Here is a 137,500-nt window from a genome sequence, read left to right as displayed (position 1 = left end):
TATAAAGGGACTATACATGCTCTCTGCCAATCCCTAGGTACCTTCCCCTCTTTCATACATTTATTAAACAAAAGTACCAACCACTCCAACACTATATCCCCCCCTGCTTTTAAAATTTCTGTCATGATCCCATCAGTTCCAGCTGCTTTACCCCCTTTCATTCTACGTAATGCCTCACGTACCTCCACCACACTTACATTCTGCTCTTCTTCACTCCTAAAAGATGGTATACCTCCCTGGCCAGTGCATGAAATTACCGCCTCCCTTTCTTCCTTAACATTTAAAAGTTCCTCAAAATATTCTCGCCATCTACCTAATACCTCCCTCTCCCCATCTACTAACTCCCCTACTCTGTTTTTAACTGACAAATCCATACTTTCCCTAGGCTTTCTTAACTTGTTTAACTCACTCCAAAATTTTTTCTTATTTTCATTAAAATTTCTTGACAGTGCCTCTCCCACTCTTTCATCTGCTCTCCTTTTGCACTCTCTCACCACTATATATATATATATATATATATATATATATATATATATATATATATATATATATATATATATATATATATATATATATATATATATATATATATATATATATATTATTACATATTATGGTACAGAAGATTTAAGAGATACATTGTTGATATAAAGGTGGCATATACGGTACATGTTGTTACGTGTGTATCACCTATTATAAGGCGAAAATCTCATCCAGCTCCTCAGAGCTGGGGCGTGTGCCCAAAATACAGCAGGCATTACCCCTTTGAACAGCCGCACTGAGCCGCTGGAACAGAAAACTAGCTGCCCTGGGATCCCTAGTTACCCTGATGAGTCTTTTTCCCAGCTCCTTAAGGAATTTAGATGCACTCTTTCCCCATGAGCCAAGGGTCTCTGAGCCTATGGGAACAAACATATAATGATGGGCAAGTTCTCCATATTTTCTAGATTTTTGGGACTCCCTGAAGCTGGCAGCCGCCCCTCCTTCTTCCCTGGTGTATTGGAGATAGGTATCAGCCAAGGTAGATGCACATGTATAGTCCCACACCACCTGCTTCCCATCTGTCCAGGCTGGACGCTTCTGGCTGCCATCAGATCTGCATAGTTGGGGTGGCTCCCTTACTGCTGGGCATCCAGCTGTTGTGAGGCTCCTCTTGATAATGTTATTAACCTCCTCATGTCTTGCAATCTTTCCCTCGGATTTACGGCACACAAGACCATGGTACCCGAATCGGTCTGCTGCTTCACTGCCACAAATACACCTGTGTTCGGCGAGAATAGGGGCGGCAAGTCGAAGGGCAACACCGATGCGGATGGTCTGTGGGTTGAGACGTGTGCCAAGGCTGGAGTTGGGAACAGCCAACAGAAAGTCCCCAGCATGAGGGGCTCTCACTGCCAGGAGGCGGGCTCTATCCTTCCCTGACACACTCTGAAGCATTGTTGAGGCAATATTTTCCACTATTGGACCATCCCAGTGCGATTGTTTGTAGTTGTTGGGAGGAGCAGGTCTGGTTTCAGAGCCCGTTAGATTATCCCAGATCATTGCTCCGTCAATGAATTTTTGGTCCTGGACTCCAATCTTGTCCCTAAGATGTTCAGGGAGAATCGCTGCTACAAGCTCTCTGGATGCAATACACGAGGACAGAAAAGCAGGTAACGCAGTCTGTGATGACTTGCGGACACCAATGCCTCCTAGTCTGACTGGAAGTGTAGCTTGGTTCCACTGCCTGTCTTCTAGAGTAAGGTTAAGTACTTTCGTAAAAATCTGCCTCAGAATACTGTCATATTCGTGCAGTATAGGGTTATCATATGAAGGTGCACATCTTAGGAAATATATCAACCTGGGCAGACTCAAGCACTTTGTGAGAAGGTACAAGGCATCGTGGGTGTCCAGATTGCCTATTCGTTGTTCCATTCTCCTTAACTCTTCCAATTTCTTCCTGAGAATTGTGTCAATGGCACTGCTTCCCAGAGGTGCTCCTAGCAAGACACTATTTGTGGGGGCAATGACTGCTGCTCCTGGTAGTTTTGATCTCACTGCATTTATCACTTGTTGACTGACTGAGATGATTTCACATTTGGATGGATTCGGGATGAGACCCATTTCCTGTCCCCGTGTCATTACCTGTGTAAGGTCATGTAGGAGGGACTCTTTTGTACCTGCTAGTGTGCCATCATCTAGGAACCAGATGTTTAGCTCGCTGGTCAGTCTGACTGTGATTTCCCTAACTGCTATACAGAAGAGAAAGATGAGGTGAATCATAGAAATGATGAGGGGAAAAGAGTGAGTGGTGCACTTAGGAGTCTGTGGAGACAAAGAACTTTGTCCTTGGAGGCAAAGAGGGGAATGTATGAGAGTATAGTTTTACCAACGCTCTTATATGGGTGTGAAGCATGGGTGATGAATGTTGCAGCGAGGAGAAGGCTGGAGGCAGTGGAGATGTCATGTCTGAGGGCAATGTGTGGTGTGAATATAATGCAGAGAATTCGTAGTTTGGAAGTTAGGAGGAGGTGCGGGATTACCAAAACTGTTGTCCAGAGGGCTGAGGAAGGGTTGTTGAGGTGGTTCGGACATGTAGAGAGAATGGAGCAAAACAGAATTTCAAGAGTGTATCAGTCTGTAGTGGAAGGAAGGCGGGGTAGGGGTCGGCCTAGGAAAGGTTGGAGAGAGGGGGTAAAGGAGGTTTTGTGTGCGAGGGGCTTGGACTTCCAGCAGGCATGCATGAGCGTGTTTGTAGGAGTGAATGGAGACAAATGGTTTTTAATACTTGACGTGCTGTTGGAGTGTGAGCAAAGTAACATTTATGAAGGGGTTCAGGGAAACCGGCAGGCCGGACTTGAGTCCTGGAGATGGGAAGTACAGTGCCTGCACTCTGAAGGAGGGGTGTTAATGTTGCAGTTTAAAAACTGTAGTGTAAAGCACCCTTCTGGCAAGACAGTGATGGAGTGAATGATGGTGAAAGTTTTTCTTTTTCGGGCCACCCTGCCTTGGTGGGAATCGGCCAGTGTGATAATAAAATAAAATATATATATAATATATATATATATATATATATATATATATATATATATATATATATATATATATATATATATATATATATATATATATAAGTAGGTGTCAAAGCGGCTGAATGGCTCCTGCGGCTGAGCCGTCTCCTTTTCCTGAGCGGTCTCTGCGGCTGTACGGTCTCCTTTCCTGTGTACGGTCTCCTTTCCTGAGTGGCTCTTCCTGAAAAGGTCTGCGGCTGAGTGGCTCCTCCTGAAAAGGTCTGCGGCTGAGTGGCTCCTTTTCCTGAGTGGCTCCCTTTCCTGAGCGGACTTCTGCAGCGCCTTCTGCAGCGTCGTCCGGATCGCCCCCGCTCCCCGAATTTTTTCCGATTTTTTTCGATTTTTTTGAATTTCATTTTCTTATGGTCTCCATCTCCTCGGATCAAGTTTTTGAGGTTCCCCCTCCCACTTTCACACCCATCCCAAAATTTCTGCTCTACTTCCTTGGATCAAGTTTTTCTCGATATCAATAATTCAAAGATTTTCCCCCCACACCTCCCACCACCCACTTCTACCCCAAGTATTTCTCCTCCATCTCCTTGGATCAAGTTTTTTCTCGATATCAATAATACAAAGACTCCATCTCCTCGGATCAAGTTTTTTTGGATTCCCCCCTCTGGGGGTAAGCATTCAAATGAACTCCTCCTATGGGGCATGGTACTTTTCTCTTACTACAGGTTTAAACAAGTGTGACGTCACCCCACCTGTGTTTACTCGGCGGTCAGTGACGTCACGTGATAACCTCACACACACAGGCTGAATCTTGTCGACTTCCCCCTATGTCAGTGACGTCACGTGATGACCCCACACACAGGCTGAATCTTGTCGAGCAGACAATAACTTAAAATGCAGGATAACACTATTTATTATACATCCAATGCATTTCATATACATCCAACAAAAAATTTTTTACATATTACGAAGTTAATACCCACACACACAAAAATTCTGGATGTATCTGATAATTTTTGGTCTCTCATCTTCACCTCCACTATTGTGTGCAACATTACTGTCAGACACGTCATGTGAGGTAGTTGCTCTCTCATCATCTTCATTAATGGGGACAGAAGTATCCACACTTCCCACTGCACCTCCGCGCTGTGAGGTACCAACACTCTCATCTTCATTCCCCGTCGCACCTCCATGCTGTGCATCATTACTCTCAGTTTCATTCACAACAGTACCAGGTGTATTTCCTGCAGAGGAAAAAGTATATCCAATTCATAACCCAAAATATTTTTACGTATTAAGATTTCCAATGAATAGAACAAAATCTTTCACCGTTATTGTGGCTAGCTGGTCTAGTGGCTAACGCGACGGGCTGGAGTTTTGAGACTCTATGACCGCGGGTTCAATCCCGGCCGGGGGTATGGACCGTTCTCGGTTTTTACATATTACGAATTAAGATTTTAATGAATAGAACAAAAAACTTTTCTCGAGTGACTAACACAATTTTACGATAAATATTTTTCACAACAGAAGTAAAAAGATCACAATTTGGATACATACCTGTTTCTACAGCCTTCTTCCATAATACATCTATGCGATCCCACTCATTCTGTAATTCTAACAACCTCTCATCGCGATGTACACCACCTCTCTTGATTTCCAACGACCGGCGTCTTCTAATCGACAATCTCCTCTTCACTAATGCTTCCAAGTAATTCGCGTATATTCTTTTCTTATCCTCTGTTAAGAATTTCACTTATTAACGCACTTTTCCAGTAAAAATTTCATTCGTATGCTCCAACAACAAATTTAATCCAAAACATTTTTTTCCGTTATATCATTAAACTTGTTAAATAATATCTGTTCACCACATATCAAGATTTTCTAAGTACAACTTACTTTTCTCCATGATGTGTGGTTCAGCGTTGGAAGATGAGGTCAGCCAGGCTTGACGGATGGAAACACAATCCTCGCTCTGAGAGAATCCTTGACCTTATATGGGTTACCCCAAAGTATTGCGTCATGATTTTTGTACACCCCCCTCCGACGATAATCTCCTTACTGAACACCTGTGTCAACACAGGTCGGACAGACGGACGCCATGAAATGCTGTTCACATCCAAGGTAGAAAATCACATAGTCATTACGTATCTCCTTACTGAACACCTACGTCAACACAGGTCAGACAGACGCCATGAAATGCTGTTCACACCCAAAGTAGAAAATCACACGGCCATTACGTATCTCCTTACCGAACATCCGCGTCAATCGGTACCATAAAGTAACTAATTTTGGTGAGGCAGTCCCGCTCCGCAACAGCAGGTTGCTCCTCATTAACTTAGCTGTTATATATCTTGAAAACCCATTAACACTTACAGTGTACAAGTCACCTCTCTATGGTAAACATAATCTCTCTCGACAGTACAATGAACTTGACAACATACACATCTGCTGACGTTGATATATTTCGTTATCCATCAAGGATTATCATTGCCGGTTATTCGAATAGTGGCAAATCTTATTTCACATCAAAATTATTAAAGTTATACCACGAGAAATTTCATAACATTATAATATGTGGGGTGACATCACACCCCTTAGAACAAGATTCAGAGATATCTCATAAATTAACATTAAGTAAAGATATTATCGACCCACAGAATGTCATTGCAACACCTGATAAAAATACAATAATTATTGTTGATGATCTATTTTTAAAAGCTGGTAACAGTGAAATTATTCTCGAATGTTTTGCTAAAGGTAGACATCATAATATAAGCATTATTCTGATTACTCAAAATATATTTCACGGGGGACGATATAGTCGCACCATGGCTTTAAACGCCACGCATTTTGCTTTATTTAAAATGAGAGATCTTGGACAAGTAGAGATTCTGGGGCGACAAGTTTTCGGTAAAAATAAAGAATTTGTAAATATATATAAATCTGCCATAAATCGATCACCCTTTGGTTATTTATTCACAGACCTTGCATTAAATACACCAGAAGCATTACATAACAAAAAAAGGCACAATACCGTGACTGGAACGATACACAAATAACCCGCACATAAAAGAGAGAAGCTTACGACGACGTTTCGGTTCGACTTGGACCATTGACAAAGTCACACTAACCAGAGGGGGAGCAGGACGGCTATATATAGGCAGGAAGAGGTGGTGGTAGTAGTAGTAGTAGTAGTAGTAGTACAGGAATTGTATATAATACCGACAAGATGAAATTAAGACATGCACAACACCCGGGCATCCCCATCATAGACGCTTCGGTAAACGGAAAACGGTAAACGGAAAAGGAAAAACCTGTAACTGAGCAGTGGACATGGACATCAAGGAAAGGAAGTAAGGAATTAGATTCCCATTCAGCTTTAAACTTAATGGAAGGGGCAAGATTATTAAGAGCTTCAAGAAAAGGTTGGAAGAGACTGGAGTCATGAGGCCACAGAGCAAAGATGTCATCCACATAGCGGAGCCAGAGTGAAGGTTGCACATCGAGGGTAGGAATACTTCGAGACTGTTCTTCTTCCTACCCTCGATGTGCAACCTTCACTCTGGCTCCGCTATGTGGATGACATCTTTGCTCTGTGGCCTCATGACTCCAGTCTCTTCCAACCTTTTCTTGAAGCTCTTAATAATCTTGCCCCTTCCATTAAGTTTAAAGCTGAATTGGAATCTAATTCCTTGCTTCCTTTCCTTGATGTCCATGTCCACCGCTCAGTTACAGGTTTTTCCTTTTCCGTTTACCGTAAACCTATGCACAGTGGCATGTACATTCACTACTTTTCCTATCATGCTTCCCCTGTCAAGAAAAGTGTTCTTATCTCCCTCTTTCTCCGTGCCCTCCGCATCTGTGATCCTCAGTTCCTTCCAGCAGAAATTTCCACTCTTCATAATTCGTTCTCCCGTCTTGGCTACCCTTCCCATTTCATAGACTCTGCCCTCTCACGTGCTAAACGCAATTTCTTCTCTCCCAAACTCTCTACCCATGGGAACTCTTCTATCCTCTGCCTTCCCTACATTTCCGGTCTTTCTAATCTCAACAATTCTCTCCGTCCCTTAGACATCAAGCTTACCTTCCGCCAGACTAACACTCTTCGCACTAATCTCGTTCATACCTCTCCTCCCTCTACAGATGTTCCTGGTGTCTACTCTATTTCTTGCTCCTCCTGTCCTCTTCAATACTTCGGAGAAACTGATCGATCTCTCTCTGACAGACTTAGGGAGCACAAAAATAGTGTTAGGCTTGCCGACACTAACAATGCTCTTTTCTGTCACGTCAGAGATCATAGCCATCCTATTGACTGGTCTTCTGCTAAAACTGTCTTCCCTACTTCCAACTCGAACAGTCGCCGTCTAGTTGAATCCTCTCTAATACACAACTTTCCTTGTATGAACCTTAGCCCTGGCTTCGTCTCTGTAGATGCCTTCCTCTCCCACTACATTGTAAAATGCTCCAAACTTCAGAACACCCGTGACTTAACCTGAATCCTCATTTTTTCTTCCTCTTCCCCTTTCCTCTTTCCTTTTCTCCTCTGTTGTCTTTCTCTCTCCTGTCTCGTGTTTCTGTTCCTTCTTCATTTATTTCACCACTTCCCCTTTCACGCACCTCTGTGCGCTTGCTCTCCCTCTGTGGGCATCTAGCTCTCTTGCAGTGCTCTCCTTCCTTTGTATTTGACTGGCTCGTCTTCCTTATTTTCCACTTCTTCCACTACCACTACTACTACCTCTTCTTCTTCTACTACTACTACTACAACTACTGATGAAATTAAGACACGTGTGCGGCGTCTGGTTGTCTTCGTTGTGGACGTTTCGCCATCCAGTGGCTGGCTGGATGGCGAAGCGTCTATGATGGGGATGCCCGGGTGTTGTGCATGTGTCTTAATTTCATCTTGTCGGTATTATATACAATTCCTGTACTACTACTACTACTACTACTACTACTACTACTACTACTACTACTACTACTACTACTACCACCACCTCTTCCTGCCTATATATAGCCGTCCTGCTCCCCCTCTGGTTAGTGTGACTTTGTCAATGGTCCAAGTCGGACCGAAACGTCGTCGTAAGCTTCTCTCTTTTATGTGCGGGTTATTTGTGTACAGAAGCATTACAGTTGCGAACCAATGTGTTACGTCAGGATTCCTACGAAATTGTATACCAATGGAGCGAACAAAATTAATTGAAAAGGTTTATAGAGATCCTGGTTCTGCGGGATCATTCTCTGGTGTAAACAATTTATTTACATGTGATGAATGGTTTGAAAAACCGACAAGTTGAAGATTGAGACACTTATGCAGCATATGGAAATCTTTATTCAGGAAACGTTTCGCCACACAGTGGCTTCATCAGTCCAATACAAAGAGGAAGACGTAAGGAGAGGAGGAGAATGAGGTAATCAGTCCCTCAACCTGGAGTCGATGTGTTCAGTCCATCAATCTTGTAGAATGTACAGCATAGGGCCGTAGACGTGGCTTATATACTGTTATATACTGCTTATATACCCCGCCTCCATCTGCTTCACGTCACCTCACTACAGTATATAAGCCACGTCTACGGCCCTATGCTGTACATTCTACAAGATTGATGGACTGAACACATCGACTCCAGGTTGAGGGACTGATTACCTCATTCTCCTCCTCTCCTTACGTCTTCCTCTTTGTATTGGACTGATGAAGCCACTGTGTGGCGAAACGTTTCCTGAATAAAGATTTCCATATGCTGCATAAGTGTCTCAATCTTCAACTTGTCGGTTTTTCAAACCATTCATCACAACTGTCGGACACTGCAGCATCATGGGATCTTGTTACAAAGAATTCTTCAACACTTGTTCAACCTTTGGACGAAGACCTACTTCGACTAGTGGATGGTACCACTATGACCCCGCCTCCATCTGCTTCACGTCACCTCACTACAGTATATAAGCCACGTCTACGGCCCTATGCTGTACATTCTACAAGATTGATGGACTGAACACATCGACTCCAGGTTGAGGGACTGATTACCTCATTCTCCTCCTCTCCTTACGTCTTCCTCTTTGTATTGGACTGATGAAGCCACTGTGTGGCGAAACGTTTCCTGAATAAAGATTTCCATATGCTGCATAAGTGTCTCAATCTTCAACTTGTCGGTTTTTCAAACCATTCATCACAACTGTCGGACACTGCAGCATCATGGGATCGTGTTACAAAGAATTCTTCAACACTTGTTCAACCTTTGGACGAAGACCTACTTCGACTAGTGGATGGTACCACTATGACCCCGCCTCCATCTGCTTCACGTCACCTCACTACAGTATATAAGCCACGTCTACGGCCCTATGCTGTACATTCTACAAGATTGATGGACTGAACACATCGACTCCAGGTTGAGGGACTGATTACCTCATTCTCCTCCTCTCCTTACGTCTTCCTCTTTGTATTGGACTGATGAAGCCACTGTGTGGCGAAACGTTTCCTGAATAAAGATTTCCATATGCTGCATAAGTGTCTCAATCTTCAATTTATTTACAGCTGTAAAAAAGATTGATCCGTCCATAACCTTGAAAGAGATCAGAAATTTCTTAAATTCAGAAAGATCATATACTTTACATGTTCTTAAACCTAAGAAGTTTCTTCGTAGGAAAATAATTGCACCCAAACCTAGAGTGATATTAACCTGCGATTTGGGTGATATGTCTAAATTATCCAGATATAATGATGTATATAAATACATTCTCGTGTGTATCGATGTTTTTTCAAGATATTTACAAGCAGTACTCATGAAAAAGAAAGACGGACCGAGCACTTTACACGCATTACAAAACATATTGAAGAATGAAAAGGCGAAGAATATATCGAGATTATTTACAGATAAAGGCAGGGAGTTTCTAAATAAACAGGTACAGAATTATCTCCAGAGTAAGCATATAAAGTTATATCATGTATTTTCGAATGAAACAAAAGCTTCCATTGCAGAGAGAGGCTTGCAAACGTTGAAACGTAAATTATACAAGTATATGACAAGTGCCAATACATTTAATTAATCAAAAGTGTTAAATGGATTGGTAGATGCGTATAATTCAGCTCCGCATTCGGGGATTGGTGGTAAAACCCCATTGCAAGTCCATGGTATTACGACATTGAATGATATAAGGAATCAGTTTCGCATAAATTATAAAATTGGAAGATGAGAATAGAATTTGTCTGATGTTTGGTGAAACTAATGCGATTTTAAATATAAATGAAAATAGAACAGTGACAGTACATCCACGAGTATAGACCATGAATTGTGAAGAGATAAATATTGCCTTGAAACATCATACGGGAAGATCAGCCTCGTATTTGGGATGTTTTGCCGCAAATAATATAAATGAAGTTATTATGAGGATAAAAGATAAGCCGGTAAGTTTCAAAATTAATATATTGGACGATCAAGATGAAATATGGGTCATTGGATTACTAAATATATGTGAACAAACACATATTAATATATTTAGATAGTTTCGGGGTGGATTTAAAACATTATACAAATATATATGAGAAAATTATATACAAGAGGAATTTCATGTACGGTATTAATCAGAGGATTCAACATGAAAAATCATTGGTGTGCGTCTTATATGCTATATATTTTGTGTATAAGTTAACAAATTATAGCATAAAGAAAATTATACCATATTTATTTAAAGATTTTAGTAGAAATAAATAAAAGAATGATCAATTTATATTGAAATATGCATATGGGCATTTCAATATGCCCTCATGTTCAAGTTTATTTGTTAATAATTCAACGTGGAATTATGAAAATCTGTGTAAAATATTGGAATTATCGTACGGTGGGTAGAGACTGAGGCGTTTAGAGGCGGAGCAAAGGTAACAACTCTGGTATAAAATGCCCGTGCTGGGTCACTGTTTGGATCTACTGTAATTCAAGAACAAGTCGGGTCAAAGATGAATCCAATTCAGTGTCCCGTTGGAGGTGTCTACGAGGAGGGAAGACAGTATCCCTGTGTATGTTGGATTAATCAACATCATCCTCCTGCGGTAAATGGTAAGTGATTTTGTTCATTAACCAAGTGAATCTTGTTGTAATAGTGAAAAATCTTTTATTCTTTTACACATAAATGATTTTAGAACTGTATGTATTAACCAGTAAAAAACTTTTGTACTTTAGTGCAATTAAAGGTGCACCTTATTCTTCTAATCAGGACATTTTTTTTTCTTTGCCAGATGTGAATATAATGCGGATGTTGGAACTTATTCGCGCAAATCAAATCCGACAGGAGCAAATGATTTTAGAGTTGATGGGTTTGTTAGGAGCGAGATCCACCCCGCCTCCTACCCACCCGTATGGAGATGCTGCTGCTGCCCCTCCTACCATCGCGTCTTCTCCCCGACCTCATGTGGATGTTGAGAATGTGCCTCCTACTCATGGAGTTGATGTTAACGCTTTTATCCAGGATATTGTAACTCCCACCCACGTCGAGATCGCACCTTCTCTCAAGTCTCATGTGGATGCCACTACGTGTAGCACTAATAATAATATGAATGAAGAGATTAATATGAGAGGAGAATGTGCCAGTAGCTGTTATTGTGATAAATGTGTATGGAGTGAGATGGAATATTTCATGACAAATTCCCAACCTAGTTCATGTGTTGTTGAGGATTCCCCGTCTTCCCCCATAAATTATCCACCAGCTTCCCCACCATCATCCTCCCCAGAAGTTTATTATATATCAGATGACGACGAAGATGATCCAGAACAAAATGCACAGAATTTCTTCAAGAGAAAAAGAATTACTCTATGTTGATTTTAGTCAATGATTTGTATCTTTTTTTTCAATGAATTTAAGAACATAAGAACATAAGAACGAAGGAACACTGCAGCAGGCCTACTGGCCCATGCGAGGCAGGTCCAAGTCTCCTACCGGCTTAAGCCAATGCACCCAACCTAGTCAGGTCAGGTCACCTTGACTTAAGGGAGGAACACGGCAACCGACCTGGTAGCACAAGCTAATCAGGTCCAACTCACACCCACCCACACCCACTCATATATTTATCCAACCTATTTTTAAAGCTACACAACGTTCTGGCCTCTATAACTGTACTTGGGAGTTTATTCCACTCATCCACAACTCTATTACCAAACCAGTACTTTCCTATATCCTTCCTGAATCTGAATTTTTCTAACTTAAAACCATTGCTGCGAGTCCTGTCTAGGCTAGATATTTTCAGCACACTATTTACATCCCCTTTATTTATTCCTGTCTTCCATTTATACACCTCAATCATATCCCCCCTAATTCTACGTCTTTCTAGAGAGTGAAGATTCAGGGCCCTTAGTCTATCCTCATAGGGAAGGTTTCTGATACATGGGATCAACTTTGTCATCCTCCTTTGTACATTTTCCAGAGCATTTATATCCATTCTGTAATACGGTGACCAAAACTGTGCAGCATAATCAAAATGAGGCCTAACCAAGGATGTATAGAGTTGAAGAACAACCTGAGGACTCCTATTATTTATACTTCTTGATATAAAGCCAAGGATTCTATTAGCTTTATTGCGAACACTTATGCACTATTGTCTTGGTTTCAGATTACTGCTAATCAGAACTCCTAAATCTTTTTCGCAATCCGTAATATTAAGATCTACATTATTTAGTTTATATGTGGCATGGTTATTGTCCTGTCCAACATTTAGAACTTTGCATTTGTCTATATTAAACTGCATCTGCCACCTCTCCGACCATTGCATCAGTCTACTCAAATCTTCCTGGAGTGCTCTAATGTCCTCGTCAGAATGAATTCGACGGCCTATTTTGGTGTCATCGGCAAACTTGCTGATGTCGCTCTTTATGCTCTCATCTATGTCGTTTATGTATATTGTGAACAGCAGTGGGCCCAACACTGACCCCTGTGGAACACCGCTCGTGACGCTTCCCCACTCTGATTTCTCCCCATTTATGCAAACTCTCTGCTGCCTATTTGTCAACCATGCCTCTATCCAGGAAAAAATTTCTCCTCCTATTCCATGAGTCTTAATTTTCCTCAATAGTCTCTGATGTGGGACCCTGTCAAAAGCCTTACTGAAGTCCATGTACACAATATCATATTCATTACCATGATCTACCTCCTCAAATACCTTAGTGAAAAAAGTTAACAAATTCGTAAGGCAGGAACGCCCCTTTGTAAAACCATGCTGAGATTCGTTGATTAATTTATGCTTTTCAAGGTGGCTACGAACTGCCTCGGCAATTATTGATTCCATAAATTTTCCCACTATGGAGGTTAGGCTTATTGGTCTATAGTTTGAAGGTAAGGACCTGTCACCTGCTTTGAAAATAGGTATCACATTTGCCATTTTCCACTTATCTGGCACCATGCCAGTTTGTAGTGATATGTTGAAAAGATTAGCCAAAGGTTTGCTAAGCTCCTCTTTACATTCCTTTAGAACCCTTGCATACAGTTCATCAGGGCCTGGGGATTTGTTAGGTTTTAATTTATCTATTTGCCTAAGGACCATGTCACTTGTGACCCTAATCGTGCACAGTTTATTATCGTCCTGTTCCACATAATTTATCATTTCTGGAATATCGCTGGTATCCTCCTGTGTAAAAACTGAGAGGAAGTATGTGTTAAAACTTCTACACATTTCCTTATCACTGTCAGTGAGCTGACCCGAGGAACTTTTGAGTGGGCCTATCTTGTCCCTGATCTTACTTCTGTATACCTGAAAGAATCCTTTTGGGTTAGTCTTCGAATCTCTTGCAACTTTAACCTCATAATCTCTTTTTGCTTTTCTAATTCCTTTTTTTATTTCTCTCTTTAACTGAATATATCGATTTCTTAATTGCCCCTCTCCTCTTTTGATTTGCCTATATATGCCTCTCTTTTGACCAATTAGATATTTTAATCTATTGTTCATCCATTTAGGATCATTTTTGTTTGATCTGATTTCCCTATTTGGAACATAATTTGACTGAGCAGCTAGAACTATGCCCTGGAAAGCGTCATATTGGCATCCATCACCACCTACCTGACCCTTAGTCAGGTCATTCCAGTTCAGCCCACCTAAGTAATTTTTCAGTCCTATGAAATCAGCAAAGCGGAAGTCAGGGACAGAGACTTGATTGCCATTATTAGGGGAATTCCATGATATATTAAAACTGAGTGATTTGTGATCACTTTCCCCAAGCTCATCATTAACCTCAAGACTATTAATTAGTGTTTCCCTACTGGCAAGAACCAAGTCAAGCAGGTTATTTCCCCCAGTTGGCTCTGTCACAAACTGTTTTAAAAAACAATCCTGGATCGTATCAAGAAAGTCACCTGACTCTAAATTTCCTGTCAAATTGCTCAAGTCAATCTGTCTGTAGTTGAAATCTCCCATTAGCACAACATTTTCGTTTGTAGATGCCTTACGAATTTCGTCCCATAGAAGTTTACTGCACTCCCTATCAAGATTTGGGGCCCTGTAAATCACACCCAAAATTAGTTTTCCTCGGCCTTCGAGAAGCTGTAACCAAACAGATTCAGTGGCTGACGCTTCTAATTTTATATCTTGTCTAACACAACAATTTAAATTGTCTCTGACATACATCGCTACTCCACCACCTTTCCTGTTGACCCTGTCAGTGTGGAATAATTTATAGCCTTGTATGTGACATTCAGAGGGCATCTCTCTATCTTTCAGATTGAGCCAGGTCTCTGTTATAGCAATAATATCTATGTTTCCTGCACTTGCAATTAATCTTAGCTCATCTATCTTATTTCTTACACTCCTGCTATTAGTATAGTAAACCTTAAGGGAGCTAGTCCCTTGCTGCCCTCTGTTGTCCCCCTTTGTTTGCTGACCTGATCTATTGTTTTTATTTATAACTTCATGCTGAATCCCTTTTATACATTTACTGTTTCGAACCCTAGTGTTGCAATCTGCTTGTTTCCCACACACACCCATACCTCTATCTTCTATCAGTTTAAAATCATAGTCATTTCACCAATGGCCTTCTCAATCGAGTCTGCAAGAGAGATGTACCCCATCCCTTGCATACATATCATGTTTGCCATAAAAGTTGTATTTTTTTGTATTACCAGAAATGTATATGAAATGTATTGGATGTATAATAAATAAATAATGAAAATATTGTGTATTAGTGTTATCCTGAAATGTGAAATTATTTGGGTTATCCTGGGTTAAGAGTGAAAATGTGTATCCAGAACAAAATTTCTTCAAGATAAAAATATGTTGATTTTAGTCAATGAATTGTACCTTTTTTTCAATGATTTTTTTTGTTGGATGTATATGAAATGCATTGGATGTATAATAAATAGTGTTATCCTGCATTTTAAGTTATTGTCTGCTCGACAAGATTCAGCCTGTGTGTGTGTGGTCATCACGTGACGTCACTGACATAGGGGGAAGTCGACAAGATTCAGCCTGTGTGTGTGTGGTCATCACGTGACGTCACTGACATAGGGGGAAGTCGACAAGATTCAGCCTGTGTGTGTGAGGTCATCACGTGACGTCACTGACCGCCGAGTAAACACAGGTGGGGTGACGTCACGCTTGTTTAGACCTGAAGTAAGAGAAAGGTACCATGCCCCATAGGAGGAGTTCATTTGAATGCTTACCCCCAGAGGGGGGAATCCAAAAAAACTTGATCCGAGGAGATGGAGTTTTTGCATTATTGATATCGAGAAAAAACTTGATCCAAGGAGATGGAGGAGAAATACTTGGGGTAGAAGTGGGTGGTGGGAGGTGTGGCGGGAGGGTGCTGATCCGAGGAGATCATAAGAATTTCGAAACCCAAAAAACTTGATCCGAGGAAGTGGAGGAGAAATACTTGGGGTAGAAGTGGGTGGTGGGAGGTGTGGGGGGAAAATCTTTGTATTATTGATATCGAGAAAAACTTGAACCGAGGAGATGGAGCAGGAATATTTGGGGTGGAAGTGGGTGGTGGGAGGGGAAACCTCAAAAACTTGATCCGAGGAGAGCAGAAGAAATTCAAAAAAAAAAATTCGAAAAAATTCTGAAAAAATTCGGGGGCGATCCGGACGACGCTGCAGAAGGCGCTGCAGAAGGCGCGGGCGGGCTCGCGGGCGCGGAAGGAGTCCGCTCAGGAAAAGGAGCCACTCAGCCGCAGACCTTTTCAGGAGGAGCCACTCAGGAAAGGAGACCGTACAGCCGCAGAGACCGCTCAGGAAAAGGAGACGGCTCAGCCGCAGGAGCCACTCAACCGCTTTGACACCTACTTTATATATATATATATATATATATATATATATATATATATATATATATATATATATATATATATATATATATATATATATATATATATACATACATATATATATACATATATATATATATATAGATAAGGCTAAAGAGGTCTTTGTGGCATTTATGGATTTGGAGAAAAGGCGTATGACAGGGTGGATAGGGGGGGCAATGTGGCAGATGTTGCAAGTGTATGGTGTAGGAGGTAGGTTACTGAAAGCAGTGAAGAGTTTTTACGAGGATAGTGAGGCTCAAGTTAGAGTATGTAGGAAAGAGGGAAATTTTTTCCAGTAAAAGTAGGCCTTAGACAAGGATGGTGTGATGTCACCGTGGTTGTTTAATATATTTATAGATGGGGTTGTAAGAGAAGTAAATGCGAGGGTCTTGGCAAGAGGGCGTGGAGTTAAAAGATAAAGAATCACACACAAAGTGGGAGTTGTCACAGCTGCTCTTTGCTGATGACACTGTGCTCTTGGGAGATTCTGAAGAGAAGTTGCAGAGATTGGTGGATGAATTTGGTAGGGTGTGCAAAAGAAGAAAATTAAAGGTGAATACAGGAAAGAGTAAGGTTATGAGGATAACAAAAAGATTAGGTGATGAAAGATTGAATATCAGATTGGAGGGAGAGAGTATGGAGGAGGTGAACGTATTCAGATATTTGGGAGTGGACGTGTCAGCGGATGGGTCTATGAAAGATGAGGTGAATCATAGAATTGATGAGGGAAAAAGAGTGAGTGGTGCACTTAGGAGTCTGTGGAGACAAAGAACTTTGTCCTTGGAGGCAAAGAGGGGAATGTATGAGAGTATAGTTTTACCAACGCTCTTATATGGGTGTGAAGCGTGGGTGATGAATGTTGCAGCGAGGAGAAGGCTGGAGGCAGTGGAGATGTCATGTCTGAGGGCAATGTGTGGTGTGAATATAATGCAGAGAATTCGTAGTTTGGAAGTTAGGAGGAGGTGCGGGATTACCAAAACTGTTGTCCAGAGGGCTGAGGAAGGGTTGTTGAGGTGGTTCGGACATGTAGAGAGAATGGAGCGAAACAGAATGACTTCAAGAGTGTATCAGTCTGTAGTGGAAGGAAGGCGGGGTAGGGGTCGGCCTAGGAAGGGTTGGAGGGAGGGGGTAAAGGAGGTTTTGTGTGCGAGGGGCTTGGACTTCCAGCAGGCATGCTTGAGCGTGTTTGATAGGAGTGAATGGAGACAAATGGTTTTTAATACTTGACGTGCTGTTGGAGTGTGAGCAAAGTAACATTTATGAAGGGATTCAGGGAAACCGGCAGGCCGGACTTGAGTCCTGGAGATGGGAAGTACAGTGCCTGCACTCTGAAGGAGGGGTGTTAATGTTGCAGTTTAAAAACTGTAGTGTAAAGCACCCTTCTGGCAAGACAGTGATGGAGTGAATGATGGTGAAAGTTTTTCTTTTTCGGGCCACCCTGCCTTGGTGGGAATCGGCCGGTGTGATAATAAAAAAAAAAAAAAATATATATATATATATATATATATATATATATATATATATATATATATATATATATATATATATATATATATATATATATGTCGTGCCGAATAGGCAGAACTTGCGATCTTGGCTTAAATAGCAACGCTCATCTTGCCATATAGGACAAGTGAAAATTTGTGTATGCAATAATTTCGCCAAAATCATTCTGAACATAACGAAAAAAATATATTTCACTGTGTTTGTTTAGTATTAAATTATTGTAAACAAATCTAACATATATTTAGTTGGGTTACACTAAAATAAATTGTTTTTGTTATAATAAGGTTAGGTAAGTTTTGTAAGATTCTTTTGGTGCAAAATTAAAAATTTTTACATTAACATTAATGAAAAAAATATATCTTTAAATGTATAAGAGAAAATTTCAGAAAGGACTTAATTTTAAATGAGTTCTTGCTAATTGACCAGTTTTACATATTCGACACGACATATATATATATATATATATATATATGTATATATATATATATATATATATATATATATATATATATATATATATATATATATATATATATGCAATAAGATCACAGTAAACAGGTGATTTCAGAATATGCAAAACAACCACTCTGAAAGAATAGAGAAATTCCAAGCGCTTTCGTGACTACTCACATTATCAAGGAACTATAGTTCCTTGATAATGTGAGTAGTCACGAAAGCGCTTGGAATTTCTCTATTCTTTCAGAGTGGTTGTTTTGCATATATATAGATATATATATATATATATATATATATATATATATATATATATATATATATATATATATATATATATATATATATATTTAATCACACTGGCCGATTCCCACCAAGGCAGGGTGGCCCGAAAAAGGAAAAATTTCACCATCATTCACTCCATCACTGTCTTGCCAGAAGGGTGCTTTACACTACAGTTTTTAAACTGCAACATTAACACCCCTCCTTCAGAATGCAGGCACTGTACTTCCCATCTCCAGGACTCAAGTCCGGCCTGCCGGTTTCTCTGAACCCCTTCATAAATGTTACTTTGCTCACACTCCAACAGCACGTCAAGTATTAAAAACCATTTGTCTCCATTCACTCCTATCAAACACGCTCACGCTCATGCTTAACAATTCACAAACAGGCGAAATTATTTACAGCATTATCTCTTAGTCCACAGCAGGCATCATAGTACACAGTACTTTGTCCACAACGCTAAACTCCATAAGCATGGGTCAAACCATACCCCGGCCGGGATTGAACCCGCGGTCAGAGAGTCTCAAAACTCCAGCCCGAAGCTAGACGGTGTTTCCCCATACCCGGAGCACCAGGCTTGTTCAAAGTTATTTGAACATTATATGGACACGAACTAGTTAAATCTTCTGACTGACAGTTCTACAATAAGGACCTTAAATAGTCGTGACTCTGGTCCTCGTTATGTATACAGGACCATTAGTGTAGGATAACCTTCTTAGATATTATTCTGTATTTAATATATTTATTGTTATCGTGCATATAGTACCAATTATGCCATATTATTGTCAATTACCTTTAATATTATCGTATATGGGAGTCGTATAATGGTATTTTATATGTGCAGTACCTAAGTTAGGATATCGTAGCTTAAATAAAAACCAGTGCAGTATATGGACCTAAATAAAGAATATTTATACACTAATGAGAGGAGCTTAACTTTTAGCAGACATTAAGCGCCATGAGTAGTGCAAAAAAAATTGATTCCTAACTGAACCTCCTCACAGATGTCTTAAATTCGTGTTTTAGTCACGAATATTATTAGTTTCTCTGCCACGAACAGGACGACACTGCTGGCCAGTCCCAGCAGGAGCAGCAGAAATGGTCCCTGCAAGTGTACGGTGCTGAGAGCTTCAATGCTGCCGTCTGCTGACTCCGAAATAAGGTCGTTTGTATGCTGCTGATGCTTCAATTCCTCTCGCTTTTTTATCCGGTTCTGGCGTTTAATGTCAAGCAATATTTCTTTTCTCCACTGTTCGTAGAGCCCAGCCTGGAATATAATGTTATTGAAATGCCTATTTTCTGACTATTTTAGATCTGCTAGAAGGAAAGAGAGAGAGATGGACGTTATTCAATCTCAGCTTTCTTAAATTACCTCCGTATGAGCCATGATGCAGCGGTCTAGGTTTGGTGTGTAAGGAGCTCCCTGTGGAATGGGCCAAGCTGAGAGCGTAAGAGCTAAAGCCTCCCATCGAGGTGCGTAAAGTGCTGAGCAGTTGTGAGTTCAATGTACTGATGGTTGTCCACAACTGCTTCCCTGCTTGCACAGGACAAAAATTAATTAGTTTGCACACACACACACACACACACACACACACACACACACACACACACACTCTGGACAGACTGGACACCTGGTCCAGCAAATGGCTTCTCGAATTTAATCCTGCCAAATGCAAAGTCATGAAGATAGGGGAAGGGCACAGAAGACCACAGACAGAGTATAGGCTAGGTGGCCAAAGACTGCAAACCTCACTCAAGGAGAAAGATCTTGGGGTGAGTATAACACCGAGCATGTCTCCGGAAGCACACATCAATCAGATAACTGCTGCAGCATATGGGCGCCTGGCAAACCTGAGAACAGCATTCCGATACCTTAGTAAGGAATCATTCAAGACACTGTACACCGTGTATGTCAGGCCCATACTGGAGTATGCAGCACCTGTTTGGAACCCGCACTTGATAAAGCACGTCAAGAAACTAGAGAAAGTACAAAGGTTTGCAACAAGGTTAGTTCCAGAGCTAAGGGGAATGTCCTATGAAGAAAGATTAAGGGAAATCGGCCTGACGACACTGGAGGACAGGAGGGTCAGGGGAGACATGATAACGACATATAAAATACTGCGTGGAATAGACAAGGTGGACAAGGACAGGATGTTCCAGGGAGGGGACACAGAAACAAGAGGCCACAATTGGAAGTTGAAGACACAAATGAGTCAGAGAGATAGTAGGAAGTATTTCTTCAGTCATAGAGTTGTAAGGCAGTGGAATAGCCTAGAAAATGACGTAGTGGAGGCAGGAACCATACACAGTTTTAAGACGAGGTTTGATAAAGCTCATGGAGCGGGGAGAGAGAGGGCCTAGTAGCAACCGGTGAAGAGGCGGGGCCAGGAGCTAGGACTCGACTCCTGCAACCACAAATAGGTGAGTACAAATAGGTGAGTACAAGATCTCAGTTTAAAACCTCGCGGCAACACCATCTCCTCTTCATTGTATTTTTTCATATTATAAACAACAGAGTTAGAGGCTACAATAAAAAAAATTATTAAAATAGTAGACTTACTTCATCTTCAGAGCTTCGTTGAGTCCGTCAGTAATATCGACTCCAACAACCATCAGCTTTCCTAAGGTGCTGAAGGCACTCGACTCGGAGTTGGTGAAGAAGTTCTTGAAGGAGAGCCCATACGAATCCATAGCTGCCCTAAGTTTGTTTAATAATTAAAAAAAATGTTTTTATACATTAGTTATTAATTATTATAATCAAGCGCTAAACCTGAATGGGTCGTAAAACCCCTGAATTATTATTTATACATTAGTTTTCACAACTCATTATTGGGTCATTAACAGGACTTAAATTACTGTCTAGTATCGAAACACTTCTTTAGGCTTAGGTTGAGGCCTATGAATAAGTTAACCTTCGGCCTCAAATGAAATCATACAAGACACCTCTTTATATAAGCCAACATATATCTTAACGTTAATTGGATAAAGAGAATCTACCTGTTAAAAAATAATATAAACAGAAATATAATCTGAGTGCCAAGATAAATCAGGAGAATTGCATGTGAATCGCAGGAATCTTGCAACAACTGGGGAATAAGAGGTAATCAGGAGAGCAGTTCCAATTCCGGGATCAAGAGCTCTTTATCAGCACCAAGGCATTTTGAAGGATTTATCTACCTTATTTATCTACATTATTATTGTTAGTATTATTGCTATTATTATTATTATTATTGTAATAAAGTTGGTAGAATTACCGACAATATGTAAAGTAAAAGGACACAAGTGCAACTAATGTGACATTTATTGTGGCAACGTTTCGCTCTCCAGGAGCTTTATCAAGCCATTACAAACATGGACACAGAGGGTATATAAAGGCTCAGAGTGAGGTGAATACTAGTGAGGTACCATTTCGATGTTCACTAGTGGTGGTAGTAGTAGTAGTTTATTGTGAACTGCAGTTATAACACTGTGAAAGACCAAAAAAATTGGAATGGTATTTCATATTCCTGCTATTATTTATGTAAGAAAAATCTCGTGAATAGATATAAGCACATGTAACAGCGCATTAAATATCAAAGTTTGTTTGAAGTATAACATTCTGCAGTCCTCCTACCCAATATATATTGATTACATTTTGCAAAATCGTAAATCTTGATCACGCTACTGCAGAAACAAGAGAACAGAAAGTGAAAATTTCAGCTAGAGACCCCTCATCGCCTGAAGACAAAAGAAACTCGAACCCAGATCTATACTTTCCACCTGGAAAGGGATTCAAACACAGGCCCCTTAATCACCTCAGCCAGAGACGCAAATAACAATAGATGGCCATCGGAAGCTAGCCACAGTGATTTTACGAGTCTGGTGTTGACCTTTACATCTTGTCCAGCAGCAGATTCGATCCCAGAATCCCATTCTTTGCCTGGGTATAGAGACAAACATTTACACCTCAATCAATTAAGTCACAAACCCTACAAGGCTAACTTCTGCAGGCCGCTTGTAGTTATAATTCTTTTTACTCATAAAACCTAAAACAGAGTTCTTTACCTCATCCCAATTTTCGGATGGAAGAACGTTGAGAGTGAAGTTCAGAGCTTGTGCTGTGGTTGTTATCTGGTTGAAGTCAGTACCAGAGTATCGAATACTATTACCTTCCTGGTTCGTCATCCAGTATGGAGCATAGGGCAAGGCGGTAATGTTAAACATCGCCCTGTGGAAGCTGAGAGTCCACGACCATAGGACGAGTACACAAGAATGTCACTACAACATACTTTAAATCTCTAAACATGCTTTATTTCACATCCGTTTAAAAAGACAACATTATATCTTTATTTAAAAACGAAAAATTAACATAACAAGAATGCTGAAGAAGAGTGATATTAAAAGAAATGTGACCAACGATTGCTCCACTTATAAATGAATATTAATTTTTGTTTCAAGTTGTATATAAAAAAACGACAGTATAAGAAAATGCACTTAGCAAACTTGTCAGGAAAGAGAAGGAAAGGAGAGAGGTAGACGAGTCCATGAAAGTGTGGCCAGTAAGCCAGGTGCAGCACCTGGCTTGGTTGTGGACTATACGGCAGGTACACGTACAATTCACACCTGCTTCCACATGTAACAAATATTATAATCTTACAGTCTTTTACTTCTAGCAGTAAAATTGATCGTAATATATCTGCATAATCTTAGCTGATGACTATTTCAAAAATTATATAACATTATCTTTTGTATGGACAACTATTTTAGTGTATAAATTTTGCATTCCTTTAGATTCTGTACACCATATAATATTCAACTCTACAAAAAAAATTCTCAGGTGCTCTAAAGAATTGCGAGAGATGGGCTGAATAAGGATCAGGATGCGATTAATGCATGGAGGATAGAGCATCCACCACTTTACGTTGAATGATTAACGCAAATTTAGAGCTTCATGAAATACACTCTAAGAAAGCTTAACCATGAACTTAGAGCTGAACTTTGGCAAGAAATATTCGTTCTTAGATTCATTTCTGCTCATTTATATTTGCAAATGTTAATCACTCACAGTAATGTCTTGAAGTATCTCAGTGGTAGGTCCCCTCCTTCCGAAGTCATCAATATGGCGTTTGTCATGGAAAAAGTCCAGTGGGAGGCTAGGAGGGTCCTGCTCTCTTCAGGAGTAAGGCGAGTTACCAGCAGCAGCCTTGTCGTCCACACTATCAGGCGACCCTACAACGACACTTCGGCGAACGCTGCTAAGAAGTCTTGCTTGCTGCTGACTACCACTACCATCACACACCAGGAGATAAGGCGCAGCTGTGAGAAGAAGCGTGGAAGCGCATTTTCACTGCACAACAAATACAAGATAGTAAAGAGTTTATCTCTTCAGCTAAGAGGGACGTAGCTAAAACATTTTTTTTCCATGTGACATACCTGACGAGCTTGGGCGATCACCCTGGTGCGCTGTACTTGAGTCGCGTTTACGTCGTTCTCGCTCCCTGCCACTTCGAACAGTCCCACACCCCAGGGAGCCCACAGCTGGTCCAGCTCCTGTTCAGTTTATTAATGCATTTAAACAGGAGTACCACGTGAGCGTATATGTAAACAGGTGGATGTTTACACTAGTGTATTTTGTATTATGTAATCGCAAGTTCTGCCTCTCTTCAATAGCTGTAATAGGAAAGGTACAGTTTTACTGACGACCTTATTTGAACTAAATGTGAATTGGCTGTTGAGCGGTCCGGGAGATGCGTGACATAAGGCAACCCTCCTAAGCACATATGTCCCAATTGTTCAGTAAACCAATTTGAATGATCCCCTAAGTAACATGCACCCGCTTTGAAAGTTTGGCAAATTGGTAATTTGACATACTCTTCTCCAGGTTGAGGGACTGACCGTCTCTAATCTACGTCTTCAAATGTGACGGACGCACTGATTACATCATCTTTTCATCTCCTCTGCGTTTGCTGCCTCCTGTATCTCAGGAAGCCTACTGTGTAGGCGAAAAGTTTCGTAATATAGACACCTATCACTGCATGTGTGTCTTATCAGCTAGTCAGCATTGTAAACAATTATTACATTCATCGTATAACCATTCCTTAATACCATATAATTTAATTTGTAAATTTACTACGTGATGTGGTTTGTTTTTGTCGTTTTCTTAAATCTTTGCGATATGTCATCCGAAGGGAAAATTCATATGAAAAGTAACTTTAGGTGATGTATATCTGGAGAGGGTTCCGGGGGTCAACGCCCCCCCGGCTCGGTCTGAGACCAGGCCTCATACTCGTAGTTACTAAACCCATATAGAGGAGCTAAATAGCATACTGTCAGCAAGAGTGATGGAGAAATACTTCGCTAAGCAATCTTTTATGGTCTGTAGTGTCTTTTCATGACTGTCCTCTCCACAAGCCACTACACTGTGTTGTGTTATTCTCCGAGGTTCCTGCTGAACCAAACCATGTCTTACACATGACATTTCCCTGATTACTGTGCTAGGCAAACCTGGTTTTCCTTGGCAATACAATTGTAATTTGTATCAACAGAATGGGAATAAGATACAAAATGCGAGACTATCAGTTTAGATTTTTTTCAGCTATGTCTATTCTGTTAAGCTACACTATTTTTGTTCGTTAGCTGATATTTACTAAAGTGCAGAGTTTCATTTTTATGCAAATTCTGCAATATTAAATGGATTGTGCAATGGAGTTAGTTACATTGTGTGAAAATAGAACAAGAGTTAATGTTTGGTGAGCAATCTAACTTTAACTTCTAATCTAGGTTATGTTAGGTTAGACTGAGTTAGGTTTGCTTTATTTTATGAGTTATCAAAGGTTAGCTTATTCTTCTATTCCTACAATATATTTATCACAATACACAACCCACTTAGTATTAAAGAATTTACATCAAAGTCTATCACCAAGCTTGGTAACCTGAAGGTAAAACAAAGATTTACTAATAAGTCTAGCAAGAGAGCTTAAATTGCATTTATTCATGAATTAATATTTTATGTTGACTTTTATATAGGAGCTGAACTTTTAGTTTACCTTTAAAATAGTTATGGAGGAGGTTGTGCCATCTTTGAGGACGAGAGGTAAACATCTCCACTCTGGGATGGCTTGTAATACAGCACTCACTGCCTGGCCCATATCTGACATGACTTCATGTCGGTCTAGTAAACAAAAATTAAAGCATTATGCTCAAACAACATGTAAATACAGGTATTCCATTTTTTTTCATGTTTTTTAATATATATTTCCAGACAATTTGGGCATTCAGTATATTATCTCAATTTATTTTTTTAGGCACGTAATATTAGTGATACTGGGTGTTCATTTTTTTTTTCTAAATTCCAGAAGATATCTATCACGAGATTTCTGTTATTTATTGTGTGTTCTCCAACATTAAGTAGGAGTTGTCTTGGAAACAATTATATTTTGGGAGGACAAGGAAAAGGATTTTTTTGGTACTTAATAAAATATGTAACCGAACCTAACCCAACCTAACATAACATGGAATTGAACTCCAAATATAATTAATTAGATTAGGATTTGGTGGGATTATCTTATCGACATTTTTAGTCAAAAAAAAAAAAAAATGCGTTTTTCCCCACTGGCCAAAAAAATAACTGTCTTCTTTACACAAACTACTAAATACAAAACGAGAAATTTCATAATAACTTGTCGATTAGTTCAAAAGAGAATCTCAACTAAATATTAGCCTTCAGAGTTTTAATGGACGTATCGGTGAGCTAGTATCTGATATCAGACGAATTTTTGACATTTTTCTTGACCAACAAAACTCCACCTCATACTACCTTAGGCCTAATCAAAATGTAATATTTCCAATACACATTAGGTGATGTAACAGGAAAGGGTGACTCTAAATGCAAAATAAAAATGTGTTAAATCACCTCAAACAAAAAATAAAATACATCTGACACTACATGTGTGTTGATTTGTAAATTACTGACTTCGGTATAATAAAGACTGCAGATTTTCGAAGGTGTACTAATCTGTAGGGAGAGTCAGGTGAACAGTGTGAACTGTGGTGACAACAGTAATAACCACCACCGTGAACTGTGGTGACAACAGTAATAACCACCACCGTGAACTGTGGTGACAACAGTAATAACCACCACCGTGAACTGTGGTGACAACAGTAATAACCACCACCGTGAACTGTGGTGACAACAGTAATAACCACCACCGTGAACCGTGGTACGTGAACCGTGGTGACAACAGTAATAACCACCACCGTGAACCGTGGTAACAACAGTAATAACCACCACCGTGAACCGTGGTGACAACAGTAATAACCACCACCGTGAACCGTGGTGACAACAGTAATAACCACCACCGTGAACCGTGGTGACAACAGTAATAACCACCACCGTGAACCGTGGTGACAACAGTAATAACCACCACCGTGAACCGTGGTGACAACAGTAATAACCACCACCATATGCCATTGCACCACTGCTAGAGTTTTTATCTTTTTCTGTCTTGATAATAATGGGAACATGTAGAACTTAATCAGAATGCAAATCTCGATTTTATCCATATAGGTTAAATAAATTTCTGTAGGATTTCTATAATTCAAATTTATATGTCAACTATACGAAACTTTCAAAAATTTTATCATTGTTCGTGTATGATGTATTTATGAGGTTGATTAATATTAAAAGCTGTAATTTTTGTAAATACCTAGAAAATACATTCGTACAACTTGATTAAAAATGTAAAGAATATTTAATGACTATATGACATCCTTCGTTACTCTGCTGGTGAGAAACAATAGTGAGCGTGCCATGGTAACAGTCTCTGAAGCGTTGTTGAACTAGTTTCTGAAGTATTGGGACAAAACTCTGGTAGTAAACAAACCATACCACGGGCGGGGTTAGAACCCGCGATCAGAGAGTCATAAAACTCCAGACCGACGCTTAGTATCTCGTAACTACTGTATAAATATTAGTAGAGTTTTGCAGAAAGATTATCACGTGCTAATTTTAATAAACATTCAGAAATAAACGTATGTATATTTGTTTAACTTTGCAACAGATGTCAGAGAATGTACGATAGTGACCTCGGGAGAGGTAACATGTTGGGGCTGTGGATGAAAGCAAAATAACATTGTAAACCAAGTGTAAACTCTATTAAAAAACACATTTTACTTCACAATTCTCACCTTTTTGTTTTACGTATATCGAGTAGTCGGTGAGTCTTACATTTTTTCTGTAATACAAGAAAAAACTTTAATGTTTTGTATATAAAACTCGGGTCGTTTTATGAAGAGAAACACTTTTTTTTTTATTTACATTAAGTTTATTGTTTACATGTCATTACATACTTGTTTCATCTCTTAAACTTTATATACTCGCATATATTCTGACGCAGGTTTAACGTTTTTTTATGAATATAATATAGTTTTAAGGAAAGCAAATGAAAGTTATTAAATGCTGGATAATAACCAAGAGATGTAGGAATGAATATTTTTAGATGTGGAATGAAAATAATGACATGGACAGAAATGGTCAAGTATACAACCTGGTGCATGAAACTTACTTATAACATTCACTAGAACTCTGAAGGAGAACATTCATGCACCAGGATATATACACCGAGAGGTGTATATCTGAGAGTTTACTTTAGTCCCGAAAAGGAGTAATTTTCTCAAAGTATATATACCGAGAGTAAACGTATTCTTGTCTGGTGGTGAAAAGATTACTTGTAGCCTTAATGACCCTTGTGTAACTGCACTAATCATCACTTTGAATTGCTATTTTTGGGATTAAAATATTCTTGAGGTAGTGAACTGCTGATCAGCAACCTTAACGACCCCTCGTGTAGCTGATAGGCGGTAAACCCCTTTGACAAACCAGCTCTCATCATAGAACAAGTAGTGGAATACTTAGAAAAGGTAGACACCAGAAATGAAGGAAGTGAGTGAAGCTCTAACAGAATGAACGTGGTGAAGTTAACATGGGCGAAAGGTATTTCTGACCGAAATGTTCAAAACGTGTAGTAAGAGTGTTCGAATGGCTGGCGCATTAGTTCGATTTATGCTTGAAGGAGCACACGAACAGTTCCTTAAAAATGGAATATAAAATGGTGCAACTATAATAAACGCACAAATTAATGACTGTCACAGACTTTCCTAACATCCTAGTTGTTGAAACCGTATAAGATTCTGTCTAGTAGTAGCCCAGGAACTGTGCTAGTACTGTCGAGCAACTAGCTCAAATATGATCTCCCCATTACACTAATATTCGTTTTGTACGAATTTTCTGCTCTCTGGTAGCTTACAATATTGAATTTATAAGCGAAGAACTGTTTTCATGCCTTGGTTTCCTGGAGTGATCCTGTTTAAGGTATAGAACATTCACCTTCCGCAAGTTGCAAATCACTTCCGTCGGCTAACACCCAGGAATCAATTTAATAACAGGCGAATAAGGGCACCATATCTAAGGAGACTTGCCCATTGGTTTCGATTCTTCCAAGTTCATTCATTAGCTAAGTTGCTACCACTGATCTGCGATCTCAGTAGTTTTATGTAGAATGAATTTTGCAACACTGTTGGACAAAGTGGGTGCTTAAATCTGGAATGAATGGAAAGAGGCATAGCGGATGCTCAAGTGTGTTTACCGTCGCACCCTCACCAGTTACACAAGGATGTTTACCAATAATCCCGAGTATATGTAGAGGCACAGTTTTTCTACATATTACCAGCGCTGCAGAAATCAGAGGCTCGTTCATTTTCCACCCGTGGGATTTTAATGACTTACTGAGAGATTTATGGTATATAATTCCAAATACTAACTGGTCCACAGTAGTTACTAAGGGTACGGAGCTCATGTAGTGTTGGTGGTTGTGGTTGCTTGTCTGCCGTAATGGAACTGTTTCTCGTTAAAGAGTCGATGCGAGACCTTCCATAGTGTGGCTTCGTTGTTAGTGTACCTTCCTTCTGCCAGCGTTGGATCCACCTGTACGCAGTGGAGGTGCTGGCGCCAGTCTTTTGAGAGATGTCACGAGCTGACATGCCTCCTAGCCACATCCAGACGATCCTGGCGCGTTCAGCTTGCCTCATTCTGTGTCTGATTATTATCCTGTCCATCAGGCTACTTCTGTCGATCAAAGATATTGTATATGTATGATAGCGTCTATTTTAACATCTTGCTGTGATTAATTTATTAACAGCATTATTCTCAACGAACAGTAATATAATTTAAATATTCACTATTTTTTTTTTTACACTTTTAAGTCTTATATATCATTCTCGTATAAAATAGTGGAGTTTAATATTTCCACTCCTAAAGACGATCCTTTTAGCCGACTTTCTCTGGGCCAGGAATCTCTGTTCTTCTATCTTTGTCGTCTGGTCGCCCTGAGTCTCGAAGTCATATTTTGCCTTTTAACTAACGTTTCGGAACAAAATATTTTCGATAAAAACATACCAAATACTTCCAGATGTGTGTGTGTGTGTGTGTATGTGTGTGTGTGTGTGTGTGTGTTTGTGTGTGTGTGTGTGTGTGTGTGTTCCTAAAAAAATATCCTAAGAATATTCCTTCATGTGATTTGTTTCGTTATCAATAATGTTTTTATGATTTCGCGAGTTAATAAATTTCTTTTTTTTTTGCTAGCCAATTATAACAGCAGAAGTCGAACATATTTTAATATAGCTCAAAGCTCAGGTGTTTACGGTTTTTAATGTGTGATGGGTAACACGATCACACTGGGTTAAGTAGACCAAGTTATACCATCCCTTAAAGATCTCCGGTATGACTAATACATCCACTGATCTTACCACTACCATTATTTATTTTTAAATAAAATCAGCCGAGGATTACGAATTTCTACCCCCTTTTATTATTCGTGTATAAAACTCGGTTATTGTAAGATATCAGACTGCAAAACCTATATAGGAAAGACTAAGAGAATATTGAAGATTTTATTCCCCTGTAATACTTAGACTTCTAACACAGAAAAAATCCTACAATACTACAATCTTCTCTATTTCTCTATCAGAGAAATGGAGAGAGAAAAGAGAAACATAGAAAGAGAAAGAAAGTAGGGGAATGAAAAAGAGAGAGATAATGAGAGACTGTGTGGAGATGATAAATAATTATAAAGAATTAAAAAATCTTACAAGAAGAAATAATAGTCATATTTTTAGACTAATGATAACGTCATTACATAATTAACAGTCATACATATATTTTAATCAGTGTTTTAATTATGTCAAAGACGCACTAAAGTCTAGAATAGTTTATAGTGACAGACTAACAATAAATTTTAGCGAAAATGGCATTATGATTCTTGAAAATAATTCTTAATGAAGTTATATTTTCCTAATCTTCCAGCCAAATCTTTTACTGTATTCTACAAGAATATTTCCGTCTCGGACAATATTCCCAGAGATTACTGACTTAGCTCACAGTTACAGAATAGTTGAACTCTGACAAAGGTACTCATAGCTACGTCAAAGTACTGACGACCACAGCAGACTAATGTACATAAACACCACAGCATAGTACTGTACTGACAAGTGCACCAGAGTGCCCATAGCCACATCTGAATGAGATACTGCCACAACAGATTATGCTATGCACAGCCTAGGTATAGTGAGACTCACTGCTACAGCAGAGTCAGGTACTCACTGCTACAGCAGAGTCAGGTACAAGCAGCCACACAAAGCAAGGACTGTCAGCTGCAGCAGTTCCTGGCAAAGTGTTCACAAGAGCCTCTCATTGTATATATATATAAACTTCAGTTAGAGACGCGCGCAGCCGCAGAATTCGAGAATCCTTTGCACTGGCTTTCACTGTTGATCTATTTAAATATAATGTGACTTTGTAAAAAAAAATTATTTTTGCTTATATAATTATTTTTACTTAAGAACTGTGATTACCTTAATGTAGTATATCACTTCTAGAATGCAACTCACAACATACCACTAACTCACAGGTACCTATTTACCTCCGGGTGACCTAAAGTGTACGAAACTCTGTCCGCAAGTTTCACTCAGTCCAAAAATTGCTTTAGTCTTTACATTGTTTAAACATATTTCGCTATTTTAATATGCATCAATTTTTTTCTATATTCTTTCGTATATTAGTGTCAGAATAAATTTTCTGTGCTATTAAAACATAAAAGAGAACTTCCTTCTTCATTATTTCAAAGTGTATAGAGTGTGAGTAGTTGTGCAGTTTAAAAAATAATGAAACAATATTTGGTTTCGTCTCATTTTGAGAACGAGAGAGCATTTGAGAAGTCATTTAACTTAATGAAGGGAAGGTTTAGCTTTGTGTTAATTAGGACTTTAATATTACTTTGGCAGTAAGCAACAGCAAGGAGGCAAGTTTGATACTGACTTAATATATTCGGGATATTAGATTTCCCTTCAATAATATTAGCTAATACCTAAGTTTTACTACGACTATCCTCACTTAGTCAAGTTCTTCCTGGGGTACAAATACGTACATCATATTGCATTTTTATAACGTTGTTAACCGTGTTGAATTATATTTTTTCGAAAATATTAAATACATTAACACTTTCAGAAACTGATATAAATCTTGGCAGCTGTTATGAAATATATGAACACATCAGTAGTCTAAGAAAAAAAAATCCTAATTTTCTGTAATCAAATTGTCTTATATTCAGTGCCTTGCTGGCTACATTTACCGGCCAGTCATTTCATATTAATCAATATATTTCCAGTTTATTTCCTCTTTTCTGCCTGATACAGTTATCAAAGCTCATGCTCATTGTGTTAGACTTCAACATTTTGTTTAGTAATGTCCATGTTTGCTCAGATTTCCACAGTTGTGATATTAAAGGCGTTACCGAGGACAGGAGCGGTAGTGAGCTTGGCTAGGATCTCACGGCTCCATCACTCTAACCCGAGGTTTGGCGTTGCTGGGGTATGGAGCGCCACTGGGCAAGGATCTCTGCTTGTAGGGTGAGGAAGGCAACTGCTACACCCAGAAGTAGCACATAAAAGGCGCCCTGCAGGTGGTTCAGCCTTAGTACCACCTCTCTTGTTTCATCCTGGAAAATGAATTATTGCATAACTGCATGAACGTAAATCACTAAAGCGGTTAAAAATTCTCTGATAGTCATATATGTCATGCCTTTTCACTCTAGTTTCATCCACACTTCGCATGTAGTGTAAAATAGGTGGCGTTCGTCGTGTGGGCGAAAGAGGTCTAGAAGTAGGTCAGTAGGTAACCCTTACCGATGAGGTGTGTTCGCGATCAAACTGAGGGTCAAGTGCTGCAGCCTCCCTATTGTCCTTCACACGTCTGGCTATCACGTCTTCTGTCCAGTAGCTGGTGATGCCGGCTGCTTCCAGTCGCAGCATCAGCTTACTAAAACGAGAGTAGAATGGCGCGCCCTTTCTGCAGCAGAGATTCACATAATCAGTATTTACTGAGATACAGACCTACATTGTCTTGTGAATGTGCAACCAAATCCAGTCTCGCTTATGCATAGCAGTTGATTCAGTACTGACAAACGAGAGAATCTGAAAAGGGTTAGAATTAAAGGAATTTCCGTGTGTGATGGAAAACAATTATAAATCTCTAAACACACCAGCATTTTAACATTAACTTTCTTGTATCCTCATCAATAACATCAATAAACTTGGGTAATCAAACACTGACTCATTAGACTATTCTGTGAAAGTAATTAGCTCCATCACTCACCCCTACTATCACAACTACTCGCCTGAAGCACCAGCCCAAGTTGGCTAAGACATAAATGCCTTTGTTGCTGATAAAGAAGGGCGTGTGTCCGCGGGCGTCTGTGAAGCGAGATGCAACAATGACGCTGACGTAGCTCCTGAACACTATCAAGGAATAATGACCCACCAGCACCTTCTTCAACGCTTTCTCGGTGTCCAATACCTGTTGTATGTAAATGGGTGCTTATGAAACACATTTTCACACATTCACATGTTTTTTATATATGATTATGCTCGTAAATTTTACCACTTGTTAATCTCTGATATGCTTTGGATGATAGTGTTGTTTGAACAGGTATTAATTTCATTTCTTTGTAAATATTTGTTAATGGATGAGAAAATTCAAGGTTCTGTAAGACACTTAGTAAATTTGTTTACATGTTTGATAAATATACACAAATATTACAAAATGAATTGCATCTTTCATGAAAACTATTGGGAACTGGTTTTACATTATGTATATCAGAACTTATATAATTAAAAAAATGTTAATTGTAACATAGATCCGGTATAGAATTGTTCGGACTGGCCTCCATTTTCTGGTTTATTTCCTTGACCACTGGGTCGGTGTGCTTTGAGAAATACTCGATAACTGCTCCCTTGTATAGGCTGCTCTCTGTGCCCCACTTCCAGTTGTGTTGTTTAAGGATGTCTTGAAGGGTCTCCAGAGGCGGGGAAGTTCCCTGGACCGTAAGGTGAGCGACCAGAGAGGAACTGTACCCAGTAGTGACGACCAGACTGAACAGCAGCCACCATCCAACCAGTACCTGCAGTGGCAAATCTTTGCTAGCAAGCTCCAGTAGCACTCAATCCTCATGTTTTCTGCCTCTTTCTCAGAAAAAATGCTAAGAAAAGGGCACTTGCGTGCAGCGTATCAACTTATTGTTATCTACAGCTTTCACTCATATTATCATACTAAAGTCAAGTCTATGGATCTATTGTATTTATTTTTTAACTTATTGCATTCAGCATTTTTTCATCGCTTTAGTTATAAAGATCACCCACTTGACCGGAGACATTAGTGGAAGGATCAGGCGGTGGTTGCCCTAGCAGCACTCCCCAACCAAACATAATAACAGTTTTAAACTTGACCTCACGTCCTGATACCACCCACTGCCATGCTCTCAGCAACAGCCACATGATGACGCTCCACACCACTACGCTTACCAGAAGTGCCACCCACAGCTCACCTAAGAGACGAGTGAGCGGCATGTTACGCCATTAAGTAACAGATAGACAGGGGAGAAATGTGAATATATTGAGTTCTGTCAGTATTTATTCCTACCACACTGACCAGCAAAGAGTATTTTTTCAAGCAATGGTTGCGTTGCATCAGTCAGTGACTACTAAGCATTTCTACACTAGTTTATTCATGACGAAGGTTGTCCCTTCACTGCTTATGAGTACCGAAGTGATTCACGAAAAGACAGATTTGTTGTCCCCACCTGTAAAAGGCCTCACGAACGAGAGGTACTGAGGCAGAAGTGTAGGCTTTAGTGATGCCACAACCATGAGGTCTGAAGGATATCCTCTAGCATACTCCACAGTCATGAGCCGCTCTGGTGTAGGTGCTGACTCCGTACAGAAATCTATTTCCTCACGCTGAAGGTGACCAATCATCCCGTTGAAGACGCCGTTGTTCCACACTCCCCAGGAGCGCTCTGGGTCCTCACGAATATCGTAACTATCGGGAAAGCAGATTCAGACACTTGTTGAATCTGCTTATTATTTCCAGAATCAATGTTAGACAATTAAGATAGATAATACTTGTAGTTATTTATGAATATTATGCAACTAATCTCTTGCATTGTTATTATTATTATTATTAAAATGATATTCATACCGGTATCCAAAAATTTGTTTTATTTAGACGCTGAAGGAAATTATTTTTGTTTTAATACTAATGAAATAAATATTATTATTTATTTTATTTTATGATGGGAGAGCGGTAAATCCTCCCGGAGTCATAGAGCGTCTGGGGAGTGCATTTATAATTGGATCAAGAGCCTTTCACAGTGTTTTGATTATATTCCTTTACGAGAACAATCGAGCTTCTGCCATTCCTTGCACTGAATGATCCTCACGGGTTTATCGCACCAAATAAACTTTCAAATGTTATTCCTTCTAAAAAAGTTCAACACGCTGTTAAAACTTATATTAAAATATACAGAAGAGTAACAATTCTCACGTGAAGTTTAATTTAGTGGAGAAAGTGGAGAGGAGTCTTGTATCTAGTGAGTCCTTTAGTGTGACTCTGCTACCCGGTTCATTGCTGTCCATCTTGTAGTCAATGTAAGGGAAGTAAGCCACAGTCCCCACCCGGAACTTGTGTCCACTGAAGTCTTGAAGCTGATCTGAAGTGCACAGTTATTGCTCATTAAACGCGTCTACACGCATAAGGAATATTAATTCGTGAATGGGTAGATGTTTATTTTCGTAAATATTTACCTGCACAGCAAATGTTTACCTATGACAACTACCATTGTTTCCTAAGACGTTACATTGCAACATTTTTTAATTCTTAAATTATCTAATTTATTATTATTATTATTATTATTATTATTATTATTATTATTATTATTATTATTATTATTATTCCTATTATAAAGAAACTGCATTTAAAAATATTACTCATTTCTAAAATTATATTTAATATTCACATTTATTCACATACATGTATGTCTCTCGGTGTATACACACTAAACAGCTATTTTAATCCCATTTTAAGGGATTCCAGTATTCTTGACTGGTGGTGAAGATGTTAGGTGCAGTCTTAATGACCCTCGTGTAGTTGATAGGCTTAAAACCATACACCACACACCATTATAAAGATGGCTAACACATGGGTAAACATCATTCACCTTGAAAGAGAACGTTGTTTGCCTGACCGGGGAAAGTGAGGCTTTTTTGATGCACAAGTTGGACGTCAGGTTCTCCGTTGTAGCAGTACAGACAGCGTCGGTAGACCAGCCAGCTGCTGTCCTCTGTTATACGGTGAGGAAACATATCTCTCCTTATCATTGCCGTGACTTCGCAAGTGTGAATATGCTTTGCTTGTGTATGTGTAAACACATTTTGCGAACTAATTTATATGCTAATCTTACGTAATAAGGTTTTTGAACATATGTATAATATACTCTATAAGAAATTCCTCTGGTATGGTTTGTTTGCAATCGTGTCATTACGATTTCGTGCGTCAATTCTTGTTTATACATGTTAGAGCATCGGTGCTTGCCTCTGGTGTGAGCAAAATAAAGCAATTAACTACTTTTTTTCTGTTTAAATATATTTTCATACATTTAAATATATTTTCCTTACTGGAACATCAATGAAAAAATAAATTTATGCTAGGATTTTGTTCAGTAAAAGATTCTGTGTAACTGCAAAATAAATCATATTATGTTGCTTCTTAAGAATAGCAGACACTGACCTTCATGCATGACGTCTACCTTCTTCAGACGAGAGTTACCATAACGCAGCGTCTCAAAGAGTTTGTTGAGATCGTTGGTAGCCAGATAGAGGGCGTGGAGAAAGTTGTCGTTGAGGGCCAGATAGAGGGCGTGGAGTGTGTTGCGAAAACTGTGATGGAGAAGCACGTCCCTCACCCTTGTCCTCCCTCCCACTAGCACCACCCGGGTCTCCGGCAGCTGCCACAAACCATACGTTTCTAGTAACCTGCAACATCACATTCAAAATACCGAGATGATATAGAAGGAAATTTTATTATATATCGAAGGATTTAGAGTATTTTTAAGTCTTTTTATCTTGGGGGGGGGAGGGGGTCGCACATGCTAACTGGAAGACGACCAGTGCCTTGAAAAAATCTACATGTAATAAAAGAATTGTGACTATTTTTAATTATATTATTTTGTTACTGCCACTGTTGAATCATATTTTCAAATAGTTTCAGAAGAAGAATTGTTTAGGAGAAAATTAGAGGCATCTTCGTTCATTCTTGCATAATCATTAATACATAGTCTTTTATTTCTATAAACATTAATACAGTTAGTCTTTCATTTACATAAATTTACCTCAGGATGATTCCTGTACTGTTGGAGTCAGACAGGTCGAGGATAAGTCCCCGGCAGGTGGTTTTGGCGTCACCCCACAGTACTTGAAGGAGGTGGTCCTGGACCAACTGCTCCTGGGAGAGCAACATTGTGTCTACCACTACGCCAGCTTCCACACCCTCACTTAGGCGTCTGAGGGACACAGATGAAGGTTATATCCCAAAAGTCAGCCTCTGTGAATTTTGCCTTTATTGTCACCATAATTAACCCAGCATCAGTACGAACTCTGAGAATTTTTGTAGGTAGCCTCCTTACAGAGAGGATGTTCTGTAGATATTACTGTTGCGGACGTAACAAAAAATCTCACCTTAGGATGATTGAGGTAATGAATGAGTGAGGTGTAGCGGTGATGAGCACCAGGTGACAGCCACTGAGATGATTCTTCACAATCTGACCCACCATCAAGCCCACATCCACACCCACCTTATCCACAATTCCGCCCATGTCCATATCCACCTGCTGCACTGCTCCACCCACTTCCTTACTTCCTTCAGACACAGCACTCACTACTGCCAGCAACACAGCTGCACGCTGCCAGAGTGACACCATCCTGGCCTGTGTGTGTGAAGAGAGTACATAACATAAAATAAGAGAACTGAAGCAGGTTTACTGGCCATTGCTAACTCTTCTTAGTCACACTTTAATCCAGCCTTGGCAGATTGTTCCACTCATCTACAACTCCACTGCCAGCCCAGTACATTATTTTTTCTTATTCTGATTTTATCTAACTTGAATCCGTTTCTCCGATTTCTTTCTTTGTTACATATTCTTAGAACCATATATATATATATATATATATATATATATATATATATATATATATATATATATATATATATATATATATATATATATATATATATATATATATATATTATATATTATATATATATATATTATATATTATATATATATATATACATATATATATATATATATATATATATATATATATATATATATGTATATATATATATATATATATAATATATATATATATAATATATAATATATATATATATATATATAATATATATATATATATATATATATATATATATATATATATATATATATATATATATATATATATATATTCAAACTGCTTTCCAGTTTAATGCTTCAGTTCAATTTCATCCTCAGTATAATTTTCATAAGCAAATTGATGTCGGAATGGTAATGGGTTCACCTATTTGAGCACTTCTTGCTAAGTTCTTCATGGCACACTTGAAGGAGAACTGCTCAGATAACATCATTTCAGATAATGTAACTTGCTCGTGTTATATAGATATATCTATAATCACTCACAAAAGAATGAATACTGGAGATTTTCAAAATAAAACTCAATCTAGTAGAAACATCCATCTATTATACCTTAGAAGCAGCAGATTAAAAGGTCCCCTTCTATGATGTTCTAATACACAGATCCAACCACACACTCAAGTTTCAGATTTTTCGTAAAACCCATCAAGAACGATCTACTTCATTTCAAATCTGCACACAGAATCTGCACACAGAAATTACTCCCTACGAAAGTAAAAGACTGGGCAGGCGATGCAAAATGCCCCCAATAAAAAGTAGGGGCGCCATTGGTACACTAAGGGAAAACACCATAAGTGTCCGGGGCCCAAGACTGTTCAACAGCTTTCCATCAAGCATTAGGGGAATTGCCAATAAACCCCTGGCTGCCTTCAAGAGAGAGATGGACAGATACTTAAAGTCAGTGCCGGATCAGCCGGGCTGTGGCTCGTACGTTGGACTGCGTGCAGCCAGCAGTAACAGCCTAGTTGATCAAGCCCTGATCCATCGGGAGGCCTGGTCATGGACCAGACCGCGGGGGTGTTGATCCCCGGAATAACCTCCAGGTAACCTCCAGGTAACAGAATACACTGACTTAACAGGGAAGATGGGAATAATTACAGGCTTTATCTACGAGAGAACAGAATATGCAATGCAGAGTAATTGGGAAAGGAATGAGTCTATAGTCGCCAAGTGTTCATGGGATTACAGTTCAGTTTACAAATCTACATGGCGTGAGAGAGAATTTCTGATACTCACCACACCCAGAAAGGAAACCAATCCTAAAACTCGCATTTTTCTCCCTAACAACAGTATAGCTAAGAACGTTACCAAGGTCTTCTTAAGTTGCAACATCAGAGAAACAAATGTCAATAATAAGACCATGAAAGATCTCCCCAAAGACAGCAACAGGGTTTACCCCTCGTGGAGACTACCAAAAATTTAAGAAATCTAAACAAACATATTGGAGAGTATAAATACGCTTTCACTATCGACAACATGAACATTGTTTCCATGCTTCATCATAACTCTCATAATCATCTCATGAAATGGAAGGACACAAGATTAATTTTAAAACAAACTGAGCATCGTAAGAGGTGGTGTCTGAAATGATTTCTCATAAGAGCTTCAACATTTCAGAGGTATTAGCAAGAAGCACTTTGTTTTATAGTTGCCTGCTGTGTCACCTCGTTTTCTTGAACACTGAGAAACCAGTGTTCAACGTCCTTAGTGAGCTAACACAATTTCCAGACAGTGAAGGTATAAAGAAAAAGAAAAATCGCATTGTGATATATTTATTACTTTATAAAAATGGAGATACATTAAAATAAAATTATATTGTGTCCATATAACACTTCAGTCATTTAGAAAAAAAATAATTGATGTAATTTCTATTTACTGTGTAAATAAGTTCCTTAACTCAGTGAATTAATATTTTTTCCAGATTCAACATAATCGCTGCTCTGATATTCACTTAATCTTGTGTTTTTGAGCCCTTATGCTAATGATTTTGTTTTTAATTAGTCCCAATGCAAAGATTTCAAAGGCACTGTTAGTATTATATCTTGAAAACCAAGTCAGTGTTATGTCTCTGGACACAGTGTCTTTCTTCCTCTCCTAATCTAAGAAACTGGCGATCCATCGTTCTGAAGTAACAAAAGAGTGGTAGAGAACCAGGTATGTGACCCAGATTATATGTTGGTACTAGTGGTTCCCTGGGTTCAGGAGTGACCAGCGGAGCGTCTAGCTTAAGGAAGGCACGAGACCGTCCTCGATATGGCCTAGTGTCAACGTTTCCTTCATCTTGCCAACGCCTGATCCACCTGTACACAGTGCATATACTCGCTCCAGTCTCACAGGAGATTTTTCGTGCTGACATCCCACCCAGCCACATCCAAACGATCTTTACGCGGTCAGCTTTCATTGTTCGAATGTTGTTGACTCGCCTGTCCATCTTGCTGGCTCTGTTAAACATAATTATAGTATATGTACAAAATTTATTTCTGGCCGATATGTGTGTTGCGATACTGATTTCTAATGAATTCACACTGAGTAGGTGATGTTCTTAATTTCATGATAAGTATGGAAAAAAATATTTTCAGAAGTACTGTGTATTGGTTAAAAAATTCCTGTACATTGTCCAACAAACAGATTAGAAGATTAATGTATCTGAAACAACTCAGCATCAGAGACGCTGATGCTGAAACAACTGCAGAGACATGAAAGAGAATCAATTCTTCAGTGATTGTAGCGCATTTTAATCACAAACGTATAGAATAGTGGTACTGGGGCTCGCATGAAGCCCCAGAGAAGTGAGGGAGAAAGCTGCTGGACTTTACAGTGCAGAAGTATCTAAAGTGAGACTTGTGCAATGAGAGGATATGCGTTACAGGAAGGGGGCTCAAAATCAGATATACCAGTGTTATTAACTTTTCTTAGTAGTGAGGCAGGAGAACCAAGATCTAGAAGTCACACTCCCTTCCCTCCCCCTCCACGTAAACTCTGGTAGGTAATAGACACAGGCAGAAAAACACACAAGACCTTTAACTTCAAACAGATAATTAGAGTATAGAGAAAAAAGAATAAGAAACTGAAGATAAGCAGTTTTGATCCAAGTAAGGGGAGGATAGTTTCAACTTTCTGGATCCAGAGCCCTTCACCTGCATCAAGGTTTGAGGAATGCACATGAATGTTGATCAAGGTATGAAGTCAAGGTGTGTTAATCAGGTATGAAGTCACTCGTATGATAATATACTAATGATAAATTCAGCTCTTGAGTGGATAATTTTTTTTTTTCTTTTGCTTGGACTTTTAAACATAGTAATCCCAGGTCACCAAGAAAATAATATTTTTATTTGCATTTTTCATCTTATGACTGGAAAAGAAAAATTCTCTAAATTTCCCAACGAACCACGAAATTATTACAAGTCTAAATCACACACGAATTCCAAACATTTGCAAAAGCATTTTATTTAAAAAAAAAAAGAGACAAGAATCCGCAATGAAGTAATTTCACGAACGATTGTACTTACGCAGGTGGACGAGGCTCTCACAATCTCCCTTAACTACCAGCACGAGATGAATGGCTCACTGTATAGTGTCCGACTGCTGTTTTATAGGCGAGGCTCAGCTGGGCGGTGCAGGAGCCAGTAGGGTTGTGAGTACGTCACCAGCAAGTGAAGTTCTGATTGGTTATTTTACAGGTAGACCTCCGAGTGATGTTTGTACTACATGCAAACATACGCACGCGCACGCAGACACACACACACACACACACACACACACACACACACACACACACACACACACACACACGTAATGGAGGCAGGAACCATACAAAGCTTTAAGACGAGGTATGATAAAGCTCATGGAGCAGGGAAAGAGTGGACCCAGTAGCGAATAGTGAAGGGGCGGGGTCAGGAGTTGTGACTCGATTCCTGCAACCACAAATAGGTAATTACACACACACACACACACACGTAGTGGAGGCAGGAACCAAACATAGCTTTAAGACGAGGTGTGATAAAACTCACGAAGCAGGGAGAGAGAGGACCTAGTAGCAATCAGCGAAGAGGCGGGGCCAGGAGCTATGATTCGACCCCTGCAACCACAAATAGGTGAGTACAAATAGGTGAGTACACACACACACACACACACACCACGTATTCAACATCTGAGGGACACAATCATCGACTTTAAACATGTGTCTCTACAAAGATAGTTTTCTTGCATATCTCGTGTTCAAGATATTGTGAGTCTCCGCAAGAAAACACATTCCAGCATAAAATGTATACAACTTAAGCTTATAAATTCTGAAATCTGCAAACTTTTATAATACAAATACCTACACATAGTTTGGGTGACTAACAGTGCATTTAGAGATTATGAATAGTACACAGTATATAGTCTTCAGCATAACATCATACTTAGGTATTTTAAATGTTTTTTTTTAAGGTGTGGCTCTAACATGTTTTGGCATAATTCAAGTAAGTCTCCTTTTTTTAGTAAAAAAATGTATTGACACTGAATTTCTAGGAAAACGACAAACAGCTGAATTCATTTTAATACACATATCTATAGTAAAAGATATACACATACACGTATCTACAAGGAAAAGAAATAATGTACGAGGCAAAATAGATCTTTTACCCTTGATAAATATTTAATGACAAAAAGCAAACAAAATGTAACATTTGGCTGTCCCACATTCATGGTATGATGGTGAATATTATCATGTTGATAGGAAAAAATCTTGACTTCTGGTGCAGACGGTGAATAAAGTGTATATTCCAGCAATGTAAATAAATAAATTTCTTACGCTTTCAGCATGGAGTGATTGAAAGCAGCTCGCCATATTGGAGGAATATATTTTTTTTAAATGGAATTTTAAACCAGTTCCTCTGGATAAATTCAGCATTTGGCAGGTATGACTTGTTTACACAACGATTAAAGTGACAGGAAGAAGGTAAAATTCGTAGATTTTAAGTCCTGGAAGTCAGAGGAAAGATGAAGACGTAATTAAACAGATATAAAACTGCAAACGACATAACCCGGTTATGAAATAATGATCTTAGACTCGCCTAATTTAATTCGAGTCTATATGTTGCTTACCTATAATTTACAGAAACTGGCATCGAATTTGGATTTTTTTTCCAATGTAATTTTTATATTCTCAAGGATCCTGCATGTTTTTCAGTCATTTGACTATATTTTTAGTCTCATGGTCAGGTGATGCTGCAATGGGGGATACTGGATTAGGTTCAACCCCAGGAGACGAGTTTTTTACCCCAGCAGGTGAGGTTCTCCTCCAGCAAGCAAGGTTCTCCCCCAGCAGAGTGAGGAAAGCAACGCTGGAGCCAAGGAACACCACGTAGAACGCTCCCTGCATATGACGTATACCGAGTGCAATATTGCTCTGGTCGCCCTGCAGAATAACACGAAGTCTGTAGTCAACCTTCACCATAAATTTTCCATTGCATTTCCATAATTGTTTTAATTAGAGAGAATTAAGAAATGTTTAAATTACACACAGCAACATTCATAAATACTCTCCTCCTTATCAACGTAAAAAGTTGAAAAGATCAGACATACAGAGCTGTAAACGAATTTGTAAATAAGACAATTAAATTTATCTTTGATAGAAATACTGCTGAAGATTGAATAAAGCAATGACGAGGTAATATTTTATAATGGGGATTTAAGAATATATTTTTGAAACAAAATACTCTTAGAAGAGAAAAGAATGGCATATTTTTTTTTTTCAAAAAGGCACTTAGGTATTTTGTTTAACGTGTTAAAGTTACTTAAAATTAATATAAAATTGACGAGAGAATTCTGTTTCTATTATTAAATTAAAAATGGCGATACAGACAATTGCAGAGAGGAACTTCATTCAGACGTTTCGGCTGTGGAACAGGGTTTCTTCAGTCAATGAAAAAGATTGTTCCACAGACGATACGTCTCAATAAATTTCATCTCTGCAATTGTTTTTTCCGCCACTGGTTAGCTTCGTAAAGTTTCTCTCCATCCCATTTAAAAAACAAAGTTTGCTTGATGTAGGTCCCCGATGTCCTACATTGCTACTCAAGAAGACTATGAAATAATGTGAAAAATATACCGGTGATGTAGTTTTCAAATGATGTGATATATACGTATATACCAATGATTTAGTTCTCAGATGATGTGATATTTAAACCGGTGTTGTAGTTCTCAAATGATATGATATATATACCGATGGTGTAGTTATTAGAGCAGACTGCGAGTTCAGTGCTGCAGTCTTCCTGTTCTCCCTTACTCGTCTCTCTATCACGTCTTTAATCCAGTAACTTACGATTCCAGCGTCTTCAAGACGGGATACCAGCTGGTGAAATCGAGGATAGAATGGTGCGCCTTTCCTAAAAAATAACATTAAATATTAAAGAGATGTATAACCAATCCATGTAATATTGAATGTAGCAACTTGTGTTAAGTAAATTATTTAATATATATATATATATATATATATATATATATATATATATATATATATATATATATATATATATATATATATATACATCCTCTCTAAAGACGACTCACCTGAAGCCCCAGCCGAAGGCAGCCATTATAGAGAATGTTTTCTTGCTGACGAAGAAAGGAGTGTTGCCACGGGTGTCAGTGTATCGGGAAGCCACGATGATAGTCACGTAGTTCTCAAAATCAATTAAGGTGTAGCTGCCTGCTAGGACCTTCTGCAGCGCACTGTCTGCCACTTCTACCTGAAAACAAGGATTTTAAAGGTATTCACGTATGGTAATTATTAGCATTAAAGACGTATGTAATGGCGTAACGCCGGCAGGTATAAGAATGAAGACAGTACACAGAAGAATTTGCTATTGGGGTTTCGTTTCACTCAGGGTTGAGCTTCGTCAAATAATGGCTTGGTAAAGCACTACACAGAGTGATAAATAGTCCTGCTACTATCTTGTTCATATTGTGTATTTACACTTATGGCATTAAACATGTTTAAATGACAGCGGATACCGAGTTTGCAACCCGAGAAAAAACACAGAATATACTTGGTATTTATTGCTAACTATTTCTCACTACATAATTTCATGTGATACTGTGTCTTGTGACTTACTTAATTCTCTCATATCAATGCATGTACATACATTCATGAATATTAATTTTAAATTGCTCTAAATTCGAATTGAAATGCAATGCTAATTTGTTTATGTATATTTCCCGGGACTCACCTCCATATTTTTAAATATTTTTTTCACAACAGGGTCAGTATGCTTGGAAAAATAATCAAAAGGTACCCCTTTAAGCAGCCATGGTTCAGTAGCCCACTTCCAGTTGTGCTGCTTCACCAGGTCCTCCATGGTCTCTATGGGTCTGGTCTTTCCTTGTACAGTCATATGGGCGATCAGTGATGAACTATATCCCGTAGTGATGATCAGGCAGAACACTAGCCACCACCCGACTAACAGCTGTAGGCAGAGATAGTTATGAGGGGGTATTGGGCTTCCATGAACGGTAGTTACAGGAAAAATTTAACTTCTCTACACGTTATCATTTAAAGTAAATATAGAGCCTCAAGTTACTTGTTATGGATTTTTTTTTGTCCTTCCTGATACAGTTAAAAGGAGCACCAAGTAACATGTCTCTACTTTCAGGTATTTCTGCTCTGTTTTAATTTCTGTCACAGTGGAATGTACTGTACCTCTTCAGTTATATATAAGTTTACCACTCATTTCTTATATATATCATGTACAAAATAAATACACAAAATTATCAGAACATGAGAGGAATCAATATCAATTAATGAATGAGCCAAGATTAGAATAACATATTTAGCAAGGCTCTGGTTGAAAGGCATCTGTATGAACTCTGACGTGTAACTTACTCTTCCTGAATTATTGAAGAAGAGAGTTGTTGCTGGTGGCTTTCCCAGGAGTAATGCCAAGCCATACAAGAGGGTGGTAGCGAGGCTGACCTCCTGCCCATCGCCTGACCTCTTCCACGTTTTTTGCAGCAGCCACAGGATCACGCTCCACACCATTACACTCACTAGCATCGCCAGCCACAGCTCTCCTGATAAATGAGCTGAAGCTTCATAATCTTTAGAGAAATTCAAAATTTCATATTTATTCTTCCTAACACCTCGTTAATTTTAATTACTTAAAATATCTGAGTTAACAAAATGACAGTTTATCATATCTTCAGTACCTTGAAAAGGTCTTATTAACGACAGGTGTTGTGGCAGGAGAGATGGTTTAAGAGACGTCAGTGTCATCAGATCAGAAGGATACCCCCTGAGGTACTCCACGACCTTCAGACGCTCCGGTGAGGGACCAGCTATGGTACAGAAGTCTGTCTCTTCCCGCTGGAGCTGACCCATCATCCCCGTGAAGACGCCGTTCTCCTGCAGCCCCCACGATCGTTCAGGCTCCTCGCGAATTTCAAAGCTTTTTATTCAATAATGAAAATTGAAAAAACTAATAGATAATTCAGTGAATATATTAATTATTGCCTATAGAATGAAGTTAGATTTAAACATTTCTGGTTGGTTGGTTAGGGGGGTTTGAAGCTTAGCGCTTCTTTTTGATTATAATAATAATAATACACATGGGTCGGTAAAGCTGCATTTCACCTGTTCACCTCCAGCCAAGATTACTTTAATGCTCAAAATAGGAATCAAAATAAACTCTCAGCATACACTAAAACACATCTTTCGGTCTGTAAATTCTGTGTGATGTAAGTTTAATTTATAGAACTCCTTGCCAAACCATATTTCTTGTTTAATACATACTGAATATTGATTAAACAGTTAAATTCTATGACTCTTAAACAACTGCAGTACTTAATAATAGAAAGTCGTCAAGACACCGTGTATACCGTCATCCCTTATTTCTCTCTTGACTTAGGCAGGTGATATCCATACTTTGAAGTGTAAGGTGTTTCAAAAATATTTAAAATATTTAAGAGTTGTGTCAATGTGGCATCTCACGTTACATTTACTTATTTATATGGAATGTGTCTCTGATTATGATTAACTTTGTTCAAATGTTTTTATTTCATTATTTCTTAAAACTTATTTATTTTTAACAGGTATATTATTATTATTATTATTATTATTATTATTATTATTATTATTATTATTATGTGAAGCGTTAAATCGGTATTTGGAATTCACACAAAGCCGTGAGTGAGGATCGATCCTCCGTCTGCTGACCAGGAGGCAAATACATCCTACTGCTACTACTAAGAATTTTCTGTGCATCACAATTTTTTTTATCTGTTCCTATTAATACACATAAAAGCAAATTCCATTATAAAATTTTACTAATACAACAAAATTTAACAGATTTTCCTTACGTAAAATTAATTGCAGATGCAAAGGTGTAAATAAGCCTGGTGTCAACAGAGTCCCTGGGAATGATTATGCCCCCTGGCTCCTGAGTGGTCGTCTCGTAATCCATGTACGGGAAGTAAGGTACTGCTACAATACGAACTTTGTGACCCATCAAAGAACTCAGCTCATCTGTTGAGGAAATAATTGACCATTTTAACCTAATATAAAAGCAACTCCAGCGGTGAATATATATATATATGAAGGAATATAATTTTACCATAATTACAGTTTACCGATAGAAAGTGAAATTAAATTATATATGAACGTTCTATATTACGTAAGGATAAGGAACACCTGCAGAACAAGCTTATATTGGGATTGTGTATAGAAATGATTTGTTTTTCATGTCATACATAAGATACGAAATGCACGTATATACATAATTATAATCCTTTTAGGTTGAAGAACATACGTGTGTGCACAGTGCATCCTTTGTATGTCTTGATTAAGATCTTAATGTAAGGAAATAATACGCCAGTGGAAGCTGTGTTCTGATAACGTGTCCTCATATTTGTCAACAGTACGCTGTTAGGATCTAGATTTCAAATGTTTGATATAGAGGCGTTTATTCGGTAAACATTTAGAAATAATAGCTGTTTATTTACTGGATCCATAGAGCTAACTGTATTTTCAATTTCTATCCATGAAATTATGTAGCAATGCATAATATCAAGTGATAATTCAGATATATTTCATTTTACGAGGCCTTCAAGTAACCAAATGACTTCAACAAAGAATACATCCAAACCTTTAGCATTAAAGATATCCATTTGTGGGAAGAGTGATGTGTGGCCCTGATAGATTACAAGTTGAACGTCAGCCTCTCCATTGTTGCAGTACAGACACCGCCGGTACACCCACATTCTACCACACTTTGTTACTGTCAAGATGACATGTTTTCTGCATATATATATATATATATATATATATATAAATATATATATATATATAAATATATATATATATAAATATATATAAATATATATAAGTAGTCAAAAAAGCGGCTGGGCGGTGTATCCGGTTTTTAGGCATGCGGCTGGGCGGTGTATCCGGTTTTAGGGGGTGCGGCTGGGCGGTGTATCCGGTTTAGGGGGTGCGGCTGGGCGGTGTATCCGGTCTAGGACCAGCGGCTGGAGGGTCACCTTTTCACACCTAGGTGTTACTTCCGGTTTGACCATGACCTCGCCCTCGAGACTACCTCACCCTTGACCCCCCAACCAATACCCCCGCCCACGACCCCCCCCCCTTCGCGACCCCCCCTTCGCGACCCCCGCCGTCGCGCCGCGCGCCCGCCCGCGCCCTTCGCGACCCCCGCCCGCGCGCCCGCCCGCGCCCTTCGCGAGCCCCGCCCGCGCCTTCTGCTGCGCCTTCTGCAGCGTCGTCCGGATCGCCCCCGCGCCTCGAATTTTTTTTTCTTATGATCTCCTTGGATCAAGGTTTTTGGATTCCCCCCTACGGGGTTTCGAATTTTTTTTGAATTTCATTTTCTTGTGCTCTCCATCTCCTCAGATCAAGTTTTTAAGGTTCCCCCTCTCACTTTCACCCCCATCCCAAAATTTCTCGATATTACCAAGTTTTTGGATTCCCCCCTATGGGGGTTTCGAAAGTCTCCATCTCCTCAGATCAAATTTTTAAGGTTCCCCCTCCCACTTTCACCCCCCAATCCCAAAAATTTCTCGATAATACAAGTTTTGGATTCCCCCCTATGGGGGTTTCGAAATTCTTATGATCTCCTCGGATCCCCCCTCCCACTTTCACCCACACCCCAAAATTTCTCGAAATCAAAAGTCTCCATCTCCTCAGATCAAGTTTTTTGGATACCCCTCCTTTCACCCCCCATCCCCAAACAATTTCTCAATATTACCAAGTTTTTGGATCCCCCCCCCCTATGGGGGTTTCGAAATTCTTATGATCTCCTCGGATCAAATTTTTGAGGTTCCCCCTCCCCCCACTTTCACCCACCCCCCACCTCAAATTTTTCTCGATAATACAAGTTTTGGATTCCCCCCCTATGGGGGTTTCGAAATTCTTATGATCTCCTCGGATCCCCCTCCCACTTTCACCCCCACCCCAAAATTTCTCGAAATCAAAGTCTCCATCTCCTTGGATCAAATTTTTGGATTACCCCTCTCACTTTCACTCCCACCCCAAAATTTCTCGATAATACCAAGACTCCATCTCCTTGGATCAAGGTTTTTGGATTCCCCCCTCTGGGGGTAAGCATTCAAAATAGACTCCTCCTATGGGGGCATGCTTACTACAGGTCTAAACAAGTCAAATGACCTAAGAAGGGTGTTTACTCGGCGGTCAGTGACGTCACCCCACCTGTGTTTACTCGACGGTCAGTGACGTCACGCGATGACCCCCCACACGCACAGGCTGAATCTTGTCTACCCTTTTAGTTAATAATGGGACATCAGAAAGGCGCATTTTTTCGTTAATACCCACAATTTCTTTACAACACAAGTCTAGACATTTTTAACTATTTCATCTCAGGTCACTCCCCACGAAGTAACCTCCCCCCCACCCTCCAAACCCTCACACTCCAACCAACACCTCACAATTTTCACTCATAACTCCAATTTTTCTCGTTTTAACCCTTTTTGTTCATTAAAGTTAATAAGGGGACACAGTACATCAGAAAGTCACCACATCGCTTACATCCACTTTCGTTAAATTCACTACTCACAATTTTACATATTACGAAGTTAAAATACGCACTTTTACTTTGAACATCTTCAAAAACACTCTCATAAATCATTTGAATACTCACAAAAATACCTTTATACATTTCCAAACAACACTGAAATACTCCAAAAACATCATTCGAACACCCCCAAAATCACCTCTGAATACTCCCAGAACACCTTCATAAGTACTCTCATAATCATTTGTACACCTTCAAAAAACACCTTTGAATACTCACATAAACACCCTTGAACACCTTCAAAACACCCTTCAACACACTCAAAACACCTTTGAACACCTTTGAACATTTCCAAAACACTATTTGAGTACTCCCAAATAAGATTTGACATCTCTAATTTATCTGCACTTACACATTTCATTAAATTACAACTCATCCCCTCAGTCTCCAGACTAGGCATTTTCTCGTTTTACCCTTTTAGTTCATTAAAGTTATTAAGGGGACACAATACATCAGAAAAAAGTCACAAAAACTAACTCAAACACTTTACTTTGAACACCCCCAAAGTACTCTCATAATCATTTGAATACTCACATAAACACCCTTGAACACCTTCAAAACACCTTTGAATATCGTTTTAAACTAATTTCATCACAACCCACTTATATCATCTTTTTTCGGTAACTCTAATTCGACTACACTACCCTCATCAATTACCAACAAATTTTACTCGTTTTAACTAATGTCATCACTGTAACCAAGATTTTCACAAAAAAAAACTCTATGACACCTAACACACACGCACACACACACCCCACAACACCCACAATTTTTCTCGTTTTAACCCTTTTAGTTCATTAAAGTTAATAAGGGGACACAGTACATCAGAAAGTCACAACAACAACATCCACAACCCACAATTTTTTCTCGTTTTAGCTAATTTCATCAGAAAAAGTCCCAACAACAACCCACTTATAACATCTTTTTTCGGTATCTCTAGTTCGACAACAACACCCACATCCCACAACACCCACGAACATTTCCAAAACACTATTTGAGTACTCCCAATTACACCACTGATTACTACTAAAACACCACTGAATTCAATCAAAACACCCTTCAACACCTTCAAACACCCTTGAACACCTTCAAAACACTCTTGAACACCTTCAAAATCACCTTTGAACATTTCCAATCAACACTGAAACACTTCCAAAAAACACAATTTGAGTACTCCCAATTACACCACTAAATACTACTAAAACACCGCTGAATTCAATCAAAACACCCTTCAACACCTTCAAAACACCTTTGAACACCTTCAAAACACCTTTGACACCTTCAAAAACACCTTTGAACATTTCCAATCAACACTGAAACACTTCCAAAAAAACACAATTTGAGTACTCCCAATTACACCACTGAATACTACTAAAACACCGCTGAATTCAATCAAAACACCCTTCAACACCTTCAAAACACCTTTGAACACCTTTGAACACCTTCAAAAAAACAACATTTGAACACACTCAAAACACCTTTGAACACCTTTGAACATTTTCCAAACAACACTGAAACACTTCCAAAAACACCATTTGAGTACTCCCAAATACACCACTGAATACTAAAACAACACTGAATACACTCAAAACACCACCAAAATCACCATAAACTAAGATCAACACCCACATCCCACAACACCCACAACCCACAACACCCACAATTTTTTCTCGTTTTATCTAATTTCATCAGAAAGTCACAACACCCACACCCCCCATTTTTTTCTCGTTTTAACCCTTTTAGTTCATTAAAGTTAATAAGGGGACACACTACATCAGAAAAAGTCCCAACAACAACCCACTTATAACATTTTTTTTTCGGTATCTCTAGTTCGACAACAACACCCACAACACCCACATCCCACAACACCCATGAACATTTCCAAAACACTATTTGAGTACTCCCAATTACACCACTGATTACTACTAAAACACCGCTGAATTCAATCAAAACACCCTTCAACACCTTCAAACACCCTTGAACACCTTCAAAACACTCTTGAACACTTTTCAAAAACACCTTTGAACATTTCCAATCAACACTGAAACACTTCCAAAAACACCATTTGAGTACTCCCAATTACACCACTGATTACTACTAAAACACCGCTGAATTCAATCAAAACACCCTTCAACACCTTCAAACACCCTTGAACACACTCAAAACACCCTTCAACACCTTCAAAACACCTTTGAACACCTTCAAAACACCTTTGAACACATTCAAAACACTCTCATAATCATTTGAACACACTCAAAACACCTTTGAATAACCTCAAAACACCTTCGAACACCTTCAAAACACCCTTGAACACCCTTGATCACCTTCAAAAAAACAACATTTGAACACACTCAAAACACCTTTGAACACCTTTGAACATTTCCAAACAACACTGAAACACTTCCAAAAACACCATTTGAGTAGTCCCAAATACACCACTGAATACTAAAACACCACTGAATACACTCAAAACACCACCAAAATCACCATAAACTAAGATCAACACCCACATCCCACAACACCCACAACCCACAACACCCACAATTTTTTCTCGTTTTATCTAATTTCATCAGAAAGTCACAACACCCACACCCCCCATTTTTTTCTCGTTTTAACCCTTTTAGTTCATTAAAGTTAATAAGGGGCCACACTACATCAGAAAAAGTCACAAAAACAACCCACTTATAACGTCTTTTCGGTATCTCTAGTTCGACAACAACACCCACATCCCACATCACCCACATCCCACATCCCCCACACGCACACACAGACACACACACACACATCCCTAACCTAGCCTAACCTAACCTAACTTATCCTAACATAACCTAACCTAACCTAACCTAACCTAACCTAACCTAACTTATCCTAACCTAGCCTAACCTAACCTTACCTAAATTATCCTAACCTAACCTAACCTAGCCTAACCTAACCTAACTTAACCTAACCTAACCTAACCTAACCGAACCTACCCTAACCTAACCTTACCTAACATAACCTAGCCTAACCTAACCTAACCTAACTTAACCTAACCCAACCTAACCTAACCTAACCTAGCCTAACCTAACTTAACCTAACCTAACCTAACCTACCCTAACCTAACCTAACCTAACCTATCTTAACCTTACCTAACCTAACCTAGCCGAACCTATCCTAACCTAACCTAAAATATATTGGAACACTTCCAAAATACATTAGAGTACTCCAGAATTACTTTGAACGACTCCATTTTTGGATATTTCCAAATTAGTTTTGAAAACTTTATCGTAAAATCGAACATTATTTTCTTGTTGGTAAAACACACTCAATGGTAAAAATATTTACTCGATTTCCGAATAGAAGCACTGTCCTCGCTCTGAGAGACTCATTGTGGGTCACCCCAACACATGGTGTAATGCGCTTCACACCCAAGGTAGAACATAACACCTGCGTCAACTCAGGACAGACAGGCGCCATGTAATGCGGGTAACATCCAAGGTAGAAAATCATCTCTTTCCAGACCAACTGTCTATCCTAACCTAACCTAACCTAACCTAATTCCTAACCTAACCTAACCTCACCTAACCGAACCTAACCTAACTCCATCAATCACCTCTATCCTAACCTAACCTAACCTAACCTAACCCAACCTAACTCCATCAAACACCTCTATCCTAACCTAACCTAACCTATCCTAACCTAACCTAACTCCATCAAACACCTCGAATACTACCTAACTTAACCTAACCTAACCTTACCTAACCTACCGAACCTAACCTAACCTAACCTAACCTATCCTAACCTGTCCCAACCTAACCTAACCTAACCTATCCTAACCTAACCTAACCTAACCTAACCTAACTTATCCTAAGCTAACCTAACCTAACTTATCCTAACCTAACCTATCCTAACCTAACCTAAACACTGACTAACTTTGAACCAACTCTGAACACCACTGATCTTCTTCAAAAAATGCTCTGCACATCATTTGAACACCTTCAAAAAAAACACCATCAAACACCTCCGAATACTCCCAAAAAAACACTACTGATTACTACCAAATCACCACTGAATACTGCCAATCACCGTCAAAATCACCAGAAACTAAGTTTAACATCACCATCTAACATCCTTTTTATAGAAATCCCCTCAAATCACTATAACCAAGAACTCCCTCCCCATTTGGCGCATAAAAAAAAAAGCATGAACACAAACCTAATACGCAAACACTTAGTACATGATCACCATCAACTGAAAACATATCTTATACACACACATAATATAAGACAATCACCAACTACAATCACCCATGTTCACTTACCTCAAAATCACTAATATCACAGAAAACAATCATTTTTATAAACATTTCACACACACACACACACACACAAAAAAATCATATTTGACAATATCTAAGCGCACTCACCTCATTACCACCAACACACGATGTCTCACCTCACAGGACCGACGAGCTCACCTCCAGTGACGTCACACTCCCATTGTGTTACTTGGTGGTTGGTAACATCACACCTAACCCCCCTTGTTTCAACCTGTTGTACCCTACATTATCTAAGAACACTATATCCAAGACGATTACCAGATTTTATGATCCCCAACACCAAGATCACAGAAAACACACATTTTTATAATTATTCACACAAAAATCACGATCACCAATTCCATATCATGTTTACCGTCATCTATCAACACTAATCACCAAGATCACCAAAAAAAATCTAAGATCATGCATCTCAAAACTACTATGATCACTGAAAACACTTATTTTTTAAACATTCGCACAAAAATAAGACATACACAAAAATACCACAACACTTCCACCAACATCTATAACATAACATGAGCACTATAACATATCACTATCACAAAAAAAATAATACACAAACACCCACATATTATACATTTCAATTGGAAATTTAAGACATGAGACATACACACCAAATCTAAGACATTCACCTCCAACTAAGACATACACATCACCCCTAAAACTTCCTTCCTTATTCATTCCGTATATCTCCTAGAGCTGTTTTAACCCCCGACGGATCCCCCAAAGAAGGTGAGCCAGATTTAGTGGGGGCGGAGGGTCAGGGTTTCCCTCTGGTTTCACGTCGTGAGGGAAACCGTCGGGTTAAAACACCCTTAGGAGAATAAATGAAAAAGGGAAAAATTTTTTTGGGGTGATTTTATGTTCTTAGTTGGAGGTGAATGTCTTAGATTTGGTGTGTATGTCTCATGTCTTAAATTTCCAATTGAAATGTATAATATGTGGGTGTTTGTGTATTATTTTTTTTGTGATAGTGATATGTTATAGTGCTCATGTTATGTTATAGATGTTGGTGGAAGTGTTGTGGTATTTTTGTGTATGTCTTATTTTTGTGCGAATGTTTAAAAAATAAGTGTTTTCAGTGATCATAGTAGTTTTGAGATGCATGATCTTAGATTTTTTTTGGTGATCTTGGTGATTAGTGTTGATAGATGACGGTAAACATGATATGGAATTGGTGATCGTGATTTTTGTGTGAATAATTATAAAAATGTGTGTTTTCTGTGATCTTGGTGTTGGGGATCATAAAATCTGGTAATCGTCTTGGATATAGTGTTCTTAGATAATGTAGGGTACAACAGGTTGAAACAAGGGGGGTTAGGTGTGATGTTACCAACCACCAAGTAACACAATGGGAGTGTGACGTCACTGGAGGTGAGCTCGTCGGTCCTGTGAGGTGAGACATCGTGTGTTGGTGGTAGTGAGGTGAGTGCGCTTAGATATTGTCAAATATGATTTTTTTTTGTGTGTGTGTGTGTGTGTGAAATGTTTATAAAAATGATTGTTTTCTGTGATATTAGTGATTTTGAGGTAAGTGAACATGGGTGATTGTAGTTGGTGATTGTCTTATATTATGTGTGTGTATAAGATATGTTTTCAGTTGATGGTGATCATGTACTAAGTGTTTGCGTATTAGGTTTGTGTTCATGCTTTTTTTTTTATGCGCCAAATGGGGAGGGAGTTCTTGGTTATAGTGATTTGAGGGGATTTCTATAAAAAGGATGTTAGATGGTGATGTTAAACTTAGTTTCTGGTGATTTTGACGGTGATTGGCAGTATTCAGTGGTGATTTGGTAGTAATCAGTAGTGTTTTTTTGGGAGTATTCGGAGGTGTTTGATGGTGTTTTTTTTGAAGGTGTTCAAATGATGTGCAGAGCATTTTTTGAAGAAGATCAGTGGTGTTCAGAGTTGGTTCAAAGTTAGTCAGTGTTTAGGTTAGGTTAGGATAGGTTAGGTTAGGATAAGTTAGGTTAGGTTAGCTTAGGATAAGTTAGGTTAGGTTAGGTTAGGTTAGGTTAGGATAGGTTAGGTTAGGTTAGGTTGGGACAGGTTAGGATAGGTTAGGTTAGGTTAGGTTAGGTTCGGTAGGTTAGGTAAGGTTAGGTTAGGTTAAGTTAGGTAGTATTCGAGGTGTTTGATGGAGTTAGGTTAGGTTAGGATAGGTTAGGTTAGGTTAGGATAGAGGTGTTTGATGGAGTTAGGTTGGGTTGGGTTAGGTTAGGTTAGGTTAGGTTAGGATAGAGGTGATTGATGGAGTTAGGTTAGGTTCGGTTAGGTGAGGTTAGGTTAGGTTAGGAATTAGGTTAGGTTAGGTTAGGTTAGGATAGACAGTTGGTCTGGAAAGAGATGATTTTCTACCTTGGATGTTACCCGCATTACATGGCGCCTGTCTGTCCTGAGTTGACGAAGGTGTTATGTTCTACCTTGGGTTTGAAGCGCATTACACCATGTGTTGGGGTGACCCACAATGAGTCTCTCAGAGCGAGGACAGTGCTTCTATTCGGAAATCGAGTAAATATTTCTACCATTGAGTGTGTTTTACCAACAAGAAAATAATGTTCGATTTTACGATAAAGTTTTCAAAACTAATTTGGAAATATCCAAAAATGGAGTCGTTCAAAGTAATTCTGGAGTACTCTAATGTATTTTGGAAGTGTTCCAATATATTTTAGGTTAGGTTAGGATAGGTTCGGCTAGGTTAGGTTAGGTAAGGTTAAGATAGGTTAGGTTAGGTTAGGTTAGGGTAGGTTAGGTTAGGTTAGGTTAAGTTAGGTTAGGCTAGGTTAGGTTAGGTTAGGTTGGGTTAGGTTAAGTTAGGTTAGGTTAGGTTAGGTTAGGCTAGGTTATGTTAGGTAAGGTTAGGTTAGGGTAGGTTCGGTTAGGTTAGGTTAGGTTAGGTTAAGTTAGGTTAGGTTAGGCTAGGTTAGGTTAGGTTAGGATAATTTAGGTAAGGTTAGGTTAGGCTAGGTTAGGATAAGTTAGGTTAGGTTAGGTTAGGTTAGGTTAGGTTAGGTTATGTTAGGATAAGTTAGGTTAGGTTAGGCTAGGTTAGGGATGTGTGTGTGTGTGTCTGTGTGTGTGTGTGGGGGATGTGGGATGTGGGTGATGTGGGATGTGGGTGTTGTTGTCGAACTAGAGATACCGAAAAGACGTTATAAGTGGGTTGTTTTTGTGACTTTTTCTGATGTAGTGTGGCCCCTTATTAACTTTAATGAACTAAAAGGGTTAAAACGAGAAAAAAATGGGGGGGTGTGGGTGTTGTGACTTTCTGATGAAATTAGATAAAACGAGAAAAAATTGTGGGTGTTGTGGGTTGTGGGTGTTGTGGGATGTGGGTGTTGATCTTAGTTTATGGTGATTTTGGTGGTGTTTTGAGTGTATTCAGTGGTGTTTTAGTATTCAGTGGTGTATTTGGGAGTACTCAAATGGTGTTTTTGGAAGTGTTTCAGTGTTGTTTGGAAATGTTCAAAGGTGTTCAAAGGTGTTTTGAGTGTGTTCAAATGTTGTTTTTTTGAAGGTGATCAAGGGTGTTCAAGGGTGTTTTGAAGGTGTTCGAAGGTGTTTTGAGGTTATTCAAAGGTGTTTTGAGTGTGTTCAAATGATTATGAGAGTGTTTTGAATGTGTTCAAAGGTGTTTTGAAGGTGTTCAAAGGTGTTTTGAAGGTGTTGAAGGGTGTTTTGAGTGTGTTCAAGGGTGTTTGAAGGTGTTGAAGGGTGTTTTGATTGAATTCAGCGGTGTTTTAGTAGTAATCAGTGGTGTAATTGGGAGTACTCAAATGGTGTTTTTGGAAGTGTTTCAGTGTTGATTGGAAATGTTCAAAGGTGTTTTTGAAAAGTGTTCAAGAGTGTTTTGAAGGTGTTCAAGGGTGTTTGAAGGTGTTGAAGGGTGTTTTGATTGAATTCAGCGGTGTTTTAGTAGTAATCAGTGGTGTAATTGGGAGTACTCAAATAGTGTTTTGGAAATGTTCATGGGTGTTGTGGGATGTGGGTGTTGTGGGTGTTGTTGTCGAACTAGAGATACCGAAAAAAAAATGTTATAAGTGGGTTGTTGTTGGGACTTTTTCTGATGTAGTGTGTCCCCTTATTAACTTTAATGAACTAAAAGGGTTAAAACGAGAAAAAAATGGGGGGTGTGGGTGTTGTGACTTTCTGATGAAATTAGATAAAACGAGAAAAAATTGTGGGTGTTGTGGGTTGTGGGTGTTGTGGGATGTGGGTGTTGATCTTAGTTTATGGTGATTTTGGTGGTGTTTTGAGTGTATTCAGTGTTGTTTTAGTATTCAGTGGTGTATTTGGGAGTACTCAAATGGTGTTTTTGGAAGTGTTTCAGTGTTGTTTGGAAAATGTTCAAAGGTGTTCAAAGGTGTTTTGAGTGTGTTCAAATGTTGTTTTTTTGAAGGTGTTCAAAGGTGTTCAAAGGTGTTTTGAAGGTGTTGAAGGGTGTTTTGATTGAATTCAGCGGTGTTTTAGTAGTATTCAGTGGTGTAATTGGGAGTACTCAAATTGTGTTTTTTTTGGAAGTGTTTCAGTGTTGATTGGAAATGTTCAAAGGTGTTTTTGAAGGTGTCAAAGGTGTTTTGAAGGTGTTCAAAGGTGTTTTGAAGGTGTTGAAGGGTGTTTTGATTGAATTCAGCGGTGTTTTAGTAGTATTTAGTGGTGTAATTGGGAGTACTCAAATTGTGTTTTTTGGAAGTGTTTCAGTGTTGATTGGAAATGTTCAAAGGTGATTTTGAAGGTGTTCAAGAGTGTTTTGAAGGTGTTCAAGGGTGTTTGAAGGTGTTGAAGGGTGTTTTGATTGAATTCAGTGGTGTTTTAGTAGTAATCAGTGGTGTAATTGGGAGTACTCAAATAGTGTTTTGGAAATGTTCGTGGGTGTTGTGGGATGTGGGTGTTGTTGTCGAACTAGAGATACCGAAAAAAGATGTTATAAGTGGGTTGTTGTTGGGACTTTTTCTGATGAAATTAGCTAAAACGAGAAAAAATTGTGGGTTGTGGATGTTGTTGTTGTGACTTTCTGATGTACTGTGTCCCCTTATTAACTTTAATGAACTAAAAGGGTTAAAACGAGAAAAATTGTGGGTGTTGTGGGGTGTGTGTGTGCGTGTGTGTTAGGTGTCATAGAGTTTTTTTTTTGTGAAAATCTTGGTTACAGTGATGACATTAGTTAAAACGAGTAAAATTTGTTGGTAATTGATGAGGGTAGTGTAGTCGAATTAGAGTTACCGAAAAAAGATGATATAAGTGGGTTGTGATGAAATTAGTTTAAAACGATATTCAAAGGTGTTTTGAAGGTGTTCAAGGGTGTTTATGTGAGTATTCAAATGATTATGAGAGTACTTTGGGGGTGTTCAAAGTAAAGTGTTTGAGTTAGTTTTTGTGACTTTTTTCTGATGTATTGTGTCCCCTTAATAACTTTAATGAACTAAAAGGGTAAAAACGAGAAAATGCCTAGTCTGGAGACTGAGGGGATGAGTTGTAATTTAATGAAATGTGTAAGTGCAGATAAATTAGAGATGTCAAATCTTATTTGGGAGTACTCAAATAGTGTTTTGGAAATGTTCAAAGGTGTTCAAAGGTGTTTTGAGTGTGTTGAAGGGTGTTTTGAAGGTGTTCAAGGGTGTTTATGTGAGTATTCAAAGGTGTTTTTTGAAGGTGTACAAATGATTATGAGAGTACTTATGAAGGTGTTCTGGGAGTATTCAGAGGTGATTTGGGGGTGTTCGAATGATGTTTTTGGAGTATTTCAGTGTTGTTTGGAAATGTATAAAGGTATTTTTGTGAGTATTCAAATGATTTATGAGAGTGTTTTTGAAGATGTTCAAAGTAAAAGTGCGTATTTTAACTTCGTAATATGTAAAATTGTGAGTAGTGAATTTAACGAAAGTGGATGTAAGCGATGTGGTGACTTTCTGATGTACTGTGTCCCCTTATTAACTTTAATGAACAAAAAGGGTTAAAACGAGAAAAATTGGAGTTATGAGTGAAAATTGTGAGGTGTTGGTTGGAGTGTGAGGGTTTGGGAGGGTGGGGGGGGAGGTTACTTCGTGGGGAGTGACCTGAGATGAAATAGTTAAAAATGTCTAGACTTGTGTTGTAAAGAAATTGTGGGTATTAACGAAAAAATGCGCCTTTCTGATGTCCCATTATTAACTAAAAGGGTAGACAAGATTCAGCCTGTGCGTGTGGGGGGTCATCGCGTGACGTCACTGACCGTCGAGTAAACACAGGTGGGGTGACGTCACTGACCGCCGAGTAAACACCCTTCTTAGGTCATTTGACTTGTTTAGACCTGTAGTAAGCATGCCCCCATAGGAGGAGTCTATTTTGAATGCTTACCCCCAGAGGGGGGAATCCAAAAACCTTGATCCAAGGAGATGGAGTCTTGGTATTATCGAGAAATTTTGGGGTGGGAGTGAAAGTGAGAGGGGTAATCCAAAAATTTGATCCAAGGAGATGGAGACTTTGATTTCGAGAAATTTTGGGGTGGGGGTGAAAGTGGGAGGGGGATCCGAGGAGATCATAAGAATTTCGAAACCCCCATAGGGGGGGAATCCAAAACTTGTATTATCGAGAAAAATTTGAGGTGGGGGGTGGGTGAAAGTGGGGGGAGGGGGAACCTCAAAAATTTGATCCGAGGAGATCATAAGAATTTCGAAACCCCCATAGGGGGGGGGATCCAAAAACTTGGTAATATTGAGAAATTGTTTGGGGATGGGGGGTGAAAGGAGGGGTATCCAAAAAACTTGATCTGAGGAGATGGAGACTTTTGATTTCGAGAAATTTTGGGGTGTGGGTGAAAGTGGGAGGGGGGATCCGAGGAGATCATAAGAATTTCGAAACCCCCATAGGGGGGGAATCCAAAACTTGTATTATCGAGAAATTTTTGGGATTGGGGGGTGAAAGTGGGAGGGGGAACCTTAAAAATTTGATCTGAGGAGATGGAGACTTTCGAAACCCCCATAGGGGGGAATCCAAAAACTTGGTAATATCGAGAAATTTTGGGATGGGGGTGAAAGTGAGAGGGGGAACCTTAAAAACTTGATCTGAGGAGATGGAGAGCACAAGAAAATGAAATTCAAAAAAAATTCGAAACCCCGTAGGGGGGAATCCAAAAACCTTGATCCAAGGAGATCATAAGAAAAAAAAATTCGAGGCGCGGGGGCGATCCGGACGACGCTGCAGAAGGCGCAGCAGAAGGCGCGGGCGGGGCTCGCGAAGGGCGCGGGCGGGCGCGCGGGCGGGGGTCGCGAAGGGCGCGGGCAGGCGCGCGGGCGGGCGCGCGGCGCGACGGGGGGGGTCGCGGGGGGGGGGGGTCGTGGCGGGGGTATTGGTTGGGGGGTCAAGGGTGAGGTAGTCTCGAGGGCGAGGTCATGGTCAAACCGGAAGTAACACCTAGGTGTGAAAAGGTGACCCTCCAGCCGCTGGTCCTAGACCGGATACACCGCCCAGCCGCACCCCCTAAACCGGATACACCGCCCAGCCGCACCCCCTAAAACCGGATACACCGCCCAGCCGCATGCCTAAAAACCGGATACACCCCCCAGCCGCTTTTTTGACTACTTATATATATATATATATATATATATATATATATATATATATATATATATATATATATATATATATATATATATATATATATATATATATATATACAGAAAACGATCGCGGTCAGCAGGATTCGAACTCGATCCATTTATATGTGGAATCTAACGTAATCAGAACCTGAAGTAGAATGAAAAAAATGGAGATATAAGTGTACAGACCATCATGCCTGTGGAAGTTCCCAGGGTGAAAGTGGCTGTGTAGTAATGAGTGATGGAGAGCCAGGTAGACAGCGTGGACAGTATTACGGAGACTGTGATGAAGGAGCGCATCCTGCACTCCTGCTCTCCCTCCAACAACCACAACACGAGTATGTGATAACTTCCACAGTCCTGCTGCCTCTGCCAGCCTGTTAGGAATTATTTTATATAAAATTTGCGTATAAACTATTTCAATAAACCGTCTCGTTTTTGTCTCAGTGCAAAACAAAGACAATTATCAAAATGAACAGCATCTCATCGAGTATGTTCACATCTACATGTGGCGGCTTGTCGAATCCACTCCTAGCCTCGTGGGCCCTATTGTACCTCTCAAAACTATGTATGGCGTCTGCCTCCATTACTTCTTCATCGAGGTAATTCCACTTCCCGACCACTTTTGAGTTTGAAGAAATACTTCCTGACATACCTGTGGCTCATGTGTGTCTTTAGCGTCCAAACAAAGAGACATATTGGCTTTATACTGGCGCTGCGTACTCTAAAATGGACTTGATATATGTCTAACATTCTTCTTACTTCTATAAAAATAGGCCTCCTAGGCTAATAGTTTGCACATTCATATCTGGCTAACTATAGTTAGGAACTTCATGATAATATTATTTTCACATTATGATACATTTTTTCATACATATTACTTATTTTAAATGTCTTTCAACTCACTTCACTGACGTATATGTTAAACAGGTATATTTTTATTTTGCTTATAAATAAAAAAGAAGGAAAGGACAATAGGAAATGCCTTCTAAAACTGTCTTATGGAAGTATAACCGACACGTAGGCAAGATATGGCGGACGGTTTTGAGAATTATTATCCGGCTTGGCTATTATGTAAACCACTTATTTTACTCGAAATAACATATGCGCGAATGAATTATGTTCCTGTAAAAGTTTTAAGTCAGCTTGATTAGTTCACGAGGAATAACTAAGGCCTCATCATGCTTACGCTATTGCTGGGAGGTAAATCAAGGTCTGGTATAATACCAACCACTCCTCTGGTATTATACCAGACTGGGGCACAACTGCAAGCATTCCAGAGGGTTTATTTGCTTGTAAGTTCGTCCATTAAATTTAATCAATATATTTGGAAAAATGTAGTAATTTTTCTCCATGATGATCTGTAAACATTACCGGAGGGCAGAGGCACTACTGTTGGTTTTAGTGAGGTCGAGGATGAGTCCCAGGCAGGTAGTTCTAGTGTCACCCCACAGCCCCTGGAGGAGGTAGTGCTGAGCCAGCTGGTCCTTGGAAAACATTAAGCCTGTCTCCACCATTACAAAAGGCTTCAAGCCTTCACGCAGCCATCTATATGTAAGTAAAAATACATTATTTTTAAAGGTATAGTGAATTGATTTAAATGGTAACCTCTCACCCTACTTCTACTACCAGGATACTTTCGTTAGAATACCTGCTGAAAATGATGAAGATACCTGAGGATACTGAGGGTAATGAGTGAGTGGGGTGTTGTGGTGATGAGCACCAGGTGACAGCTGGTGAAAGGGTGCTTCAGCACTTGACCCAATATGACGCCCACATCAACGTCCACCTGCAGTACGGTTCCACCTACTTCCTGATTAGCTACGACCGTAGTGAACGCTGACGCGATAACCATTAACACTAATTGGTAAATCAGTGTGTTCATGTTTTCCTGAGACAAGAAAGAATATGATATATATATATATATATATATATATATATATATATATATATATATATATATATATATAAATATATATATATATATATATATATATATATATATATATATATATATATATATATATATATATATATATATATATATATATATATATATATAGTGCCGAATATGTAATTGTGATTTTTGGCTTAAATAGCAACGCTCTTCTTGCCGAATAAGGCAAACGAAAATTTGTGTATACAATAATTTCGCAAAAATCATTCTGAACCTAAAGAAAAAAAATATATTTCATAATTTATTATTAAATAATTGTAAACTTATCTAAAATATATTTAGTTGGATTAGGATAAATTAAATTGCGCTTGTTACAATAAGGTTAGGTAAGTTTTCTAAGGTTCTTTTGGTACAAAGTTATTAATTTTTTCATTAACAAATGAAAAAAATATATCTTTAAACGAATAAAAGGAAATTTTAGAAAAGACTTAATTATAAATGAGTTCTTTCTAATTAACCAATTTTACCTATTCGGCACGACATTATATATATATATATATATATATATATATATATATATATATATATATATATATATATATATATATATATATATATATATATATATATATATATACGTATATATATACATATATTTTTTTTCAACAAGTCGGCCGTCTCTCACCGAGGAAGGGTGACCCAAAAAAGAAAGAAAATCCCCAAAAAGAAAATACTTTCATCATCATTCAACACTTTCACCACACTCACACATTATCACTGCTTTTGCAGAGGTGCTCAGAATACAAGTTTAGAAGCATATACGTATAAAGATACACAACATATCCCTCCAAACTGCCAATATCCCAAACCCCTCCTTTAAAGTGCAGGCATTGTACTTCCCATTTCCAGGACTCAAGTCCGACTATATGAAAATATATATACATATATATATATATATATATATATATATATATATATATATATATATATATATATATATATATATATATATATATATATATACACAGGAGTGGCGTCTAGTGCTAATAGACTCCTGTTGTATGTGACATTGATGGTTCAGTGGTTTAGAGCGTCTTGAATTTTGACAGCCTACAAGGGTGGCGTGTTAAACCTTGAGGGCTCGAGTCTCGGCCAGAGCAGTTGCTATTTGCATATAAGGATACGAATAATACATTCGTAATATAATATTTATTGTTTTTTAATTTACATTTTCTAGAAAGATTTTTCTGTTTTTGCAATCATCGTTTAAACATTTTTAATTTACGGACGAAGAGGCATATTACATAATGGTTGATAAATTTACAATTATATTATATTATATATGTAGGTTCTTAGTGACATAAGGAAAGTATATAGATCATGTTCAGACTTTTAAGGATAAAGAAGACAATTGGTTTTCTGCTAAACCAGTTATGTACCGGAATCAGTTTGTAGCCTTAATATAAATGAGTTGTGACATTACATATACATTAGTTTAAAAGCATTTCATTATATCGCTGCGTCTTGGTAACTAAATGCAAATATTTTGAGGAATAAATTATAATCGAGTAGTTATCGGCTTCCATAAATATGCAGTAGAGTCCAAGGAAGCGAGAGACAATCATCCCAGGTAACAGCGGACGGTAAAGTGCAGGTGAGAGCTCCAGAACTGGCTTTCCAAGGAGCATATCGTGGCATTATTCGGTAGGGTCGAGTCTCCAGCGTTCCGTACTCTCGCCAGCGACGGATCCACCTGTACACTGTGGAGAGGCTGGTTCCACTCTCTAGGGATATCTCCCGAGCTGGCATACCTCCCAGCCACAGCCTCACGATCCTCGCTCGCTCAGCTAACACGGCTGGCGTGTTTATTCGCCTATCCATTAGGCTGACTCTGTTAAACAGTAAACACAAGTAACACAGGTCAGCATGCTCAAATAAGCGGCCCTTTAAAGCAACAATAATATTGATACACGTTATTTTTTTTAATATATAAACTTATTACGCAAACTTTAAAAGTTCCATCATATACATATATATATATATATATATATATATATATATATATATATATATATATATATATATATATATATATATATATATATATATATATATATATATATGTATCGTGCCGAATATGTAAAACTGGTCAATTAGCAAGAACTCATTTAAAATTAAATCCTTTCTAAAATTTTCTCTTATACGTTTAAAGATATATTTTTTTCATTAATGTTAATGTAAAAAATTTTAATTTTGCTCCAAAAGAATCTTAGAAAACTTACCTAACCTTATTACAACAAGAATAATTTATTTTAGCCTAACCCAACTAAATATATTTTAGATTTGTTTACAGTAATTTAATACTAAACAAACACAGTGAAATATAATTTTTTCATTAGGTTCAGAATGATTTTGGCGAAATTATTGCATAAACAAATTTTCACTTGTCCTATATGGCAAGATGAGCGTTGCTATTTAAGCCAAGATAGCAAGTTCTGCCTATTCGGCACGACATATATATATACACACACACACAAACAGTTTCTTCGAACCAATGCGCCTCCTCACTGTGTTATTGTTATTTATTGAGCTCTGTTTCTCGGGAAGACAGAAAAAAAATATTTCCCAGTTTGGGCTGGAATTGAAGATAAAAGAAACTTTCAATAGAAAACAGAGCCAGATGCTCAGTCACCATAACCATAAAGGTTTTTTACAAGCCAAGGAACTAATGTATGCGCCCTGACCAACTGCCTGAGAGCTCAGGACAAATATCCCGGAGAATTAAACAGGTGAGATTCGTCACTAATATTTAAGAGTTACTGATGTTCAGGGATCAATGATGTTCAGGGATCACTGATGTTCAGGGATCACTGATGTTCAGGGATCACTGATGTTCAGGGGTCACCGATGCTCAGTGGTCACCGATGTTCAAGGGTATTGTGAGACGCCCTCTTTCTACTATGGTCAACGCAGACGTCCCAGTGGACTTTGTACACGAGGTTTCATTTATCACTAATCGTGAAATTGGTAACATCTGTTTTTTTCTCGATGACTGAACCTGATAATTTTGAGCATGTTGTTTCGCAGGTATAATTAATAATTTCGAGAGAAGTATACACAAGAAAGAAAAACCTCGAATTATAAATATGCAAGAGCTCCAATTTTGAAGGCCAAACTCAAAATACTATATAAAATTATATGCAAATATACAGTACTAAATATTGTCACTAGCTGCACTCAGTATATCTTCCTCAATTCGCCCACATTTGTCTGAAAGATCGCTCTCATATATTGTCACATGAGATTTATCCAGCAATACGTACACTGTAATGCATTTACACGATTAAATGATGCACTGGGATCCAGGTGTACGGTTACCTTATGTAGTGGCTTCAAAGTGTATGGTTACCTTATGTAGTAGCTTCCAAGTGTGTGGTTACTTTTGGCAGGTGCCACGGTAGTGAATGGCTCCGGAAGAGCCAGCAAGGCTCTTTTATAGGGGAGAAGTTCCGCGCACTTCCTGCTTGCCCACTCACACGTCACTGTAAACCTTTCCTTTTGTTTCGTGCGTCTAAAATAATTGTGTAATTGATTTTTGTGTTTGTGTGTATGAATGTGTAGTGTGTGTGTGTGTGTGTGTGTGTGTGTGTGTGTGTGAATTAATAATATTCATTTTTAGATTCCAGAAAACATAAGATTCTTATGAGCATTTCTTCCTTAAGCGTTTTCATGAGTGACTCACTACCCTTCGTGAAGTATTTAACGATAAATCAGCACAATTTCGTCCCACTTTTCGTTTTGAAGTTTAACTGCTAAAATACGCCTTGTATTGCAGGTCTATATAAGCTCTATGTCGATACCTAAATTGATTCGCTTAGAGCTGTCATGTTTTTGATAGCCTAGAAAAGAAATGTAAATAAAGAAAAGTGTAATATATATTAGTTAATTTGTAATGGTTATGTCTTATCGCATACACAAGGGTCATTAAGCCTGACATAGATACTATCATCAAGTATACTGAAATACATTAGTTGGAGATCAGACATACTCTGAAAGATGTGAATCTCTCAGTAAATATATTCTAACAGTAAAAATATTGAGGGCGTGACACCCTTCCAGAGCTTCAAAAGGACGCTGGGGCCCATCGCATCATTCTTGACCCCGAGGTCTGGCAATGCTGTGAGAGATACTAGAGTGAGAAGAAGGCGTGGGCGAGGTTCTCCCACAGAAGGATCAGGAAAGCAAAGGAGGAGCCCAGGAACAAGAGGTAGAAGGCGCCCTGCAGGTGTTGCATCCCAAGCACTACTTCTTTGTCACTCTGCAGAAAATTTCCTTGATCACAAATGTGTTTGAATTATATTCTTATGAATATCATAATTTTAAAAACGCTGTACAGTATAGGAGAATAATCAAGAGTATCTGGAAATGTTTACCGTTCGAGTGTTCTCCAGAATAACTTGAGGACTGGGGGCAGCAGCTGCCTTGTTCTCCTTCACACGTCTGGCTTTCACGTCCTCAGTCCAGTATTTTATAATTCCAGCATCTTCCAGTCTCGACAAAAGATGTTGAAAACGTGAGTAAAACGGTACGCCTTTCCTATATGATAAAAATATATATGTTAAGAAACGCATGAAAAGACATAAGTGAAACTTGGATACAGGATTGACAGCAGAAGAATAAAATAAGTATACAGTGGACCCTCGAATTTAGTAGTGCCTTTTCTGTTTGCAAAACTATTTTTATTATCGATAAAATGTATATTTTGTTAATATTTCCCATAGGAAGTAACGTAAATCCAATTAAACCATTCAAGACGCCCCAAAATATTAACAAACAATACATTTTATAGATAAAAATAGTTTTGCATACAGAAAAGGCACTACTAAATTCGAGGGTCAACTGTATTTTGCAAATAATAAGAGCTCATTGTTGTCGTTAATTTGTTAGTTGAGAATATACAATTCGTTTACAAACCATTGACACTATCTTCATACTCACCAGTTTTAATATAAGCTGCTTAAGAGAATGAATTGTGTCAGCATCACATAGCAAATTGTTAGACCAAAGAATAATCGTGCCACAGACAATTTATCGAATAATGGTTCTCATGAAGAATTACTGTAAAAACAAAAATGTAAATTACAGATTTAAGAAACACCAGACATGGAATGCTCCTTGCATACTCAGCAGCTGATGTGCAACAAGTGAGTTAGCGCCATAAATGTACACAGTTTTCATCCTTTTATATCCACAGACCGGAAATGAGAACATGTACAAATTTCGATTCCCAGTGATGAATACTGCAGTATTTTTAATAACAACCATTGTTAGTCTCACTGGGTAAGCTGCATTGCGAGGCTGGAACATAAGATCAACTCCGACAAGCAAAAGGTACTTTTGGCATCTGCCGTAGATATACACGAGATAGCTTCGGAGATCATTGTTAATGCCAGAAGTTTCCTGGAGTCTTAAATCCAGTACGAGTCTCAGGACAATACAATATTATTATTACAGTGAAAACTAAATCTCGTACACCAGCATAAATGACATGAACGAGTCTATTGAAACAAAATAATTGATATGCATAAGTCAGCTAGATCTACATCATAGACGTATACAAGTCTGTTAGACCATTACATTAGCTGTGAATTTTACCTAAAACCCCATCCATAAGCAGCCATTGTAGTGACACCTTTCTTGCTGATAAAGAATGGTGTGTTGCCGTGGGAGTCAGTGTAGTAGGAGGCGATAGTAATGAAGAGGTTATTCTCTCCTGTAACTAAACTATAGTGGCCCTGCAATATCTTCTTCAGCGCCTCTCTCATGGATACTCTCTGAAAGACCAGGAAATACATTTTATTGCATTTGTACATGCAGTGGAGTTCAAAATTAATGTCATTTGTCAGTCTTAAGAACTGTTCATTATCGACGAGGCTCCCCACTAGAAAGGCATAACTGGGTTGTATTTCCAATATATCATACAACCAGTTCTGCAGTTCACAAAACAGATGATGTCGAACAAGGGAAGGGAGTCCTAAAACTTGCAGGCCAGTGAGTTAACTGGACCATATTGGACTAATAAGATTCATCCAACTTTATATATTTCTTTACACCATAGGGAGGTTAATATGGATGAGTCTTGTTAGAACGGTATGGTTCACTGGACAACTCACTGGCCTGCCAGTTAAAGGATTTACTTGCCATGGGTTCGATTCCCACCCATTCTGTATTTTGCAGTAGTGTTATAATGATTTCCTGAGTCACGACAATTCTGTTGATACATGAGGTTTGAGTAAATAGAGGCATGACATATTTGAAATCATATACCCATGATGCTTTTTTCGTATAATTACGACTATATAACATCACGATATGAACAAAACGAATTTAAACTAAATGGATTTACCTCCATATTCTTATAAATGTGCTGTATAATAGGGTCAGAATGCTTGGAGAAATATTCCAAAGTTATTCCTTTAAGGAGCCAGGGCTCAGTGCCCCATTTCCAGTTAATCAGCTTTGCCAGGTCCTCAAAAGTCTCAATAGGCTTTGTCTTTCCTTGAATGGTCATGTGAGCGATCAGTGATGAGCTGTATCCTGTAGTGATGACCAGACAGAACACCAGCCATGAAATCACCAACATCTGAATATAAAAGGAAATGTACACTTTTGTGACGACCAGAAACAGTTCCAGGCAACTACATATCAATAACTTGTCACACATGAAAGTTAACACAGTAGTAATGACCAAACAGATCTAATCTGTAGTTATTATTATACAGATGGGCATTCAAATAAAGGTTACCCTAGAGTGCTTGACAAACAGAAAACCAGCCACTCAGTATTAGTACCCACAGGGGAAATTAACCTGTGGCCTCAGCGCGTCAGTGGCCACCAGCTCATCACCACCAATGTCAGCTAATTTTAGCACCTTAAAGGCTATAAAACACCATTAGAGTGACTAACCCCTTCAAGGAAGGGGTGCCTCGCGTAGTGAAGAAGTGCTTGATCCACGAATGTAACCATTGTTCTCCTTATAGGATCGAATCTAAAACGCTCTCTATTACGAACACAGATGTAATATGACCTGCGTACCTGGTTGTAGTGGGAACAAAGTGGAGAAACCAAAACTCAACAGCAGTATGACTTATTTCCTTCACCAAATAGAGAAGCCGCTATTTATAGAATGTACACCATTGTACAAAATGGACAGTAATGTAAGAGCCAGAGAATGCACCGTGTACAACCAGCAGCCCCAGACAAGTTTGCCAATTCATGTGTCACAAGTGAACTACAATACTTCACAGCTTTGGCGGGCTTGTCCGAAGAACAGAGGTTCTGATATAACTACGGGGCCTCTACTTATCGTTAAATCCTTAGCACCAGGTTCGCTGGTCGGGAGGCAGCCTATATGGGAGTGTGACACATGCTGAATAAAATTTAACATACTCGTAGCATACCACACACCAACTCTTCCTCTCCTTATACCTTCATTAGAGGATATTTTCGGTTTTGTGAAGTTTGCAACTTAGACTATCTGCACCGCTTGTTATTGAATATAATAATTGATTACATGACCAAACTGGCGATAGGTGGTTATAAAGTGGTAGATAATAGTGATATTAATGTGATTCATTACAGTATGTCGTTAATTAATTGTTATGTTAAGTAAGTCTGTAGTCAACTGCTGATGGTGCATGATAAAGTGGCAGTCGGTTTCCAGTTAGATTCATCATGCATGTGTCTTAAAGCCATTGCTTGTGAAGACTTACAGTTGCTTTCACAGATCAATAAATTCTCACGAATTCTCAATCAATTCTCACATGTATCACAAAATTAACAATAGGTAAAATACAAGGTTTGTCGTGATATTGGAAGAGTAAAATATAAAAACACCATCAATATTGCATATCTAACGACTGGAATGTTTAACAATAATATTGATTTTTTATGTAGTTTCTTCCGTTTTCTATTATCAAAAACTAAGAAAAATGTTGCCATGTTTACAGAAGTTACAAAGCAGTTAAAATTTATATGAAAAAAAAATCACCAATATCTAATCAATAAACCAAATGCTCGTGGAAATTTGGTGTGTTAGTCATGGAATTAACAATGGCAGCACCTCTGGTCAAATTGAGCATTTTCACTAAGCTGGACACCCAAAACCCTAAGTAGAATGATAAGAGCCTCGTGGCTGGCCAAAATTCTCATTAGAATAACAGAAGAAACAACAGCCGCAGGCCTACTGGCCCATGCGTGGTAGGTCCATGTCTCCTATCGGCTTAAGCCAATGACCCAACTTAGGTCAGGTCACATTCACCTAAGGAAGGAGCACGGCATCAGACTTACTAGCACAAGCTAGTCAGGTCCAACTCGCCCCCACCCACACCCACTCATGTATTTATCTAACCTAATTTTAAAACTACACAACGTCTTAACGAATCATAATAGTTTTTCGTTTTACACAAATTCATACGATATACTTACTCTTCCTGAATCACTAACTGGCGGATCAGGAAGTGACTGTTCCACGAGGGCAGCCCAGCAGTACATGAATGCAGCGCTAAACTTGACTCCATTACCACCTGTCACCCACCGCCACGCTCTCTGCAGCAGCCACAGGATCATGCCCCACACTACCACGCTCACCAGCACTGCCAACCACAACTCTCCTTCACAAGAGTATACGCAGCTTTAGCCTCTTATAATAATCTTTTACAATAATTAAATAACACCTACTATAGAAAATATATAATGATGTGGAATACATTTCCCATAAAGTAATATAAAATATTTTCCAGAACATGAAGAGTTAGCGTTCTGTAAAAAGCAGAGAAGCACGTAAGTATCCTTTAAGATTATTTCAAAGATTTTTGAAAAATTGTAAAAATAATCTGAATTACATACTGTACTGATGATCACTATCAAAAAATATAATTATTTCAGGAATATAGAAAATAAAAGTTGTCTTTCATTATATGTATAAAAACAATCGTTTCTAAGTGTTTGGAACATAATTTTATTGAGACATGAAGAAACAAGATAGTGTTTACAAAAGAGGAGTGCTTGTATATTGGAAATTATCGACACCATGCCTAACCCTTCTAGGGTAGGGTAGGTGCCTGAGCCCGAGCCTTTAGCTCATAAGACTGTCATTCCCATTAGCCTCCTTGGGGCGGGGATGACAGACCAGAGAGGCCTAGCTTGTGGCTAGGCCTGGGGACAGTTGGTCCCAAAGATGAGGAGGTACTTGTGCCTCCTCCCATGGGAGACTTAGGTCTCAGTCACTCCCTAAAGAGGGAGCCAAGGCCGGGCCACCACTTGGAAAAGGCCCGGGCCGGGAGAATACCGGCGAATATTTAAAAATAATAATAAAATAATGGAAATTATGAAAATTTATTCTAAAAGAAAGATCTTATTCCTTATTCCTGACAGAAGGAAAGGTTGAATAAAGATATTACCGTGGTTGTTTTCTTTATTCCGATGAAAGGCTTTATAAATGCAAATATGTACTATAAAATATTCACAGGTAAGACATTATGAAAATTTTATTAAATGCATTTTTTCTCAGAATAATGAATACCTGTAAATGGCCTTATGAACGACAAGTTTTCTGGTAACAGTGAAGGCTTCAGAGATGTCACAGTCATCTGGTCTGAGGGATACATCCTGAGGAACTCTATGACCTTCAGACGTTCTGGTGAGGGACCAGCTGTGGAGCACAAGTCTGTCTCCTCACGTTGAAGCTGTCCCATCATCCCGGTGAAGGCTCCGTTCACTTGCAGACCCCACTGTTGTTCGGGTTCAGATCTAATCTCATATCTGTTTGCGAAACAATGGAGAAGTAATTTACATTAAATAAATGGGAGTATTTGTGCTGGTTTCATGATTGGCACACATACAAAAATGTAAATATATACTAGAGGAGGCCGAAAACTTGAGCAGCAGTCAGGGATGAGAAAAGTCACTACTGTACATTGGGAAAGAACACTGAATGAGAAAGTGATCGTCTAGGAAGTGGCAACAGAAAAGTATAGCAAGTAAGGTTTTCCACGGATCCGTACCGACACTAGTACTGCTTTTAGCATATGTGATCGACATTAAAAGAATTAGCAAATGAAGACGATGAGTAATTACAACTGGATCTGCAGCACACTGCAAGAATTGTCGGACAATTTGCTACTGAAATTTCTCTCTAGAAAATGCAATGTTATAAAGGGAAATGAAGGCCAAAATCTAAATACGAATTCAAAGAGGCTGCAAACTTCACTCAAGGAGTAAAACCTAGGAGTGACCAAAATACCGAACACATCGCCAGAGGAGCATATAAAACGGAATGACCTAATTGTAGAAATGGAAACAGACTCCATACACAGCTTAAAAATTGTTATGATGAGATCCACGAAGCTAAGATGGCCTGAAGCCATTAAGGCCAGGAGCTGGACTCGACGCTTGAAGCAACAAATACAAGAGAATTACGTCACAAAACACATAGGGAGAGAGAAAGAAGGACTGTTCTTACGTGAAATTAAGAGCGGCTGCGAATGTGTTGATCAATCTCTTGTCTAAGGAATCTTCAATTGTGATTATACCACCCGGGTCATTGACGTCGAACTTAAAATCAGTATATGGAAAGTTGTTCACAGCAACGATCCGCAGCTTGTGGCCCATCAATGTTCTTTCTTCATCTGGTGAAGTAAAATGTAATCTTTGAACTTTAATTAGTACACTTCGTTAAGTAAAAAAATGTATAAGTGCTCGTCTTTCCTAAATTTCAAGTGAAGCAACATTAATAATGCATAACTATTTAACATTAGAAAAGTAAATAGAAAATATTTTGAAATGTAAATTATATATTTCCACAACTGAATTAGGGAAAGATGTAATGTTTTTCAGCAAAAATTTTGGGATAACGAATAGTTTACCCAGGAAGAGATGTGAAGTGTCTTGAAGTGTAGGCGTGAGGACCCAGTGATGGATGAGTCGTGCGTCCGCTTCTCCGTTGTTGCAATACATACACCGACGGTACACCCACACACCGCCACTCTCTGTTACTACATGCAGAGGTTAAACACATACACACACACACACACACACAAATAACCCGCACATAGGAGAGAGAAGCTTACGACGTTTCGGCCTGACTTGGACCATTTACAAAATCATACTAACAAAAATGAGAGAAGGATTATATACAGGCCAGCTGACAGAAACGGAACAAGAGAGGTAGTAGTGTGGGAGTCAGTCAAATACTAAGAAAGTGGAGGAGCACTGCAAGGGAGCCAGGAGCCCTCTAAGGGTAGGAACAAAAAAACACATGGGGGAAATAAAAAAAAAAACCCAAGGCAGAGGAAATAAAATCCAAAGGAGAAAGAGGAATGAGGAGAAGGGAAAAAGGGTAAAAAAGCAGGCTAAGTCACGGGGAAGTCTCGTCGCTGTCTGCTGGCCTATATATACTCCCTCCTTTCATTTTTGTTAGTGTGACTTTGTAAATGGTCCAAGTCGGACCGAAACGTCATCGTAAGCTCCTCTCTCCTATGTGCGGGTTATTTGTTCATTGTTCCAGTCACGGTTTATATATTATATATATATATATATATATATATATATATATATATATATATATATATATATATATATATATATATATATATATATATATATATGTCGTGCCGAATATGTAAAACTGGTCAATTAGCAAGAACTCATTTAAAATTAAGTCCTTTCTGAAATTTTCTCTTATACGTTTAAAGATACATTTTTTTCATTAATGTAAATACATATATATATATATATATATATATATATATATATATATATATATATATATATATATATATATATATATATATATATATATATATATATATATATACATACATACATTTATAATGTGTGTGTGTGTGTGTGTTTACTTTCTTCTCTGAAGATCTTCCTGAAATTTGAGCTGTGTCGTGGTGGGTCGTGGAGGGGGAGGTCGTGGAGGGCCAGATAGTGGACGTGGACAGTATTGCGGAGACTATGATGGAGAAGCACATCCTTCACTCCTACCCTCCCACCAACCACTACCACCCTGGTCTCAGCTTTCTTCCACAGTGCTGCTGCCTCTAGAAACCTGAAGTTTATGGTCACATTATACTCTGCATTTAAGTTTGTTTATGGAGGATCAAATTCAGACAGCGAAGGAAGAATTGTTGATGTGGATTGGCTGTTAAAAAAAATGGAGCAGAACACGTTGATTAAAAATATATATAATATCGTGTTGGAAAGATTGAAAAGGTAGAAAGAAGAATAATGGAGGTTGAGCATCCGGCATGCATGGAAGATTTAAATTAAATGGGACACGAGGACTTTCTGGTATGTTGGGTTGTTGGAGAGATAGCACTATAACATTTAGGAAGGGATTTCGGAAAACCGGTTAGCCGGACTTGTCCTGGAGGCGGGAAGTACAGTACCTGCACTTTGAAGGAAGGGTGGGTTCGTGTACTTCGGAGGGTTAATTGAAATGTGATATCCACACACTTCTGACACAACAGGTGCTAAATAAATGATGGTCCCAAAGCTACTAAGGTCGGAGACGGACGTCGTGTTAAAAATATATTATCCAAAATCGAGATCCGTTTGAAGATTAAAAGTGTTCCTGATAATGCCAAAGTTATTTAGACATACCAGAAATAACTTGTATATAAGGTATGTTTTATTTATACTAAATATTCCAGCACAAGAATGTATTCTCATTTGCTTCAATTATGAACCGTAAAGTTAGGTCAAGTTTTTAAACAGCATGGAAACACCGTGGCTTTTAAACAGCATGGAAACACCGTGGCTTTTAAACAGCATGGAAACACCGTGGTTTTTAAACAGCATGGAAACACCGTGGCTTTTAAACAGCATGGAAACACCGTGGCTTTTAAACAGCATGGAAACACCGTGGCTTTTAAACAGCATGGAAACACCGTGGTTTTTAAACAGCATGGAAACACCGTGGCTTTTAAACAGCATGGAAACACCGTGGCTTTTAAACAGCATGGAAACACCGTGGCTTTTAAACAGCATGGAAACACCGTGGTTTTTAAACAGCATGGAAACACCGTGGCTTTTAAACAGCATGGAAACACCGTGGCTTTTAAACAGCATGGAAACACCGTGGCTTTTAAACAGCATGGAAACACCGTGGCTTTTAAACAGCATGGAAACACCGTGGTTTTTAAACAGCATGGAAACACCGTGGCTTTTAAACAGCATGGAAACACCGTGGCTTTTAAACAGCATGGAAACACCGTGGTTTGAGCACCAGCGCTAAATGAGATTAAGCAATATTCGTTGTAAATAGACGTTTTAAATACAGGTAGTTTTCTGATCAGGACGGAGTGGAGTCCTGTGACTGACCTTCAGTCTAATAATGCTTACCGAGTTTTATTTTTATATATAAATATAAAATTTAAGTGTACTGAGCAACATTTGAGATTACCTGTGCACTCAAGAATGTTGATAAATTAGACACATGTGCAACTCTTGGGTGTCTTTATTGAGGAAACGTGTTAAGTCCATCAATCAAGATTGATGGACTGAACACATCCACTCAAGGTTGAGGGACTGATTACCTCATTCTACTCCTGTTCTTCAAGTTTCTCCTACGTATGGACTGATGAAGCCACTGTGTGGCGAAACGTTTCCTCAATAAAGACACCCAAGAGTTGCACATGTGTCTAATTTATCAACATGTCGGTTCTCTGAACCATTCATCTACAAACTGAAGAATGTACATAATAAATATGTATATTTTAAGTATATATATTTTAATCAACTGTGTCATGTTCCTGAATTACGTACTGCAGCAGCAATATAGTTGGTAAATCTTATTTACTCACTGTGCTTATAAAGTATGCTTGAGTCTACCATCCTCGCATATACATACACGAGCAATCGCAAGAGAAATAACAGTTAATATTCACAACATGTCAATACATGGAGCAACTTATCATGGAAATATAAGCTGTTTCTAATAGGTAAGCAAGTATTACCTAAGGATAGTGGTGGTATTGTTGGTATCAGTGAGGTCGAGGAAGAGTCCCCGGCAGGTGGCTCTAATGTCGCCCCACAGTCCCTGGAGGAGGTGGTCCTGGACCAGCTGGTCTTGAGAGAAGACCGATCCAGCTTCCACCACCACCACACCAGCTTCCATACCTTCACTCAGGCGCCTGAATGACAAACTTCACAATTTTTTTTGACTTCCTTTTCTCGTCTATAAATAATTTTAATAATCACCCAAAAAAATATTGCTTGCAAAAAAACATTAAAATATTAGAAAACATTAAGATATTCTAATATCAGTGATATAATGTTAGCATTATTTTGTTGATTGGGAAACTTGATAGTAATGCATACGTTTTTAAATATTTAAATTATTTTCCTACCTGAGTACTGTAAAGGCAAGAGGTGGTTGAGGTGTACTGGTGATGACCACCAGGTGACAGCGGGCGAGATAGTGCTCTACCACCTGACCCACCATCACGCCCACATCCACGCCCATGTGCTCCACAGATCCACCCGTATCCACGCCTACGTGCTCCACGGCTTGGCCCACGTTCATGTGTTCAACCAGTCCGCCCACATCAACGGCGTTGCCTATTTCGTGAGTAGCTACGGGTGATGCGCTGATCACCGCCGTCATTATTATTACACGAAATTCGAGTAGCACCATCCTAGCCAGGAATGTGGGGATCCTGAAATTTATTGAAGTACAGTAGAGACAAGTGGATTCTTCAGTCATTACACATGCAGGAGGACTACAGGTCTTTTCAGTAATCTATTTATTCAAGAAAAGTTGGACTAATGGGTTGGCTAAACTAAAAGTTTCTTGAGTCTGTTAATTGTATTTTATGTGCCAATCAGAGCAACTTCCAGGCATCTGCGTTGTGTTTTGTCCTTCATGACCAACCAGGTGTTTTACCAGGACAACAGATGGGCAGTCTCGTTCCTGTGTATAACGCAGGCACTGTTCATATTGTTAGTCCTGCACGCCCGTTGTTGCAGCCTGATCTAGTCACAACTACAGCCGGATATGATGCAGACTGTGTTGATATGGTTCGTGCTGTTGTCTTTAAGCTTAGACATGTCGGGTGTTAGGGTAGCACCTATGTTGTTCTTGAAGAGAGTGGGTGTGATATACCATGTGGTGAGGCCCAGTAGGAAGAATGAGTCTTATTTTTATCTTCTTTGGTATGGTGAATATTTTGTATGCTCGTTCCCTGCCGTTGCTGATTTCGGCTTTGTGCCATTTCTTTAAATTATTCCCTTTTGTGTATTTAATTTTCAGGCAATTTATTTTGAATTTACTTTTTTATTGCTTTTATAGAATTATGTAAATACACTGAAAACCTTGGAAGTCAATAATGATCCAGGGCCATAAAAATAATGTTCACTTTTTATTTCCCGTTTGTGAAGTGGTGATTTGTTCCCACTCCAGTAATGTGATTATATTCACAATACAGCCAGGGTTATGAAAACAAAAGCAGCAGAACACTTTTGTTGAATTCAGAGAAATGAGAGATATCGACTTCCGAAAATACTTACAGTAAGGTGGGATGAAAATGTACAATTAGTTTTAAAATTAATTTATTGCTGAAGTGTTTCACAGATATTTTCCCAGTTCAGAAAGCAAATAAACTTTCTCACATAATCTGCAGAGTATTCTACAAAGTTTATTGCTAAACTTTGTAAACATTGAAGCATTTTGAATTATATTTATCACCAATGAATATCCATTTCGATCTATGAAGAATCTTAAAGCAAACTGGCTTGTTTGGGTCTTTGAAGTCAGTTGAAGAATAATGAAAATAAATAGACCACAAATAACACATTTAAGCTAGTTAAATTCCCTGCAAGAGCACATTGTTTTTTCTTTTGGATTCACTAAGCGGAAATACCATTGTAAACAAATTTAATTTACACTTCGTTAAAATTGTAAATAATTCTAAATTTTCCCCGTGTTAAAAGCAAAGTTCCCGCACACCAGTCTTACGAAGCACTTTTCCAGGGAAGTGGAGAATTATTCTCTTGAAACCAGGGAAACGAATTAGAGCAGCAAGGTTCCCTGCTACTGAGCTGAGAGACCGAGTAGGTATAGAAGTGGGCGAATGATCGCCTGCAGTGAGATCGAGTCTCCAGCGTTCCACAGTCTCGCCAGCGACGGATCCACCTGTACACTGTGGAGACACTGGTGCCACTCTCTAGGGATATGTCTCTCGCTGTCATGCCCCAAAGCCACATCCTCACAATCTTGGCTCGTTCAGCAGTCTGCGTCATAATTTTTATTTTTCGTTTTTCCATGGTATTGGCTGCCAAGAAAAATATGAGGTGTCAGCTACTCGCAGTAGCGATATATCATTGATTTCCAGTGTATTAAACTATATATGTATGCATATAAATAAATGTGTATAATATATAGGTACCTCATATTCCAATTTCTTTAATAAAAATAGAAATTTAGGAGAGCCTGAATTTATTACAAACCTACCAATACGAGAGGTTGTTTGAAGCTAAACTGACAAGGCATATATATATATATATATATATATATATATATATATATATATATATATATATATATATATATACAATGCATGGTTGAATTAGACAATCTGAAGTACGATAATGGTCAACAGTAATAACAGTAATTTATTTACATAAAAAGCACCTTTTGTTATTGTAAACACTAATGAAAATGTGTAAACCTGCAGTAAAACGTTTAAGTAAACGAAATGTTCTGTTTTATAACGTAATACGGATGGTAAGATGACTCTTATGAATGTGGTTTAGTTGTCGTAAGGGATTACCTTATTACAGCAACGCATTTTCATATCATATTATGCAGTACAATAAAAGGCGATCTAAACAATTCAAACCAAGCCACATAAGGATGGAAATCCTTAGAGCTAAGGAATTCCATCTCCATGTGGCTGGTTCCGCATATCCTATGAAGTGCAAATTATCACGTATACTCAGTTAGAATCTTAAAAATAGAAAATTTACGAATTATGGTTATGTAGTATTAAGAGAGACAAGTAACCAACATTTAAATTTTATTGTTCATCGATGCTAAAGTTCTCAAGTTAATTTTACCTATAATTTACGGGATGGTGTTTTATTTTATCAAACTCCACAATTCAGATATTTTGTTTGCTTTCAAGTTTGAGATACATAAATGACTTGACAAAAAAAATGAGTGGCATACTGGTTAATCTTAAACTGGTATATGTACATTTAGTAGAGACGAGAACAGTGATAAAATAAGAGTATAAGAACGATGATAAACATCACTAATTTTAAGCTTAGTAAACTGTTTATATCGATAACTCCATCTGATAAGTCAGAGTAATTCTTTAGGCAGTCATAATTAATAATTCTGGGAGAATTATCCATTTAAAAAGGAAACACTTTGAATTCAATATCTCTAAATAATTTAACTTAATATTTGCGAGAATTTTACACATGTCAAAGCACTACATAACATTTAATCCAAGTATGTATTTGAAAGCAAACGTTTTCTCTCGTTGCACAGAATATCCGCATTACATCCTCATTCATCAGAAAGATCACTCATATCATGTGACAGTTACCAAGTAATATATATATATATATATATATAATGTCGTGCCGAATAAGCAGAACTTGCCATCTTGGCTTAAATAGCAACGCTCATCTTGCCATATAGCACAAGTGAAAATTTGCGTATGCAATAATTTCGCCAAAATCATTCTGAACCTATCGAAAAAAATATATTTCACTGTGCTTGTTTAGTATTAAATTATTGTAAACAAATCTAAAATATATTTAGTTGGGTTAGGCTAAAATAAATTGCTCTTGTTATAATAAGGTTAGGTAAGTTTTCTAAGTTTCTTTTGGTGCAAAATTATAAATTTTTACATTAACATTAATGAAAAAAATATATCTTTAAACGTATAAAAGAAAATTTCAGAAAGGACTTAATTTTAAATAAGTTCTTGCTAATTGACCAGTTTTACATATTCGGCACGACATATATATATATATATATATATATATATATATATATATATATATATATATATATATATATATATATATATATACAATAATGTATTTAAACAGACTGATTCGGTAGTTACCTGATACAGTGGGCTCTATCTGTATGGTATCTGATACAGTGGGCTTCAGCTGTTCAGTTACCTGATGCAATGGCTTCCAGGTCTGTGGTCACCTCTTGCTGATGTCACACATAGTAATGATTCTAGCAAAGTCAGCCAGGCATATTTATAGGCGAGGAGCTCCGCGCAGTCCCGGCAGATCAAGGCAAAGTTCACCGTTAAGCTCGTCAATTGTTTTGTTTGGGCAAAATGTTTGTCATTTATTTTGTGTGTGAGTGTGTGTGTTTGTGTTGTTTGTTTGTGCAAATGTTAATGTATTTGTGTGATTAACATTGGGTTGTAGATAATGTACAAGACGCTAGGTCTCCATAATAAAATGTCAACAATCACCTATTTATAATCTTTCTGTCCGTTGTTTCTGGGGTTAGATACAATTTTGTGCATCAACTAACCATTGTCTTGGAGGAAGCATTCCTAGGAGATGCGATATGCAATTTATAGGTTGGTTGTTCAATGGGTTTTGAAGCCTTTTGACTACACATGAGACATCAGTTCATTATCAGTCAATGAAGCTTTTATCATCAAAACATTATTCTTGGTCGGAGGTCTGGTAATGCAATGAGAGATACTAAGGTGAGAAGAAGGCGTTGCGTTAGGTTCTCCCACAGCAGGATCAGGATGGCGAAGAAGCAGCCCAGGAACAAGAGGTAAAAGGCGCCCTGCATGTGTTGCATCCCAAGCACCACTACTTCGCTCTCACCCTGCAGAAAAATTCCATGATCGCAGATAAGTGTTTTACATTATACTTTCATAATCATGGAATAAATTAGTTATTTACAAACATGACAAAGTATATAAGAATAATCAAGAAATCTGAAAATGTATACCATATGAGTGTTCTCCAGATTAACTTGAGGGTTGAGGGCAGCAGCTGCCCTGTTCTTCCTCACACGTCTGGCTATCACGTCCTCAGTCCAGTATTTTATAATTCCAGCATCTTCCAGTCGCGACATAAGCTGATGAAAACGTGCGTAAAACGGTGCGCCTTTTCTGTATAATAAAAATACATATCTTACGAAAAGTAAGAAAAGACGTAAGTGAAACTTGGATACAGGAATAACAGTAAGAAGGAAAAATAAGTATTATTTTGCTAGTAATAAGAACTCGTTGTTGTCGTTAATTTATTCGTTAGTTAAAAAATTACTTTATATTAGTACCGATGTTCCTTCTAGAGAATAAACAACTCGTACAAACAAGTGACACTATAGTCACCTGTTAATATATAAACTGCTTAAGAGAATGAATAGTATCATGAATAGTATCATAGAATAATCGTGTCACTGACAATTTTTCGAATAATGGTTCCAATGAAGAATCACTAAAAGAACAAAAATGAGAATTACTGATGTATGATTTAAGTAACTTTTTTGGGACCTAGGACATGGAATGATAATTCTATGTAACTCCTTGCATATTCACTTACAGTTGATGTGCAACAAGTTACAGTTTGCACCATAATTGTACACAGTTTTCATCTTTTTATATCCACAGACCGGAGAAGAAAACGTACAAATTTCGGTCTCCATAGACCAATATCAAGTCGTGATGAATACTGCATTATTTCTAATAATATTAACCATCGTTCGTCTCACTCGGTAAGCAGCATTGCGAGGCTGGAACATGAATTTAACTCCAACAAGCAGTAGGTACCTTTGGCATCTGCCGCAGATATACATGAGATGGCTTCGGAGATCATTGTCAAAGCCGCCAATAGTCAGAAGTTTCCTGGAGTCTTAAATCCAGTATGTACGAGTCTTAGGGCATTACAATATTATTATTGCATTGAAAAATTAAGTCTCGTACACCAATATAATTGACATGAAGGAGTCTGTTGATGCAAAACAATAGATATGCACAAGTCAACTAGATCTACATCACAGACGTATATAAGTCTATTAAATCATTACAATAGATATGAATTTTACCTAAAACCCCATCCGTAAGCAGCCATTGGAGTGACACCTTTCTTGCTGATAAAGAATGGTGTGTTGCCGTGGGAGTCAGTGTAGTAGGAGGCGATGGTAATCATGATATTATTCGTTCCTGTAATTAGACTATAGTGACCCTGCAATGTCTTCTTCAGCGCCTCTCTCATGGATACTCTCTGAAAGACCAAGAAATACTTTTCATTGAATTTGTACAAGTAGTAAAGCTTAAAATGAATGCCTGTCTGTTTTGTCAGTCTTAAGTAAGAACTGTTCATTATCAACGAGGTCCCCACTAGAAGGACATAACTGGGTAGTATTTCCAATGTATCAGTATCATACAACTAGTTCTGCAGTTCACAAAACAGATGAGGTCGAACCCATGGCAAGGAAGTCCTAAAACTTGCAGGCCAGTAAGTTAACAACTGGACCACATTGGACTAATAAGATTCATCCAACTTGGTATATTTCTATACACCATAGAGAGGTTAATATGGATGAATCTTACTAGAACGGTATGGTTGACAGGATAACACACTGACCCGAGAGTTTAAGGATTTACTTTTCATGGGTTCGAGTCCCACCCATTCTGTGAGCTTTTTACAGTAGTGTTATGATGATTTCCTGAGTCACGACAACTTAGTTGATACACTGAGGTTTGAGGAAATAGAGACGCAAGTGATATTTGAAATCATTTACCAGGAATATTTTTTCTCGTGTAATTACGACCAAATAACATTACGATATGGAAAAAAACGAATTTAAACTAACTGGATTTACCTCCATATTCTTATAAATGTGCTGCATAATAGGGTTAGAATGATTGGAGAAATATTCCAAACTTATCCCGTTAAATTGCCAGGGCTCAGTGCCCCATTTCCAGTTACTCAGCTTTCCCAGGTCCTCAAAAGTCTCAATAGGCTTTGTCTTTCCTTGAATGGTTATGTGAGCGATCAGTGATGAGCTGTATCCCGTAGTGATGACCAGACAGAACACCAGCCATGAAATCACCAACACCTAAACATAAAGGAAATGTACTCTTTTGTGACGACCAGAAACAGTTCCAGTCAGCTACGTATCAATAACTTCTCACACATCATGCATGTGTCTTAAAGCCATTGCTTGTAAAGATTTACAGTTGCTGTCACACATCAATAAATTCTCAATCAAATTTCACATGTATCATAAAATTAACAATAGGTAAAGTACAAGTTTTATCGTTATATTGGAAAAATAAAATATGAAAACATCATCGTTACTGCATAGCTAACGACTGGAATGTTCAACAATAATATTGATTTTTATGTAGTTTCTTCCGTTTTCTATTATCCGAAACTAAGAAAAATGTTTGCTATGTTTACAGAACTTACTATGCAATTAAATTTTTTATATAAAATTCCTTACCAATTTCCAGTCAGTGAAGTAAATGCTCGTGGAAATTTGATGTGTTAGTCACGGAATTAATAGTGGCGGCACATCTTGTCAAAGTGAGCATTTTCACTAAGCTGAACACCCAAAACCCTAAGTAGAATGATAAGAGCCTCGTGGCTGGCCAAAACTCTCACTAGAATGATAACATAAGAACATAAGAAAGAAGGAAAACAGCAACAGGCCTACTGGCCCATGCGTGGCAGGTCCGAGCCTCCTACCGCCTTAAGCCAATGACCCAACATAGCCAGGTCAGGTCACATCCACTTAAGGAAGGAGCACGGCATAAGACTTACTAGCACAAGCTAGTCGGGTCCAACTCGCACCCATCCACACCCACTCATGCATTTATCTAACCTAATTTTAAAACTACACAACGTTTAAGCTTCAGTGATGGTACTCTGAAGTTTGTTCCACTCATCCACAACTCAATTACTAAGCCAGAGCTTTCCTATATCCTTCCTGAATCTGAATTTTTCCAACTTAAAGCCATTGCTGCGAGTCTTGTCTTGACTAGGTATAACATGGTATGGATATTTTCTTTACACAAATTCATACGATATACTTACTCTTCCTGAGTCACTAACTGGCGGATCAGGAACTGACTGTACCACGAGGGCAGCCCAGCAGTACATGAATGCAGTGCTAAACTTGACCCCATTACCACCTGTCACCCACCGCCACGCTCTCTGCAGCAGCCACAGGATCACGCCCCACACTACCACGCTCACCAGCACTGCCAACCACAACTCTCCTTCACAAGGGTAAAGGTAGCTTTAGCCTCTTATAGTAATCTTTTACAATAATTAAATAAGACCTACTATAAAAAATATGTAATGATATTTAATATGTTTCCCATAAAGTAATGTAAAATATTTTCCAGCAACAAAAGAGTTAGCGCTGTGTAAAAGGCAAAGAAGGACGTAAGTACAATTTAAGATTATTTCAAAAAGATTTTTGAAAAATTGTAAAAATAATCAGAATTACATATTGTATTAATGATCACTGACAAAAAATATAATTCTTGTATCAGGAATTTAGAAAAAAATAAAGGTTGCCTTTCATTATATATATATATATATATATATATATATATATATATATATATATATATATATATATATATATATATACAAGGAATCCGCGAGAGCAGGCGAAATATACACACAAGGCACTGCGTACCTTGTCTTAAGGTTCGTAGGTTCGAGTCTCCTTCAGCCAGAGATCAGTGTTTGTGTATATTTCGCTTGCTCTCGCGAATTCCTTGCATTATTAAAATCTCTAGTAAGGCTGATGCATGCAGGGGATGAGATGAAAAGCTGTAAGCCTTCTCCCTGAATGCTGGCTGCCTTGGATCAACGTGTAGCGCAAGCTACACGCCAAGGTATTGTCCAGTGTGGGTAGATTGGTAAAGCACTGCGTACCTTGTCCTAAGGTTCGTAGGTTCGAGTCTCCTTCAGCCAGAGATCAGTGTTTATATATATATATATATATATATATATATATATATATATATATATATATATATATATACATTCCTTATTCCTGACGGAGGGAAAGGTTAAATAAAGATATTACTATGGTCGTTTTCTTTATTCTGATGAAAGGCTATTTAACGGAATAAGTTTGGAATATTTCTCCATGCATTCTAACCCTATTATACTATTAAATATTCGCAGGTAAGACGTTAAGAAAATTTTATTAAATGCATTTTTCTCAGAATAATGAATACCTGTAAATGGCCTTATGAAGGACAAGTTTTCCGGTAACAGTGAAGGCTTCAGAGATATCACAGTCATCTGCTCTGAGGGATACCCCCTGAGGAACTCTATGACCTTCAGACGTTCTGGTGAGGGACCAGCTTTGGAGCACAAGTCTGTCTCCTCACGCTGAAGCTGTCCCATCATCCCGGTGAAGGCTCCGTTCACTTGCAGACCCCACTGTTGTTCGGGTTCAGATCTAATCTCGTATCTGTTTGCGAAACAATTGAGAAAGTAATATACAATAAATTAATGGGAATATTTGTGGTGGTTTCATGACTGACACACATGCAAAAATGCAAATATGTACTAGGGGAGGCTGAAAACTTGAGCAGCAGTCAGGGATGAGAAAGAAGTCACTATTCTACATTGGGGTCAAAGAACACCGAATGAGAGAGTGATCGTCTGGGAAGTGGCACCAGAAAAGTGTAGCAGGTGAGGTTTCCCGAGGATCGGTACTGACACCAGTACTGTTTATAGCATGTGTGATCGACATATACTAAAAGAAATAGGAAATGAAGACGATGAGTAATTACAACTGGAACTGCAACACACTACAAGAATTGTCTGGCAATTTGCTACTGAAATTCCTCTCTAGAAAATGCAATGTTATAAAGGGAAAATATGGCCTAAATCCAAATACGAATCCGAAAAGGCTGCAAACTTCACTCAAGGAGTAAAACCTAGGAGTGATCAACATACCGAACACATCGCCAGAGGAGCATATAAAACGGAATAACCTGAATGTAGAAGTGGAAACAGGCTCTATATACGGCTTAAAAATTGGTGTGATGAGATCCACGAAGCTAAGATGGACTGAACTCATTAAGGCCAGGAGCTGGACTCGACGATTGGAACAAATACGCGAGAATTATGTCACACAAAACACAAAAAGAAAGTCTGGTCTTACGTGAAATTAAGAGCGGCTGCGAATGTGTTGATCAGTCTTTTGTCTATGGAATCTTTAATTGTGATTATACCACCCGGGTCACTGACGTTAAACTCAAAATCAATATATGGAAAGTTGTTCACAGCAACGACCCGCAACTTGTGGCCCATCAATGTTGTCTCTTCATCTGCTGAAGTAAAATGTAATCCTTGAACTTTAATTAGTACACTTTGGAAAGTAAAAGAAAAAAAATACATATATATAAGTCCTCGTCTTTCATAAATTTCAAGTGAAGAAACATTAGTAGTGCATAATAACTATTTGTCATAAGAAAAGTTAATAGAAAATATTTTGAAATGTAAATTATATATCTCCTCAATTGGATTAGGGAAAGATGTAATGTTCTTCAGCAAAAATTTTGGGATAACGAATAGTTTACCCAGGAAGAGATGTGAAGTGTCTTGAAGTGTAGGTGTGAGGACCCAGTGATTGATGACTCGTGCGTCCGCTTCTCCGTTGTTGCAATACATACACCGACGGTACACCCACACACCGCCACTCTCTGTTACTACATGCAGAGGTTAAACACACAAACTATATATATACATAGACTAATATATATATATGTCGTGCCGAATATGTAAAACTGGTCAATTAGCAAGAACTCATTTAAAATTAAGTCCTTTCTAAAATTTTCTCTTATACGTTTAAAGATATTTTTTCATTAATGTTGATGTAAAAATTTATAATTTTGCACCAAAAGGAACTTAGAAAACTTACCTAACCTTATTACGACAAGTGCAATTTATTTTAGCGTAACCCAACTAAATATATTTTAGATTTGTTTACAGTAATTTAATACTAAACAAACACAGTGAAATATATTTTTTTCGTTAGGTTGAGAATGATTTTGGCGAAATTTTTGCATACACAAATTTTCACTTGTCATATATGGCAAGATGAGCGTTGTTATTTAAGCCAAGATGGCAAGTTCTGCCTATTCGGCACGACATTATATATATATATATATATATATATATATATATATATATATATATATATATATATATATATATATATATATATATATATATATATATATATATATATATATATATATATATTATTATTTTTTTATTTATTATCACACTGGCCGATTCCCACCAAGGCAGGGTGGCCCGAAAAAGAAAAACTTTCACCATCATTCACTCCATCACTGTCTTGCCAGAAGGGTGCTTTACACTACAGTTTTTAAACTGCAACATTAACACCCCTCCTTCAGAGTGCAGGCACTGTACTTCCCATCTCCAGGACTCAAGTCCGGCCTGCCGGTTTCCCTGAATCCCTTCATAAATGTTACTTTGCTCACACTCCAACAGCACGTCAAGTATTAAAAACCATTTGTCTCCATTCACTCCTATCAAACACGCTCATGCATGCCTCCTGGAAGTCCAAGCCCCTCGCACACAAAACCTCCTTTACCCCCTCCCTCCAACCTTTCCTAGGCCGACCCCTACCCCGCCTTCCTTCCACTACAGACTGATACATTCTTGAAGTCATTCTGTTTCGCTCCATTCTCTCTACATGTCCGAACCACCTCAACAACCCTTCCTCAGCCCTCTGGACAACAGTTTTGGTAATCCCGCACCTCCTCCTAACTTCCAAACTACTAATTCTCTGCATTATATTCACACCACACATTGCCCTCAGACATGACATCTCCACTGCCTCCAGCCTTCTCCTCGCTGCAACATTCATCACCCACGCTTCACACCCATATAAGAGCGTTGGTAAAACTATGCTCTCATACATTCCCCTCTTTGCCTCCAAGGACAAAGTTCTTTGTCTCCACAGACTCCTAAGTGCACCACTCACTCTTTTTCCCTCATCAATTCTATGATTCACCTCATCTTTCATAGACCCATCCGCTGACACGTCCACTCCCAAATATCTGAATACGTTCACCTCCTCCATACTCTCTCCCTCCAATCTGATATATATATATATATAAAATATATATACATATAATATATATACATGTATATATATATATGTGTGTGTGTGTGTGTGTGTGTGTGTGTGTGTGTGTGTGTGTGTGTGTGCTTACTTTCTTCTCTGAAGATCTTCCTGAAATTTGAGCTGTGTCGTGGTGGGTCGTGGAGGGGCAGGTCGTGGAGGGCCAGATAGTGAACGTGAACAGTATTGCGGAGACTATGATGGAGAAGCACATCCTTCACTCCTACCCTCCCACCAACCACTACCACCCTGGCCTCAGCTTTCTTCCACAGTGCTGCTCCCTCTAGAAACCTGAAGTTTATGGTCACATTATACTCTGCATTTAAGTTTGTTTATGGAGGATCAAATTCAGACAGCGAAGCAAGAGTTGTTGATGTGGATTGGCTCTTAAAAAAGATGGAGCAGAACAGGTTGATTAAAAAGATGTATAATATCGTGTTGGAAAGATGGAAAAGGTAGAAAGAAAAATAATGGAGGTTAAGTATCCGGCATGCATGGGAGATTTAAATGAAGTGAGACACGAGGATTTTCTAGTATGTTGAGTTCTTGGAGAGCTAGCACTAACATTTACCAAGAGATTTATTGAAACCGGTCAGCCGGACTTGTCCTGGAGGCGTGAAGTACAGTACCTGCACTTTGAAGGAAGGGTTAATTGAATTGTGATATCCACACACTTCTGACAACAGCTGCTAAACAAATGATGGTCTCAAAGCTACCAAGGTGGAAGACGGCCGTCGTGTTCAAAATATATTAGCTAAAATCGAGATCCGTTTGATAATGCCAAAGTTATTCAGATACCAGAAATAACCTGAATACCGGAAATAACCTTAATATAAGTCATGTTTTACATATACTAAATATTCCAGCACAAGATCGTATTCTCATTTACTCTAATTATAAATCTTAAAGTTTGGTCAAGTTTTTAAACAGCATGGAAACACCGTGGTTTGAGCACCAGGGCTCAGTGAGATGAAGCGATAACCGTCCCAGTGAGACGTTTCAAATACAGAGCCAATTTGCTGATTAGGACAGAGTGGAGTCCTGTGACTGTTGCCTTCAGTCACACTCAAGAATGTACATAGTAAATATGCTGTATGTATATATTAATCAACCGTGTTACATTCTTGAATCACGATCTGCAGCAGCGATATGGTTGATAAATATTTTTGTTTACTCATTAAAGTTATCACTCTGCTTATAAAGAAGTATACTTTAGTCTACCATCCTTCGCACGAGCAATCGCAAGGGAAATAACAGTTAAAATTCACAATATGTCAATACATGGAGCAACTTATCATGGAAATATAAGCTGTTTCTAGTAGGTAAGCAAGTATTACCTAAGGATAGTGGTGGTATTGTTGGTATCAGTGAGGTCGAGGACGAGTCCCCGGCAGGTCGCTCTAATGTCGCTCCACAGTCCCTGGAGGAGGTGGTCCTGGACCAGCTGGTCTTGAGAGAAGACCGATCCAGCTTCCACCACCACCACACCAGCTTCCATACCTTCACTCAGGCGTCTGAATGATACAAACTTCACAATTTTTTTTTTTTACCTCCTTTTCTCATCTACAAATTTTAAATATGGTCCAAGATAATAGCTAGCAAAAAAAATGAGATATTACAAAACATTAAGATTAGAATATCAGTGATATGATGTTGACATTATTTTGGTGATAAGGAAGCTTGACAGTATTGCACACATTTCAATGCGTCAATTAAACTGCCATTTTAAATGTATAAATTATTTTCCTACCTGAGAACTGTAAAGGCAAGAGGTGGTTGAGGTGTACTGGTGATGACCACCAGGTGACAGCGGGCGAGATAGTGCTCTACCACCTGACCCACCATCACGCCCACATCCACGCCCATGTGCTCCACAGATCCACCCGTATCCACGCCTACGTGCTCCACGGCTTGGCCCACGTTCATATGTTCAACCAGTCCGCCCACATCCACGCCCACCTCAACGGCGTTGCCTATTTCGTGAGTAGCTACGGGTGATGCGCTGATCACCGCCGTCATTATCATTACACGAAATTCGAGCAGCACCATCCTGATCGGAAATGTGGGGATCATGAAATTTATTAAAATACAGTAAACACAATTAGGAAGAGAGGAACTTTCACTTGTGGAAGAGGATTCTTCAGTCATTACACATGCGTAAAGACTTAGATTATTTATACATGTGTAGTGTAGGAGGACTACAGGTCCTTTCAATAACCTATTTATTCAAGAAAAGTTGGCCTAATGGATTGGCTAAACTGTAATTTTCTCGATTCAGTTTACTGTATTTTGTGAGCCAATCAGAGCAACTTCCAGGTATCTGCGTCGTGTTTCGTCCTTGACGACCAACCGGGTGTTATACCAGGCCATCAGATGGGCAGTCTCGTTCCTATGTATAACGCAGACACTGTTCATATTGTTAGTCCTGCACGCCCGTTGTTCTTGCAACTTGATCTTGTAGTCACGGCCACAGCAGGATATGATGCAGACTGTGTTGGTATGGTTCGTGCTGATGTCTAAGCTTAGATAAGTCTTCGATGGTGACGGGTTGCTCTTTAAGAAAGTGGGTGTGACATACCATATGTTGTTTATCTTCATCAGTAAAGAGAATATTGTGTGCTTATTCCGTTCCGTTGCTGATTTTGGCCTTGAGCCATTTCTTTAAATTATTCCTTTTTGTGTATTTAATTTTCAGGTAATTTATTTTGAATTTATTATGAAAGCCTTGTAAGTCAATAATGATCCAGGGCAATAAAAAAAAATTATATTTTTATTTCCAGTTTGTGAAGTGGTGATTTGTTCCAACCCCGGTAATGTGATTTTATACGTAATACAACCTGGATTATGATAAAAGCAGAATATTTTTGTTGAATTCAGCGAGATAACAGATATAGACTTTCGAAAATACAGTAAGGTGGGATGAAGATGTAAAATCAGTTTTAAAAATTAATTTATTGCTGAAGTGTCTCACAGTTATTTTTCCAGTTCAGAACGCAAATAAACTTTCTCACATAAACTGCAGAGTATCCTACAAAGTTTATTGCTAAACTTAACAAATATAATTCAAAAATTTCCAATGTTTATCACCAATGAATATCAATTTCGATCTAAGAAGAATCTTAAAGCATACTGGATTGTTTAGGTCTTTTAAGCCAGTTGAAAAATAATGAAAATATGTTAGTTATAGACCACAGATAACACATTTATGATAGCTAAATTCCCTGCAAGAGTACATTGTTCTAATTTTGGATTCACTAAGCGGACATACCATTGTAAACAAATTTAATTTACACTTCGTTAATATTGCTAATAATTCGTAATTTTTCCCGAATTAAATCAAAGTTCTCGCACAATAGTCTTGCGAAATAATTTTCCAGCGAAGCGGAGAATTATTCTCTTGATGATAAAGCCAGGGAAACGAATTAGAGCAGCAAGGTTCCCTGCTACTGAGCTGAGAGACTGGGTAGGTACGGTAGAGGGAGAGTGATCTGCAGTGAGATTGAGTCTCCAGCGTTCCATAGTCTCGCCAGCGACGGATCCACCTGTATACTGTGGAGACACTGCTGCCACTCTCTAGGGATATGTCTCTCGCTGTCATGCCCCAAAGCCACATCGTCACAATCTTGGCTCGTTCAGCTGTTCGCGTCACAATTTTTATTTTTCGTTTTTCCATGGTATTGGCTGCCAAGAAAAATATGAGGAAGTGTCAGCTACTCGCAGTAGCAATTTATCAATGAATTCCAGTGTACTGAACTAATAATAACAATATATATATACATTCCATATAATGTATATATATATATATATATATATATATATATATATATGCAGTGCATGGTTGAATTAGATAATCTGAAGTACGATAATGTCCAACAGTAATTTTTTTTAATTAAAAATCACCTTTTGTTATTGAAAACCACTACTGAAAATGTGTAAACCTGCAGTAAAACGTTTAAGTTAACGAAATTTAGCGTTTAATAACGTAATGCGGATGATAAGATGACTCTTGTGAATGTGCTTAAGTTATTGTAAAGGATTACCTTCTTATAGAATGCATTTTCATATATTATGCAATACAATAACAAACAGGCGATCTTAATGAAAAAACTGGCCACATAGGGATGGAAATCTCTGGAGCTAACGAATTCCCTCTCCTTGTGGCTAGTTCCGCATATCATATGACGTTCAAACTATTACGTATACTTAATTAGAATCTTAAAAATAGAAAATATACTAATTGACTATTATGGTTATTCAGTGTTATGAGACAAGTAACCAAGATTTAAATTTTATTGTGTGTTGATGCTACAGTTATCACGTTAATCTTATCTATAATTTACTGGATGGTCAAACCATTCCCCCGGCCGGGATTGAACCCGCGGTCAGAGAGTCTCAAAACTCCAGCCCGTCGCGCTAGCCACTAGACCAGCTAGCCACAATAAGATTCATCCAACTAGGTATATTTCTACACCATAGGAAGGTTAGCACAGGCACCACTGTGACCACAAATGCAAGTTTTTACAGACGAATCTCCAGCTAGCGTGGCCGTGACGAACTCTAGCTCAAGTCCCTAGTTGGATGAATCTTATTGTGGCTAGCTGGTCTAGTGGCTAACGCGACGGGCTGGAGTTTTGAGACTATGACCGCGGGTTCAATCCCGGCCGGGGGTATGGTTTGTTTGCAATCGTGTCATTACGATTTCTTGAGTTACTGGATGGTGTTTGTTAACGAGTAATTACACTCTTATCAAGCTCCACAATTCAGATATTTTGTTTGCTTTCAAGTTTGAGATACATGAATGACTTGACAAAAAAAAAAAATGAGTAGCATGCTGGTTACTCTTAAACTGGTATGTACATTCAGTAGAGTAGATGGCGGTACTAAAATAAGAGCATCTGTCAGAACGATGACAAATATCAGTAATTTAAAGCTTAGAAAACTGATTTTATCGATAGCTGCATCTGATAATTCTGAGTAATTCTTCAGGCAGTTATAATTAATATTTTTTGGAGAGCTATTTTAAAAAGGAAACACTTGTCACATGTCAAAACACTACATAATATTTAATGCAAGTATTTAAAACCAAAATTTTTCTCTCATTTCACCGAATATCCGCATTACATCCTCATTCATCAGAAAGATCACTCTTATATCATGTGACAGTTACCAAGCAATATGTATACAATAATGCATTTAAACCGAGTGATTCGGTAGTTACCTGATACAATGGGCTCTATGTGTGTGGTACCTAATACAGTGGACTTCAGCTGTTTAGTTACCTGATGCAATGGCTTCCAGGTCTGTGGTCACCTCTTGCTGATGTCACACCTAATAATGATTCTAGCAGAGTCAGCCAGGCATATTTATAGGCGAGGAGCTCCGCGCAGTCCCGGCAGATCAAGGCAAAGTTCACCGTTAAGCTCGTTAATTGTTTTGTCTGGCTAAAATGTTTGACATTTATTTATTTTGTGTTTGTGTATATTCATATATTTAAGTGCGGGTGTGTGTTTGTGTAGTTTATCTATGCAAATGTTATTGTGCTTGTGTGATTAACATTGGATTGTAGATAATGTACGAGACAATCAACAATCACCCATTTAGAACCTGGCTGTCCGTTGTTTCTGGGCTTAGATACATTGTCTTCGAGGAATCATTCCTAGGAGATGCAATATACAATTTATAGGTTGGTTGTATAATGGGGTTGGAAGCCTATCGACTATACGAGGGCCACCAGCTCATTACCAGTCAATAATGCTTGGTCGGAGGTTTGGTAATGCTATGAGAGATACTAAGGTGAGAAGAAGGCGTGGGCGAGGTTCTCCCACAGCAGGATCAGGATGGCGAGGAAGCAGCCCAGGAACAACAGGTAGAAGGCGCCCTGCATGTGTTGCATTCCAAGCACTATTTCTTTACTGTCACCCTGCAGAAAAATTCCATGATCACAAAGTGTTTTACATTATACTTTTATAAACATGGAATAAATTAGTTATTTAAAAACATAACAGACTATATAAGAATAATCAAGAAATCTGAAAATGTATACCATGTGTGTATTCTCCAGAACAACTTGAGGACTGAGGGCAGCAGCTGCCCTGTTCTCCCTCACACGTCTGGCTATCACGTCCTCAGTCCAGTATTTTATAATTCCAGCATCTTCCAGTCGCGACATAAGCTGATGAAAACGTGAGTAGAAAGGTGCACCTCTTCTATAAAAGAAAAATATATTTATTAAAAATAAATGTAAGGAAAGACATTAAATCAAACTTGGATGTATGTGGCAGTGAAAGAAAAATAAGTAATATTTTAGTAGTATGAGAAAAAATGCGAGTTTTACCTAAAGCCCCATCCAAAGGCAGCCATTATGGAGACACCTTTCTTGCTGATAAAGTATGGTGTGTTACCATGGGAGTCAGTGTAGTAGGAGGCAATGGTAATGATGAGGTTATTCTCCCAAACAATTAAAGTATAGTGACCCTCCAGTATCTTCCTCAGCGCCTCTTCCCTTGACACCATCTAAAACACAAATAGAGTCCATAGTATTTGTACATGAAACTCAAACTAGATAACTCTGTCTTTACTCGAGAATATCTTTAATTCTATGGATCAAGAGTCTATCATTATCCACGTCCCCCTTGAATGGCATAACTCACTAACATGACCAGTATAAATAAACGAGCAGGTCTATCTGTATATATATATTTAAGAAAATAGTTTTACTAAGTGACTCGTTTTAACGTATTTTCCTATATAGTTTATCTTGTGCAATTACTCGTATTTTACATAAGGATGTAAACAAAATAAACAGAGCACCACTGGACTTACCTCCATGTTCTTATATATGTGCTGTATAATAGGGTCAGGATGCTTAGAGAAATATTCGGCAGGTACCCCTTTAAGGAGCCAGGGCTCGGTGCCCCATTTCCAGTTGTCCTGCTTCGCCAGATCCTCCATGGTCTCTATGGGTCTAGTCTTCCTTTGTACAGTTATATGGGCGATCAGTGATGAACTGTATCCCGTAGTAATGATCAGACAGAAGACTAGCCACCATCCCACTAACAGCTGTACGCAGATATTATGACAGGTTATAGGGCTAACATAAATAAGAGTAATAGGAAGAACTTCTCGTCTATATAAGTTATCAACTGAAGTAAATTTATAATTTTATATTAACTTTAGTTACTCTCGCCATATATTACATAGGGTACAAATGGCCTCTTTCAGAAGCAACTGTAGTGTGTGTATGGTTACAATGGGCTCCTTTTAATCCTAATGTCATCTGTGATATTAAAAAAAATGAAGGTTATTTTATTATTTTTATAAATATGACAAAGGAAAACACTTTTTAACATTAAGCATTAGAGCAAAATGCCAATAACGGTAACATATCTTTAGGCTTACAAACACAGATTTGAGGAGGTAAATCCTACATGAGATTTTCCTCCTCAATTTGATCATGAACACTGACGCATTCATTATCAATTGGCTAATGAATGACAATAAAAATAACATACTTAGCTAAGCTCTGGTTGATAGTTTCAAGTGAACAAAGATGATGTAACGAAAATAATGAAAGAATCTGAACGACGTGTTTACAATCCTCGAACTCAGTATAAATGACACCTTAAAAATTCATAATGATGCAAAGGCATCATTATGAGTTGAGATGTGAGACTTACTCTTCCTGAATTACTCAAGAAGAGAGTTGTTGCTGGTGGCTTTCCCAGGAGTAATGCCAAGCCATACAAGAGGGCGGTAGCGAGGCTGACCTCCTGCCCATCGCCTGACCTTATCCACGCTTTCTGGAGCAGCCACAGGATCACGCTCCACACCACCACACTCACCAGCATCGCCAACCACAGCTCTCCTGTGTAACAGTGATCACTCTAGCTGACAACTGAGCTGAAGCCCCATAATCGCTAAAGAAATTAAAAATTCCATTCTGATTCTTCCTTATAAGTTCCCCAAGAAATTATTTAAAAGATGTGAGTTAACATAATGACAGTTTATCTTATCTTCAGTACCTTGAAAAGGTCTTATTAACGACAGGTGTTGTGGCAGGAGAGATGGTTTAAGAGACGTCAGCGACATCAGATCAGAAGGATACCCCCTGAGGTACTCCACGACCTTCAAACGCTCCGGTGAGGGACCAGCTATGGTACTGAAGTCTGTCTCCTCCCGCTGGAGCTGACCCATCATCCCCGTGAAGACGCCGTTCTCCTGCAGCCCCCACGATCGTTCAGGCTCCTCGCGAATTTCAAAGCTTTTCATAATACAGTGAATATTGTTAACAGAATTATCGTTGAATTTAGTGAATGTATTACTGTTTGTATTGACAAGTTATAGGAGCAAGATTTGTTAATGATTTATTAGTGATTTTATTAGTGATTTTCGTCTCTTAGTTCCACGATAACAGAATGAAATTCATGTCTGAAGGTCATTTAGCAATTTTTTGTTTAAAATAATGTAAAATCTTAAACCCCGTTAAATCATGCTAAAAAAATCAGTTTACCACTATTCAATGGATTCAGTATCTTACTGCCAAGACTTATCCATTAAGATCTAAAGTGTGCGGGAAAATTTGTCAACATTGCAAAGCAGAGGTGCCACTAACACGATAAGAGACAACGCAGTAAGTGTCAGGGGCCCAAGACTGTTCAATTGCCTCCCAGCATACATAAGGGAGATTATCAATAGACCAATAGACCCTGGCTGTCTTCAGACAGGCACTGGACAGGCACCTAAAGTCAGTACCTGACCACCCGGGCTGTGGTTCGTACACAAATAACCCGCACATAAAAGAGAGAAGCTTACGACGACGTTTCGGTCCGACTTGGACCATTGACAAAGTCACAGAGTGTGACTTTGTCAATGGTCCAAGTCGGACCGAAACGTCGTCGTAAGCTTCTCTCTTTTATGTGCGGGTTATTTGTGTATCGTTCCAGTCACGGTATTGTGCCTTTTTTTTGTTATTTGTGGTTCGTACGTTGGATTACGTGCGGCCAGCAGTAACAGCCCAGTTGATCAGGCCCTGATCCACCATGAGACCTGGTCACAAACCGCCCCGCGGGGGCGTTGACCCCCGGAACTCTCTCCAGGTATACTCCAGTGATAGGAAAATTGTTACAAATTACTGGAATTCAGGAGGTAACTGGAGAATGAATCTTTGATCAACTTCAACTTCTCACCACTGGCATGCTTTTTCTGACAGCAAGGTTCGTGTTGCTGTTACCTGTCATAAGTCTCTATTTGTCAACTTTATTGAAAAAACAGTCATATTCATTTACATTCAGTAACTACAAAAATTCTTCCACCGATCGGCATTAGAAATTTATGCCACACTATGCACTAATCTTTTTGCGTGCATTGAGGTACAGGTGGCAGGGGCTATGCAATGCGGGGATACCTCTCTTGGATCAGGCAGTGACTTTAAATACGGCTAGTTACTATTTTTTTATTAATACTATTATTATTAAAATCATTATGTTTAGTTTTAAGCCCGTGAGTGTAATTCAACGAAAGGAGTGACTGGGGGATCGATACTCAGTCCGCTGATCATTAGACAAACAAAGCTTATTTTTGCTTATCTAATTGTTGCAGGTCAGACTTTTATCAAGACAACTGTTAATCTAGCATTTCCTGTATCAGAATTTTTTCTTCCTTCTTTTCATGCTAATGTATATTAAAAGCAAATTCCAGAATGAAAGAAAGCTCAGTAATATATCACATAAATAATGTAGATTTATTAAAACATTTTTAACAATACAACAAAATTTAACAGTTTTTTTTTACGTAAAATTAATTGCAGATGCAAAGGTGTAAATAAGCCTGGTGTCAACAGAGTCCCTGGGAATGATTATGCCCCCTGGCTCCTGAGTGGTCGTCTCGTAATCCATGTACACATTCGCCGCTTGACCTGCGCAGAGTGCGGACGTGTGACTACTGCCCTCTGCTGGCCATTGGAGAAGACATATTTTCACAACATGGCGCAGTCCGTGAGAAGGCGTTTGCACACAGTGTGCATTGAATTATTGCGTGGTGCAATAACGCCTCAGTCTGCACAAGTGCTTTTACCGCAAATTATCCGTGACACCTATGGTGTTGCGGATCAAGAACTGTATGGTGTGGCACTAAATGGTGCCTATCGTATTTTCGTCAAGCTGAGTTCAGCTGGAGTGTATGAACGGCTGGTTGACAAGTACCAGGACAGGAGCGTGGATGTTAATTCAGCGATACGTGTTCGCCTAATCGACGTGTCGAAGCATTACACATGGGTGAAAATCCGAAATGTGCCATTTGAGGCGGACGAGAATGATCTGCGGTATGTATTTGAACAGTATGGACCTGTACACCTGGCTATGGCTGGTAAATGGACGGATGGGGCGTATGCCGGCAAGCCGGATGGTACGTTCACGATCAAGATGGAGTTGAGGCATGCCATCCCGTCTTACGTCATACTGGACGCATTTAGGACACAGGTAATGGTGTACTACGCTGGGCAGCAGAAGACGTGTAGGTTATGTGGTGCATATGACCATATGGCGGCCCAGTGTGGGAGATGGCAGCGGAGAAAGGACCTAGGTCGTGAGAAGGTGACAGAGCCAGAACCAGAGGTGGGTCATGCTGATGAGGCACCTGTACATAGAAGTGGCACTTCCTGGAGTGAGGAAGTGGAGCGTGAGCTGCCACTGGTGGGTACCAGCCCATCACTGTCACAGTTGGTGGGAAGTGAGGCATCTGCCATGGAGAACGGGAAGACTGTGCAGATTGGTGACGTGCGGGTAGAGGAAGGCCTACTGGTGAACGTGCAGGAAAAATCCTTTGAGAAGCAGGTTGCTGAGGATAACTTAAGCATGGTGAGGAGTACTGTTCAGATTGAAGATGAGCAACTTGGAAGATTGGCGAACATGGCAGATGACTCGCCAGGAGTGGTGGAAGTAATTGAGGTGACTGCTGAGATTCACAGGGAGGCATCCAGTGAGTTGGAAATGGATGCAGAGTGTGTCAACCGTAAGAGGGCGGCGACATATTCTGACTCTGATGATGTTTTGACCCCGGCACAGAGACCGGGGAAAAAGCCATGGGTTGATGTGGTGCGTGGGAGCACTAAAGGTACGCCTGATCAGGTGTTGGATAAGGGGAAGCCACCAGTGGGCAGTGGAGAGAAAAGTGGACGCAGCAGACACACTGAAAGCGTGTCAGTGAAAGGTGAAAAGGGGCAGAGGGTGAAATCACATAAGTAGGTTTCCGGTGCATGACAGTGAATATTAATGGATTGTGTGCGAGTGAGAAGCGTCTGTGGGTAAAGGGATTTTTAAGACGTTATGCTATAGACATTGTTTTTGTGCAGGAACATAATTTCAAGTTGGGAAAGGAATTGGAGGTGGATGGGTACAGAGTGTTTGTGATGTATTCGGAGCGAATGAAGGGGGGGGTGGGAATCCTGATCCGAGAGACGAGCCCGTTTGTTGTTCTTAGGAGTGAAGGGGGGGGGGGTCGTGTGTTAAGAATAGATGGGTGGTGGAGAGGTGAGCGGATGGCAGTCATTTGTGTGTATGTGCCGGCTGAGAATGATGTAAGGGTAAAGAATGAATTTGTGAATAACGTATTGGTATATTATTTGCGGTCATTACCGTCAGTGACAATAGTTGGTGGCGACTGGAACTGTGTGGTGCGCAGGAAGGATGTGGAACCGAGAGGGGCAGGGTGTTTTTTGGCAGGTTTAGGTGATCTATTGAGAGGTGTGGGATTGAGGGATATAGTTGATGGAGGGGATTGCGAGATAGAGCACACTTTTCATAGAAAGGGATATGCTGCACGATTAGATAGGTTGTATGTGACAAGGGGAGTGAGGGTGACGCGGGTGCAGACGGTGAATGTCGTTTATTCAGATCATAGGGCGGTTTATGCTGATTTAAATTGGGACGGTTTGCCTAAGAGATATTTGGGGTACTGGAAGCTGAATGTACGACTACTGGGTGAGGGGGTGGAGGGAGGGGATTTTGAAAGTTTGTGGGAGGACTTATGGGGTGGGGGTAAGAGTGCAAGCGATTTATTGGGGTGGTGGGATGGGGTTGCAAAGACGAGGATCAGGCAATACTATGTGCGAAGGGGAAAGAATGAGGCATGGATGACATTTGGGCTTCAACAGTATTTAGAGGGGCGGTTGCAGGGTTGTTATCAGAGGGGTGCTGTGACAGGTGTGTATCCAATGGAGGAAATTGAAGCATTAAAGTGGCAGATAAGGGATATGCACAATGAGAGATTTGATGAGGCGAGGGTGCAAGGTGGGTTAGAGGAGGCGATTTGGGGTGACAGGCCGTCAGCCTGTGTGTTACGGGGTCAGCGGAGACGCAGGTTGGCAATGGAAATTGATAAGCTGGTAGTACACGAGGACTTAGGTGGGTATACGAAGGGTCAGGAGTTGAGAACTACTGAGGGTATGAGTGGTTTTATGGATAGTTGGTTTGGAAAATATTTGAGGAGTGTAGGAGTGAACGGTGAGGATTTAGAGAGATTGGGAGAGAATGTATCTTGTGTGCTGAGTGGAAGTGATCGTATGGCATTGGGTGGGGATATTGAAGAGGGGGAGGTATGGAGAGCTTTGGAGAATATGGCGAGAGGTAAAGCGCCAGGTATAGATGGGTTACCTTGTGAATTCTATGTGAAGAATTGGAGTGTGTTGAAGGATTTTTTAGTGAACCTGATGAATGTGATGAAAAGTGAGGGAAGGATGGGCGAGTTGCAGCGTACTGCAGTAGTAGTATTGATTCCAAAAGGGGAAGGCCCTACTACAGTGCAGAACTACAGGGCGTTGTCGTTGTTATGTGCTGATTATAAGATATTCGCAAAAATCTTGGGGAACAGGCTGAAGTGCGTGATAGATAGAGTTGTTGCGAGAGGTCAGTATGGGGTGCCTGGGAGGACGATGTATGAGGGACATGGAATAATAAAAGATTTTGTGGAAAGTATGGAGGGGGAGAATGAAAGGGGGGGAGGTGTCTTAGCATTGGACTGGCAGGCTGCGTATGATTGCGTAGAACGAAAGGCACTGTGGCATATCTTACGGAGGCAGGGTTTTGGGGAAGAGATGGTTCGTTGGATTGAGACTTTGTATAATAGGGTAGGTGTACGTGTGCAGGTGAATGGGAAATTGGGTGAGTGGGTTTCAATGGGTAGAGGCATAAGGCAGGGTTGTCCTCTGTCTCAACTGTTGTTTGCTTGTATACAGGACCCTTTTTATAGGGCAGTGGGGCGATGTTTAGGGGAGGTACGTGGTGTGGAGAATGGTGGGATGGGAATAATAGGGTATGTGGATGATACAACAATTCTAATGAGCAGGGAGGAAAGTTTACATGAGGTGGAGGATGTAATTGGTGGTTTTGAAGGTGTTACAGGTTTAAAAGTGAATGTGGAGAAATCGAAATTATTGGTCTTAGGGAATTGGGTAGGGAGGGCGCGATGGGACACAGCTGTGCGTTGGTGTGTGGTGGATAGACTAAAGGTGTGTGGGATAATTTATATGGGAAATGCCGGGGAGGCACGGATGCTTAATTCTGGGAGGGTAGTGGATAGGTTGGTGGGTAGGTTAAATGTTTTGAGACCCTTGCATTTGACGATACATCAACGTGTAATAGTGGTGAATGTGATGTTATATAGTATGGTCTGGCATGTGGCAGCAGTATATCCGTTGGCAGGACCGGACATTAATAGAATGCTAAAAAAGGTTTTTCGATATATATGGGGTTCTGGGTGTGATTGGTTGGGTAGAAGTGTTGTTATGCTACCGGTCGACAAAGGTGGATTGGGTTTAATAGATATAAGATTAAGGGTTAAGTGTATATATTTGAAGAGGGGGGTTCTCCGAGTGGAAGGTCGTGTGGGGAAGGGCGTGCAAGCATTATATGAGGAGGCACGCAGGTGGTGGGTAGGATCAGAGATGAGAGAGTGTGAGGATGTGCTGCGAGCTTTATTGTATGTTAGAAATCCGTCTAGGATACGGGTAGGTGTGCTGGAGCGTGCTGTAGGGGTGAGGGTGATTGCAAATGTTGAGGGCATATACCCAATGTATGCATGGGGAGACATTTGGGTAAGGTTGCGGTTGGTGCGCATCAGACCAAGAGTGAGAGAGGTAATGTTTCGTTTCCTTCATGGAATATTGCCGTCTGGTGTGGTGCTTCGGGAGAGAGGGTTGATGGTGGAGGACGTATGTAGGGTGTGTGGGGATAGGGAGACAGCTTTTCATGTAGTATATTTTTGTAAAAATTTGGAGTGTATACGGGAGTGGATGGGTGGGATTTTGAGGAGGGTGGGTGGGGGAGGGATATCGGTATTAAGGGCATTGAGTTTAGATGTGGGAGGTGTGGAAGAGTCTGTGCAGCGTGCTTTGGTGTACATCATAACTGATTTTGTTTTCGTATCATGGGCCATGAGGGGTAATGGGGATTGGATGGTGCGAAAGAAGGTATTGGCTGCAACAATGTACAAAACACTTAGTCGTAATAGGGGGATATATGGAAGTAGATGGGAAAGGGTTTTTCCTGAAGGATATCGAAGTATGAATGTCAGAGGTTTGTTGGCGGAGTAAGAGAAAAAAAAAAAAAAAAAAAAAAAAAAAAGGGGGGGGGGGATGTGTTCGGATTTTCAGGGGTTGCACCGGGCTCGTCTCAGAATTTGGGAATGTATGAGGAGTTCCGTGATATGGTGTGAAATGGCAGCGTAGTTGTGGAGTGTGTTTTAAGTAAGTTTGTGGTGGTTCGTAAGGGAAAAGTTACGATTTTTATATGGTTATGGAAATGAGCAATATTTGTGTGCATGTGAAAAGTATACTGTCATACTCAGAATGGTATACTGATGTATGTTATGGATAAGTTAATTATGGAATATGTTGTAATGTATTATCAGGATTGGTGGTTGTATTAAAGCAAAGGACATGCGGGCGTGATAAATATGTCTGTGTACCAAATGTACTGCTAATAATGAGATAATGTAATGTGTGTGATTTTTATCATACATCAAGTGTATATAGCAGTATGTAAGAGAGAATTTCATGTACTCAGTATGGGTTGTATATTGGTATTCGGTGAAGTTCAATGAATATTAATGACGAGTGTTGGGTATATAAGGACGTGTTGATGTACAATGTGTCAAGTAGGGTTAGGATGGTGAGGCAAGAACTGCTGCGGTCTGTAGAATAAGAATATAGTCTTGTTTAAGTTAATGTTTAATAGTAATGACTATGTATATTTCATTATATAGTAGAAGAAGTTTGTTATTTAAAACTGGAAATTATATTTGAAAAATATTACTAAATATACGTGATTGTGTAAGTTCGCTTGTGGTGATGAATGTAGTGTATGGACGTGAGGTGGGATGAATGTAGTGTATGGAAGTGAGGTGGGATGAATCATTTGTTATATTGTACTGTGTTAGTTTTTCTGTGGTGAGGTGTGGAGATTATTTTCAAACCTTTATTTGTTTCGTAATTATTGAGGTGTTACGTATTATGTATTGATATGAAGTTTAATATACAACAATAATAAGTGTGTAAAGAATTTTTGGATAATTGAGAATGTCTTCGTACATACAATTTTATGTAAAATGTCAATACCTGTGACATTCTTTGGGTTATATTGCATATTGTGTTTATGGCTGCAATTTTGGATGTAATAAACCCACCTGTATATGAAGCTGTGGGCTGTCTTAGTTTAGTTCTTATGTATAAGTTTAGTGCTACGGTAGGGAATGTGGAGTTTTCTTTTGTTATATATAATGGATACGTTTCTTTGCTTACTTTGTCTACATGTATAACTATGTATTGCGTTTTTCAATAAAATATAAAAAAAAAATCCATGTACGGGAAGTAAGGTACTGCTACAATACGAACTTTGTGACCCATCAGAGAACTCAGCTCATCTGTTGAGGAAATAATTGATCACTTCACCCCTAACTGTGTACATATAAATGAAGGAATTGGATTTTACCATATAGGGTAAACATGGCTTTTTGCTTGTGTAGAAGTTCGAGTTGCTATAACATTTAGAGAAATTTAATTACATAAAGATAAAGCATATTTGCAGAACAAGGTTTCGTGATAAGTCATGAAAGTGCTTGTAAGTTCATATTCTCACTGTAGTTGTTTTGCATTTTGTGATACCACCTGTTTGTGATTTTACTGCACACACACAATTATATATAAATAAATAAATAAATAAATAAATAAATATATATATATACACATATATACACATATATATATATACACATATATACACATATATATATACACATATACACACATATATATATACACATATATATTCTTTCAACACACCGGCCGTATCCCACCGAGGCAGGGTGGCCCAAAAGGAAAAACGAAAGTTTCTCCTTTTACATTTAGTAATATTAATATATATATATATATATATATATATATATATATATATATATATATATATATATATATATATATATATATATATATATATATATATATATATATATATAATGGAGCTATGCAATGTTGCTAGAGTGGTTAGTTAAAGGCAGGCTGAGAAAAAGTTAGGGATGTATCTCGCTCAGGTGAGAGTGACCACCGCTAAGACACCTAACCTAACTCCATGTTTGGAGTTACCTGGCTGCAGTGGTGTGAAGTGGTGCTGTCACACCTCGGCTAACAACTTAGGTGCACTGTGATCGTCAGGATGGCGGTTAGTCTGAGACGAAGGATAAATACTGTAGGCATCGAGCTACTTAAAGGAACGATAACGACCAGTTCTGCGCAAGTCTTATTGCCAAAGATCATACGGGAGACTTATGGAGTACAAGATTGTGACTTGTATGGTGTAGCATTGAACGGAGGACAACGAATTTTCGTCAAACTGCTATCTGCAACGGTTTATGAATCGTTAATCACCAGGTTTCAGGACGTGAGTCTTAACGTCACACCAGCTGTCACTGTAAGAATGATAGATGTTTCACGGTATTATACGTGGATCAAGTTACGCAACGTTCCCTTTGAGGCGGACGAGGCAGATATAAGGAAAGTTTTTGAGAAGTATGGGACGGTGCATTATGCTCAACATGGTACGTGGGCGGCAGGAGCCTATGCTGGTTTTCCAGAGGGTTCTTTCAACCTCAAAATGACTTTGAGGCACCAAATACCATCCTATGTGTACCTACAAGATTTCAGGACGCAGGTAATGGTAATGTACCCAGGACAACGACGTACGTGCCGCCTATGTGGTGAGTATGATCACATAGCGGCGACCTGTGACAAGCGAAGACATGTGCCTGGACCTGTGGTGGACGTCGCAGCCCCTGCTTCAAAGGTGGCAGGTGAGGAACAAACATCGGATGGAGGGCGTGGTGTTTTGTGGAGCGAGATAGTGGATCGGGCACACAGGACTGGTGGTGAGTTGGAGTCCCGCCCCCAACTGCCGGATCAGGTGTCGTCTCCTGTGGATAAGGAGGAGCAGCAAGTACAAGAGAAGGTTCATGAGATTGAGGAGGAATTGGTGGAGGTGTTGAAGACGTTGTCACCACCAGAGAGGGATGTTACATCTGAGCGTGGTGTCATTGGAGAATCGTCGCTTCCAGAAAGTCTGAGACATGGTAATTTGGGACGTGATGGTGGTTTGGAGTCATCCATTGACTCATCACACCATTCTCAGGTGGAGGTGGAGGTTCATCGAGAGGTAACATCTGATCAAGATATGTGTAACATGACTGTCACGAGAAAGAGGGCGGCTACATCAGATTCTGATGACGTCCTTACGCCTGCACAAAGGCCTGGGAAAAAGACTGAGGTCAAGTGTGAAGGTAGTGGTGTAGGTGGTGGTAGCCATGATAGGAGGCACCGGAAGAAGGGGGGAGGGAAAGAGAGCACTCTGAAGGTGTTGAACGTAAATTCAAGCTCTGGAGTTGTAAAGAGTGATGAGAGGAAGCAGGGGTGGAAACTTTAATAGGCCTTAGGTGTATGTCTGTAAATGTTAATGGGTTATGTAGCGGTATGAAGAGAGATTGGTTTCGTAATTTTCTGAATAAATCTAGAGTGGATGTTGTGTTCCTGCAGGAGCACAATTTCAAAGAGGGTAGGGTGTTGGAGGTGGCAGGATTTCGGGTAGTTACCCTGCCATCTCCCCGTCTAAAAGGTGGTGTGGGAATTTTAATAAGGGAGACGAGCCCGTTTGTTTTGCAGAGAAGCGAGGGAGGAGGGGGAGGGAGGGTGTTGCGTGTGGATGGGTGGTGGATGGGTAAGCGTGTGTCTTTTGTGAGTGTGTATGTGCCGGCAGAAAATAACATAAAGGTAAAGAATGATTTTGTGTGTGAGGATCTTGTGTTTTTCTTAAGTGCACTGCCAGAGGTGGCGATAGTTGGTGGGGACTGGAATAGTGTAATCAGGGTGGCTGATGTGGACCCAAGAGGAGCTGGATATATGTCTGTGGCTCTTAGGGATTTATTAAGGGATGTTAGGTTACGTGATGCCTTTGGGGGAGCGGTGTGGGAGACTGAATATACGTTTGTTAGGAGTGGTTATGCTGCGAGACTAGATAGAGTGTACCTTTCTCAGGGAGTGAACGTGAAATCTTTCAGTACTGTTGAGACTACAATGTCAGATCATAGGGCAGTGGTGGTGGAGGTTGGGTGGGGGACGCTCGCGGACATATATAGAAGTTATTGGAAATTGAATATAAGTGTGTTAGGAGATGAGGAGGGGTTGGAGGGGTTTTCAGTCCTATGGAGGGAGCTTAGTGTGGAAGAACAGGGAGTGGATGACATTGTGACATGGTGGGATAGTGTCGCAAAGGAAAGGATTAGAAAGTTTTATGTGAGAGAAGGAAAACGTATTAATAATTTAAAATATGGACTGGCTAACTATTTAGAGGATAGGTTAAGAGGTTGCTATGGGAGGGGGGTGGGTGGGAATAATTTTCCTATGGATGAAATAGCTGAAATAAAGGGGAGGTTGAGGGTGTTGCAAAATGAAAGGTTTCAAGCTGTAAGGATGCAGGCAGGGGTGGAGGAAGTGCTTTGGGGCGACAAGCCGTCAGCGTGTGTTTTGCGGCATCAAAAGCAAAGGCAGGCGCTGACGGCTATACCATGTTTAGAGGTAACGGAGATGGTTGGGAATTATAGAGTAGGGCAGGAGATACGAACCACGAAGGGGATGTGTGCGTATGCGGAGGCTTGGTACGAGAAATACTGGAACAGTGGGGGGGTGGGTGACGGGGCATTGGACAAGGTGTGTACGTATGTGACGTGTAATTTAGGAAATAGTGATCGAAAGGCTTTAGGTGGGAAGATTACGGCAGAGGAAATAGAGAATGCGTTAAGGGGAATGAGGAAGGGGAAAGCTCCCGGTATTGATGGTCTCCCGGTAGAATTTTATTTACAACATTGGGCGTTGATAAAGGAATTTATAGTTAGGTTATTTAATAGTATGAAGGAGAAGGGTAAGTTGGGGGAGAAGCAGGAAACAGCAGTAGTAGTGCTGGTCCCGAAGGTCAAGGGGCAGCCCACCCTTCGGGAGTACCGAGCCATATCACTGATGTGTGCAGACTATAAGGTGTTTGCAAAAATTTTAGGTAATAGGTTCAAATGTGTAGTGGAGAGGGTGGTGTCAAAATCTCAGTACGGGTTGCCGGGAAGGTCGATGATTGAAGGACATGGGATACTGAGAAGTTTTGTGGAAGCTAAGGGTGGGGGTGGAGGGGCGGCTTTGTTGGCTCTAGACTGGCAGGGAGCATATGATAGAGTGAAAGGGGAGCTTTGCAGGTTATACTTAGGAGACAGGGTTTTGGGGAGGAAATAGTCGAATGGGTAAATACGTTGTACAAGGGGGCGAAAATGAGGATACAGATTAATGGGTGTATGGGGAGGGAAATTGCAATGGGAAGAGGCCTTAGACAGGGATGCCCCATGTCCCAAATATTGTTTGCGTGTTTCCAGGACCCCTTTTATAGAATGGTTGACCGTAGCTTATGTACGCCATGTGCGGGAAGTGTGGGGGGTGGGAGGGCCTGGCCGGGGTTAATTGGATATGTTGACGACACCACTGTTCTCTTTCGTGCAGGGATGTCAATGAGTGTGTTGGACGAGGTGGTGCAATTATTTGGAAGTGCCACGGGTATGCAGGTAAATAGTGCGAAGTCAAGGTGCATGGGGTTGGGTTCTTGGGTGGGGGGTGTGGGGGGGAGATGTAATGTTGTTAAAGAATGGGCGGTGTCTTTAAAGATTTGTGGTATTATTTATAGGGATGACATGGTTGCGGCGCGGGAGGAAAATTCGGATAGGTTATTGGAAAGGATCGTGGGGCGTCTAGGTGTTCTGAGACCCCAGCACCTAACTCTGATACAGCGAGTGATAGTCGTGAACATTTTATTGTATAGTAAGGTTTGGTATGTGGCAGCTGTGTTCCCAATTACAGGGACAGCGATTGCGGGGATACTAAGACGGGTGTACAAATTTTTATGGGGTTCACGTTGTGATTGGTTACGGAGGGAGGTTGTAATGTTACCTGTAAGTCAGGGTGGGTTGGGGTTGTTGGATTTGAGACGGAGGGCTAAATGTGTGTTCATTAAATGGGAAGTGTTGCGTGAGGGTGTGAACGCGGGGCGTTTGGGAAGGATACACGACAGGCTGGGTACGTGGTATCGAGGAATGGAGTTGAGGGAATGTGAAATAGTTTTGAGGGCTGTTATGTTGGTTAGGGAACTGAGAAAGGTTCGTATAAGGGTTTTGTGTAGGTTACTTGTAGGTAGGTGCGTTGTCCCAGTTGAGGGTTTGTTCCCCATGTATGCGTGGAAGAGTATTTGGTTTAGATTTAGTAAATTGAAGTTAAAACCTCGGGCGCGTGAGGTGATGTTTCGTTTTCTGCATGGGATCCTTCCGTCTGGTGAGATATTACGAAACAGACAGGTTGTAGAGGGTGGGGGGTGTGGTATCTGTGGAGGGAATGAGACAGCGTTCCATGTAGTTTACTTTTGTGAAGGGCTAGAGGAGGTTAGGTGCTGGTTAAGTAGGTTGGTACAGAGGGTGGGGGGCCGTGGGGTGACGGTTTTGCGTGCTCTAAGTCTAGATATGGGTGGGTTAGACGAGGGTGTCATAAGAGCTTTAGATTATATCATGGTAGATTATATATATATGTCGTGGGTGATGAGGGGGAGAGGGGATAGGGAGGAGAGAAGAAAGGTTCTTGCGGTAACGTTCTATAGTACGATGTGTCGTAACAGAGAGTTGTATGGGAGGAGGTGGGATCAGGCTTTCTCAGAGGGGTATAGAATGCTAACGTTAGGGATTCTCGTAAATCTGTGATTGGATATGAGTGAATGAAGGGGTTTTCATAGGTTGGAGGGAGTCAGGGGGCAACAGCGGGCTCGCCTCCCTGGGGGGGGGGGGTCGTGAGAGTGTTGTGAATGTGGGTTTGGAATGGTTTCCTGGTTTTCATTGGGACTTTATGGCATCCAAGTGTGGATGTAGAGCTCAAGGTCTCGTTATGGTAGATATAACACTTTTCAGAATGTAGGTATAATATAGTAGATTTTTTATGTATAATTATGATGTGTATCAGTCTTGTATAACATGATTCTTGAGAAATAAGTTATTTGCGACATGCAGTGTGTTTTAGTTTGTATTTATGTTACGTGCTGGGTTTTTGCACGATGAGAGATACTTATATCCTGTTTTGCATTGTGCATACAGTGCATATGATTAATGTGATTTTGTGAAAATTTTTGTGTACGTGTGGGTGTGTGTGTGGATGTGGGTGTGGGTGTGTGGGTGTGTATGTGTATATATATAAATATATATCTCTTTCTATTGTATTGAGCCTTTGTCATGGGTCAGACGTTATGTAATACTTTATATACGCATGATTGATTCTTTTTAAAGTTTATAATTAAGGTCTGTACCCTGATACCGGTTTGGTGTTCATGCAAGTTCTTGATGTTAAGTTTTAGTCTGTATGGTATACAGACATATCTAGACAGTTTAGTGACGTAGTCCATTTGTCTGAAAGTTTTATATGGGTGTATTGTAACAGTATAGAGCTTGTTATTGTGTTCTAAGCTGTATTCTTTTCTGTTTATTTGTATGTTGGGATATGTTCAGCTGTATTGTTAGGGATAAGTATGTAGATTATCTAGTCAGATTATGATGTTAGGTTTTGGTTTTTTGATTAATGTGAAGGATGGGATTTAACTGATATAACTTCTTTGTATATTTTATGTTCAAGTGTATTGAACCTTTGTCAGATGTTATTTATATGTACAATTTATATATATGCAAGGTTTTGTATATATGTCAATTCATGACCCTGTGACATGTAATTTTGTTTTTAGTTATGTTCTTGATATAAGTTTTTGTTGTAATATCTTGCGAGCATGTAAGTACAATCCGTTTGTCAGTTAATTTGATTAGGTTCTATACTGTTTCTTTATTTTTATGTTAAACTGTATTGGTTTTAAATAAAATATAAAAAAAAACTCCATGTTCATCTATTCCCTTGAAGGAGAGGGACATATGTATGTGCACACTGTCTCCTCTGAATAACATGATCAAGATGTTAATCGATGGAAATGATGTGCTAGTGAAAGCCGTGTTCTGCTGATGTGTCTTCATAATTGTCCACATCACGTTATTGGAATTTATATTTAATATAATGCTCGGAATAGAGGGGCTAATTAGACAATATTGAGAAATAGCATTAGTCAAAAAGCTAGATAAATTATTTATTTAGTGTTACCAATAGTTATTTTTATTCTTATTTTCGTTTAATAAAATTCTAATTACGCTATGTTAATGAAGAGTATAATTAATAATAAATTATAATACCGATAAATGGTTGTAGTTGACTGTTTATTTTGAAATGAAAAGGCAGTAAATTAGACAAATAACTCCAAACCTTCAGCATTAAAGATATCCATATGTGGGAAGAGTGAAGTGTGGCTCTGATTGAGTACAAGTTGAACGTCAGCCTCTCCATTGTTGCAGTACAGACACCGTCGGTACACCCACATTCTACCACTCTTTGTTGCTGTCAAGATGACATGTTTTCAGTTATATATATCATCTCAATGTTCCTTTAGAAACAAGCGTTCCACGAGTGTAGTGTTGCTAGCTGCCAACCTAACGTCTAATCACCTAACGCCAAAACACTTGTTTCCGCAAGGGGCATTGAAAACGGTATTTATGTGGTAAGAACGTACAGGAGGAGAATGAAATAACTGGAGACTATGTTTGAGGCTCACTGGTTTACAAATACAATTTTGATTTGCATCCTTAACATGACTCACGAAATCGTAATGACACGATTGCAAAGAAACCATACCACGGGTGGGGTTAGAACCCGCGAGAAGAGTCACAAAACTCCAGACCGACATTTTATTTAACGCGTCGGTCTGGAGTTTTGTGACACCCCACGGGTGGGGTTCTAACCCCACCCGTGGTATGGTTTGTTTACATCCATAGTTTTTCATTTACAGAATATAATTTTAATTTATTTTAGGTTAAGTTAGGATATATATGTATGTGTATGTATGTATGTATATATAATACTTCCATCTGCGTAGAGCTGGACAGATACGGTATTTTTCAGTACATATTTATCAAGCTCCCAGCGGGTAAAAATACTTCATAAGTTTTTTTTTTGTTGTTGTATCATAACAAATATCCCATATATATTAGGTACCCTTTGCTTTATGCAGATTTACTTATTGCTAATTAATTATTATGCCATATTCTCTTTGAATTGCTAATTTCGTAAATTATATTCACTGTATGCCATCAATGTATTTCGTCAGCCGTTTTTAAAATGCATATTATCCGGTATTAAGTGATTATTTCCTGAATGAGCTTAGTGTAATTTCCATGAGCCTGGAACGCATATAAAGTATGTTGTTATATATACCTTCAAATTAAGGTCTACTTCAGTGTATATTTTGAGGTTGTCAGAACATGATGTTACAGTATTATAGAAATAAATAAGGAAAGGGTTACATTGTGATTACTTTTAGAGAAACTTTTCAAAAATATTGGTGTACAGACCATCATGCCTGTGGAAGTTCCTAGGGTGAAAGTGGCTGTGTAGTAATGAGTGATGGAGAGCCAGGTAGACAGCGTGGACAGTATTACGGAGACTGTGATGAAGGAGCGTATCCTGCACTCCTGCTCTCCCTCCAACAACCACAACACGAGTACGTGATAACTTCCACAGTCCTGCTGCCTCTGCCAGCCTGTTAAGAATTATTTTGTATTTCATGCTCACTATTCCTGCTCCATGAGCGTAATCATACCTCTTCCTTAACCTATGCATAGATCCTGCCTCCACTATATCACTTCCCAGACTATTCCACTTCCTGACAACTCTGATTGAAGAAATACTTCCTAGCATCTTTGTGATTCATCTGAGTCTTCAATTTCCAACTGTGACCCTTTGTTGCTGTGTCCCATCTCTGGAAAATCCTGTCTCTGTCCACCTTGTTGATTCCTCTCGGTATTTATGTCATTATATCTACCCAATCTCTCCTGTCCTCCAGTGTCGTCAGGTCGATTTCCCTTAACCTCTCCTGGTAGGACATTGTGAGGGAAAAGTAGGTGTAAGTGGGGTTAAGGTTGTTCGGGCAACCAGGAACCATTAGTTACGTCGCGTGCACCCCCCCCCCCTTCTCTCTGGCGGGCTGGGGCGAAACTAGTTCCTGGTGTCCGATTTGTTAGTTTCTACTCCTGGTAATATTGACCTTACCTGGTGTGGGTTGAAGTTTGGAGAGTCACTTCACCTCCACTCTTCTCCTAATCAGGTAGGGTGATATACCAGGAGTATCACTGTTTGTTTCTTTATTTTGTTTGCTGGTTACCAGTAATGATTTTGGCATTTATCATTCTTTTCAATTCTTAAATGTTGTATTATCATAACTATGGGTAACCAGTTTATTTTCTTTTATTTACCAGCTCTGTTCCTGGCGTGGTCTTCCAGGATAGACGCCAGATAAAGGAGCAAGACATGTTAATAATACTTATTAACATTATTCTACTACTACCGGCCCTTACCTATTCTACTTGTGCTCCATCCAAGTGGTAGGAGATTCCAGAACATCGGATTACCATCTGCCCAGGATAACCTACATAAATAACATCAGAGGAACTATCCAGGGCCATACCTACTCCTACCCAACTACAAGAACTGAAGGCCAATTTTTTTTATTATATTTAAATTTTAAGTAAAATTCTCAAAAATCATTTTTCTTGTTTTTCCTAAATCATTTCTTTATTTATTTATTTTTCCATTAATTTCTTTTGTTCAGTTGGAAGGCGTTCCACTGACAATGGCGACCTTGCCAGGATCCGACTCTTGAAGCAACATCGTCCTGATGGTTCAACTGGTTGTGAGTATAACATTTAAGATAGAAAAGGGTGAGTTAGTTGAGGTGTCAAGTCATTACTGGTAGTCTGGTTGACTTACCGTTGTTTGGTTCTAGGGTTCGGTTTAGAAGTTTACCTATTTGTTGGACCTGGGGAACTTTGATGATAACCCCTCCTGTGTGAACCGTGTGTATTTTGCTTAGTGAAGGCTATTGAGCCCACAAGTGTATTCTTCCAGGGAGAAATATTTATTTCATTTTCTACTTTGGGAAGTTTAAAGTGTGCGGACTGTGTCCCTCTTTTGTAACAGACGTTACTGTTAATTTTAAGTAAGTCAGTTGAAGTTGGGTGCTTAATATTTCTTTTTACAAGATGGATTCTTTAGATTTCTGGTTGAAAGCTGGAAAGGAAATGGGATTTACAGGATAAAGCCTTGATAGTTACATTACTGCTAAAATGGCTATTGAAGAGAAAAAAGAACAGGAAAGACTAGCTCGAGAAGAAGAAAAAGAACAGGAAAGACTAGCTCGAGAGGAGAAAAGACTAGCTCGAGAGGAAAAAAAAGAACAGGAAAGACTAGCTCGAGAGGAGAAAAGACTAGCTCGAGAAGAGAAAAAGGAACAGGAAAGACTAGCTCGGGAAGATAAAATCGAACAGGAAAGGATAGCTAGAGAAGACAGAGTTCAGGCAAGAGAGGTAGCCTTCAAAATGAAGGAAATTGAAGAACAGGCTAAGCAGAGGGAGTTAGAACAATCAAGGTTGGAATTAGAAGCCAAGAAGATAGAACTATCTAAACAGAAAATAGATGAAGGGGTACTAGAATATCCTTCCCAAGAACCTAATATTAGGATGCCACAAATACCACCTTTCTCAGAACAAGATGACATAGCGGCATATATTACTCGATTCGAGAGTACTGCTACTCTCTGTGACTGGCCATCAGATTCTTGGGCTACTAGGCTTGGCTTACTACTGTCAGGTTCAGCATTAAACGTCTATTCCACTCTACCCTCTGATGTTATTTCTAGTTATAGCCTGCTGAAGAAAGCTATACTTCAGGCTTTCAAAAAAACTACTCATCATTACAAGTCTGAGTTTAGACACATTAAAATAACTCCTAATCAAAATTACATGCAATTCTTAACAACACTTTTCAGATTATTTGATTCGTGGATTGAAAGTGCTGAGGTTGACCACGATTTCGAATCTTTGAGACCTGATGGTAAGAGATCAATTCCTTTCTTCTGTAAACTCTGACTTACGAATATTCATTAAAGAACGAAACGTTCATACGGCTGCGGAAATGGCACAAGCTGCTGATATATATGCGTGCGCTCATAATAACTACCCTAAAGAGCGTAGCAGATATAAGCCTGTTGTGCCTAAGCAATCTGAGGGATCCAAACCCTTCGTACCTAAGAATTCCACGGCCTTCACAGTAAAATGTTTCAACTGTAATGAGTGGGGTCATAGACGGCCCGACTGTCCTAGAAAAAAAGGTGAAAATGTCGGTAAATGTTTCACTGAATCAAACATGAACGCACCTTTTAGTGAAGGTACAGTCAATGGTATGAATGTGTCAACCATTCTTAGAGACACTGGATGTTCCTGTATTGTTATCTCAAGTAAGCTTTTCCCTAACCTAGATTCTTCACGTTATAAGTCCACTAAGTTAACTGACTATTTAGGAAGAAGCGATTCTTTTCCAACAGTCAGATGTTTTGTTAGGTGCAAATGGTTCTCAGGATGGGTAGATGCCGTAGTTGCCCCGATAACCTCGTGTTCTGTTTTGGTTGGGAACATACAAGGGGCTGCTTTCCCATCTGAGAAGGACTGTTTGGAATTTGGAGTTTCCAAGGAAGGGTTGGAACCTAATATCTCTGTTTCTTCACAGATAGTTCCAGATGAGATTCAGTTGGATAACCTAAATCAGAGAGCTGATGGTTACAAAACTCCGGTAACACCTTTAGTAAGTCAGTCACTTGAACTGGACAACGCAGACGCCAGTGGAAAACTACGTGTGGCACAATCTATACAACAACTAGACTCGATTAACGTCGTTACCAGAGCTCAGTCTAAGGTAAAACCTATCCACCCATTAGTTCTTTCCAAAGGAAAGCCAATCGAGCTGTCTCATATAGATTTAGAGGGTCTTCAAAAGACTTGTCCTTCCTTAGAGGAATCTCGGAAGTTAGCTTTAAATGGCAAGGTGACCCAGAGAAAGAAATTTTCTTACAAGTTTGAGTTCAAACACGATCTTTTGTACAAGACTATAGTGTCTGCGGACAAACCCAATGACGTTGGTCGAAGCCTGTTAGTCATTCCGCAGGATTGCCGTGAAACCATTTTAAAGATTTCTCATGACTTGCCAGTCTCTGGCCATTTTTCACATGGGAAGACCTATAATAAAATCAAGGACCTATATTTTTGGCCTAGCATGTCCTCTGACATCTATAAGTACTGCAGATCATGTCACGTATGTCAACTTTCCACGCAGAAGGGTAGAACTAGGAGAGTTCCTATGGTAAAGATGCCAATTTTCTCAATCCCTTTTGCAAGGGTTGCAGTAGATATAGTTGGTCCTATCACCTCGCTCATCAGGAGGTCATAAATATATTTTAACTGATTGACTACGCATCCAGCTTCCCAGAGGCGGTACCCTTAAAATCCATTACGTCCATAGAAGTCGCAGAAGCCTTATTTGCTATTTTTTCACGTGTAGGTATACCTCGTGAAATTCTGTCGGATAAAGGGGCACAATTCACTTCAGAATTAATGGAACACGTTTATCAACTTGTGGGTGTTAAACCTCTTTTCACTACACCTTACCATCCGATGTGTAACGGAAGAGTGGAGCGACAACATGCCATCCTAAAGTCGATACTAAAAAAACTATGTATTCTTAAACCAACGGACTGGCATAGATTTTTACCATGTGCTCTTTTCGCAATGCGAGAGATTCCAAGTGATTCCCTTGGTTATTCCCCTTTTGAATTGCTTTATGGGAGACAAGCTCGTGGACCACTATCTATTTTGAATGAACTTTGGTCTAAAGATATCAAACCTGAGGTTCAAAACAGCTATCAGTTTCTTTTAGATCTAAGGGAAAGGTTGGAAGAAACCGCCGATTTGGTCAGTAAAAACCTAGAGAGGTCTATGGAAACGTACAAGACCTATTTTGACCATAAAAGCTCCAAGCGTACGTTTAACGTTGGTGATGAAGTTTTAGTTCTCCTACCTGACAAATCCAACAAATTGCTAATTACCTGGCGCGGACCGTATAAAGTAGTGAAGGTCTGCAATAAGGTAGATTATATCTTGGATGTCAAGGGTAGAGAAAGAATGTATCACGTCAATATTTTGAAACGGTACCATCGAAGAGAAGTTAATCTTTGCGTAAATGCCTTTGACGAAGATACTTCTTCTTTCAGCTTGGATACAAGTGGTGATTCGTACGAATGTAGAGTTTGTATTATAGATGACGAGTCTTTTACAGAATCGAAGGAACTACTGGATATCTTAACGCATGATCCCTCACCAAAGAAGTCAAATGTCAACATTAACAACGACTTGTCAAATAAACAAAAGTCTCAAGTAAGTGCCTTGGTAAATTCATTTTCTGACGTATTCACAGAGGTACCAGGACTTACCACCACTATTGTACACAAGATTGAATTGTCGGATCATGAACCAGTAAGGCGGAAAATCTACCCTGTTCCCGTTCACTTACGGAAAACTTTTGATAATGAGGTTGACAAACTATTTAACTTAAACATCATAGAACCTTCGAAATCAGCTTTCTGTTCACCAGTTGTCATGGTTAAGAAACCCGATAATTCTTACCGACTGGCACAAGATTTTCGTTATTTGAATACTATAACTAAATGGGATGCGGAACCCATGCCAGTAATTGATCATGACTTGTATAAATTCCATGACTGCAAATTCTTCTCAGAATTAGACATCTCACAAGCATACCATCAAGTGCCATTACACCCAGACTCGAAACCATACACTGCTTTCCCTACTCATAGAGGTCTAATGCAATACCGCACAATGCCTTTCGGCTTGGTTACCGCATGTGCCACGTATATTAGGCTTATGAGAATAGTTCTCTCTGATCTAAAGAATGTTTCAGTGTATTTTGATAATATTTATATAATGACAAGTGTCTGGGAAGACCATCTAAATACACTAGCGTTTGTTTTGAAAAGACTAAGAACTCATGGCCTTACAGTTAAACCACAAAAGTGCTTTCTTGGCTATCATAAGGTACAATACCTCGGGTTCATTATCTCTGATAACAACTTCTCACCACTTCCTAATAAGACCAAAGCTGTTTTAGAAAGTACGTTCCCTGCTACCAAAAAGTTATTAAGAAGTTTCCTTGGATCTGTAAACTTCTATAGAAATTTCGTACCAAATCTAAGTAGCTTAACTTCAGTTCTTACAGACTATTTGAAAAAGGGTGTCAAGGAACCTCTTAGTTGTTCTGAGGAAGCCATGCAAAGCTTCGAAGAAATTAAGAGGATATTTTCAAACCCCCCTGTCCTAAAATTGCCAGATATTAATAAAATATTTTGTCTCCGAACAGATGCCTCCCATTCTGGACTCGGGGCTGTACTACTTCAATATTATGAGGAGACACCTTTCCCAGTATCTTTCGCCAGTAAGAAACTTCTGCCCAGAGAAGAAAGATATTCCACTGTGGAGAAAGAATGTTATGCTTTAGTATGGGGTATAAGTAGATATAAATACTACCTATACGGTAAACCCTTTGTGCTTGAAACAGATCACAAGCCACTGATGTACTTGGAAAACTTTAAAGGGTCAAATAGCAGACTCTTGAGATGGGCTCTGGCTATTCAGCCCTATAAGTTTAAAGTCATTTATATTTCTGGCTCTGAAAACCACTTTTCAGATTGGCTGAGCCGAGGTTGTAGTTAGTTCTTTTCCCTCTGTTCGTTGACTTATTGACTCCGTCCATAAGTTTTGGAAGGGGGTATTGTGAGGGAAAAGTAGGTGTAAGTGGGGTTAAGGTTGTTCGGGCAACCAGGAACCATTAGTTACGTCGCGTGCACCCCCCCCCCCCTTCTCTCTGGCGGGCTGGGGCGAAACTAGTTCCTGGTGTCAGATTTGTTAGTTTCTACTCCTGGTAATATTGACCTTACCTGGTGTGGGTTGAAGTTTGGAGAGTCACTTCACCTCCACTCTTCTAATCAGGTAGGGTGATATACCAGGAGTATCACTGTTTGTTTCTTTATTTTGTTTGCTGGTTACCAGTAATGATTTTGGCATTTATCATTCTTTTCAATTCTTAAATGTTGTATTATCATAACTATGGGTAACCAGTTTATTTTCTTTTATTTACCAGCTCTGTTCCTGGCGTGGTCTTCCAGGATAGACGCCAGATAAAGGAGCAAGACATGTTAATAATACTTATTAACATTATTCTACTACTACCGGCCCTTACCTATTCTACTTGTGCTCCATCCAAGTGGTAGGAGATTCCAGAACATCGGATTACCATCTGCCCAGGATAACCTACATAAATAACATCAGAGGAACTATCCAGGGCCATACCTACTCCTACCCAACTACAAGAACTGAAGGCCAATTTTTTTTATTATATTTAAATTTTAAGTAAAATTCTCAAATCATTTTTCTTGTTTTTCCTAAATCATTTCTTTATTTATTTATTTTTCCATTAATTTCTTTTGTTCAGTTGGAAGGCGTTCCACTGACAGACATGCCCCTTAGCTCCAGGACTAGTCGTGTTACGAACCTTTGCAAGAATGGGCGGACAGTATTTAAGCGCCAGATATTTTGTTTGAATTTTAGTAACTGCGAGCACGGATGCTTTCCTGCAAAATTATTAGCACTTGCCTAGGGCTTATTTGATTGCATATTTGGCCACTAAACTTCGTTTTTATACTTGAAAAACAATTCTTGTATTTTTAATGTGTTAACATTACCCGAAAACAGAGGAGGTACTGTTGGTGCCAGTGAGATCAAAGATGAGTCCCCGGCAGGTGGTTCTAGTGTCGCCCCACAGCCCCTGGAGGTGGTGGTCCCGTGGCAGCTGGCCCTTGGAAAACATGGATCCTGCCTCCACGACTATTCTAGCATTCCCACTCTCTATAAGAAATCTAAAGAAAAGCTATTATACGTTATTATTGTAAGTCTAGAGAAGTAACTTGATATAAACTCACTATGCTTCCACTACTACGATATATTCAGTCTTAAACACTACAGAAAATTATGGAGTTTCACCTGAGTATATAAAAAGTAATATGTGAATATGGTGTAGTGATGAGTACCAGGTGGCAGCCGGTAAGATGATGCTCCACCACCTGATCTAATATAACGCCAACATCAACGCCCACCTGCTTAACTGCTCCACCCGCTTCCTGATTAGCTACGGCCGTAGGGAGCTTCGGTGCGATAACCATCATCACTAAATGATAAATCAGTGTGTCCATCTTTGCCTGAGACAAAAGAAAATGCGTGATAATTATAAACATTGCCTGATTTTTTTTTAGAGAAAAATAGGTCTTAAATGACAGGTACATTTAAGGAATTCATCATGACCCTTATTTAAAAAATCGTTAGGCTCTCTACTCTCTCCACGTATTTGCAACAGTCAAAAATAAGAAAAGGAAAATATTAGTCACGTGATTCCAAAATATTAGTAAGTAAATATTGTTATAAACTGTATATTTAACATGTGGATAAGGATAGCACATTCAGAATGTAAGATTTATTATTTTTTAATTCACATTTTTCCGAGCATAAAATATGCATGACTTTCCAGTACATATACAGTTTTAAAACCAATTTTGCTGTTTTTATAATCACTGATACCACATTTCTAATTACAGACGAAAGTCATAATACGTTATTATAGACAAATTTACAATTTTTTATGTATTATAATTTTAATGTAGGTTCTTGGCAACATCTTAAGAAATATATTAAGATTGTGTTGCAGAAGTTTTGAGATTATGCAGAAAAATATTTGGTTTTCTGTTAAATCAATAACTGTAATCTTAATGTATACACTATTTTGCAGACATTATATTGCTGTATATAAATATAAATATTTTTGGGAATAATCAAGGAGAACTTATCGGCTTGCATGGAAATTCGGCAGTATCCAGGGACACGAAGTACATTTATTTCTCCTAAAAGCGGATAGTGGAGTGTAGGTGAGAACTCTAGAACTGGCTTTCCAATAGGCATATCGTGGCATTATTCGGTAGGGTCGAGTCTCCAGCGTTCCGTACTCTCTCCAGCGACGGATCCACCTGTACACTGTGGAGAGGCTGGTTCCACTCTCTAGGGATATCTCCCGAGCTGGCATACCTCCCAGCCACAGCCTCACGATCCTCGCTCGCTCAGCTAACACGGCTGGCGTGTTTATTCGCCTATCCATTAGGCTGACTCTGTTAAACAGTAAACACAAGTAACTAAGATCAGCATATACGAGTAAGCTTTCCTCTAATGCAAAAATAATATATAAATGTATATAATATTCATTAATCTTTTGACAAGAGACAAATACAAATCATCTAAATTCCTTTGTTACTTATACTCTGTTACCACGGTCATTTTTATTTACAGGATAGGCTACTGTGTTTTCTAACGAATATTTACGTGTTTTGCTGATCCTGTTACACGATTTTTATCTTTCTGTTTGCATCTACGAATAATTCGAAAAAATATAATGTAAGTCCCGAACACTGCTTTAGGTGGGTATAATGGAGCTCTTGATCTTCGTTTATACGTAAAGTAGGGAAGAGGACAGTACTACAGTACATGACATATATATATATTATATATATATATATATATATATATATATATATATTATATATATATATATATATATATATATATATATATATATAATCAGCAACTGCGCTTCCCCAGTATACCTTCATTCTTTAATCGGGTTATGACAGTTACCAAGCAATATCTAAAAGTGCTTGTAGAATTACCTGATGCAGCGGGTTCTGGCTGTGTGATACCTGATGCAGTGGATTCTGTCTGTGTGGTTACCTAATGCAGTTGGTTCCATGTGTGTGGATACCTCTCGCTGAGTCCACACCGAGGAGTGAATGTTCCTAGCAAAGCCAGCGAGGTACTTTTATAGGCGGGGAGCTCCGCGCAGTCCTAGCTTCTTCACGCACACGTCACCGTCACCCCATTATTTCATATCTCTCCTCTAAAATATCCGTGTAATAGATTTTCGTGTTTATGTGTATGTATCGTGCGTGCGTGTGCACATGGGTATATGTAAGTGCGTGTATGTATTTTTACGTGTTTGTGCTCTCGTCTTTTGTGTGTGTGTGTGTGTGTGTGTGTGTGTGTGTGTGTGTGTGAGAGATATATATAGAGAAAGAGTTACCAGTAGTTAGAAGCACTTGTCGATACACACACACACACACACACACACACACACACACACACACACACACACACACACACACAAATATACATATGTGAGAGCTCTGAGATATGTAACAGGTCTGACATGATATTTATGATATTTGTCAATCAATAAAAGAAATATTCATTTGGTAAAGTGTAATATCTTATTATCACATACAAAATAATCGTAAATACTGTCATATACTTTAATGTGTCCATTAGTTAGAGATCAGTTGTACTGTGATAGATAAACATCTCTCTGTATCTGTACTGTTAAATATAACAGTCTCAGAAACAATATTTAACTAATGACTGGGTGTTCAAGAGTTTCACGAACACACAGCCCAGCAATATCATTCTTGGACAGAGGTCTGGTAATGCTCAGAGCGATACTAAGGTGAGAAGAGGGAATGGGCGAGGTTCTCCCATAGCAGTATCAGGAAGGCAAAGAAGCATCCCAGGAACAAGAGGTAGAAGGCGCCCTGCATGTGTTGCATCCCAAGTACTACCTCTTCACTATCACCCTGTAGAAAAATTCTTTGATCACAGGTGGGTATTTTGAAAAAAAATTCTAATAAATTTGGAATAAATTAGAAGTATTTAAACACAGCTGTACAGTATATGAGAATGGGAATGTTTACTGTTCGAGTGTTCTCCAGAACAACTTGAGGGTTGAGGGCAGCAGCTGCCCTGTTCTCCTTCACACGTCTGGCTGTCACATCCTCAGTCCAGTATTTTATAATTCCAGCATCTTCCAGTCGCGACATAAGCTGATGAAAACGCGGGTAGAATGGTGCTCCTTTTCTATAAAAGAAAAATACAATTAAAAATAAATGGAAAAAATGGCATTAAGTAAAACTTGACTTTATGTGGCAGCAATACAAAAATACGTAATATTTTAATATGTTAATTTATCTGCTAGTTAAAAATCAATTAATATTGATATTAATCAAATGATAACTTAATGGTTAATTAAATAATGACGTGGCTGGACAGTCTACAACTCGTTTACGAACAAATGAAATCCTGTCTCCACTCGCCAGTTTGTAATTTCTTAACAAGTGTGTGTGGTTTTAAACTCTCATAGCATATTTACATGCAAAAGAATAGTTGTACCAGAAACTGTTGCATTTGGACCAATATCTAACCATGAGGGACACGGCTCTAATTTTACTAATATTAACTAGCGGATAATAACACCAGTTGCATTACATGAGGCTGATTGCCACGACCAGAAGGTACTTTTGGACTGTCATGCAGATGTACCTGTGCCGCAGCCGCAGCAAGCAGCAACAAGGCTGCTCCTATATCTTGCCGTCCCCTGGGCCTATCCGAACTCCAGTGATGGCCAAATTTGCAAGTACTGCTGCAACAACATGCAAGTTAACTTTTATTTTATTATTATTTTTTTTTATTATCACACTGGCCGATTCCCACCAAGGCAGGGTGGCCCGAAAAAGAAAAACTTTCACCATCATTCACTCCATCACTGTCTTGCCAGAAGGGTGCTTTACACTACAGTTTTTAAACTGCAACATTAACACCCCTGCAACATTAACACTATAGTTACATAAAAACTGACGGTGACGACAACGAAATGGACTAAATATGACAGAAGAGGGACCGGCATTCAAGTACCAGACCTGCTGCCAGACGTGAACCAGACACGAGACGTTTTCCACTAAATGAAATAACTGACCTCCATATCAACTGCACCAGTGTTTAACGGGAAGACAACATGGCAGAAATCCTGATCAACTAAATCTCCAAGGAAATGCCAGGTCTGTAGGACTTTTTTCGTCAGTGCCAAACGAGGGAAAGATTTGAGCATTTAAACATGGCTGACCGGCATTCAAACAGCAGCTACTGCCAGACGTACAACTAGTGAAGTGAAATTCTCATCTTTACTGACGTTCATCTGTTGACAGTAGCATCATATCTGTACCACCATCATATCACCTGTACCAGTGCTAACGAGAGGGAAACACAGGAGACATCGTCAAATCAACAGTACAAAACTCCAAGGTATAGGACGATTATCCCTCAGTGCCAGTCGTGGGAAAGAAGTGAATAGTTAAATAGTCAAGGTTAATATTTTAGTAGCTGACCTATATTCAGCTGACCAGTGTACAGTGAGAGAATCATAGCAGAAAAAGCCAAATATATCTATAAACTCAAGGAAAGTCAGGTGGTGTTACTCCCCTCAGTGTTTTAAAAATGGCTGAGTCAGCAAAACAGGTCAGGAGACAACAACACGACACAACCCCCGATAAATGGAATTGAGGGGGATTTGGAAGGATAAAACCATTGATTAAACCTTTCTGGTCTACCAGAATGGAAAGGAGTTAGAAGTTAATTGGTGAAGCCAGACTGTGAAGTGAGGTGGGTAGGAGAGGGTGAATAAGGGGTTAAATGTAAGGGTGTTGTGAAGTTAAGGGAAAAGTGAGCAGTGAAGAGGGTTTTGAAGAGGAAATTTTACTAGTAATTCAGTGTAATTAAAGCAGATACTAAGTGTACTAGGGACTGGAAAAGAGAAATAAATATTATTGTATATGAGTAAAAGAGCGAAGAGTGAAAATGGCAGGCATTAGAGGGGTACAGGCTGCCATAATTATATTTATATTTCTTCTTCAATTCCATGAAGAAAGAAATCAGTCATGGGGGTTGGAAAATGTGAATGGAGTAACAGCGCCCTGGACAGTAAAAGCCCAACAGTTGCCATCCTACCAGAAAAGTAAACCTCACTATCGTCGCAAGGTATGGCAACACCGCATACCCAAACAAAAACAATGGCACACAGCTCTTATTGTAGCGCTCTTAAGTGGTGATATCCAAATTAATCCAGGACCTCAAACTATTGTGCAGAGGCAAAACAGACAGATAAATGACGGCAATAATGACGGTCTAGTAGCTAGGGATGATAACCTTAACTCCATATGTAATGCATACATAGGTCAATGTGAGACAATACAGCCATTATTATCTCAAACACTACCAAACAGATGCATACACTGTACTAAAGTACGCATGAAAAACAGAAAAGGCACCTTATGTAAAATGTGTAAGGGGTGGGTGCATGATGGATGTATGTACAATTATAGCAACGGTGCCAGAATTCATTTTGTGTGTAACAAATGCACTTTGGCACAGTTACCCTTTAGCAGTGATGACATTGATTTACCTAATTTTAATACAAATGACCCATTGCCATATATTGATGATTATGATTGTTTTATGAAAACAGGCCTTCACTTTATTCATGTCAATGCAAGATCACTTCTTCCTAAATTGGCAGAGATTAGGATTCTAGCTAACAAAATTAGGGCGGCAGTTATAACCATCTCTGAATCTTGGTTGGATGATACGGTGACTGACGACGAGGTCAAAATAGAAGGTTACAATATAAAACGCTTAGATAGGAACAGAAAGGGCGGTGGAGTATGTGCCTACATTAGAAATGACTTAGCTTACAACCCAAGACCTGATTTAAATAACAATAAACTGGAGATTCTATGGTTTGAAGTGCTGCTTCCCAAGACCAAACCCATCTTAGTAGGAACTAGTTACCGCCCTCCTACCCAGGACCAGTTCTTAGAAGACTTTTCCAGAGTCTTATCCGGAGTTGAAAGCAATTGCGAAACAATAATACTGGGCGACTTCAATATCTGTTTTCAGCAACAAAATAACGGGCTATGCAAAAGGTATAAGCAAATTCTAGGATTAAATAGCTACACCCAACTAATTAATAAACCAACCCGGATCACACAGTTCTCAGCCACCCTAATTGACCACATACTTTGCAACCGCGCTGAGAACATTAGTCAGTCAGGCGTCATTACCACAGGTCTTAGTGATCATTTCATCATTTACTGCACCAGGAAAATCACTAGGAATAGGATAGGCCTACACAGGACAATAAAAATGAGGTCAACTAGAAACTACAGTAAAGAAACACTGGTAAATAGGCTACACAATTGTGACTGGACAGAGATAACAAGTTGCACGGACGTAAACGATGCCTGGGAAAAATTCAAAACAATGTTCACTACCATTCTTAATAATATTGCACCAGTTAAAGAGGTTAGGATTAAACGAAGAACTGAACCCTGGATGACTACTGAGATATTAGATAATATGAAATTCAGAGACCAGCTGCTAAAAAGATTTAAAGCAAACAGACAGGATATTGCAGCACTAAATGAATTCCAAAGGGTGAGGAACAGAGTACAGAGGCTTATAAAAGGAGCAAAGGCAAAGCACTATTGCTCAAAAATTGAAGAATATAACCATAACCCCAGAAAGCTCTGGCAACAACTAAAACAGTTGGGGTATAGCCATAAGCCAGTAGATAGGTCTAACATAGTACTCACTATCGATAATGAGGTATGCCACGAAACATCTAAGGTGGCAAATTGCTTTAATTCCTACTACACATCTGTTGCATCAACACTAGTAAGTAAACTACCAGCTGCATCAAATACCTTTAACACAGACTCTGATAAGTTTCAAACATACTATACCAATAAAGAGGTAACCCCAAACAGTTGTCAACTAGTAAGTGTATCTCATGACTTCATTCAAAAAGAACTAAGCAGGTTAAACCCAACTAAGAGCACAGGCCCTGATAACATCCCGTCTAAGTTCCTAAAAGATGGTGCTTCTGAACTGTCAATCCCTATTGCTCACATAATAAATCTATCAATCACCACTAATACCGTACCGGAGGGGTTCAAGGAGGCCAGAGTTACTCCTATCTTCAAAAAAAATAATAGGTCTGATGTAAGCAACTATAGACCTGTTAGTATACTCAGTATAATATCTAAAATTCTGGAGAGGGCGGTGTATTCTCAAGTAGTTAAGTACCTTAATGACAACAGCATTCTCCATAGCTATCAATCGGACTTTAGAAGATCCTACTCAACCGATACCTCCCTTATTAATCTGATGGATTACCTGAGAACTGAAATGTCAAAAGGGAACCTCATAGGTATGGTAACCTTAGACCTGCAAAAGGCCTTCGATACTGTCAACCACAATATATTATGTAAGAAACTTCAAGCTATCGGTATAGGTTCTGTAGACTGGTTTAAGTCCTACCTTAGCAACAGGAGACAAATAGTCAAAATCAACAAAACGGAATCAGAACCCCTGCCGATAACATGTGGAGTTCCCCAAGGTAGTATTCTGGGTCCCTTACTATTCTTATGTTATGTCAATGATATGCCTATCAGTGTCAAGTGCAAACTCCTACTGTATGCAGATGACAGTGCTCTGTTAGTGACAGGTAAAGACCCACAAGATATTGCTAATGTTTTAACACTGGAACTGGAGTCCTGCAGCAAATGGTTAGTAGACAACAAACTATCATTACACCTAGGGAAAACTGAAGCCATTCTCTTTGGAACGAAACATAAACTGAGAAGGGTAAATAATTTTAATGTTCAGTGTAATGGGGAGTCCATCACTTTGGTTTCATCAGTTAAATATCTGGAAATCCCCTTTGACCCATGCATGTCAGGAGAATTGATAGGGAACAGTGTAGTAAAGAAAGCGAATGCCAGGCTGAACATTCGCTGCCTGACCATGGTCGAGTGAGGTTGTGCGCTGCACCCCTCTGCTGTTCAGGCGAGCTACCTTGTATCAACATGGCGCTGAGTGTGAGGAGGCGCGTAAATACCATAGGTATTGAGCTGCTTCGTGGGGCGATTTCACCCTCTTCAGTGCAAGTCTTACTCCCAACAATCATTAGGGAGACCTATGGAATCCAGGACGATGAGGTGTATGGTGTAGCCCTGAATGGGGCTTATAGAATCTTCGTCAAACTGAATTCCACGTCCGTGTATGAGTCTTTGGTGACGAGGTTCCAAGACGTGAGTCTTGACGCTACTCCAGCTGTGAAGGTGCGTTTGATCGACGTATCTCGCCACTTTACGTGGGTTAAGATACGTAATGTCCCATTTGAGGCAGATGAGGCTGACATAAGGAGTGTTTTTGAGACATATGGAACCGTACATCTGGCACAAAAGGGCAAGTGGACGGCAGGTGCTTACATGGGACGTCCGGAGGGTACCTTTTCCCTGAAGATGACTCTGAGACATCCCATACCGTCTTACGTCGTGTTGGAGGACTTCAGGACGCAAGTTATGGTATCGTATGCCGGACAGAGACGTACGTGCAGAATATGTGGGGCGTACGACCATATGGCGGCAGAGTGCGTGAAGCTGAGGAGGGCGCCAGCGCAAACTGGTGAAGCACCAGTTACCAGCGTGATAGCTGTTGAGAGCCCAGTGCGCAAGCAAGGGCCTGGGCGCTTGTGGAGTGAAGAGGTGGAGGATTCCAAAGAGGAGAATGGCATGTGTGAGGTAAGCTGTGATGTAAAAGGATCTGTTACTACACAAAGGAAAAGTACAGAAGTGCAAGTGCAGGAGGAGGTGCAGGCTCTAGAGGAAGAGCTTCAGGAAGTGTTAAGGACATTGACACCGCCTGCAGAGGATGTTGTTCCTGAGCTGGTGAGAGACACGGCGGTGCCTGTAGAGGAATGTAAGGATAAAAAACATAGCAGGGTTGACGGGCCAACTAGTAAGAGAGAGTTGTCGCCGTGTGCTGTGGAACGGGGCGTGGTGGAGGTTGAGGTTCATCGTGAGGGAACCTCAGAAGATAACATGGATGTAGAGGGCATCACGAGGAAGAGAGCGGCGGCGTCAGACTCAGATGATGTCCTGACGCCGGCGCAGAGGTCTGGGAGGAAGGAAGAGCAATGTCGAAGCAGTCACGATAAGAGGCATCGCAAAAAAGGGGGAGGGGTTGATGGTGTGAAGCCTTGTGCTGGCTCTGGGGCAGGAGGCCCTGGGATGAATGAAGAGAGGAGGAAGGGTTGGAAACTATAAAGAGGCCTTAGGTGTATGACTGTGAACGTAAATGGACTGTGTAATAGTGTGAAGAAGGAATGGTTTCGAATGTTTCTGTATAAATATAGGGTGGATGTAGTGTTCCTGCAAGAACACAATTTCAAGGAGGGAAGAGTGCTCGAGGTGGAGGGGTTTCAGGTCATGACTCTGCCATCTGCACGTCTGAAAGGTGGTGTGGGTATATTGATCAGGGAGGCAAGCCCGTTTGTGTTGCTAAGAAGTGAGGGGGGAGGAGGGGGAAGAGTATTGCGCGTGGATGGGTGGTGGATGGGACAGCGGGTATCTTTTGTATGTGTGTATGCACCAGCGGAAAATGATGTGAGGGTAAAAAGGGATTTTGTATGTGAAGAACTAGTTTTCTTCTTACGTGGTTTACCTGCAGTGGCCATCGTTGGTGGCGACTGGAACTGCGTTATTAGGAGGGCTGACGTGGAACCAAAAGGGGCGGGGCACGTGTCGGCGGCCTTGCGAGATCTTTTGAGGGATATTCAGTTGCGGGATGCGGTTGGAGGAGGGGCGTGGGAGGTAGAGCACACTTTTGTAAGACGGGGTTACGCTGCTAGGTTGGATAGGCTGTATATATCTCAAGGGGTTGGGTTGACATTTTTCCGTACAATAGAAGTAGCTTATTCGGATCATCGGGCGGTAGTAGCAGAGGTGGCGTGGGAGTCACTAGCAGGTATATCTAGGGGATATTGGAAATTAAATACAAGTGTGTTAGGTGATGAGGAGGGGATAGAGGGATTTGCAACGCTGTGGGAGGGGTTACGTGCAGAGATAAAAGGGGTAGAGGATGTGGTGATGTGGTGGGATGGTGTGGCTAAAGAACGGATTAAGCAATATTACGTAAAGGAAGGGAAACGTATCAATTCTTTAAAATATGGGCTTGCTAACTATTTGGAGGATAGATTACGGGGTTGTTATGCGAGGGGGGCGGTGGCGGGCACTTATCCAATGGATGAAATTATGGCAATTAAAGGGAGGCTGCGTGAGGTACAGGATGAGAGGTTCCAAGCGGTGAGGGTACAGGCGGGGGTGGAAGAGGTGTTATGGGGCGATAGACCTTCATCGTGCGTATTGCGTAGGCAGAAACAAAGACAGCAGGCAATGACTATTCCATGGTTGGAGGTTCATGAATCGATAGGAGGGTACAGGGAGGGGCAGGTCATACAAGCTACGGAAGGAATGGGGGCGTTTGCTGACAAGTGGTATGAGAAGTACTGGCAACGAGAAGGGGTAGAGGATGGGGTTTTAGAACAGGTGTGTGGGAGTGTGGTATGTCAGTTGCGTAACAGTGATAGGGAAGCACTGGGTGGCGAAATAACTGAGGGGGAAATATGGAGGGCTTTAAGTGGAATGCGAAAGGGCAAAGCACCGGGAATTGATGGACTCCCGGTAGAGTTTTATCAGCAGCATTGGGAATTATTGAGGCATTTTCTGGTTAGGTTATTAAATTGCATGAAGGAGAGAGGTGAGCTGGGTGAGAAGCAGGCAACGGCTGTCGTTGTATTGGTACCGAAGGGTAAGGGGCAGCATACGCTTCGGGATTACCGGGCGATCTCGTTGTTATGCGCAGATTATAAATTGTTTGCGAAGATTTTGGGAAATCGGGTCAAGTGTGTGGTAGGGCGGGTAGTATCAAAAACTCAGTTTGGTTTGCCAGGGAGGTCTATGGTGGAGGGGCATGGGTTACTTAGGGATTTCGTGGAGGCAAAAGGGGGGGGGAGGGAGGGAGGTTTGGTGGCGCTCGATTGGCAAGGGGCATACGATAGAGTGGATCGGAAAGCATTGAAAGCCATCCTCAGGGGTCAGGGGTTTGGGGAAGAAATAGTGGGCTGGGTTGAGGCGTTGTATGGAGGTGCAATGGCGAGGGTACAGATTAATGGTCGATTGGGTGGGAAGATTGTAATGGGTAGGGGACTTAGGCAGGGGTGTCCTATGTCACAATTATTGTTTGCATGCGTACAGGACCCCTTTTATAGATTGATGGAGCAGCGTATGTGTCACGTAGAGGGACCAGGGTGTGAGGTTGCGAGGGTTTGGCCAGTTTTAATTGGGTATGTGGATGATACAACTGTTCTGATCAGGGAGGGGATGTCAATGGACACATTAGACGGGGTAGTACAAATGTTCGCAGGGGCAACTGGTATGAGGGTAAATTCAGATAAATCCATGGTCATGGGGTTAGGAGCTTGGGCGGGTAGGGTTGATTGGGGTAGTGCAGTTGTGAGGAAGCAGGTGAATTCGTTAAAAATCTGTGGTCTTATTTATGCAGACGATCTACCTGTGGCACGCATGGAAAACTCGCTTAGGATGGTAGAAAGGATTCAGGGACGCTTGGGTGCATTGCGACCTTATCATTTGACCCTTGTGCAGCGTGCCATTGTTGTTAATATCTTACTGTATAGCAAAGTATGGCACGTGGCAGCCGTGTTCCCATTAACTGGGCCAGCAATAACGAACATACTTAGGAAGGTTTTTAAATTCTTGTGGGGTTCGAGCTGTGATTGGATTAAGAGGGATGTGGTAATGTTACCTGTAAGTAAGGGGGGGCTGGGATTGCTGGACTTAAAGCGGAGGGTCAAATGTGTCTTCATTAAAAGGGAGGTGATGAGGGAAAGTGTGGGTGGGGGGGGGGGTTTGGCCAGGATCCATAACAGATTGCAACGGATGTATACAGGAGTTGAGTTGCATGAGTGTGAAACTGTGTTGAGGGCTCTGGCGTGGGATCGAGAGCCAGCAAAGGTTAAAATAGGTAGGTTGTGTAGATTGTTAGCCGGGAGGGTTGTAGCGCCTGTAGAGGGAATTTTCCCCATGTATGCATGGGGAAGTATATGGAATAGGTTGAGTAGGATGAGGTTGCAACCTCGTGTTCGGGATGTAATGTATCGTTTTCTGCACGGCATTTTACCGTCGGGTGTGGTTCTACGGGATAGACGAGTCGTTGACGGGGGGGAGTGTGGGATATGTGGTGGGGAGGAGTCGGCTTTTCATGTAGTATATTTTTGTGATGGACTGAGGAGTGTCAAGGGGTGGTTAAATAGGGTGATAAATAGGATAGGAGGTAAAGGAATTTCTGTATTGAGAGCATTAAGTCTCGACGTGGGGGGTTGGGAGGAAAGTGTAATCAGAGCTGTGGGATACATTATGGCAGATTATATCTATATAGTGTGGGGATTGCGGGGCAAACAGGTTACTGAGGTGAAGAGGAGGGTGTTAGCGTTAACGTTCTATAAAACGGTATGTAGAAATAAGGAAATTTATGGGAGGAGGTGGGTGAAGGATTTTTCAGAGGGATATAGGCAACTTACGTTACAGGTTTTATTAGACTTGTAATATACGAGGGAGGGGAGGGTATGATTGGAAAGTGTTGCTGGGGTAGGGAAGTCAGGGGTGAAAACAGGGTTGCCTCCCTGGTAATGGATAACAAAAGTTTTGCGAGAGTGTTGGATGAGTGATGCATGAGTGAATAATATGTGGACCACGGGTGCTAGCACCTGTGGAGCTGGCCAGTTTTTGTGTGACTGGACTTTATACTTATTATACATATTGTGTGTGGTAATATTGATTTACGGTAATGACATTGTAATTTGGAGATTTGCTATAATAATTGCATGTATTTGCTCCAACTTGTTTTCTAGGTGCCTTGCACTGCATAGTGTTGATGCTGTGATCATGCACGGTGTCCAGAGATATGATGTGATATGTTTGTATTAATGTCTGTGCATTATTGTTCGTCACTGGTGTTCTGCAATTTTCAGTTTTGTTTTGAGAGTAAAGAGGTTAATGCACGTCAGATAGTGTAAATAAAGTTGGGCAACAGTGGTGTTATAGGTTTTTGTGGTTAGGTGCGTGCTAGGCACAGTCTTTATGTGTTACTTATGTCATGGTTATATTTTATGTTGTATTGTACTGTTGTCAATAGCACTATGTAATGTCCATATAAGCTGTATAGAGCTTGAATGTCATAGTTGAAGCTGTGTTATTGTTTTAACACTGGAATTGCATGTTTAAATGTGTAAAGGCTTACATGTGTTGGATTTTGAGACTAAGTTTATTCTTATGGTTTTGTAGTAATTTTGTATGTCCTTGTGACTTTTCTATATCACCATTGTTGTGTAATACATATTGTTATGTAACTGAACCATTAGGACAATTACATAAATTAATGTTTGGGTCATTGCTGTGTGACTTTAGATTAGGCAACATTCATTGTTTATAGTATGTTAGGTTGTAAATAGTGGGGTGGTTGGATAACCACGGAGGAAGGGGGGGTAATATGTCTGTATAATATGTTCAGTGCAATGCATTGCATGGTCTGTAGTCGATCATTAAGTACCATTTCGAGGGATGTGTATATAAAAGTGTTGTTCATATCATGTAATTCTGTTGAGTAGCTCCAACAGGTTTGGGTTAAGTGATAGGATGAGGGAGCAGGGAGGGGGGGGGGTGTACCCACACGGAGTTGTAAGTGTGGTGTGTAATATTAGCTGTAGGGAGGATTGTGTTAATTATAGACATAAATGATTTTTACATATTATATTTTTTAATTTAATTGTTTAAATAAAATATAAAAAAAAAAAAAAAAAAAAAAAAAAAAAAAAGTCTAGCCCTTATACAATGCCATATGGATTACGCTTGCTCTTCTTGGTACTCTGCCTTGACAAAAAAACTGAAAGATAGACTGCAAATCACCCAGAACAAAATCGTAAGATTCATCCTGGGGCTGGGACCAAGAGAACATGTAGGCCAGGATGAATTACAGCAGTTGGATATGCTGAATGTTGAAGACAGAGTAAAACAACTAAAGCTAAATCATGTTTATAAAATTGCTCACGAACAGTGTCCAGAATATCTTGCTGTCAATTTTGTCAAGGTTGGGAACCAAAGCAATCATAGTACTAGGGGGAGAGAGCACAACTTTGTAGTACCCACAGTCAGTGGCCAGGCTTCAAACACCTTTTATTGTACAGCAATAAAGGAATGGAACAGACTATCCACAAATGTCAAGGCCAGTCATAGCTTGAACCAGTTCAAGAAGACTGCCAAAAAGTGTCTGATGAATGAAGCAACAGAAAGGGAGGGGAATGATTTTCTATTTTTTAGCTAAAATACGTGTAAATTTTACCTTATCCCTAGTAATGACCCTCGTATTGTAGATAGTCGTAATGACCCTCGGGTAGTAGATAGTCTTAATGACCCTCGTATTGTAGATAGTCTTAATGACCCTCGTGTAGTAGATAGTCTTTTTAGTATGATAATAAGATGTTATCTTCATTATAGAATAATAAGAAAATATTATAACCTTTATATTATAATAATAAGGTAAAAGGACCCCAATGGAAATAAGTCACTCTGTCTGACTTTTTTGGGTTATCCTAGGTTCTCTACACATATGCTGCTATGTATGATAATTCTATGTAACTGTATTGTGTATACCTGAATAAATTTACTTACTTACTTACTTACTTACTTACCTGAGATGGTTTGCATAAAGATGGCTTCGGAGATCATTGTCCCAGCTGAAAAACAATTATTTTAGACCCTTAAAACGAGCATACGTGAGTCTTAAATTATTGAAATAAACGTGCACAAATCTGCTAGTCCAAAAACAAGACATGCGTGAATCTGCTAGTCATGCACAAAACCACTAGAGCAACACAGAAGCCGTAATACAATAAACACGACTTTCACCTAAAACCCCATCCAAAGGCTGCCATTATGGAGACACCTTTCTTGCTGACATAGTAACGTGTGTTGCCATGGGAGTCAGTGTAGTAAGAGGCGATGGTAATGAAGAGGTTATTCTCCCAAACAATTAAACTGAAGTGGCCTTTCAGTACCTTCTTCAGCGCCTCTTCCCTGGATACTCTCTTTAACACAAGGAAATAGTTTTCATTGCATTTGTAACTGAAACCTCAAAATGTATATGTTTTTTGGAGGGTAGCTCCAGTTTCTAGGAACAAGAACCTGTTATTTCACCAAGATACTTCTCTGAAGGGTATTAAGTCACTTGCATTATCACTATCCATACAATTGATTCTTCTAGTATATGGGTACTTAAGTAGAGAGTTTTCTAAAATGCAAAGGCATAAGTAACTCTTAAGTGACTCATTTGTACATATTAACCTAAAATAGTAAAATGCTTCATAAGTTCAGCCTCATTCAGCCTCAATTTGCAACTTTATATGCCTATTCTTTGTGTTGTGTAATTACTCGTATATAACGTGAATATGTAAGAAAAAAGAGCACCAACTGGACTTACTTCCATATTCTTAAATATGTGCTGTATAATAGGATCTGGATGCTTGGAGAAATATTCGTAAGGTACTCCTTTAAGGAGCCAGGATTCAGTGCCCCATTTCCAGTTGGTCAATTTGGTCAAGTCATCAAAGGTCTCTATAGGCTTGGTCTTTCCTTGGATAGTCATGTGAGCGATCAGTGATGAACGGTAACCAGTAGTGATGACCAGACAGAAAACCAGCCACCACCCCAGCAATACCTGCACATACAAGAAGTGGATTTTATATGTGAGGACCAGAAACAATGTCAGCTACTTACATTCCAATAACTTCACACGTATGGAAAGTTTACC

General features: G+C 39.4%; 8 protein-coding genes across 13 annotated transcripts in view; all 8 read right to left on the bottom strand.

The window, feature by feature from the left end:
* Positions 1-4,908, bottom strand: part of LOC128695309 (ionotropic receptor 21a-like) — a 37,581-nt gene extending 32,673 nt beyond the window's left edge. Inside the window, exons 1-3 of the mRNA XM_053785812.2 lie at positions 4,899-4,908; positions 4,560-4,739; positions 4,061-4,246 (exon numbers count right to left, since the gene is read on the bottom strand). Of these exons, the coding sequence (XP_053641787.2) occupies positions 4,061-4,246; positions 4,560-4,739; positions 4,899-4,908 (376 nt within the window). The remainder of the gene's footprint in view (positions 1-4,060; positions 4,247-4,559; positions 4,740-4,898) is intronic.
* Positions 4,909-19,383: 14,475 nt separating this feature from the next.
* Positions 19,384-22,714, bottom strand: LOC138854134 (uncharacterized). Its single transcript, XM_070095351.1, has 4 exons — positions 22,556-22,714; positions 21,424-21,508; positions 19,884-19,996; positions 19,384-19,778 (listed from the first exon to the last, which is right to left on the bottom strand). The coding sequence occupies exons 1-4, from the start codon at positions 22,712-22,714 to the stop codon at positions 19,521-19,523; spliced, it is 615 nt and encodes a 204-aa protein (XP_069951452.1). The 3' UTR covers positions 19,384-19,520.
* On the bottom strand, positions 21,092-37,851 carry LOC128695308 (uncharacterized). The gene is made up of 14 exons (XM_070095338.1): positions 37,610-37,851; positions 37,264-37,434; positions 36,663-36,907; positions 36,094-36,216; positions 35,421-35,586; positions 34,678-34,916; positions 34,238-34,422; positions 32,726-33,999; positions 31,146-32,538; positions 27,677-27,723; positions 25,537-25,661; positions 23,924-24,040; positions 23,556-23,806; positions 21,092-21,209 (listed from the first exon to the last, which is right to left on the bottom strand). Exons 1-8 carry the CDS (start codon positions 37,849-37,851, stop codon positions 33,721-33,723), a joined length of 1,650 nt encoding a protein of 549 aa, XP_069951439.1. The 3' UTR covers positions 21,092-21,209; positions 23,556-23,806; positions 23,924-24,040; positions 25,537-25,661; positions 27,677-27,723; positions 31,146-32,538; positions 32,726-33,720.
* A 4,906-nt stretch (positions 37,852-42,757) lies between these two features.
* Positions 42,758-63,581, bottom strand: LOC128695286 (glutamate receptor ionotropic, delta-1-like). Its single transcript, XM_070095600.1, has 10 exons — positions 63,480-63,581; positions 62,295-62,482; positions 48,249-48,380; positions 47,464-47,629; positions 46,315-46,553; positions 45,992-46,179; positions 45,339-45,575; positions 44,680-44,858; positions 44,333-44,495; positions 42,758-43,525 (listed from the first exon to the last, which is right to left on the bottom strand). The coding sequence occupies exons 3-10, from the start codon at positions 48,361-48,363 to the stop codon at positions 43,298-43,300; spliced, it is 1,515 nt and encodes a 504-aa protein (XP_069951701.1). The 5' UTR covers positions 48,364-48,380; positions 62,295-62,482; positions 63,480-63,581; the 3' UTR covers positions 42,758-43,297.
* Positions 63,582-65,256: 1,675 nt separating this feature from the next.
* LOC128695482 (glutamate receptor ionotropic, delta-1-like) lies at positions 65,257-82,707 on the bottom strand. 3 transcript variants are annotated; one of them, XM_070095598.1, is made up of 12 exons: positions 82,583-82,707; positions 78,420-78,728; positions 78,027-78,203; positions 75,918-76,117; positions 74,928-75,056; positions 74,525-74,690; positions 73,586-73,824; positions 72,490-72,674; positions 70,409-70,645; positions 69,658-69,836; positions 68,436-68,598; positions 65,257-65,893 (listed from the first exon to the last, which is right to left on the bottom strand). In XM_070095598.1, exons 1-12 carry the CDS (start codon positions 82,600-82,602, stop codon positions 65,876-65,878), a joined length of 2,022 nt encoding a protein of 673 aa, XP_069951699.1. In that variant the 5' UTR covers positions 82,603-82,707; the 3' UTR covers positions 65,257-65,875. The 3 variants fall into 3 exon arrangements, with proteins under 3 accessions (XP_069951699.1, XP_069951698.1, XP_069951697.1); XM_070095597.1 differs by lacking the exon at positions 65,257-65,893 and adding an exon at positions 66,199-68,320 and having other exon boundaries at positions 74,928-75,050; XM_070095596.1 differs by lacking the exon at positions 65,257-65,893 and adding an exon at positions 66,209-68,320.
* LOC138850933 (glutamate receptor ionotropic, delta-1-like) lies at positions 79,604-95,553 on the bottom strand. Of its 4 annotated transcripts, none has more exons than XM_070095592.1 (13): positions 95,488-95,553; positions 91,959-92,258; positions 91,546-91,722; positions 90,300-90,499; positions 88,632-88,760; positions 88,214-88,382; positions 87,276-87,514; positions 86,113-86,297; positions 84,896-85,132; positions 84,116-84,294; positions 83,018-83,180; positions 82,213-82,891; positions 79,604-80,342 (listed from the first exon to the last, which is right to left on the bottom strand). In XM_070095592.1, the coding sequence occupies exons 2-12, from the start codon at positions 92,255-92,257 to the stop codon at positions 82,712-82,714; spliced, it is 2,157 nt and encodes a 718-aa protein (XP_069951693.1). In that variant the 5' UTR covers position 92,258; positions 95,488-95,553; the 3' UTR covers positions 79,604-80,342; positions 82,213-82,711. The 4 variants fall into 4 exon arrangements, with proteins under 4 accessions (XP_069951693.1, XP_069951694.1, XP_069951696.1 ...); XM_070095593.1 differs by having other exon boundaries at positions 82,152-82,891; positions 88,214-88,379; XM_070095595.1 differs by having other exon boundaries at positions 82,152-82,891; positions 95,488-95,528.
* LOC128695483 (glutamate receptor ionotropic, delta-1-like) lies at positions 93,146-97,798 on the bottom strand. Its single transcript, XM_070095599.1, has 6 exons — positions 97,607-97,798; positions 97,031-97,267; positions 96,543-96,721; positions 96,252-96,414; positions 95,427-96,128; positions 93,146-93,889 (listed from the first exon to the last, which is right to left on the bottom strand). The coding sequence occupies exons 1-5, from the start codon at positions 97,715-97,717 to the stop codon at positions 95,997-95,999; spliced, it is 822 nt and encodes a 273-aa protein (XP_069951700.1). The 5' UTR covers positions 97,718-97,798; the 3' UTR covers positions 93,146-93,889; positions 95,427-95,996.
* A 26,585-nt stretch (positions 97,799-124,383) lies between these two features.
* LOC138854130 (glutamate receptor ionotropic, delta-1-like) overlaps positions 124,384-137,500 on the bottom strand; it is a 19,802-nt gene continuing 6,685 nt past the window's right edge. Inside the window, exons 8-11 of the mRNA XM_070095337.1 lie at positions 137,167-137,407; positions 136,600-136,774; positions 124,639-124,801; positions 124,384-124,521 (exon numbers count right to left, since the gene is read on the bottom strand). Of these exons, the coding sequence (XP_069951438.1) occupies positions 124,390-124,521; positions 124,639-124,801; positions 136,600-136,774; positions 137,167-137,407 (711 nt within the window). The 3' untranslated portion in view covers positions 124,384-124,389. The remainder of the gene's footprint in view (positions 124,522-124,638; positions 124,802-136,599; positions 136,775-137,166; positions 137,408-137,500) is intronic.

The sequence above is a fragment of the Cherax quadricarinatus genome, chromosome 50 (genome assembly GCF_038502225.1).
Source record: "Cherax quadricarinatus isolate ZL_2023a chromosome 50, ASM3850222v1, whole genome shotgun sequence".
Classification (NCBI taxonomy): domain Eukaryota; kingdom Metazoa; phylum Arthropoda; class Malacostraca; order Decapoda; family Parastacidae; genus Cherax; species Cherax quadricarinatus.
Note: the sequence above shows the minus strand (reverse complement) of the source record. Positions and strands in the feature narration are given on the sequence as shown.

Bases quoted from the DNA above. Each gene is read 5' to 3' on its own strand.
- LOC138850933 (XM_070095592.1), bottom strand. From the start codon at position 92,257: ATGGTGCTGCTCGAATTTCGTGTAATGATAATGACGGCGGTGATCAGC. The intron at 88,383-88,631 runs GTAAACTATTCG...ATTTTACTTCAG, and splicing joins CACTTCACATCTCTTCCTGG to CAGATGAAGAGACAACATTG. The intron at 86,298-87,275 runs GTATTCATTATT...ACCCTTGTGAAG, and splicing joins CTTCATAAGGCCATTTACAG to GAGAGTTGTGGTTGGCAGTG.
- LOC128695482 (XM_070095596.1), bottom strand. From the start codon at position 82,602: ATGCTTCCTCCAAGACAATG. The intron at 73,825-74,524 runs GTAAGAACAGTC...TTTCGCAAACAG, and splicing joins GCAGCCGCTCTTAATTTCAC to ATATGAGATTAGATCTGAAC. The intron at 72,675-73,585 runs GTATTCATTATT...ACTCTTGTGAAG, and splicing joins GTTCATAAGGCCATTTACAG to GAGAGTTGTGGTTGGCAGTG.
- LOC128695286 (XM_070095600.1), bottom strand. From the start codon at position 48,363: ATGTGGGTGTACCGGCGGTGTCTGTACTGCAACAATGGAGAGGCTGAC. The intron at 45,576-45,991 runs GTAAGTTACACG...CTCTGCCTACAG, and splicing joins TCTTCAATAATTCAGGAAGA to CTGTTAGTCGGGTGGTGGCT. The intron at 44,496-44,679 runs GTGAGTCGTCTT...GTTATTTTTTAG, and splicing joins GCCTTCGGCTGGGGCTTCAG to GAAAGGCGCACCATTCTATC.
- LOC128695308 (XM_070095338.1), bottom strand. From the start codon at position 37,851: ATGGTGTCACTCTGGCAGCGTGCAGCTGTGTTGCTGGCAGTAGTGAGT. The intron at 35,587-36,093 runs GTGAATGATGTT...TGTGCACTTCAG, and splicing joins AAACAACGTTCTCTTTCAAG to ATCAGCTTCAAGACTTCAGT. The intron at 34,917-35,420 runs GTGAGAATTGTT...CTTTCCCGATAG, and splicing joins TCCACTAAATTAAACTTCAC to TTACGATATTCGTGAGGACC.
- LOC128695483 (XM_070095599.1), bottom strand. From the start codon at position 97,717: ATGTTATTTTTATTGTCATTCATTAGCCAATTGATAATGAATGCGTCA. The intron at 96,722-97,030 runs GTAAGTCCAGTG...TTTGTGTTTTAG, and splicing joins ACATATATAAGAACATGGAG to ATGGTGTCAAGGGAAGAGGC. The intron at 96,129-96,251 runs GTATACATTTTC...ATTTTTCTGCAG, and splicing joins TTCTGGAGAATACACACATG to GGTGACAGTAAAGAAATAGT.
- LOC138854134 (XM_070095351.1), bottom strand. From the start codon at position 22,714: ATGTTTAACATTACCGCCTTGCCCTATGCTCCATACTGGATGACGAAC. The intron at 21,509-22,555 runs GTAAAGAACTCT...ATTTTTTAACAG, and splicing joins CATCCGAAAATTGGGATGAG to GTAGATTCTCTTTATCCAAT. The intron at 19,997-21,423 runs GTTAACTTATTC...ACAACTGCTCAG, and splicing joins GATTTCATTTGAGGCCGAAG to CACTTTACGCACCTCGATGG.